This window comes from Loxodonta africana, chromosome 12 (assembly GCF_030014295.1).
Source record: "Loxodonta africana isolate mLoxAfr1 chromosome 12, mLoxAfr1.hap2, whole genome shotgun sequence".
In the NCBI taxonomy this organism is placed as follows: domain Eukaryota; kingdom Metazoa; phylum Chordata; class Mammalia; order Proboscidea; family Elephantidae; genus Loxodonta; species Loxodonta africana.
In genome coordinates this window covers 86,709,991-86,830,914 of record NC_087353.1, presented here as the reverse complement: position 1 = coordinate 86,830,914, position 120,924 = coordinate 86,709,991, and the positions used below count along the sequence as shown (strand labels likewise).

General features: G+C 42.6%; 1 protein-coding gene, 2 long non-coding RNA genes and 1 pseudogene across 6 annotated transcripts; 1 reads left to right on the top strand and 3 right to left on the bottom strand.

Moving 5' to 3' along the window:
* Positions 1 to 8,383: 8,383 nt before the first annotated feature.
* Positions 8,384 to 51,708, bottom strand: LOC100662792 (integrin alpha-M-like). 4 transcript variants are annotated; one of them, XM_023558982.2, is made up of 30 exons: positions 51,577 to 51,708; positions 50,319 to 50,424; positions 47,350 to 47,453; positions 46,934 to 47,004; positions 46,664 to 46,781; positions 42,317 to 42,447; positions 41,780 to 41,925; positions 40,823 to 40,976; positions 39,818 to 39,968; positions 38,854 to 38,927; positions 38,571 to 38,700; positions 38,136 to 38,278; positions 31,476 to 31,616; positions 31,174 to 31,383; positions 25,141 to 25,271; positions 24,885 to 25,048; positions 22,786 to 22,940; positions 22,557 to 22,688; positions 22,127 to 22,200; positions 21,780 to 21,921; positions 21,561 to 21,683; positions 20,874 to 20,953; positions 19,916 to 19,999; positions 19,520 to 19,595; positions 18,906 to 19,013; positions 18,622 to 18,705; positions 18,367 to 18,480; positions 18,179 to 18,280; positions 17,846 to 17,956; positions 8,384 to 17,325 (listed from the first exon to the last, which is right to left on the bottom strand). In XM_023558982.2, the coding sequence occupies exons 1-30, from the start codon at positions 51,611 to 51,613 to the stop codon at positions 17,254 to 17,256; spliced, it is 3,468 nt and encodes a 1,155-aa protein (XP_023414750.2). In that variant the 5' UTR covers positions 51,614 to 51,708; the 3' UTR covers positions 8,384 to 17,253. The 4 variants fall into 4 exon arrangements, with proteins under 4 accessions (XP_023414750.2, XP_023414751.2, XP_023414752.2 ...); XM_023558983.2 differs by having other exon boundaries at positions 17,846 to 17,952; XM_023558984.2 differs by lacking the exons at positions 40,823 to 40,976; positions 41,780 to 41,925.
* A 2,040-nt stretch (positions 51,709 to 53,748) lies between these two features.
* Positions 53,749 to 66,023, bottom strand: LOC111753055 (uncharacterized). Its single transcript, XR_010323528.1, has 3 exons — positions 65,318 to 66,023; positions 56,396 to 58,660; positions 53,749 to 55,370 (listed from the first exon to the last, which is right to left on the bottom strand). It is a non-coding gene; the product is annotated as an uncharacterized LOC111753055 (long non-coding RNA).
* Positions 66,024 to 75,379: 9,356 nt separating this feature from the next.
* On the bottom strand, positions 75,380 to 100,416 carry LOC100662517 (integrin alpha-X-like; annotated as a pseudogene).
* Positions 97,825 to 112,200, top strand: LOC135232906 (uncharacterized). Its single transcript, XR_010323531.1, has 2 exons — positions 97,825 to 99,458; positions 109,460 to 112,200. It is a non-coding gene; the product is annotated as an uncharacterized LOC135232906 (long non-coding RNA).
* The last annotated feature ends 8,724 nt before the right edge of the window (positions 112,201 to 120,924 follow it).

Genomic DNA, 120,924 nt, shown 5'->3' with positions numbered 1-120,924 from the left:
TAACAGAAGGAGCACATGCAATATGCTGGTAGTTGTCTCCCCATGAACAACTACCTCCTTTGCCATGAGGCCAGGAGAACTGGATGATGCCTGGCTACCATTACTGAACATTTTGATCAAAGATTCTATAGAAGAATCCTGATCAAAAGGGGAAAAAATGCAGAACAGAACTTCAAATTCTCCTGGACTCCAGACTTCCTGGAGCCATGAAAGTTGGATGAACCTCTGAAAGTATTGCCCTGAGGTAATCTTTAAACCCTAAGCCAAAAATATCACCTGAAGTCTTCTTAAAACCAAACAATAATTTAGCTTAACTAGTAAAAAAATCTGCCTTGAGCTTTTATGCTCTTTTAAGAACTAACTACATGAGATCAAATTGTCAACAGCAACTTGAAAGATTAGATAGGAACCTGAGGGGGCAGTGAATTTATGTTAATGGGGGAGGAGGGTGAGAATGGTTACACAACTTGAAAAATGTAATGAATGTCACTAAATGGGACATATAAAAAAAAATGGGACATATAGAAACTGTTAAATTGGTGTAAGTCTTGCTATGTATATTCTCAAGAAAACCAAAGGAAAAAAGTAATACATAATATGTTATCATGAAGATCAAATGCAATAATGTGCATAAAATGTTTGAAATAATAAAGTTCTCAATAAACGTCAGAGGCTATTATTACTACAAAAAAAAAAAAAAGGAACCATAGACAACGGAACAATTCCACCTAAAACACACTATTTAGGCCATGAGAACCACAAACCTGAAAAGACTGCCATTTCTGCCTACCTCCCCGCCCACCCCCCCCCCCCCCCGCCAGCTGCTCAGTTTGTGATTCAAAATAAAGACAATTCTAAATTTTGAAAAGTAAATGGAAGAAAGGTCCATGAAGTTCTGGTTTTCCTCCCAGTGACTACTTTGTTATTTCTTTGAAAATGTTACATTCTTTCAAAAAACATTTTTGTTTTGTTGTTACCCAAACTCTGAGGATGCCTTAAGCACAGGGTAACCATGGGTTCTGGTTTACAAAGGAAACCCTGATGGCTTAGTGGTTAAGGGCCATGGCTGCTAACCAAAAAAGTCAGCAGTTCAAATCCACCAGGTGCTCCTTGGAAACCAAACAGGGCAGTTCCACTCTGTCCTATAGAGTCGCTATGAGTCAGAATTGGCAACAGATTTGGTTTTGGATCCCAGCATAAATATCACCCTTCATTCCCTAAAGCCACCCTGCCTACGCATGCAGTAAGCTGGAATAGGCAACCTGTGCATAAGCCAAAAACTAGTTGCTGTCAAATTGATTTCTAGTCATTGGCAACCCCATGTGTGTCAGAGTAGAGCTATGCTCCTTAAATGTTTGCACTACCCAGGGACTCTATGTTTAAGCAACATGAGGAAAAAATGGTAAACTGTTATAGACTCTGACTGGGGCCTGCAGAACCCCCCCCCCCCGCAAAAAAGGGCATTCCAGCATCCCTGCTCCCTCTCCCCACCACACGCACACATACATATACTCCCTTACCCTTTCCAAGTTTGTATAAGATTTAGCTGTTGTAAAAAGTGGCCTATAAAAAACAGAGTAAGATCAATGCAAAGGGAATTGGTTCCCTTGATATGTCTGCAAGATAAGCCTCATTCATTTGTTCATTTAACAAATACCATTGAGCCCTACTCTGTGCCAGGCACAATTCCAATCTCAGTGAACAAAAACAGGCAATCCTTGCCCTTAAGGGTCTGACATGGTAGCCAGGGCAAGGAAATAAACCAGGATATTTTTTTTTAGATAGTGATAAAGGCTGTAAAGAAAACAAACTAGTCATTGGGCCAAAGGCTGAAAGGGGTGGGAAGTTCTTTAGAAGGACAGTCACCTTAGATTTGGTTTCCTAGAAGCAGAGTCTGAAACTGGGATTTAGGTGCAGGCAATTTATTGAAGTGGACACAGAGCAGGGGAAGAGGGAAGCAGGATAGAGCAGGGAAAGAAACTCAGCAAGAATGAGGTCTCTACTGGAGCCTAGCTTCAGCCTGATCCCATGGGGAGCTCTGGAACATGAATTGCACCACAGAATGGATGCTACTTTGAGGCCAGAATCTGCCAGGCAGTCACTGATCACTGGCCACTCTTCTACCCTTCTTCTCCCAGGAATAGAGACCTTTCCTGGCCCATTGTTGACAATTCTCCAGAGAAGGGGGCAATTGTGAGCCTTTAAACTAGAAAAAACTCGTTGCCATTGAGATGATTCTGAGAGTGATCCCATAGGACAGAGTAGAACTGCCCCATAAGGTTTCCAAGGGGCTCATGGTGGGTTCAAATTGTCGACCTTTTGGTTAGCAGCCGTAGCTCTTAACCATTATGCCATCAGGGTTTTAGCAGTTAGAATTTGGTGTCAACCCAATAGAAAGAATTTGTGAAGGGTATAGACAGAATCTTGTAACTATAGAATGATTTCATCTTAATCTCTTTGAAGGAGAAGAGAGAGCTAGAGAGCTGACATCCAGTGTCTCAGCAGAGAATTTGTTCCAGGTGGGCTGTGCCTGGGAGGGGATAGGGTGGAGAGACCTGTGTGAATTAGAGGAAGGAAAATTTAAGAGAGAGAAGAAAGGCTGGGTCATCACACTCAGTTTTTATATCTTGGGTTTGGCTTGGTAGCAGAATTTTTCCACTTGAGAGGCAAAGGTATGTATGGCAGAACCTGGCAACCAATACATTCAATTCATCTTCACTCAGCCCAGAAACTGAGGATCTTGGCGTTGGAAGGGGCAGTGGGGGATGGAGGCAGATAAGGGAAACTATTTCAATGATTATTCTTCAAAGTCTGTGCCCACAGAGGAAGTGGAGAGGAAATAGCTTTATTTATTTATTTATCACAGTTGCTGGGCCAGAGGATTTAGAAAATGTGACTTTAACTAGACCACCTAGATACTATCTGGTCTTGACAAAATGTGTTGAGGTGTAAGTAGGTGGATTTTTATGAGCTCTGGCTTCCAGTAGAAAACACAAAAAGAATGGGAAGCTGGAAAGCACAAGCCTGTTCATTCATTTGTTCATGCATTTACTCAACACATATTCAGCAATTGTCTTGTTAAAAATAATCAAAACACTAAAAAATTAGAATGTGGAGTTTATTTTGAACAGTTTGTAAACATGCAGGGAGATTATTTGTTTCTAGAAACTAATGGCTCAAAGTAGGCTAGTTACAATTGTAATAAATAAATAAATAAACTTTTGAATTAGCTCAAAATAATAACCCAATATTTGATTGCTTTATGATTTAAAAAACAATCTGCGAATTGGAGGAGCCTGTGTGGATCTCCCTGGAAGAAGATTTAAAAAAAAAAAAAGCCACTCCCGAGGATTGTTGATTTCACAACCTTAAATGTTTTTTGCTTAATCAGTTCAAGTTTCCATCGTGACAAAGTATTTAATGGTTACTGAGTTAGCGTTAGAAAATAACTCCTGAAAATTTGGCCCTTGACATATTTGTAGCTATGAGGCCTCTTGAAATTAAAATTAAGGAAGCACAACCTTTTCCATTAAATCACAAGGTAATAGGTTTGTTATTGGCTGCTCCCTTCAAGCTGGAAAAAAAAAAAAAAAGTTTAACAATGCTGCAAAGTTAATTAGCAGTTTTGGGTGAAAAGCAAACCAGAAAAACTGCAGGCAAGTTTGGGGTCAGGTAAGTACGGCTCATGAGTGACAGAAAACCTATTGAAATCAAAATAAAATGTCTATCTTTAAACTTTTTCACAATATCTTCCTCCTTTTGATCATGATTTGATTAGAATCTTTGATCAACGAAGTATTGGCCAGGCACCATCTAAGTTCTTCCTGTCTCAGTAACCATAGGTATCACATTATGAGATACCTTTAGTGTAACATACATCATTTCTGTTGGTTCCTTAGCTTCTTTTCTTCCACAGTCAGAAAATGATTATTTCCTTTGCCTTAGATGGCAGCTCATGAGATTTTAAGACCCCAGACACTAAACAGCTTAGTAGCTTAATAATAATAATAATGTAAAGGATCGAAATGAGACGAATGCATAAGTCAACAGTCTGAGAGGCTTATCTAGTGCACAAACCCAAATTTCCTAACCATAAGAACAAATCCCAAGAAGATTCAAGAGGAGCATCTGAGCCGTGCATTGCATCTCTAGCTTTAGTTTTTGCCAAAATTATATCTCAATATACCTCCATTAAAAAAAAAAAAACAAACCATTGCCATCAAGTCGATGCTGACTCATAGCGACCTTATAGAACAGAGTAGAACTGCCCCATAGGGTTTCCAAGGAGCCATGGTGGATTTGAACTGCTGACCTTTTGGTTAGCAGCTGTAGCTCTTAACCACTAAACCACCAGGGTTTCCATACTTTCATTTAGGTGTCATTAATATATACACAACAATATTCTTTTACCAAAGCACAAACTCTTCCTTGGGAAGTAATTAAATAATTAAGAGCAAATCTATTTTGTAATGTCATTATCTGTGCTGCAGAGAGAGAGAGAGAGAGAATATAGCATCACCTAGATTATTAACAGAGCTAACTATCTAAGTCTAGAACCACCTTGTCTACCATCATTTGCAACCTTAACATATCTTTTTCTACATAGGTTAAACCAATTCCAGGAACTAAGGGTACTATGGCTTCTACAGTACAGCTAATTAATGCTCCTTTTGTCAATAAACCTTCATTTGATAGCTGTTTGATGGCCTGTTCACGATCACTATCAGTCTTAGTCTCTCTCATGTTTCTAATTTTCCCTTTGGGTAATTGATGATGCATAGATACATAGAAAATAGCATAACCTATGTAACAATAACCAGTCCAATCTACAAGTAGAAAACAAAACCATTGGTTTTCTGTAGTTTACAGAAAGATGTAAGAAAGACCATGAACAGAACCAGAATTTGATAGCCCACAACGGCTTGCCATAATTTTCTACTGACACATAAAATTTCTCTTTATGGTCACCCTCCGGTCAATCGAAAGACAATCTCAAAACAAATTTTCTCTTGATTTAAAATATAGCTGTTCGTTATGATTGACATAGGTGCAGCAAGAATGGTAATTTATCACATAGCCTGTTAAATCTGCTTCGCTGGAAGTTTTCATAAGAAACTTCGGATTAAAATTGTAAAAGCCTCTTGAGGCCAAGAAGCCAAGCCAAGAATTTACCACTAGATCTCACCTATAGTACCCACAGATTTGGGTAAATTCCGCTCTTTTCAAGGTTCCAAAATATAATAAGTCTTCTGGGCCTGCCAGGAAGTGAACTTCCTTACTCACCTGCAAGGCTGGGAATCTTGTAAATCAGGTACCAGGTTAGATTTCCTAGGAGAGTTTTGTAATCTTCAGCTTTATAAAGTCAATCTTAGTTCCTTTAAAATATCTGGTCTTACCTGATTCTTTGAGCACCATTCTTAAATATGGGCCTCCAGTCAAGGCCTGGTTATATAACCAAGATTTCCAATTATGCTCTGTTAACAAGGAGGACAGATTCTTATTGAACTTATGCAAATAATTATGTTGCCATAAAAATTAGAATAATCATTAGGAGTTTTCCAGTTCTTGAGGAGCTAGTTTGTTCTATAAAACTTCATCTACAGTACAATAAAAAATTAAAAAAAAAAAATGTTTGCCAGTTCTGGAGGGATCAAGTGGGAGGAAAGATAAATGTTTCATTTTTGTCTGCATAAGCAGCTATAACTTACAATGACTATTTAATAGACTATTAAATAGTCTATTAAATATTAGTCTATTAGATAGTCATTGTAAGTTATAGACAGTTTAGGAGAAAAGAGAAAGAAGTTTCTTATATCCATAAAATAGAATATCAAAACATCAGCAGTATTCCATACATATTACTATTCCATATTATTAATCCAAATAATCCTTTAGTCCACTCAGTCGTATGTAATTAACTTCTGTCCCACTCAATCCTGGGTTATCAGTCTTGTGAACCCATCAGCTTCTCCACAAGAGTTCTGGAAATCTTGATTCAGTCCGGTGGTATAAGAAGTGTCATTCAGAAGTCCATGCCCAAATATCTGGAAGTCCTTTCCATGGGTCTCTGATACAGTCCCTTTTTGTAAAAATGCTCTGGTCTGTGGCTTATTGCAAGCACTTTCAGGACACCATCAAAGTAAAAACTATCTGTAGATGATAAGAACTTAAAAGTAGCCATGGTTCAGCTAACAGATACATGAGGAAATTCTCACGATCATTAGCCATTACAGAAATGTAAACCAAAACTACAATGAGATACCATCTCACCCCAACAAGGCTGGCTAATATCCAAAAAATACAAAATAATAAATGTTGGAGAGGTTGTGGAGAGACTGGAACACTTATAAACTGCTGGTGGGAATGTAAAATGGTACAACCACCTTGGAAATCTGTCTGATGCTCCTTAAAAGGCTAGAAATAGAACTACCATAGAAAACCAAACCCATTGCCATTGAGTCTATTCCGACTCATAGTGACCCTATAGAACAGAGTAGAACTTCCCCATAGAGTTTCCAAGGAACACCTGGTGTATTCAAACTGCCAACCTTTTGGTTAGCAGCCATATCACCTAACCACTACACCACGAAGATTTCCAGAACTACCATACAATCCAGCAATTTCACTCCTTCGAATACATCCTAGAGAAATAAGAGCCTTTGCATGAACAGATATATGCACACCCATGTTTATTGCAGCACTGTTTACAATAGCAATAAGATGGAAGCAACCAAGGTGCCCATCCGCAGATGAATGAATGAATAAATTATGGTATATTCACATAATGGAATACTATGCAAAGATTAAGAACAATGATGAATCTGTGAAATATAACATGGAGGAATGTGGAAGGCATTATGCTGAGTGAAATTAGTCGGTTGCAAAAGGACAGCATTGCGTGAGATCGTTATTATAAGAACTCAAGAAACAATTCAAAAACAGAAGAAAATATTCTTTGATGGTAGGAGGGTGGGGAGGGAGGGAGAACGATATTCACTAATCCTATAGTAGACAAGATCTATTTTAGGTGAAGGGAAAGACAACTTACAATACAGGAGAGGTCAGCACAACTGGACTAGACCAAGAACAAAGAAGTTTCCTGAATGCAACTGAACGCTTAGAAGGCCAGAGTAGCAGGGACGGGGGTTTGGGGACCATGGTTTCAGGGGACATCAAGGTCAATTGGCATAACAAAGTATATTAAGAAAACATTTTATATCCCACTTTGGTGAGTGGTGTCTGGGGTCTTCAACGCTAGCAAGCGGCCATTTAAGATGCATCAATTGTTCTCAATCCACCTGGAGCAAAGGAGAATGAAGAACACCAAAGGTAGAGATGAGCCCAAGAGAGAGAAAGGGCCACATAAATCAAAGACTACATCAGCCTGAGACCAGAAGAATTAGATGGTGCCTGGCTACCACTGATGACTGCCCTGACAGGGAACATAACACAGAATCCCTGATGGAGTAGGAGAACAGTGGGATGCAGACCTCAAATTCTAGTAAAAAGACCAGACTTAATGGTCTGACTGAGACTAGAGGGACCCCGTAGGTCATGGTCCCCAGATGCTTTGTTAGCCCAAGACTGGAACCATTCCCGAAGCCAACTCTTCACACAGGGATTGGACTGGACTATAAGACAGAAAATGATATTGGTGAGGAGTGAGCTTCTTGGCTCAAGTAGACACATGAGACTATGTGGGCAGCTCCTGTTTGAAGGTGAGATGAAAAGGCAGAGGAAGACAGGAGCTGATTGAATGGACACGGGGAATACAGGGTAGAGAGGAGGGGTGTGCTGTTTCATTAGGGAAAGAGCAGCTAGGAGCACCTAGCAAATTATGCGTTTAAGTTTTTTTATGAGAGACTGACTTGATTTGTAAGCTTTGACTTAAAACACAATTAAAAAAAATAGCCATGGCTATCTTATTACTAATAATTTTTAAAAGTGAAAGAGCCTATGAAAATTCATTTCTGTAGAATATAAAACAAAGTTAATTAAAAAAAATTTTAGACAAAATATCTCTAAAAATAATGATTAATCCTATTTTCAAAGAAGAATGGAGATTACATCTAATTTATGAAAATGGATCAGCATAATCCTTAGAAAAGAACTGTACATATAACATATAATAATCCTCAGATATAATATAATATTAATATACCCAGATTGTCAAGTTTCTAAACATTTGAATATTACTATTAAAATGATGTGAATCCCCACTTGGAAACCTCTGGCCTGGATGATGATGCTAGATTCAAATCAGAGAAATAAAGTCGTAATCAAGTTAACATCTTGAAAAGAACTGAAGTTATAACTGATAATACTGTACTTTACTTTGGTTGTCTAATATGAGATGACTCAAAGATGCTGATAAATAGAAACATATAATGGACAATAAGAACATGGTCAAATCTCTAGGAACTTCCCTTACAGTATCCCATTTCTAAAATATTTCACCCATACGAATTTAACCTAGGGAAGGCTAAGCATCTCTTCTTATTTAACAACTTTTCCCATGCAGCTCATAAATAGGAACACATCAAATAAACAATTATTTCTAGCACTTATAAAGCAGGAACAATTCTTTTATGACTTTTCAGGGCCCTCTAGGAAGCCCCGAAGAACAAGGTTTTAGGTATAAAAGATACCATTTAGAATTAGGTTTTGGGAGGGTAAAATATTAAAAATTGTCAGGAAATTTGAACGCTTAAGGTCATAACATTCTTTGATGGTTACCAGGAATAGGAGGGGGAGGGAGGGAGAACCACTAACTAGGTAGTAGACAAATGTTAATTTTGGTGAAGGGAACAAAAAACCCAAACCAAAACCAGTACCGTGGAGTTAATTTCAACTCATAGCGACCCTATAGGCAATACAAAATATGGGGGAAGTCGGCACAAAGTGACGAAGGCAAAGGAAGACACTGAGTGGTAAGAAAGAATAAAGAGCAACTATGATAAATTTTTTTTTTATGATAAATAGTATATAGCATATACAATCCTGTAACAACAGCAATAACAAAGAATAATTTACAAGTGGCCACATTGGTAGATATGTATACTAAACAAGTGTGGGAGGTCCTATGGGAGAACACCCACACAAATATATAGGTATGGTTGTGCATATTTCCATATACATATTTATATGTGCTACATTTTTTTTTTTACATGTCTACTCATACATATAATAGAGCACATAGGGGCACAGTTAGATATAACCAAACATGTTGAGAGGCTGAGTTACTGGGCTTCAAGGCTAAGGACCGTGGTCTTCTGGGACCTCTAGGTCAATAGGCATAGCATAGTTCATAAAGATAATATTCTATGTGGCTAGTCGCATCTGAGGTGTTAAAAGCTATCCAGTGAACATCTAAAATACAACTATTGGTCTCTTCCCATCTGGAGCAAAGGAGAGTGAAGAAAACCAAAAGACTCAAGGAAGCAATTAGTCCAAAGGACTAATGGCCCACATGAACCACAGCCGCCACTAGCCTGAGACCAAAAGAACTAGATGTTGCCCGGCTACCACTACCGACCACCCTGACCAGGAACACAATAGAAGGTCTCAGTTAGAGTGGGACAAAAACGTAGAACAAAATTCAAATCCATAAAAAGGGCAAAACTTACTGGTCTGATAGAGCCCGGAGGAACCACCAAGACTATAGCTCTAGGACACCCTTCTATCCCAGAACTGAAGCCACTCCCGGAGATCACCTTTCAGCCAAACAATACATAGGCCTATAAAAAATTAAGAAGCCCTGGTGACATAGTGGTTAAGTGCTATGGCTACTAACCAAGAGGTCGGCAGTTCAAATCCACCAGGCGCTTCTTGGAAACCCTGTGGGGCAGTTCTACTCTGACCTATACGGTCGCTATGAGTTGAAATTGAGTCTACAGCAATGGGTATAAAATAATAATAGTGACACCCGTGAGAAACATGCTCCATAGAACAATCAACTATAAGGGACCAAAAGGGCAACATTTGTCCAAAAGCAGAGATGAGAAGGCAGGAAGGGCCAGGGAAACCTGATGAATGGAAATGGGGAGCCAGGATAGAAATGGGATGGGGAAATTGCTGACACATTGCAGAGATTGCAACCAATGTCAGGGAAAAATTTGTGTATGAACTATTGGATGGGAAACTAATTTACTATGTAAACTTTTACCTAAAGCACAATAAAATGTTCAAAAAAAGAAACTATACTTGGCTCCATTTGAAAATCACAATAAGACATGTAAAAGTAAGTATAGAATAGACCAAAGTTGTAAATAATCTTAATTCTTCCATAGGTGAAGACCTTTTTCTTTCTTTTTTTTTTTTTTAATAATAATTGAGAGCATAATAAAGTTAACATAAAGCGTAGAAAATTATTCTGGTAAGACACAATCTTTTGCTATCTAGGCGATTACACAGGAAAAAAAAGAAACTTTTCATATTGTAGGTGAAGACAACAAACAGTAAACCAAGGAAACAAGATCATCAAAATTGAGCAAACTTGGCTAGTATTTTTAACACGTCATAGGTTTTCCGACCAATATTATAAACCCAAACAAATACAATTTATTTCCAAGTTTTGTCCTTGATTATGCTCTTTGACGTTCTGAAACAAACTGGCACTTTATTTTAGGACCAATCTCAGGGATTCTATGAGGTCAGAACTAATTTCAGAATATCATTAAGGCGTTATTTAACATGCAAAAGCATTCGTGGCGCTATCTTCAAAAGATTCAATAGATGAGCATTTTAATTAAACATATTTCAATTTCAATTTCTGATATGGTTAATGTTGATAGTTATCCCTCCTGCCCCAATGTACACACAAACTCTCTAAGGTCCTCAATAAATTGGAAGAGTACAAAGGCATTTGGAGATAAAGAAACACACAAAACTCTGAGAGTTATTGCTTTAAGAAAAGCTACCCCTTTTCCTTAAGAAACACAAGCATGTACAGTAATATTTCTCTGAAGCTGTTTCTCCTAAGTATGGTCTCAACCGCTAACATATAGTATAACTTTTAAGAAACTAATCTAGTTCGATTTCACAGAGAACACTAAAGGAGTGGGTAAGTATGAACTAGATGTCCCACATCAGCTTTTTTAGTAGACTAGTAAAAAAAAAAATAAAAAATAAAAAAAAAAAGACTAGTAAGGTTCATAAATTCACATAGCACAACTTTCTGTAGTCACACATACCCATTATTATTACAACTCATCAAAGTAGCAAAAATAAACATTCATTAACAGACCTGAAGTTATAGCCTCTCTGTAACATATAACTATAGGAAGCAAAAGCATATAAACTTAAAATTAGGCTTAGTACTCAATGTTTCAATATGAATAAGGAAGACTGAAGAAGAATTGATGCCTTTGAATTATGGTTTTGGCGAAGAAAACTGAATATACCACAGACTGCCAGAAGAACAAACAAATCTGTCCTGGAAGAATTACACCCAGAATGCTCCTTAGGAGCAAGGGTGGCGGGACATCATCTCACGTACTTTGGACATGTTGTCAGGAGGGACCAGAAGCTGGAGAAGGATATCATGCTTGGTAAAGGAGAAGGTCAGCGAAAAAGGGGAAGACGCTCAATGAGATGGACTGACACAGTGGCTACAACAATGGGTTCAAACATAGCAACAATTGTGAAGACAGCACAGGACCAGGCAGTGTTTTGTTCTGTTGTACATAGGGTCGTTATGCAGTAGAGCCAACTGGAGGGTGCCTAACAACAAGCGGCATCAAAAAAGCTTCAGGCTTGAAAAGCGGGGCCTGCCTGGAAGGCAGAAGTGCAAAGACTTCTGGTTGGTGTGATCTCCCTGCTGTATGTGAGTTTGTGAGTCTTCCCAGTTAAAACATAGCTGCTTTTACAAGGTTACGGAGTAAGTGGAAATGGAAGACGCCTGCTGAAAAGAGAAAAAAGAATGTCCCAAAGGAGCTCAACAGATTTAAAAATATTCTTAAAGTAGATGATGAAGTTTTTAATTGAAGATGTTCAAGAGATGGCAACTGTTGTGGTAACCAAACATTGCCAAGAGAAAAGCAATGTGAGGCAAATGATGAAACAGATGACATGAAAATGGAGACTGACATTAAGAGAAACAAAAAGAGTTTTCTAGACCAGCACAGACAGTACCCATTATGGATGAACCGCAGGCAAAGAAAAAAGCTGAAGGCAAAGCAAGAGAAAAAAAAGGGGGAAAAAAAAAAAAACAGCGAAAGACTGAGCCTGGTAGACTCGTAAAAACTTGAAAACATGCCATGTGAGGAGATATTTGATTAAAATGTGTACATTGATTTCAGCTTCCACCAGAAGAAAACTATTTATTTCCGCGTGCTATCTTGGCCTTTTTCTCTGCTGCAGACCAAACATAACTCAAGTTTGTTTTGGGAACTTGAATGAAATATTTTCTTTGGTGAATGAAAGTTATACTGATACGTTAATTGGATGTTCTCCAGTGTTCAGGCATTCTCAGCCATCAAAATTCAGTCAAGTATTAATCTGGTTGTAATTGTTCTTACAACTTGATAATTACAGTCAGCAAATGTAAAACAAATGACATTATACTGACAAATTTAAGCTAACTCAGTTTCGCAGAAAACTATTTTGCAAACGTAATTTTAAAATATAATGGCATTGGATCTTTTAAGCACTGCTTGTTTGGTATTTGAATTTTGTATAATTCAGAATAAAAGATATTTTGTGTTAAAAAAAAAAAAGGGAAAGAAAGAAATCTTCAGGCTTTACTATGAATTCAATTTCTTGGGCCAAGTAGGAAAATAGGGCCTTTGGGAAGGTCCCAGAATGTAGTGGCATTAATTACAACACATGGGCAGCTGCTGTAATAGAGGCTCAGAATAACAATGTCTTAAACAAGATAGGTGTTCATTTCATTCTCCTATATCAACATGAAAATGTGCTAACATGGCAGTTCTACAGAATCAGGACCCAGGGTCTTTCTGTCTAACTCTGGCATTCTTAGGTGTTACCCTTGTCTACAAGGTGCAAAATGGCACACCGCCATGTTCGTGCTCAGTGGGAAGGGGGTGAGGGGAAAAGAAGGACCCTTCTCTCAAAGGACCTGACTCTAAACTTGCTCACTCACTTCTATTCACATCCTATTGGCCAGAATCTAGTCATGTGGCCATCCCTAGCTGCAAAGGAGACTGGGAAATGTAATGTTTATCTGGGTAGCTATATTAGTTATTTATTGCTGATAACAAATCACTTCAAAATACCGTGGATTGAAGCATCAACAATTTATTATTTCTCACAGTTGTGCGAGGTGACAATTTGGTCAGCTCTGCTGGACTTGCCTGTGGCTGCGCTGCAGTAATCGAATGGCTTGACCAGGCTGGGAGATCCACGATAGCCTTGAGCATGTGTCAGGCAGTTGTGCTGGCTGTCGGCTGGGTGTCTCAGTTGTCTCCTCCACATGGTCACCCATTCTCCACTAGGCTAGATGGATCACCACGTGGTGGTCTCAGGGTTCCAGGAGAGCAAGAGCAGAAGCTGCAATGCATTTTAAGGTCTAAGCTCCAAAACTCATACAACATCACTTCTGCCACATTCTGTTGGTCAAAGTCACAAGACCAGCCCAGATTCAAAGGTGTGGAGAAATGGGTTCCACCACCAGATAAGAGGAGCAGCAATGTCACATTGCAAAGGGACAGGACACAGGGAGGCACAATTCACTGGGGTTCATTATTGTAACAATCTACCACAGTGGCCCAGATAAAAATTCTATTACTAAGCAGGAAAAAAAAAACAACTTGTTTCCATCAAGTCGATTCTGACTCATAGCAACCCTATAGGATAGAGTAGAACTTCCCCAGAGAGTTTCCAAAGAGCGGCTGGTGAATTCGAACTGCCGAAGTTTTGGTTAGCAGCCATAGCACTAAACCAGTACACCACCAGGGTTTCCAAGTAAGAAAAAGGAGGATGGTTACTGAAGGGATAAAACCAAAAACGAAACCCAGTGCCATCGAGTCGATTCCGACTCATAGCGACCCTATAGGACAGAGTAGAACTGCTCCATAAAGTTTCCAAGGAGCGCCAGGCGGATTTGAACTGCTGACCCTTTGGTTAGCAGCCATAGCACTTAACCACTACGCCACCAGGGTTTCCATTGAAGGGATAAAGACCCTGTTTTTCTGAAGTGAGGAAACCCAGAACATGAAAACCAGGCTAGACATTCCTGGGTTTAGTGTTTGTCATCAGAGATTTAAAGCCCTGTTTATTAGTAACTCTGTGGCTATGCTAGGGCAATTTGTTACTTGAAATGATTTACTTTTCTATTCCGTCATAAAAGTTCTTTTTGTCTGAATTCAATACAAGCTTCCAATTCAAGGATACAGGTGTGGACTCTGAGCCCACAAGGCAGGTGACTGTGGGTACAAAGACCATCTCCCTTCCTAGCTCAACTAAGGACTTCTGGAGATACTGAGGATATTTATCTTTCAAATTAAGGAAGAAGAAATGTTTTATATGCATATAAAACTCTAGAAAAGATCAGTGGTTCCCTGGAGATGGGGATGAGGGGCAACAAGGATGGACTGTAACGAAGCCCAGGGAAACTTTTAGAGTGACAGAAAAGTTCTATATCTTCATTGGTTGTGGTGACTTGGGTGCCTAAATTTATCAAGACCCATCAAAATGTACATTTAAAATGGGTACATTTTGGGAAAATAGGTACATATTGAATAAATTATACTTCAATGAAATTGATTTAAAATTTTTTTTATTTTTAAGTCAGGAAATTGTGTAGAACTGTGTAAAGGTCATCATGTGTGTGGCAACCCCAAGGACACAAATGGCTACTGTCTCATTAGACACCCCTCAATGGTATCTTACGAAATGTTGAATAAAAACGAAACTCCTTACTCTGGCTTACAAAGCACATATGTCCAAGCTCCTGCCCTCCTTCCGGCCTCACCCTGTGTTACCCTCTGCCTGGAAACCTCTGCCCCTACTTGGGTCAAGAGTAGCCGCCCCTAGGGAGCCTTTCCTCCCAAGCAGGATTAAACCCTCCCTTCCTTCTATCATTTTTGGAACAGGCCATCTAAGCCATGGTTTTTTTGTGTTTGGATGAACCCTATGAAATTGACATTTAAAAAATTTTTTTCCAAAAAATTGTCACAAGTCGGCAATTTCATATGGTTCATCCCCTAATATTATAACAGCTAAGTAAGAGTCACTCTGTCCCCACACCTCCCACGGACCTGCTGCCATTCCTCTAGCACTACCAGGACAGTAGAAGAAAAGCTCTGGAACCAGACAGAGACAGGTTGGAATCCCAGCTCCAGCCCCTTCTTATCTGTATGACCTCAGGTAATTGGTATGACCTATTTTTTTTTTTTTTTTATTGGTACGGCCTCAGTTTCCTTATATACGAAGTTCTGATAACAATTAAAAAAAGTCGGTCACTTAGCAGAACTGGTGTGAGAATTAGGATGCATTGCCACTGGTATGAGAGACAAGCACCCACATGCACTGGTAAACCAAAACTCACTGCTGTTAAGTCAATTCTGACTCATAGCAACCCCATAGGGTTTACAAGGCTGTAAATCTTTATGGAAGCAGACTGCCACATCTTTCTCCCTCAGAGTGGCTGGTAGATTGGAATTGCTAACCTTTTGGTTAGCAGCTGACTGCACTGTTGGTATGAGGTAAATAGGACTCCATCTAAAGATGAGGACTACCCCAGCATAGCTATCAAAACTTTACATGCACACACCCTTTTGTAGCTCATGTTATTGGTGGCCCTCCATATCCCCATGGTCCTTGCCAGGGGCTGTGCTCACCTGTCAGACTTCCAACTGGCAGCACCTGTATCTCTTTCTCTGGCCACCAGAACATGCGCTGTCCATACCCAAGGCAGTCCAGGAAATTAATGCCCTCAGAGCAGCCCTCATTCTGTAACTATGTATAATTGGTGTATAAATACCTCAGCTCCTTCTACCCAGTGGAATAACACTGAGATGGATGTTCTACACTGTTCCCAGAGCTCTCCAGTAGGATTTAACCTGTGGAGCCCCACAGCGGTGACTATGTTGATAAAAAAAATAATAATAACACACCCTTTTTGGCTACTTTCCTTTCTCAAGCTCATTCCCCCATCTTTATTGGCATTTCCTGGAGCCACCTCTTAAATAAACTCCTTTCGCTCAAATTCTTGTCTCAGGGTTTGAATCTGGAGGAACCCAAAGTTCTAGGAATATATCCTATAAATAGTTCTTATACATATATAAAAACCACATATATTCAATTTATTAATTCAACATTATTGTAATAGCAAGAGATTGGAAATAATATATCAAAATGAAACTCATTAAATGCGTTATGATACACTTACACAACAGAATGTTCTGCATGTGTATAAAAGAATGAAAAGGCAATTTATGTCTTGATATCAAGCAATGTCTGAGTTATATTCATGAAAAAGCGAAGTGCAGAGCAGCATAAAAAAAAAAAGCTCACCCATGGGTATATCCATGCAGCTGTGTGTATGTATGTTACATACGCCTAAAATCTTTCTGAAGGCCACCCCAAAATAAGTAACATCAGCTGCCCTTAAGGAGAGAACTTGAATGGTGAGGGTGGGGGAGAAGATTTTCACCACATGCTCTTGCATGTCTTTTGATTTTATATGCAGACAGCTTTATCAATATAAAAACATAGAAGTAACATTAAAATAACAAATGAATGAAAACATAAAGGGAGGTTTATCATTCCTCATTTGACATAATTGTTGAGCCCCTCAGCTGGAGTGTGGGATGGATTGGGACAGGCTGGTGCTGGCTGACCAGCACCTGGCTCTGCCAGTGGCTTCTCCACAGCAGCTCAGTCCCAGCAGCACAGGCTCCTGCAAGACTGCACACTTCTCCATGACGGAAGTTCTCACTTAGGAGAGGGTCTCCCTTTATTTTCACCCATAAGAGCTGCCATCACCTCCATCCTAGAAGGTCTGACACCATCTTTGCCCACACACACAAGGAAGCCCCAGCAATTCTCCTCAGCCAGAGAGACTATTCTGTGACTCAGATGTTCTAGACATCTGAGTCACACGCCCTCACACACACCTGCACACATACACACATACACATGAATGGAAACCCAAGCAGGTCTTTTCTGGGTTAGATGTCACAACCCCAGTCTCCTAATGGATATGTCTGCCCAGCAGCATGGGGGCCTGCATGTTGGTCTGACCAAAGATCTGCTCCTTCCAGAAGAAGCCGTTCAGTAGGGAAGGAGTCATTACTGGGGTACGTCTGCTTGGGGAGCAGTTTCACTCATCATGTCCTTGTACTGCCGTTTGAAGAAACCAAGCTGTGGGGACAGAGAGGAGGTGTTTTATGGACAGAGGAATTGGAGTCAAAGAAGCCCAGGGAGGGAGTGCAAATTATGCGATCCAGGAAGAGAACCAGAGGGACCAAGAGGCAAAGAATGATGTGGTGCATTCTAGATGGGACCTAGAAAAAAGGGGCAGGGAGGAAAATAGCATGGATATTGGGGCCGGGGGGAGAAACACAATATTACAGTATAACAACAACAATAATCACTGTTCCTTTTATAGTGGTCGCACTGTGCCAGGGGCCATTATAACTGCTCTACATGTATTAACCCAATTACTTTCACAATCCCAGGAGGTGGGTATTTATTCCCATTTTATAGCTGAAGAAACTGAGGGATAGAGAGACTCTGTGAGTTGCCCAAGGTCACACAGCTATATTCCATGGTGGGAGTCAAGCCAAGTAATGGAGCTGCTGAGTTCCTGCTTTTAGAGCTGAGGGGTGGAGAAGGAGCAAGGAGGGGGGAGTAGGCGAGAAGAGAGACAACAAGGAAATACCTTGTACAGTCCCGCGGTGATGAGGGCCAGAAGCAACAGCCCCCCCACGGAACTGCCCACGATGAGCGGTACAGGGTCGTGAATTTCATACTGCTCCACTTTGGTCTCTGTCTGGAGGAAAGAGACTCTGGATTTCTGGAAATGTCCTCAATCACACCTTTAGCACTCCCTGAACCACCCCCCTCCCCCTGCCCCGCTATTCTCCCAACCCATCCCTCACTCTTCCTTCTCCCTCTCTTCCCTTTCTCTCTCTAGCTCTCTTTACCCAAAGAGCTCCAGTAGCCCAGCTTTCCTCCTCCCTCCAACACTCCCTCTGGGCCCCCAGACAAATACCTGGGCCCTCACAAATGCCTGCTGTCCTGGAAGCAGGGCAAACACAGAATTGTTAAACAAGATCTCCGCTGTGCTCACAACCAGGAGGTAGTTATTCGCAGTCTGTGGAAGAGAGCAGTGTGGGAGCTGAACCCGTGGGCCCTGAAGTATCACATCTGCATTTGGCTGAACCTCAGGACCCCACATACCTTGATATACCAGTCAAATGAGAGATTGCCTTTGAGGGTGACAGTGAATTCTTCCTGGGTGCTGAAGGAAGGAATGTCACACTGGATTCTCCTGCAGACTGCAATAGAGCAGTTCTGGGGAGGGTAGGAGAGAAGGGAGATGACTAAGAAAGCTGGAATGTGGAAAACATCACCGTGGATTCAGCCCACTAAATGAGGAGGCCATGTTGGGTTCTAGCGAGGGGATGGAGCTGAGGGCCCACGAGTCCCACTCACCAGCACTGAGGTCTTCTTAATCTCAGCCAGGAAATCAGTGTGAGGAGGAAGCCTTTCTTCAGTGTAGCATGAATTGTAGATGTTCTGAGGAAAGAGAGACACTGTGAGAAGAGACAGCAATGAGGGCTCCTGGGACCATCATAAAGGAGAGATGAGACTGCCTGGGTCTAGGTGAGGACCAGACTGGGCGGCTCCAAAATCCAGAAGGGGAAAGAGATTTTAGGAAAGACCAGGGCCATGGAGGGAGGAGTTGGGGCCACCCCCTCAAGCCCAGCTAGACTTACCTGGGAGAAGTTGACCTGGACGTTGTCTAACACTGTCACCTTATTCAGCAGGACGGGGACCAAGAAGACCACACTGATGGAAGGGCTCCTCTGCCCCAGGTTATTGAACTGCATTGGGTGTGGGGGGCAGAAAGGGAGTCAGGTCTCTAGGTCTGTCTCCCCCTACCAGATCCTGAGATCAGCTTCCCACCTCCTACAGCCCAGTACACCTGAATAAGGCCTCATTTCCCCAGGAGTCCTGCCCCCTGGATGTTTTCTGGGAGGCAGTAGAGTGTAGTAGCTAAACACTAGAGAGCCAGAAAGGCTCTTGAGTGACCTTGGACATGTTTTTTAACATCTCTGAGCCCCAGTTCCTTCATCTGTAAACTGGGAATAATGACAGTGCTTAGTGCACAGAGTTCTTATGAAGATAAAATGAGTTAATTATTTACGTGTGTGTGTACATATGCATATGTGCATGTTTGTGTGTGTAGAGAGTGAGAAGGAGCTTAGAACTGTGCTTAGCACATAGTAGGCACTTTATACATGGTTCCCATCATTATTTCTGCATTCCTATCACATTGATTTTCCTCCCCAGCCTCCTTCTCAGAACCCAGACTTCCCCAGCTCCCCACCTGATATTGATGCTCCATAATCAGGCTGGTCTTCTCTGAGGCTGTGAAGTTGAGATATTTGGTAGAGTGCTCAAGGCTGATGGGATAAAGAAGGGGTAGGGGCAGGAGACAACAGAGCATCAGGGCTGTTCCGGGAAGGCATCTGGGGCTAAGAGTGTAAAGGGGTGAAGAGGCACGTGGGTAATGTGACCCTGACGGGTGCAGGCAAGATGATGTGAAGGGACAATGAATGTTGGACACAGTGTGGGCCAGTTTGGGCCATTCATACACACACACAAATATATAAACACATACACAGTCACACAGATACACATGCACATATACTCAGACACATTACACACAAATACATAATTGCCCATGTCCAGCTCAGTGGTGAATGCTGAGCTAAGGCAGCACCTGGTGACCACCATGTAGACAGTGTATTTCACAGGCAGTTCCAGCTGGAATTCGCTTTTGTTGGTCTTGGGCATGTTGTTCTCACTGAAGGGAAAGAGAAAGCTCTAGTCAGCTCTTCAGAACTGAGACTCAACCTTTCCTTCTTCCTGTTCTTCACCTCCCACTTCCAAAAGATCACTAATTTTCCTGTCATCCCTGCATTCTAGCATCACTGTTCCCTAACTCCTTCCCCCTACCTAGCCCAGGCCCATCCCCACTGATATGGATGTCTGCAGAAACCTTCTCCTAACTGGTCCCCCAATTCAAAACTGCTCCCAATCCTGGGAAGTGATCTTTCTAGCATACAAATCCCATCATGACATTCCCATAAGTTAAACCGCAAATTCCCTAATATCAATTATCAGTCATTTTATAACATGGCTGCAGCCCATCTCTCCAGCCCATATCTAACCACCAACTCCCTAAATCCTGCATTAGGTGCTTAGACCCATACTGAGCTTCCATTCCTTAAATGCGCCTTGATCTTTGCAGTCTCCTGGTTCTGCCTGGTACATGCATCCTTCTTTCTACCTCATGCCCACCATCAGTTCATGCCTTTGCTTGGCTAACTCACAGCCTAAATCTTCAGAAGTTTTCTGTGAACACCAAGCTCTAAAGAACACTCTACAACTACATCCCCCCATTTAATCATTCATTTCATACTGTATTGTAATTGCCGATTTACTTGTTTATCTTTGCCACTAAAGTATAAGCCCCGTGAGGGCAGGAACTACATCTGTCTTGTCCGCGACTGCCTCACCAGCACTGACCGCAATGCCTACCACATGGTGGGTGCTCCATCAGTGTTTGATGAGCTGAAGGGAAATTCAGTAGGAAAAAGGGCAAAGACCCACCCTGGAAAAGGGGCTGGAGCTTCAAAGGGGAGGACACTTGAGGGGTGGGGCTGGGCACAGCACACCTGGTCACATTGGCTTTGAGGAGTAATTTGTTTCCAAAAGAAGCAGCAGAGTCCACATCGAATGTGATATTAAAGGTGACCTGGATTTGGAGAAAGGAGAGGCAGTGATGAGAATAGAAATAGCAACTTAAATGTCCATCAACTGATGAAATAAAATGTCCATACAATGGAATATTATTCATCTATAAAATGAAATAAAGTAGTGATACACGCTACAACATGGATAAACCTTAAAAACATTATGCTAACTCAAAAGAAACTAGTCACAAAGGACCACATATTGTATGATTTCTTTTATATGAAATGTCCAGTATGGACAAATCTATAGAGAAAGAAAGATTAGTGATTGTCAACCGTGGGAGAAGATAGAAGTATTGGAGGTGGTGATGGCTAAGGGGAGCAGGGTATCTTTTTGAGGTAATAAAAATGTTTTGCAATTGATGATGCTGACGCATAACTCTGTGAATATACTAAAAGTTATTGAAAGTACGCTTTCAAAGGATGGAGTGTATGGTATGTGAATTATCTTAATAAAGCTGTCTTTAAAAAAGGGATTTACCAACTTTCACTTAAAGCACAATAAAATTTTTTAAAAAAAGGATTTACCAAAAAAAAAAAAAAAAATCAAAGAGCTAAATTTCAGGAGAATACAAAAGAGGGGAAAAAGGAGGAGCCAGTAGTTCTGACCTCAGAGTTGTCTGGGAAGATGGGGTGGTTTATGTTGCAGCTGCTGCTCTTCAGGCTCCCAGGCTCTTCAGGAGAGGGCCCAGACTCACAGACCAGGCGCCAGGATCGCTGTGAGCGCTGGTTCTGGAAAGCAAGGGAAGCAGAGGTGGTCATTTCGACAGCCATATTAGCCAAAGGGATGAGAAAAGGTCAGATAGAACCTGAGACAAATTCTGTCACCTGGGCCCCTGACACTCTCCGATAGGACAAGCCAGATGGATAGAAGAAGGTGACCTGAGTCCTGTAGGAGTCCTCACCCTGGTTTCTCACAGTCACAGTCACATTGAGGTCCCGGGGACCACCCACCACCAGTGTGTCCAAGCTGTGGGGGGAACAAGAGACCATGAGGTGCTGTGGCAAGTCTGCTCTGGCGGATGCAGATGTGAACATTTGAAGAGAGGCGATAGTAGACAGGACACCTGCAAGAGACTTGTGGTACACAAACAGCGGCTCCCTCAAAGGCCAGAGGAACATACAGTCTAGTCATGATGTAGGTTTAGAGGAGGCAATGAGGAAAAGAAACTCACTTCATAAAACTGAAGGTGATGCTGAGGTCATCCTGGCAGATGTTGTCATTGCCACAATTTTTCTCAAAGGGGAACTGTAAAAATAGAATAAAATCAAATGAAAGGAAAGGAAACAATGGAATGATGGGAAATAAAACAATAAGATGAAATATCAAAATAAAATTATATGAAATAAAATAAAATGAGCTTCAGTAATCTTGGCTCTGGTCTTTTCCATGCCCCAAACACAAACCACCAAACCCACTGCCGTGGAGTCCATTCTGACTCATAGTGACTCTATAGGACAGAGTAGAATTGCCCCATAGAGTTTCCAAGGAGCACCTGGTGGATTAGAACTGTCAACCTCTTGATTAACAGGTGTAGCACATAACCACTACGCCACCAGGGTTTCCAGTTTCCATGCCCACAGGGCCCCAAATCTAGGACTCACCAAGGCTGTGAAGAGTCTCTGAGCATCCACAGCCAGCACTGGACGGAGATTTCCGAAAGAGGGTGCGGGCCGCCCCACCAAAGAGAAGTTGAGGCGCAAGATGATGGGGGTCACTGAGTCCTCTACACAATCCTAAGAGACAATGAGGGTATGGGAGTGTGCCCTCCCCAGCTTCCCAAATCCACCCCATGCTCGGAGGACCTGGGGGTCCAATCACCGGCCTGCTCACCGGTAACAATAGCTTCAGGGTGCCACAATTCGCCGTCATTGCCAAGGTCCTTGTTTGTCTATGTGTACTGTTCTTTGTCTCATCAAAGATGGCACGGGGGTTTGGGCGGCCAGAGTCCAGAGCCAAGTCATAAGTGATGATGCTCTGGATCTGTCCTGAAGGGGCAGAATAGCACTGGGTGAGGAGTCCAGGCTTTAGAGTCAGAAGGAGAGGGTTATGAGGCACAACTCCATTGCTCCCCAGCTGTGTGATTTCAGCTTGTTATCTGACCTTTCCGAGTCTCAACTCCTTGTTTTTAAAGTGAAAATAATAACTGCACCTTCCCATTGGTGAAGATAAATGAAATAATGCCTAAAAGAGTTTAGCACAGTGTCTGCCACATACTACGTGCTCAGTAAAGGATCACCTTCTATTACATACCATAAAGTTAATGATTTTTCAGGCTGCTTTGGTTTCCAATGGAAACCCTGGTAGCCTAGTGGTTAAGTGCTATGGCTGCTAACCAAAAGGTTGGCAGTTCGAATCCACCAGGTGCTCCTTGGAACTCTATGGGGCAGTTCTACTCTGTTCTATAGGGTCGCTATGAGTCGGAATTGACTTGACAGCACTGGGTTTGCTTTGGTTTGGGTTTGGTTTCCAACAGCTTGATTATAATGCACACTGATAAGGTTATGTTTATATTTATATTGCTTTGTAGAGAATCTTGATGTCTTTCATCAGTTTTAGAAAATTCTTAACCACTGTAGCTTCTTTTTTTTTTTTTTCCTCCTCTGTTTCTGGGATTCCAATTACATGTTTGTTAGCTCTTTCACCATGTCCCACACATCGCCTATGATTTTTTCTTGTATTTTTCATCCTTTTTTCTCTGCATGTTAATCTGAACTCTTTCATTTAATGTCTTTTGGTTCACTAATCTTCTGTTCTGCTTCTAATCTGCTATTAAAACTGTTTATGAAATTCTTAATTTTAGTCATTGTATTACTTCTAGAGTTTCCATCTGACTCTATTTTATGATTTTCAGGTTTTTGCCAACGTTCTCCATTCTTCTTTTAAAGATAGTAATTGTAGTTATTCTAAGGTCCTTATCTGGTAGCTCTAATTTCTAAATTAAATGTGAGTCTGTTTCTATTGTTTATTGTTTCTCTTTGCTGCTAATCAATTGTTTTATGGATCATAGGTCTTTGCTGAAATTCTCCATCCTTTCCATTGTATTCTGGAAGACATTAATTGTAGTTACTTTTAAATCCCTATCTAATATCTTTAATCTCTGAATTCACCCATGGGTCTGTTTCTATTGTCTATTGTTTCTCTTGGTTACTAATTAATTGTCTCAATGGAAAGACCTACGTGTTTGCCAAGACTCCTCTCATATCTTTGTCTCTTAAGTCCTAGAAATCTGCTGAATTCCCTGCTCAGCTCTTTAGTTTCCCAACTAGTTTTCTACTGGATTTCTTAGTGTATTGAACTGAGCATACATGGCTTAGGAGTCAGCCAATGACTTGAAAGGAGTTTCTGTGTAGATTTTGCAGTACCTTGCCTGTAATTTCCTACTCTCTAAGACCTTGTCTCTCAATTTCCAGCCATGCTGACTGCCCCTAACTCTGACTGCTGTCTCTTTAGACTAATAAGACTGCTTCTAGAAAGTTAATTGTGTTCTTCCTCCACCCTGTTTCTTTTTAGTACCAGCATTACCATTCCCCCATTTCAAGTATCATGCCATTCTTTGGGAATACAAATAAAGGAAGAAGTCAGGCTGGTTGCGAAAAAATCCATGATTGAATGTTTTGTGAATTTGTGTTTGGTTTAATCAACTCAATTTCCCCTTTAAATGAATTCTTTCTCACATAAAAAACCCTGTTTGATTCACAGATGTGGTGTATTTGGTTCTCTGGAGAACTAAGAGAATAAGGGATGATTACATGCTCACTTCTTTGATGGGGTTTTCTGAGACTCTACGACTAGCACAGAGATAGCCTGCTCACTCAGCCAAACTTGGAGAAGGCTTGTCAGAGCCTTTGAGAACTGAGCTCTGGACAGCTGGAAGGCTGAGCAGACTTGGCTGCCATTTAACTTTTTCAGAATTTCCTACCAAGCCTCACCTTCTCCCAGTCGGTCCCGTGTGATTTTCCGCACACGGAAGCAGACTCTGACCTCCCCAGCATTCTGGTTTTTCAGCACCTGTTCACGACATTCAAATGCATTCCTTGCCACTTCCCTGGGTGTGAACTCCATGGCCACATCAACTTTCAATACTGGCTGGGACCTGCAGAGACATCAAAGGATCATCAGGGGCCTCAGACAGCAAAGAGGCTCCTTCAAGAGAGGACACCTGGTGTGCTCCAAAGAGATTCTCACCTGAGCAGCAGCATATGCTCCTGGGCTCCTACAGCCAGGTCCACCAGACCATCCATTGTCATATCCTGGCCCCCACTCAGTGACTGACCAAAATACTGGAGCCGGGGAGACAGCTGAGAGCCTTCAACCCGCTGAGGCAAAAAAGAGGAGAGAAAGAGAATGAGAAAAAACAGTAAAATGTGTCACCCAGGGTGACCTGATAAGTTCTCTGGTCTCCACTCAAGTCTCATCTTCCATAACTTCTTTTAAGGAATTAGAGGAACAATTCACCTTAGACCACAATCTTAATATGATACCCAAAATTTCCATCAAATACCTGGGTTTTCCAGGGAAAACAAAAAATTGTACAGGAAAAGAAAAGTACAGAGTATACTATTTGGCTCAAGTGAATCTCATTTACATGGTCAGGATAATGTAAACACTGAATATTGATCTAACCAAAATTATCATATAAATACAAGGAATGAATGAGACAGGATGGTGGGGGAACGGAAGGGGTGTTAATGTGTGGCAAGAGCTGAGCTGAGAGCTCAACCGTTACCTCCCATAGTGGGAAATCATTGCTAAAACGAATATCAAGAAGTAACAAAATGATCATGTTATTTGGGAGTATGGAGAATCAGTGAAAGAGCTGAAAGTAGTTTCATAGAGAGAAGTGGAAATATGTGTGTGGAAATTGTTGTTTTTTTTATAATGAGCCTTTTGGAATCGTTTCACTTCAAACTGTGTGCAAAAATGACACTGAAAAATAAGTCAAGTAATAAGTTAAAAAGAAAAATTTTAAGTGATTTTGTCAACTGGAAGGAGGCATGGAGAAACATGGGATGCTGGAAACGTATGTTATCTTAATCTAAGTGGTTGTTACTTGGGTTTATACATATTTAAAAATCCATCACTTCAGATCTGTGTACTTACTGCATGTATATTATACCTCAAATTTTTTTCAAGAGAAAAGTAATTGTATTCTGTTGGGAGGAAGTTGTGTTTTGAAATGCTGTGTTATTTTGGAGAATCATACCAGCTCCGCACACCCAGCCCCAACCGCAGGAAAAAAGGAAGTGAAAAATGTAAACAGGAGAATAGGATAGAATGATCCTTTTTGTATTTGTTTACTCCCAAAGTAACGTGTGTGTATGTGTGTGTGTGTGCGCGCATGCGCCTGTGGACATATGAAGCACTCTCCCTTAACCTTGTCTTCCTTTTGAGGGTGACTTATGGTGGGAATGAGGAAGCTAAGGCTTTCACTGTTAACTACAGACTTTTACATTTCTACAAGAACATAAAGACTCTGTAATAAAAATAAAATCAGAGTCTTTAACCTCCGTTTACACAGGAAAACAGCAAGCAGCAGTGAAAAGAAACATAATTATAATACTCATATAGCTGGGGAGTGAGTCTCTGCCACCCAGAGAGAAATGTGTAAGACAACATTTCTCAGCTTTATCTGCACCTAAAGAGCTTATTTTAAAAAACAAAACAACAACAACAACAAAAAACTAGGGTTTGTACTTATATGGCGCAAAAGAAAATGAAGGAAATCAAAGGCTCAAAGAAGAAATTAGACCACAGGACTAAGAGCCCACACAAACCACAGCCTCTTCTAATCTGAGACCAAAAGAATTAGATGGTGCCCAGTTACCACTACTGACTATTCTGACCAGGGACACAACAGGAGGTCCTGGAAGAAATGGGAGAAAAATGTAGAAAATTCAAATTCCTAAAAAAGGCCAAACCTATTGGACTGATAGAGACTAGAGGAGCCCCCAAGACTATCACCCTAAGATACCCTTTGAACTTGGAAATGGAGCGATTTCTGGAGTTCACCTTTCAGCTAAATGATAGATTGACTTATAAAATAACCAATATCACCCTTGAATAATGTGCTCCATTAAACAATCAACTGTATGAGACCAAACTGTCAACATTTACCCAAAAGCAAAGATGAGAAGGCAAAGAGGGGAAGGGAAGTTACATTAATGGAAACAGAGAAAACAGAATGGAAATAATGAGAATGCTGACACATTGTAAAAACTGTAACCAGTGGTATGGAACAATTTGTATAAAAATTGTTAAATGCGAACCTAATTTGCTGAGTAAGTTTTCACCTAAAACACAATAAAATATTATTTAGAAAAATACTGGGGCCTATATAACATATTATCCCATTTATATGAAATTCCACTAATCTATGGTGGAAAATAATCAGACCAGTGGTTGTCTCTGGGATGAGATTAGGGGCAGGAAGTGACAGAGAAGTGGCAAGAAGAAAATTTCTGGAAGATAATGATCTTTAGTATCTTGATAGGGGCACATGTTACACAGGTGTATGCATTTGTCAAAACTCATTGAAAGGCTAAGACACTAAAATTTGTGCATTTCACTGTCCGTAAATTTTACCTTAAAAAAAAACTGTAAACAAACAACAGATACATAGACCAATGGAACAGAATTGAGAATACAGACATAAATTCATCTACCTATGAGCAGGTGATATTTGACAAAGGCCCAAAGTCCGTTAAACAGGGAAAAGATAGTCTCTTTAACAAATGGTGCTGGCATAACTGGATATCCATCTGCAAAAAAAATGAAACAAGACCCATACCTCACACGATGCTCAAACACTAACTCCAAATGGATCAAAGACCTAAATATAAAACCCAAAACAATAAAGATCATGGAAGAAAAAATAGGGACAACACTAGGAGCCCTAATACATGGCATAAACAGAGTACAAACCATAACTAACAACGCGCAAACACCAGAAGAGAAAAAAGATAACTGGGAGCTCCTAAAAATCCAACATTTATGCTCATTCAAAGGCTTCACCAAAAGAGTAAAAAGACAACCTACAGACTGGGAAAAAATTTTTAGCTACGACAAACCCAATCAGCATCTAATCTCTAAAATCTACAAGGTACTGGAAAAGATCAACAACAAAAAGGCAAATATCCTAATTAAAAAATGGGCAAAGGATATGAATAGGCACTTCACCAAAGAAGACATTCAACTGGCTAACAAATATGTGAGGAAATGCTCATGATCATTAGCCATTACAGAAATCCAAATCAAAACTACAATGAGATACCATCTCATCCCAACAAGGTTAGCATTAATCCAAAAACACAAAATAATAAATGTTGGAGAGGCTATGTAGAGCCTAGAACACTTCTACACTGCTGGTGGGGATGTAAAATGTACAACCACTGTGGAAATCGATTTGGTGTGTCCTTAAAAAGTTAGAAGTGCCATACAATCCAGCAATCCCACTCCTTGGAACATATCCTAGAGAAATAAGAGCCCCCACACAAATAGATATATGCACACCCAGGTTCATTGCAGCACTGTTCACAATAGCAAAAAGATGGAAACAACCTAGGTGCCCATCGATGAACAAATGGATAAACAAATTATGGTATATTCACACAGTGGAATACTACACAATGATAAAGGACAACTATGAATCCGAGAAACATCTCATAACATGGATGAATCTGGAAGGCATTATGCTGAGTGAAATCAGTCAGTCCCAAGAGGACAAATATTGTATGAAACCACCAATATAATAACTCAAGAAAAGGTTTAAACACAGAAGAAAACACTCTTTGATGGTTATGAGGGTGGGGAGGAAAGGAGAGGGGTATTCACTAACTACATAAAAAAAAAAAAAAAAAACTACATAGTAGACGAGAATTATCTTAGGTGAAGGAAAGGACAACACACAATACAGGGGAAGTCAGCACAACTGGACTAAACCAAAAGCTAAGAAGTTACCTGAATACAACTAAACACTTTGAGGGACAGAGTAGCAGGGGAGGGGGTCTGAGGACCATGGATTCAGGGTACATCTAGGTCAACAGGCATAACAAAGTTTATTGAGAAAACATTCTCCATCCCACTTCGGTGAGTGGCATATGGGGTCTTAAAAGTTAGCATGTGACCATTTAAGATACATCAATTGGTTCCAACCCACCTGGAGCAAAGGAAAATGAAGAACATAAAAGACCCAAGGAAAATATGAGCCCAAGAGGCAGAAAGGGCCACATAAACCAGAGACTCCATCAGCCTGAGACCAGAAGAACTCAATGGTGCCCAGCTACCACCAATGACCACCCTGATAGGGAACACAACAGAGAGTCCCTGACAGAGCGGGAGAAAAGTGGGATGCAGAACTCAAATTCTAGTAAAAAGACCAGACTTAATGATCTGAGATTGGAGGGGCCCCAGAAAACATGGCTCCCAGACTCTCTGTTAGCCCCAAAATAAATCCATTCTGGAAGCTGACTCTTCAGACAAAGATTAGACTGGAGTATAAGACGAAAAATGATGCTTCTTAGCTCAAGTAGATACATGAGACCAAATGGGCAGCTCCTGTCCAGAGGAGAGATGAGAAAGCAGAAAGGGACAGGAGGTTGTTGAATGGACACGGGAAATCAGGGATGTAAAGGAGGAGTGTGCTGTCACATTATAGGTAGAACAACTGGGGTCACATAACAATGTATGTATGAATTTTGGTATGAGAAACTGACGTGAACGTAAATTTCACTTAAAACACAATAAAAAAAAGGAAAAAAACTGTTAAAAAAATACTGATTTGTAGTAAATATACATGCTGAAGCTTAGGTGGAAAGTGGACAGATTTTAAAACTTACTTTTAAATGCATTAAAATATACATAAAATGGACTGATGGATGGACAGAAAAGGATAGATAGAAGGGTGAATATCAGATGGTAAATATGATAAAAATTTCATGATAGGTGACAGATATATCAGTGTTCACTATACAGTTCTTTCAACTTTGCCATATATTTGAAAGATTTTCAAACAAAATGTAAAATAATCTACTGATACCTGGGGTTCCAACCCCAGAACAATTAAATCAGAATCCCTATCGGTGGGGTCCAGTCTCTGGGTGGCACAAGCAATGTGCACTCAGCTACTAATCTGAAGGTTGGTAGTTCAAATCCACCCAGTGGCACGAGAGGAGAAAGCCCTGGTGTTGTGCTTCCGCAAAGATTATAGCCAAAAAAAAAAAACAAAAAACCATATGGAGCAGTTCTACTCCATAACGCATGAGGTTGCCATGGGTCAGAACTGACATGACAGCAATAGGTTCAGTTTTTTGGTTATATTAATGGGGTCCAAACATCTCTTTTTGTTTGTTTCTTTTAAGACCTTCAGGTGATTTTAACGTGCGGGCAGGGTTCTTTGGAGTGATGGATTTGGCAGAAGTTAGGATACAGAGAGAGAAAGGACTCGAGAAAAATGTGAGGCTGGAAGAGAGCCGGAGACTGAGACCAGACAGCAGAGATAGCCTTAGCTGGCTGCAGTGAGAGAGAATACGACACAGGTGAGATGGAACCAGACTGTGAGGGTCCCTCCATAGAGTAGGCTCCACAGGGCAGGAAACGGAGCCATTTCAGAGAGGTAACCCATTGCGGAGACCGGGATGCAGGTTGACAACCCGTCAGGACATTCTACATAAATTTGCCAAACCCAGCGCAAAAGAAAAATGCAGAGCCCCTTGTCCAAAACTTATGAAGAATTTCAAGATGGGGACAGCAGAGCAGGGCCCTTCTGAGAGTGCGATCCTGTGGGACTGCACAAATTGCACATCCCTGAAGTGTACACTCCTAAGTAGAGGGACCAACCATAGGCACTTCCTGGGATGTGGGATTTTCAGTGCAAAAAACTGAGATGGGCTTGGGCAAACCACTGGTCACCTACCGGTATTTTAACTTAAATAAAGGAATTACATCCAGACACATCCAGCTTGCCATTCGATCATTTCTGACTCCCTCATCACTAAAGTGGAGGTAATGATCTACCCCCCTCCACCAGGCACCTCCTGGCTTATGGTGAGAATTAATCCAGAGGCTACTTTGAGGTTTCTCTGAAGTGTGTGTTATTATTCTTGAAGGTTCTGCCAAAGAAACCTGGGAGGACTGATCTAGCGGTTGTGGGAACGTTATATTCGAAAGGGACAGATCATTGAAGCAGCAACTGTCATGACAAAGACAGTGACAGGGCCTCACCTGGCTGTGGGAGGGGCTGATGCCCAGTCCTGATGTTCCATGAAATAGGTAGACAGCACCCCGGTTCTCCTGCTCCCCCGGTGCCCCAATGGCCACATCTGTCAGCTTGTCTCCATTCATGTCTCCCAGCACTGTCAGGGCTGCCCCAAAGCGGCCCCATGGATGGCCCTGCTCCCCGCGGAGAACAGCCTCACACCGCCACTTGGCCCGCTGTTGAGCAAAACTAGTGTTAGCCCCAACTGGGACAACCCCTCCACCCCACACCTGGGGCCCACCCAGCCCAGGCCCTGTCAGTCACTCACCCCTTGGGGCAGGGGACAGACAGACACCTGGCCCCCCCGGGTCTGCTCGTAGTAGTGGGGGGTCCCAATGAGGACCAAGTCAGTGTTGCTGTCTCTGTTCACATCCACAGAGCACAGGGAGGCCCCAAAATAGGAGCCGATCTGAAAGAGATGGGGCCAGGTTCACATACTTCTTCCCACTAAAAGCAAAGGGATGGAGAGGGTTTCCCCTTGAAGAAGAGTCACATCTGCTGGTGAAAGCCATTTGGATCCGATGTGATACTCTATATAATTCATGTTAAATTTTCATTTGAATGTGCTGCCAGCTAGAGGAGTCTATTATAGAGTCAATGGGCCACGGGTTAGGATTTACCCTCAATGGTCTTTCAAGGAGATTATTATACTAGCAAAGGAGAAGTTGGATTGGGTGATACAAAAGAGAAAAGCCTGAAAGGACAGACAGGATACCTTTTAATACATTGGACGTTTTTAGGGGGATAAAAACCAAAATTGACAGTCTGATTGATTAGGAATCAACTGGCTTGGATTAAAAATAATTATTGCTAACCAGAAATTGCTTTGTGTTATTGAGAAACAATGTCTACATATCAGTAAAAGAATTTTAAAAGGATGTTTAATGTCAAGATGTAGAATTTATTTGTAGGATTTGCCCATTTAATCCATCATTCATTCCCTCATTCATTCATTCAACAAATAAGGGTTTGCTGTTTGTCAAGTCAAGGCCAAGTTATGGAGACACAGCGCCTTCTAGAGCTTTCAGTGCAAGAGGGTGCAGGGAAAGAATAGTAAATGGATAATTAGGGAGATGTATATACCATTTACAAACTGGGACAAGTTCTAGGAAGGAAAAATGTGAGAGGCATCATGCCACGACTCCCTGCAACCTGATTTCTGCCACATGTACCATTGAGGTGGCCTCACTGATAGCCCAGCAAAGGCATGTACGGTTTCATGAGTTTTGACAAACACGTAAAATCATATAACCACCACCACAGTCAAGATACAGTTTCATCACCCTCATGCCCCATTATAATCAACCTCTCCCCACTTCCAGTGATTGAGCCCAGCAATCACCGATCTGCTTTTTGTCTCTGTAATTTTGCCTTTTCCAGAATGTCATATAAAGGGAATTATATAGTATGTCGCCCGTGGGTTTGGCATCTTTCACCTAGAATGATTACATTTGAGGTTCGTCCATGCTGTTCTATGTCCATTCTTTTACATTGCTGAATATCGTATTCCATTTTATGGATGTACCACAGTTTGTTTATCCATTTCCAGTTGAAGGACATTTGGTTTGTTTCCAGTTTTCAGTGATTAGAAATAGAGCTACTAGAAACATTTGCATGCAATTTTCACATGGACACATGTTTTCATTTCCCTTAGGCAAATATCCAGGAGTAGGATTGCTGGTATGGTAAGTGTATGTTGAACTTTCTAAGAATTTGGCAAACTGTTTACCAAAGTAGCCCTGCCATTTTCCATTCTCATAGCACTGTATTAGAGTACCAACTGCTACATACTCTTGTCTGCACTTGATATTGCCAGTTTATATTTATCTCAGCCATTCCAACAAGTGTCCAGCATCCCTGGTGGTGCAGTGGTTAAGTGCTCAGCTGCTAAGTGGCAGGTCAACAGCTTCAACCCAATGGCCACTCCACAGGAGAAAGATGTGGCAGTCTGCTTCCCTAAAAATTTACAGCCTTAGAAACACTATGGGGAAGTTCTACTCTGTCCCGTAGCGTCACTATGACTCCACAGCAGTGGGTTTGGTTTCTTTCAGTTTTAATGATTAATGACGTTGAACATATTTTCACGTGCTTCTTTGCTATTAGAATATCCTTTTTTGTGAAGTGTCCCTTCAAATATTTTGCTCATTTTTTTAGTTGAGTTTTTAGATTTCTTATTGTTGAGTTCTGAGGGTTCCTTATATATTCTGCATATGTCTTTTGTCAGATAAAAATCCATTACCATCAAGTCGATTCCAACTCATAGTGACCATACAGGACAGAGTAGAACTGTCCCACAGAGTTTTCGAGGAGCACCTAGTGGATTCAAACTGTAGACCTTTTGGTTAGGAGTCGTAGCTCTTAACCACTACACCACCAGGGTTTCCATATACAGCGTAACCAGAAACAATTTTTTCCAGTTTGTGGCATGCCTTTTCATTCCCTTAATAGCGTCCTTCTCAAAACAAACATTTTTAATTTTGATGAAGCCTGGTTCATTATTTTTTCTTTTTTGAATCATGTTTTATCTGAATTTATTTTCAAAACTGTTTTGGATATTCTACTTCCATTATTTTCCACGTCAATTTTAGAAGCAGTTCGTTGATTCCATAAAATACTCTTCTAGAATTTTGACTGGGGTTCTGTTGAATCTATAGACAAATTTGGGGAAAATCAACACCTTAATACTCAGTCTTCTAATCTATGGAAACAGTATATCTTTCCATTCATTTAGGTCTTTGATTTCTCTCATCGCTGATTTATAGTTTTCATCATACAGGTATTATACGTATTTTGTTAGATTTACACCTAAGTATTTTATAAGTTTGGTATTATTGTAAATGGTACTGATTTTTTTATTTAGATCTCCAACTGTTTGTTGCTAGTACAGAAATAGGAGCCCTGGGGGCACACTGGTTAAGAATTTGGCTGCTAACCAAAAGGTCGACAATTAAATCCACTAGCTGCTCCTTGGAAACCCTATGGGGTATTTTTGGTTTAGTATAGAAATATAACTGGTTTTTATATATTGATCTTGTATCCTGCAAACTTAATAAAATAACTTATTAGTTATAATAGCTTTTGTTTTAGAATCTTTGGAATTTTCCACAGAGTCAAGCATGTCTTTTTTTTTTTTTCTTGCCTTATTTCATGTGCTAGGTCTTCCAATATGATACTGAACAGAAATAGAGAAAATAGACAGTCTTGCTTTCCTTCCAGTTTTAGGAGAAAAGCATTTTCTTTCACTATTATATATGATGTTAGTTGTAGGTTTTTTTGTACAAGCTCTTTTCGAGGTTGAGAAAGTCCCCTTTAGTTCCTAGTTCGCTACAAGGTTTTGTCATGAAAGGATGTTGTATTATGTCAAATTACTTTTCTGTATCTATTAAGGTGATCATATTTCTTTTTCTTCCCTACTCTCTTGCTATGGTGAAATTAATTTTTTTTCAAAATAGTTTTCTTTTATTGAGATAAAATTTACATAACACGATGTTGTAATTAGATGCTGTCAAGTCTATTTTCGATTCATAGCAACCCCATGTGTCAAAATAAAACTGCCCAGTAGGGTTTTCCAGCCTGTAATCTTTATGGAAGCAGATGACCAGGTCTTTCCTGCAGAGTTATTGGGTGGGTTTGAACTGCCAACCTTTAGGTTAGTAGCCAAGCACTTAACCATTGCACCACCAGGGCTCCTTTACATAACACAGAATTCACTATCTTAAAGTGCACAATCAGCGGTTTTCCATAGATTCACAATGTTGTGCGAACATCCTTACTACCTAGTTCCAGAACATTTCCATCGCCCCAAAAAGAAACCCTATATTTCTTAGCAGCCAATCCCAATTCCTCCTTTCCCCTATCCCCTGGTAACCACTAATCTACTTTCTGTCTCTCTTGTCTATTCTGGACATTTCATATAAATGAATTCACACAGATGTAATCTTTTATGACTGGTTTCTTTCTCTTAGGAAAATATTTTTAAGATTTATCGGTATTGTAGCATGTATCAGCACTTTGTTCTTTTTATTGCCAAATGATGCTTCATTTTACGGATATACCACATTTCGTTTAATCATTCGTCAGCTGACAGACACTTGGGTTGTTTCTATCATTTGTCTGTTATACATAATGCTGCTTTGAAGACCCACGCACAACTTTCTGTATGAATATATGCTTTCATTTCTTCTGGGAATATACCTAGGAGTAGAACTGCTAGGTCATGGGGTAACTCTACGTTTAAATGCTTGAGGAACTGCCAGACTGTTTTCCAAAGGGGATGCACCATTTTACATTTGAAACAGCAATGTTCGAGGGTCCCAATTTCTCCACATCTTGGCCAACACTTTTTTTTTTAATATTTTTTTAATATTCCAATGAGTGTGAAGTGGTATCTCATTGGGTTTTGATTTGCATTTCCCTAATAATTAATGATGTCGAGCATCTTTTCCTGTGTTTATTGGCCATTTGCATATCTTCCTTGGAAAAATATCTACCCACATCCTTTGCCCATTTTTAATTAGGTTATTTGTCTTTTTATTAGAAAAGTTTAAAGTTTGCTTTATTATATTCTGGATACTAAACCCTTGCCAGATATATGATTTGCAAATATTTTCTCCTGTTCTGTAAACTGTCATTTCACTTTCTCGATGGCGCCCTTTAACGTAAGTTTTTTTTTATGAAGTTTAATTGTCTAGTTTTCTTTGGTTGTTGTGCTTTTTGTGTCATATCTAAGAAACCATTTCCAAACTCAATATCATGAACATTTACACCTATGTCTCCTTCTAAGACCTTTATACTTTTAGTTCTTACGTTTAGGTGTTTGATTCATTTTGAGTTAATTTTTGTATATGATATGAGGCAAGGGTCCGATTTTATTCTTTGCATATAGATATCTGATGTCCCAGCACCATTTGTTAAAAAGACTATTTCTTTCCCGGTTGAATGGTCTTGGCATCGTTGTGGAAAATCAATTAGCCATAGATGTATGGGTTTATTTTTGGACTTTCAATTCTACTCCATTGATGTATAGGTCTACTTTTATGCTAGTACCAAGCTGTCTAGATCATTCAAAATTTTTTAGTAAGTTTTGACACCAGGAAGTGAGGGTCCTCCCACTTTGTTTCTTTTTTATTTCAAGATAGTTTTGGCTATTCTTGGACCCTTGCATTTCCCTATGAACTTTAGGATCAGTTTGTCCATTTCCGCAACACTGATGGATTTTTAAATGTTGAACAAACCTTCTATTGCCTGGGATAAACCACATTTGGTCACGACACATTATCCTTTTTATATATTGTTGTATTCAATTTGCTAATGTTTTGTTGAGGATGTTTTGGCCTGTAGTCAACAATGGGTCTAAAACTGAAGATTTCTATAAACAGTTTCATATTTAGAAACTTCACCTTCCCTCTATGGATTCGAAGGGGGGCAATTTTGGACTTTGGGAGACCAGTAACTCCACATAAGAGATGACAATGGCCTCGATCAGGTTGATGGCTGTAGAGATGGAGGCAGAGGACAGATTCTAGAGGTTCCTGTCTCCCATCCTCCTTCCCAAAGTTTTCTCTCATGACTCCGTCACCCCATACACACACACTCTGAGCTCCAGCCTTACTGAACTCTGACCTATGCTCTCTCCTTCCTTTAGCCCTTTTCTTCCCTCACACTTCACTTCTCTAGCTCCTCCACCTCAGGCCTTGGCTTAACTGTTCCTTCTTCCAGGAAGCGTTCCCTGATACCTTTGTGTGGATGCCCCCCTATTTTCAACCATAGCTCCCAGACTGTCCCAGTTTAAGAATTTGTTTGTGTGACTACGTTTGCGTGAAGAAGCGGGGTGAGGGAATTGACCAGCCAGCCTTTCTCATGTAATCCTGAACTGGACACACAAAACAGAGAAGTACCATCACACCCACACTTGACTTCTGGGATTTCCCTACACATTCTCCCCCACCCCTCCCTTGTATGTACCAGGCACTGATGCCATCAAAATTCATGTGTTGATGAAATCTTTGGAAAGACTGTGTGAAGAATTTGACTATTAGCAAAGAATTGGGACAAGCTATTCAGGTGTCAGGGCAAACTTGTTTGATCCACATATGATATATTAACTGTAGGCCAAAGAGAGCCTCTGATAAAAAATTAAAAGAAAAGACACAGAACTGTATGTACAATATTGTGGGTGCGGTTCTGTTTCAGGGATTTGCAAGAATGGTTTTGAATAAGGATTTTTGCCTCACAAATCAGCCTCTACAGCAACCATACTGCTTGTGCAAGGTGATAATGAAAATATTTAACAGCTGGGGCTGCACAGGCACAGTCCAGTGGTTTTGCTAGAGTAGGTCCTAGACGCCCCTGCGGTGTCCTGCCTTGACCTCATAGTTGCTAAATCATGGGGAAGTCCGAAGCATCCTGGGGGAGGGGCCAGAGTACATTGGCAGAGGGAGCATCTCAGGGAAGCAGCTCTTTATTGACAGGTACAGATATATTTCAATATTTTTATAGCTAATATAACCATATGGGTTATGTACTGGTTGAATGAAGTCTCTGGGAACAGGTAAACCGGTACAGAGCTCTGTACAAGCCAAGTGTTGTTATTTATTGTTGTTAGAAAAGCTGAGGACACAACATTCTCAAATGCAAAGCCCTCTGCAGACTCCCTTACAAGGCTCTGCCATGTATCAGGAAACCCTGGTGGCGTAGTGGTTAAGTGCTACAGCTGCTAACCAAAAGGTCGGCAATTCGAGTCCACCAGGCACTCCTTGGAAACTCTATGGGGCAGTTCTACTCTGTCTTATAGGGTCTCTGTGAGTCGGAATTGACTCGAAGGCAGTGGGAGGTCCATGTATCACATCTGGCGATGCCCCTTCTGGCATCCCTCAGCCCCCACAGAGCCTCTGTTTGCACATTCATGCTACACACACTGTGCACTCACCTGGCTCCCCTGGACAGAAGCGTGTGTCTTCCAGGTGCCAGCATCCTGTTTGAACATCACCACCAGGCCAGTATGTTGATATCGAGGTGCCCCCAGAACCAGACTCTGTACCCGGTTTCGCAAGATGACTTCAGCAGCATAACCTGAAAACAGTGGTCTAAGGGGAGAAGTGCTTTCCCTTGCAGACACTGCTCCCTCTCCGACAAGCAGGCCCATCCCTTGGGTATGAACAATGAGATAGCCCCATGCTTGTTAAGTTAGGGCCTCTGGTCCCCATACTATATTCTACTTTGTAAACATAATTAAAGTTAAATTTTGAAATTTTTCTCTTTAAATCTATTCCAAAGGCCTGTGAAAGAAGTAAAGACATCCACGCGAGTTGAGTTACACCACATGCTGCTCCTTTCTTTGAGTAACCTTGCCCTCCCCACTTACCTAAGTAAGCATCATTCATGTCTGAATCCACTCTGGTTGTGTTGATGAAGGTCGCTTTATTCTCTGAAGTGCTCAAAAAAGCTCCACCAGCCCAGTCAAAACTCCCCACGGCACCCATCAAGGGACCATTCTGGGGAAAGGGTTAGATCAGAATTGATGAGAAAGGGAGGAGAAACTTCTGCTGCCCATCAAAACAGTACCCCTCAACGAGTACCCAGCACAGAGAACCCCAAACCTTTGTGCTTCTTCTCTACCCCCCACAATCTAATGGGGGGCCACTTACAGATGTGATGGCAGCACTGAAGCCTTCCTGAGACATCTCATACTCAAATGAGCTGCTGCTTCCTGTCTGAGTACCTGTAAGGAGGAGAATTTTCTACATTAAAGAAAGCAGAAGAATCTAAAACAGGGGCTGTAAATGCAAATGCCTATTGTGGCCAGACAAAAAAGACTCGGGTGGGAATTGTCTTGAACTGGAGCCTGAATCCACCAGCTGCTCCTCCTATAGGGTCACCGTGACTCAGAATCAACTCGATGGCAGAGTGTGATTTTTTTTATTTTGGAAAACACATGTTCTTTTTCTTAAAGGAGTGGCTGAGATAGACTGCTAACGAAAAGGCCAGCAGTTCAAAACCACCAGTGGCTCCATGGGAGAAAGATGTGGCAGTCTGCTTCCATAGAGATTTACAGCCATGGAAAACCAATGGGGTTGCTATGAGTCAGAATTGACTCATCAGTGGTTGAGTTTCATTTTGGTTTGGCTGCTATTCAGCTCTACCAAGTGGGAATATGGTCCTTGAAGGGTCTAATCTTCCAAATTCCCAAGAGAACCCAGAAATTCAGATTGTATAGGAAATTCCACAATTTTTAAATTCCTTTATTCATCAAAGATTTATTGAGCACCTTCTATGTACCCAGCATTGGGATACAGAATTGAAAAACAGACAAATGTTGGCAACACATCCAAATTTTTGGAAATATGCTATGTGGGATTTGGCTCCCCTGCCTTCCAAATTTCAACCTATAACCAAGACATGAAAAATTAGAGATGGGAGTCTAGATTCTTCAACTTCAAAGAAATTAACCAAAAGGGGCCAGAATGACTGGGTGCTAGAGGAATTGGAGACAGAGTTGGTGTTGTGGGTCAAGATACCAATGGTTGACAGGTCCTAGTTTCTAGAGGGGAACAAGTGTTTAGGTGAGGGGCTGTCTCTGGAGGTGCCTTGGAACACAGAAGCCTGACTCACCCTCAATTGCAAAGATCTTTTCTTGCAGCTGGTTTTGAATAGTCTTCAGAGCTTCAAAGTTATCCACCCGGAACACGTGTTCAGAAGATGGCTTGCTTGCAATGATATTAAGCTCTTCAAGTTTTTTCTCACTAAAAAAGGCAACTCCCACCTGTTACCAAGGAACAGAGACCAAATAAGACACTGTCTGGGGGCAGCAGTCCTCATCTAGCAAAGAAAATTCTTAAGGAAAAAATCTGAAACATTATTTGTCAAATGAGGGAATGTACCAGAAGGCCCCTGGGACAGGGCTTTTGGGTACAGGAGGGCAGATTGTGTGGGGCACAAGAGCACTGTGCTGAGGGGGGAAATTGGGGGCTGAAATCCAGCGTTTGAACCATTTGCTATGCCATGTATTTTTGTGCACGGTTGGTCTCCCCCAAGAAGTGGAGTCTTCTTGACATGAAGGTGTTCCTGCTTGCCACACTCATTTTCTCTGGATTCAGTCATGTGTTTTGCTTTAGTCACGGGGCGTTGTCAAACATGATGCAAGCAAGCCTTGAGAAAGCACTTCCACATTTCCACCTGCTCCTTTGTTCCTTGCCTTCACCATGAGGACATGCCCAGGCTAGCCCACTGAAGGTTGAGATACAGGGAGCAAAGCCAAGTCACCCCAGTTGTCCCAGCCAAAGTAATTCTAATCCAACAGACAGAGCTAGCAACCCCCAGACATGTGACAGAGGTCAGCCAAGAGAAGCAGCTGGCTGTAGATCTTCAGTGAACCTAGTTGAGACCAGAAAAATTGCCCAGCTGACCTATAGACTTACTTATTGTTTTAAGCCACTGAATTTTGGATGGTTTGTTACACAGCATTACTGTGACAATAAAGAACTAGTACAGGTGTGTACGCGCTAGCAGTGACTCTTGCCCTGCTTTGATTTTATTGATATTTTCAAGTTGAAGGTAGGGCGACTCCAATCAGGAACCCTCCAAGGAAGCCTCAGGCCCAAGAGCCACATTTCCTACCCCAATGACATAGCGAATGACCCCTTCTCTGTCTGCTTCGGGAATGACATCCTCGTAGTTCAAGGGATCGCCGTACTTTTCTCCATCTGTGATGACAACTAAGATCTTAAGGGCATTCTTCCGGGCCCCATAGCTGCTGTGAAACAGTTCCCTTCTGTCCAGGAAAGGAAGTGACAAAGTCAAATGCAAGTAGACAGAAGTACTATTAATCCTCAAGAGGAAATGTCAGCTGAGCCACAGACACAAATACAGTTGGACTTCCCTAGGAGGGGCTCAGTCTCCCTGACACTGACACTGAAATGTGGCTGCCCAAGATCTGGAAAGGTACCAGGGGAGGGGAGGACAGTGGGACAAAGAAATGTGGAAAGGAAGTCCTCTTGCCTTTATATACTTTGGCATAGTTTGATTTTTTTAGACTGTTATTAATTTGAATTTTTAAAAATTAAAAACAAATAAACCCTCATCAGGCCTCTAATGGAATGCTGCCACTGTTCTCCAGCCTATCCTCCTGGATGTTTGTCCCAATATCCACTATTGCCTCTACACACACACACACACACAGAGAGAGAGAGAGAGAGAGAGGCTGAAATCAGAGTGAGCATTCCAAAACACAGATGTGGTGATGTCTCCCCATTAGTTAGCACTTTCAGTGAATCCCCACTAAGACATAAAATCCAAACCTTTGGTTGTCTTTAGTGACCTGGCCTCTGCTAACCGTTCTAGCCTCCCACCAGCCACCTTCTCCACACTTTCCCCCTTTACTCACACCTTTACTCACAACTTGTTATTTCATGAACATTCCATTACAGTCACTCCTCCACACTTTTGCTCATGCTGTTCTCTCCACAGGAAACATCCTTTACCCCATCCCTGACTGAACAACTCCCTTCATCCTTCAAAGCCCAGCTAAGAGTATAACTTCCTCCTTCAATCCTAAGCAAAGAGGGAAGATCTTACACTACTTTGCGGATTCCCGTGGCAGTGTGTGTAGTCCCTCCCAGCTGTAGTATTGGATTCACCAGGAATCTTGGGTTAGGATTTTTCTTGAAATTATTGAAGGTGAAATGAGTCCAGAATACATTGGAGTACTGCATCAAAGAGAACTGGGAACAGGCACCTGGCGTTATACTGGAGAAGGTGCTCCCCCCAACTCCTTCAGACACCTCCCACCCAGGAAAATGTGTTGTTTACCCAAGCAAGCCCTACATAACTCTTAAAACACCCACCCTCCAAATGCCTTCTCTCCACTGCCCCTTAATCCCTCTGCCTCACAAGGACAGAGATCTGCCTTATACCTCCCACCTCTCAGTATTAGAATTGAACCAGAGAAGACATGTGGGTTTCATCCCCCAAGCCAACCCATATCCATCGATAGGGCTGAAATGAATGCTGAGTCTGCATCCAGACACAGCATGAAAGAGAAATCATGAACGAAAACCATGATTGAGTGGCCATGTCTGCAATTGAAGGAGGAGAGGACTCGTTGGCCCTCACCAAGGTTTTGGAATTTTTGAATTGTTCCATCACAGTTGAGACAAACTCCTTCATACGCTGAAAGTCACTTAGGCTAATGCTACCGGAGCCATCAATCAAGAAGACGATGTCACTCTCCTGTCGAGGACATTCTAGGAAAAAAGGGAAAAAAGAATATGAATTGATTAATTAAATAATTAGAGATTCAATGCTTATTTTTTGTATGTCAGCACTCTACTGAGCACTGAGGATAAAAGGATGAATAAGACACAACCCAGGCCCCAGGTGAAGGAAAAACATGGACAAAATGATATGGAAGAATTTGGTTAATTCTGCCTGAGGGCATCAGGGAAAGCTAGATCATGAAAAATAAGAAAAAATTTGCCAGAAATACAAGTGGAGAAATAAATTACAAAGGGAATATACCAAAAGCAAACAAAATCCACTGCCATTAAGATGATTACTACTCATAGTGACCCTATAGTGGATTAAATTATGTCCCCCCAAAAGTCAGTATTAACTTGGTTAGGCCATGATTCCCATTATTCTGTGGTTGTCCTCCATTTTAAGATTATAATTTTATGTTAAAGAGGATTAGGGCAGGATTGTAACACGTTTACCAGGTCACATCCTTGATCCAGTGTAAAGGGAGTTTCCCTGGGTTGTGGCCTCTGCACCACCTTTTATTTCTCAGGAGATAAAAGGAAAGGGAAGCCAGCAGAGAGTGGGAACCTCATACCACCAAGAAAGCAGCGCCGGGAGCAGAGTGCATCCTTTGAACATGAGGTTCCTGCACTGAGATGCTCCCAGACCAAGAGAAGACTGATGAAAGACCTTCTTCCAGAGCCAACAGAGAGAGAAAGCCTTCCCCTGAATTCGAACTTCTAGCCTATTGAACTGTGAGAGAATAAACTTGTCTTTGTTAAAGCCATCCACTTATGTTATTTCTGTTATAACAGCACTAGATGACTAAGGCAGAACCTATAGGACAGAGTAGAACTGTCCCATAGGGTTTCCAAGGCTATAAATCTTTACAGAAGCAGGCTGCTACATTTTTCTCCCATGGAGCAGCTGGTGGGTTTAAGTTGCCAACCTTTCAGTTAGCAGCCAGTTGAGGACCCTATCCTCAATTCTTCTTTCTATCTTTCTCTACCCTGCCCTGTGACCCAGGAGAATGGCCCGTAAGGACCATATGAACGGGAATCCCTTCTGCTCGGCTTGGCTTCTCATTGGTTTTGGCCAATTAGGAGCCTCAGAAGGAGATTAAAGGGAGGGAGCATAGTGACATCAGGGTATTTTCCCCTTGGCTCCCCTGCAAGGTTGCTTTAGGCCAGCTCTGTCCCTGACAGAAGACCACTGCTTTTCTCAAGGAGGTCTGCTCCACTCCTCTCTCCTTCCAGGTTCTGGTAACCTCTCTTTCTCTTCATCTCATCTGCTGAGGGGTGGTAACAGGTGCTTGCCCTAAGTAACTGGACCATCCCTTGTAGTTTCCCTAGACCCTACCCCTACCTTTTTAATTAGTCCCTTTGTAAATAAACTATCTTTGAATTATCCTAATTGGAGTGTGCCATCTGTTACAGTTGGGACTCTGACTGACGTAGAGGGAATGGAGGCTAAAAGGATTCTGGCAGATTCAAGAAATGGAAATGGAGAGACAGAAAGGGTCACATAAACCAGAGACTCCATCAGCCTGAGACCAGAAGAACTAGATAGTGGCCAGCTACCACCAATGACCGCAATGACAGGGAACACAACAGAGAATACCTGACAGAGCAGGAGAACAGTGGGATGCAGACCTCAAATTCTCATAGAAAGGCCAGATTTAATGGTCTAACTGAGACTGGAGGGACCCTAGAGGTCATGGCTCCTGGACTCTCTGCTAGCTCAAGACTGGAACCATTCCAGAAAACAACTCTTCAGATAGGGATCGGACTGGACTATAAGACAGAAAATGATACTGATAGGAGTGAGGTTCTTGGCTCAAGTAAACACATGAGACTATGTGGGCAGCTCCTGTGTGAAGGCAAGAAGAGAAGGCAGAGGAGGTCAGGAGCTGGCTGAATGGACACGAGAATACAGGGTGGAGAGGAGGAGTGTGCTGTCACATTAGCTGAGAGCAGCTAGGGTTACATACCAAGGCGTGTATAAGTTTTTATATGTGAGACTGACTTGATTTGTAAACTTTCACTTAAAGTACAATTAAAAAAAAGATGGAAATGGCACTACAGGGGTAAATGTATGTGGTGGAATGGAGACGAAGCTATGACATCAAGCAAAGACTAGATTGGGAAGGGCCTCTCTACCCCAATAAACCAAACAAAAAACCCATTGCTGTCAAGTTGATTGTGACTCATAGCAACCGTATGGGACACAGTAGAACTGCCCCATAGGGTTTCCAAGGAGCTCCTGGTGCATTTGAACTGCCAACTTGGGGTTAGCAGCTGTAACTCTTAACTACTAGGCCACCAGGTTTCCACTCAAATAATTTTGACTTTATCCTTTAGGCAGTGGGAGCCACTGAAAATTCTTAGAAAACCAAATGAGATGATTTGTTTTGTATTTTAAGAAAATTGCAATGTCAGTGAGGCTTTTATTGCCTCTCTATTCATGATTGCCAAACACTAAAAACAACACAAACATCTTTCAGTGGGTGAATAGATGAGTTGGTGAATGAAACTGTGATAAATTCATGCAATGAAATTACTTAGCGAGAAAAATGGCATGAACTACTGATACACACACCAACTAGGATGAATCTCAAATGCTATATGCTAGGTGGAAGAAGCCAATTCCATTTATATGACTTTCTTGAACAGAAAAAACTAGAGTGATGGAGAACAGATCATTGGTTGCCAGGGGCTAGGGAAGCAGGAAGGAGGTGAGTGACTGTAAAAGGATAGAAAAGGAGTCTTTCGGGGTAATTAGAATTGATTATGGTGGTGGCTACACAAATCTATACATATGTCAAAAAATAATAGAATTGTACACTAGAAGAATAAAAGTCAATTTTACTGTATTGTAATTGAAAAATAAATAAAATGAAATTCGCCCCAAAAAGCACTGATCTTTTTTTTAAGATAGGCAGATCCTAATATTTACACAGAAAATATACAAAGAAGAAAAGAAGAGCACCCAGGAAATTTTTTTTTAAGATCTCAAAGATATGCTGTTAAGTGAAAAAAATCAAGGTGCAGAACAGTGTATATCATGCTACCATTTGTGGCACAACAGTGAAGACTACAGATACCCATGTTTGTAAAGGAGCCCTGGTGGTGCAGTGGTTAAGAGCTGGGCTGCTGATCAAAACGTCAGCAGTTTGAATCCACCAGCTGCTCCTTGGAAACCCTATGGGGGAGTTAAACTCTGTCCTATAGGGTCACTATGAGTCTGAATCGACTGGACGGTAACAAGTTTGGTTTTTGGTGTTTGTAAACACATGAAGCATTTCCGGAAGAAGTCACAACAAACTGCTAATAGTGGCTGCCTCTCAGGAAGGAAATAGGGGGCTGGGGAACACAGGAGGAGGAGATTTTTACAGTATATCCTCCTTTGGTGCCTTTTGAATTTTGAGCCAAGAGCGGTATCATCTATTTTAAAAGAAATGAATGTGTTTAAAAAAGAAACAATCTTAAAGTCACAAAAATGAGGAGTAAAGAGAGAAACGAGGGGGAAGTAGCTGAAGCTCTGGGACTGGATGAGATCATGCAGGAAGACTGTGTGGGCAAGAAGAGAAGCTGTATCCTCAGTGCCCCTGGGCGACCATGAAGTAGGGCAATGTGGTAGGAACTGACAGTGGACTGGTGGGAATGATTAGAAGGAATGGTCAGGGAAGGCCTCTTTGAAGAGGTAACATTTGAGTTGAGATGACAATGAATTGTCAGCCACACTGAGACCTGGGGAAAGAGCACGTCAGGCTGAAGGAATAGTAAATGCAAAGGCCCTGAGGCTGGTACAAGCTTGGTATGGCTCTAAGAGAAGAAAAGTGGCCGGGGTGCCTGGAACACAATGACTGAGGTGGAAGGGATGGGAGAGAATTTGGAGACGTGGGCAGGGGCCACACCATCTAGACCTTCAAAGACTATGGTTGGGAGACTCGGGCACTTACTCTAAGGACAGTGGTTGTGACATCTGTGAAATCAGATGGCCCAGTTCCCTTCTCTCACAAAGGACTATATTAAGATCTGCGTTAAAATGCAAAGCCCTAGAAGCTCCTGCAACCTCTCTCTCTATTGTAACTCAGTTGCTTCAGCCCTCTGCATCTAGACCTCTAAGTCACCTCCCCAGGCAATGAACAGGCCTCAGCCCAGCCCCGCCCCTGACCCTCCTGTCTCTTGCTGACCATTGTGTGCTCTGCCAAAAATGACCTACCTCTGAGGGTCTCAGGAAACCTCCGGGGCTGCTGAAGTAAGTTGGATCCAAACATGAAGCAGAAGCCATTCACATAGGTGTTCTCCTTGCAGATTTGGTGCACAGTGGGGCCGCAGGCCTGGGGAACAGAATGCCAGTAGGAGGAGCTGACCCTGCTTTCTTGTCTTTTTCCCTCAGCATCTCTACCCTCCACAAGGCCCCTGACCCCAGTGCCTCTGAGCTCTCAACTTCTCCCACTACCATCCCATTTCATGACCCAGGCCAACTTACCAACAGCCGGGAAGGGGTGGTAGTGGCTGCCAGAGACAGCCCCAGGGACATATTCACAGCCTGCAAGGGGACTGAGGAGGCAGATATGAACACAGTTACCCTCAGAGGCATGGAGGGGACAACTTTGGGGCTCACTGGACTGTGGAAAGCTGATCTGGGACCACCTCGGCCCTGGGAGATAGGAAAGTCAAGGGGGGCATCTAGGTCATGGGAAAGGAACATGAAGAGGCTATCTAAGGGTATCTGGGGTAGAGTCTGTGGACTACACTAAAGACTGAGGAGTTGGAATCTTCAGTCCCCACCATGGACATCCCCCCACCCCCCACCCAGAGCACAGGAATGCCCAGCAAGTTGAGTCCAGGTGTATGCACAGGTAGGACTCTACACCTGGGTCCCAGCCATAGGCAGTGACCTACCCTGCAGGGGGATGGGCTCACACCTGCCCACGCTGTAGTCACACTGGTAGAGGCTGCCAGTTTGGTTGGGAGCCTTTACCTCCTGGGGGGCTCCAACCACCACGCTGTGGGGAGATGTAGGAACAGATCACCATGGGGACAGTGAGAACTCTCACATTTTGGGAGAGACAGCAACCATGGAAAAAGTTCTACAGCCCAGAGGAACATGGGGGAGCAAACTCTCACACAGATTCTCCAATTCCCTGAAATAAGAGTAAGAATTAGAGAAGCAAAATATGGGAAAATTGTAAGCCTTGGAATGGGAAAGCCCTTTCTAAGAATAACACAAAATCCAGATGTCACTAAAGACTGGTAAATTTAACCACACAGAACTCTTAAATAAACGTCTGCATGTAGTAAACTAAACTAATATAAACAAAGCTGGGGGAGGGAGGTTAGAAACTCATATCCTAGATTACTTTCCTCAATATAGTGAAAAAAAAACAAAACCACTGCTCTCTAGTCAATTCCTACTCAGAGTGACCCTATAGTCAAAGCCCTTAGAAAAAATAAGGAAAAAAAAAAATTTTGGGAAAAAGAAAAGGAAATAAGTCACTCATTAAAAAAAAAAAAAAAATTATATTGAAAATTCCATCTGCCTTTTTTGCAGAGTTGAAAAATCTGGCCCTAAAATTCCCATGAATTTGCAAGGGACCACAAAAAGCCAAAACAAACTAGGGAAAAAAAGAACAAAGTGTGAAGTGCTCATACTTCCTAATTTCAAAACTTTCCATTTTATAATAATCAAAAGAACATGTTACTGGCATAGGACTAGACACATAGATCAATGGAATGGAAGTGAAAGCCCAGAAATAAACCCATATATCTATGGTCAACTGATTTTCAATAAGAGTGCCAAGACCACTCAATGGGGAAAAAATACTCTTTTCAACCAATGGTGCTGGGACAACTGGATATCTACAAGTAAAGAATGAAGCTGGAGATGCAACTATTGGCCTCTACTCCTCTGGAGCAAAAAAGGAAGAAGGAAACCAAAGACACAAAGAAGAAATTAGTCTACAGGACAAATAGTCTACACAAACCATGGCCTCATCTACCCTGAAACCAGAAGAACTAGATGGTGCCGGGCTATCATTACCACCCATTCTAATCAGGGTCACAACAGATGAATACTGATAGAATGGGAGAAAAATATGGAACAGAACCTCAAATTCCTTTAAAAAAAAAGAGACAAACCTAATGACCTGGTTGAGACGGGGGAACTCTCCAAGAATATTGCCCTGAGATACTCTTCAAACCTTGAACTGAAATTAACCCCTGAGGTCACTTTGGAGCTAAATAATAAATTGGCTCAAAAAATAATGAATATCACTCTTAAGTGCTGTGTTCCTGTTAAAAATCACCTATATGAGGCCAAACAGTCAACAATTACTTTAAAACAAAGAAGAGAATGTAAAGGAGCAGGGAAACTAGTTAATAATGAAAACAGATCAATCAGAATGGAAATAATGAGAATCTTCACACATTGTGAAGAAGGTAATCAATGTCACTCAGCAGATTAGCAGGATACAAGACAAACATACAGAAAACAGTTGTATCCCTACACGCCAATAAAGAGATTGATGAAAAGGAAATCAGGAAAACACAACCATTTATAATATCCTTAAAAAAAAAAAAAAAACTTAAGAATAAATCTAACCAGTGATGTAAAAGACCTATACAAAGAAAACTACAAAACACTACTGCAAGAAACCAAGAGAGAACTACATAAAGAAAACACATGCCATGCTCATGGATAGGTAGACTCAACATCATGAAAATGTCTATTCTACCCAAAGCAACCTGCAAATATAATGCAATCCCAATCCAAATACCAACAGCATCCTTTAAAGAGATGGAAAAACTAGTCACTAACTTTATACGAAAAGGGAAGAGGCCCCAATAAGTAAAGCACTATTAAAGAAGAAAGTAGGAAGGCTCCATTATCTGACCTCAGCTACAGTAGTCAAAAGAGCCTGGTACTGGTACAACGACAGATACATTGACCAATGGAAAAAATTGAGAACCAGATGTAAATCCATCCACGTATGGTCACCTGATCTTCAACAAGGACCCAAAGTCCTTGTTGTCCATCGGCAAAAAAAAAAAAAAGAAACGGGACCCATACCTCACACCAAAAACTATTTCAAAATGGATCAAAGACCTAAACATAAAACTAAAAACCGTAAAGATCATAGAAGAAAAAAATAGAATCAATGCTAGAGGCCCTGATACATGGCATTAACGGGATACAAACCACAACTAATGACACACAAACTCCAGAAGATAAGCTAGACAAGTGAGATCTTCTAAAAATTAAACACTTATGATCATCAAAAAGACTTCACCAAAAGAGTAAAAAGAGAACCTACAAACTGGGGGGAAAAATTGGCTATGACAAGTCTGACAAAGGTCTAATCTCTAAAATCTACAGGAAAATCCAACACCTCTACAACAAGAAGATAAATAATCCAATTTAAAAAATGGACAAAGAATAAGACCAGCCTGACAGAAACTGGAGAAACCCCAAGAGTATGGCCCCTGAACATTCTTTTAACTCAGTAATGAGATCACTCCCGTGGTTCACCCTTCAGCCAAAGATCAGACAGGACCATAAAACAAAACAAGACTAAATGAGCACACCGGCCCAGAGGAAAGGACAAGAAGGGAGGAAGGGACAGAAAAGCTGGTAATGGGAACCCAAGGTCAAGAAGGGGAGAGTGTTGACATGTTGTGGGGTTGGCAACCAATGCCACAAAACTATATGCGTACTAATTGTTTAATGAGAAACTAGTTTGTTCTGTAAACCTTCAACTAAAGTACAATATATATATATATATATATATATATAAGAAAATAGCCATTTTTTCAAGTATTTAAGTCCTAGAGGGAAAAGGTATGAGGCAGGAAACTCCACCAGAGGTTCTTACCGGGATCCCTCAAACTGGACCACACTCTGTCCAAAGCCCCTTGCATTCTCTTGGAAAATCATTGCATTTTCCGTGTCCAGGTTGAACCCGTGACATAAGGCCAGGCCTGGAGGGAGAATAAAGGGGTAAGAGTCAGGCAGAGAAAAGTTTCCTCCCTGCTCCGTGCATCTTCATACCAGGATCCACCCTAACCCAGCATCCTCACATCTGCCTCCCACCTAGGTCCAGCTCTACTAGCCTGGGGCAAGGATCAGCACGCTTTTCTATAAAGGGCCAGATGGCAAACATTTTAGGCTTTGTGGATCAAGGGACGAAATAGAGTATACTATGTAGATACTTATATAACAAGAGAGAAAATACATTTCCACAAATTTTGATTGAAGGAATTCTAAATATAACAATAATAAGCTTGTTCTTTTTGTAATACAAGTCTACTAATGAGACAAATGGTATTCTTTGGGAGAGATAACATTTAATTTAATTGGGGTTCAAAAATTCATCTGTAAAAACCATTCTTAGTGTCACATGTTGTACGAAAACACTCTGTGGATCACATTTGGCCCACAAGCTGTGGTTTTCTGACCTCCAGCCTGAGGTCTACTCAGACCATCACTTTGGGGCACGTTCGGCCCCTCTCTGGACTCCACTCAGCTCCTGAGCTCACAGGAGTTCTTTCCTCCAATGTCCCCATTCTGCTGATTTGCCCAATAACCAAGTTCCTATAGTCTCTCCATTACATAAATTCCTTCCTGCACAACTCTCAAGCATTTTCTTTCCTTCTTTGATCCATTCTCCACAAAACGCAGTCATAAAAGGAGGCAAACTTGAATCATTTTGCTCAGTCATTCAACAAACATTTACCCCCTGGATCCTTAAAAAATAAAACTGGAGGCAAAGTGAAGGTGGTTAGGGTACAGTCCAAAAGGAAACATGCCAGAAGAGAAGTCCAATACCAGTCATGCACTGTCGGGCAAGTCACTTCACCTTTCTGGACCTCAGTTCCCTCATCCGGAAAGTGAAGAGTACCAGCCAGATCCCCTTGCCCAGTCTATGGGCTTAGTCATTTGTCCGTGTTTCTCTGGCCATCCCATCTCGGTTTAGCTCTACTCTCTGCTTCTTAAACCATTTATCTTTCTCCATACCTTCTTTCCCTCCCCCAGTCTAACCCCTAGCTATTCTGCACTCTCAGTCTCCACTCACAGACCCAAAAGTTCCTTCTCCCCACTCTGAGGACCTCCCCCTCACACCCCTTGCATACCTGTCAACAGAAAGAATTTGGTAGTCATCCTAACCATGGTTGAAAGGAGCAGGAACCACAGGACTCCAGGTGCCACTGGGCTATCTCGGGAGAGCCACCAAAGCCAGGAAGGGCAGAAAAAAGAGAAGTAGGAGGCAGAAGTCTGATTAGAGACTCAAAAGAAGAGGGCGGAGGCTCAGTGAGACCACAACTTTGCTTGACCTTCTTCCTCCCCAGCCACATGCAGCCTGTTCTCCTTCCCCACCCAGCTTCTTGGCCCAAACCATCAAGGAAACTATCAAAAAAGTGTCATTTGTTACACACTAATTTCTGGAGTTGACCAAAGCATCATGAAAAGCAAGCCGAATAGACTTAGGGCCTACCTCCTGGAAAGTGTCTCTGTGTCTCCCCCTAAAACAAACTGCAAAATGTCCCTTCTGCAGCCCACAGAAACAAGAGTTGTCCACTTTTGTAGCCATCAACAAGGACAACTCAGGAGCAAAGAAAACCTCCACTCTTTGAACAATATTTGCTTTAAAAAATAAAAATGGTCTAACCCTTTGCCTAGAAATTTTCACTTCTAAGAATTTATTCTAAGGAAAAACTAAGAAGTACAGTCAATGACGTATATACAAGTTTGTTCATTGCAGCATTGTTTTTAGCAGTGAAAAGCTAGAACAACATAAATATCCCACACCAAAAAAAAAAAAGGAATGGTTAAATGATGCCTCATTTTGTGATATATCTTTACATTTCATTGTGTGCTGTCAATTCTAATGATTCCAAAGACACAGGAAAATACTTTCAGCATCGAAGTATATGAAATATACAGAACAGCAAACCATATCTTGTATGTGACTGTTATATGTGATTCACAACCCAATAATTTACGTACTCTTCTTCTAATACTTTTTCTTTTGCCTCTAATACTACTTTCCTAAAACCCAAATGGAGATAAAAGTTTGCTGACTGAAAAAAAGACCTTAAAAATTCTGTACAGTTTGTTTTTAACTTATGTGTTTAAATATATATATATGTGCAGGAACCACAAGGGTTAACACTGGTTATATGCAGATGATAGGACCCGGGGTGAGTTCCAGTTATTTACTGCTGCATAGCAAACCACACCAAAACTTAGTGGCTTGAAACAACGATTTATTATTATCTTTCATGGTTCTGTGGGTTGACTGACCCCTACTGGGTTGTTCTCACATGGTTGCAGTCAGATCGTGGCTGGGGGTGGAGTCATCCAAAGGCTTAATTGGGCTGGCCTTGCAAAATGGGTCACTCACATGGCTAACAACCGGTCCAACTGTAGGCGAGGAGCTCAGATGGAGCTGTGGACTAAAGCACTTGCCTGTGACCATTCCACTTGGTTTGTCCTTTTCACGATTTGGTGGCTAAATTTCAAGAGCAAATATTCCAAGAGATAGGAAGTGGAAGCTGCTACCCTCTTAAGATCTTGATCTGGAAACGGGCACAGAGTCACTTTTACCATATTCTGTTGGCCAATCAGTCACAAAGAATTGGTGGCTGTCTTTAATCTGTCATAAAAAAAAAAAAAATCTGTCATAGAAGGGTCTAAATTTTCTCCTGTGTTTTTTAATTAAAACTTTTATACAAAAAAACATGAGGACTTTTATAATAAGGAGAAAAAAATAATTTAAAAATAACAAAGTGCCTATGCTTGTCAAGAGGTTAAAAAAACAAAAACAAAAACCCTTTGCCCTTGAGTCAACTCTGACTCATAGCCACCCTATAGGACAGGGTGGAACTGGCCCATATGGTTTCCAAGGAGCACGTGGTGGATTCAAACTGCCAACTTTTTGATTAACAGCCGTGAAAGGACTGAGGAAAGAGGAAGAAGACCATGGGCCCAGGTTGAGAAAATACAAACTCATGTCTGGGGTTGATTAGTTTAAGAGATAAGCTGTAGTTCTTTGGGTAAGTGTTTTCACTGCTCTTGCTCAGACATAGCAACTCCTCCATACCCTAAACACTGGCTGAGGGTCCACTCTCTGTAAGGTATAAGCAAAGTCTCACAATGTCTGTCCAACCTGCAAAACCTTTCTCAATGACCCACCAATGGGTGTGTACCTGACCAGGTGACAGCAGGTGGGTACCTGACCCCAGGCCAGTCCATCTATAGACTACCAGCCATTCCCTCCCACCTGTCTCCCACCCTCACTCTTGATAAAATTTTAGCTTGGATTCCCCTATAAATGGACTCTGAAACAAGAATTTGAGTGCAAGTACTTTATTCGGGACTTGATCCAGGAAACATGGATGGGGGAGTGGGAAAGGGAAGGAGCCCATTAAAAGTGTGCTATGAAACAATTTGCCACTGTGGGCAACTGGAGCTCAATCCACTAAGGAACTCTAGAAACCAATGCAGAGCACATCTCAAAGTTATCCCATCTGAGGGGCAAGGGAGCTAGATTTTTACCCACAACTCACACCAGCTATTGGTTGAGGGGCAAACTGTAGGGAAGCCTTAATTCTCTGGCACTCCCAGTCTGCCCTGCACCCAGGCAGAGGAGGATCCAGAGAGAGCCCTCAGGTAAGCAGTTGTAAGTTCTGGCAGCTGGAAATCTGGCCATCTTGAATGAGAATGTTAAATGCTGGTGGGAAAAGGATGAAGTAGCTACAGCGTCTGCTACAGGTACTCAAATATTTTTTCATAGCATTTATCGTTATCTTTGATAATTATCCAATATATTTATTTGTAGTCTATTGTCTGGCTTCCCTACTAGAGTATATAAGCTCCATGAGAGCACAGATTCTTATCTGTCTTGTTCACCATTCTCTACAGAACAGTGCCTGGCTCATAATAGGCACCAAATAAAAATTAATTGAATGACTGAATGAGGTGACATGGAATGAAAAGATAAACTAATCCATTCAGATTCACTTTCCCAGGGAATGTGAACTAAGAAATAAGACCTACTGAGAGAAAGACCCAGTTACCAATGCGAGCTGAGGGTGAAAACTCAAGAAATGGATTTGGAGCAAGAGAGAACTTGTATAAGCTGAAGTTATAAGTAAGCAGGAGAAGCTGGCTTGTTAGTGAGAGAAGATTAGCACTGACTTGCAGAGGGAGAAACACCATGCATGAGAGACAGTATGATCCCCAGAAGAGAGAATTAGAGAAATACCCTGAAGACGCCTCTGCTTCAGATGGATTTTCAGTTCAGACTATGGATTTCTGTATTAGTAAGAATAGGCTTGGGGTCCCTAGGTGGCACAAACAGTTAAGCACTCGACTACTATCTGAAAGGTTGATGGTTCAAACCCACCCAGAGGCACCTCGGAAGACAGGCCTGGCAATCTGCCTCTGAAAGGTCACAGCCTTGAAAACCCTATGAAACAGTTCTACTCTGCACACATGGGGTCCCATGAGTCAGAATCAACTCTACAGCGACTAAAAACAACAATAACAGCAACAAGGATAGGCTAGGTTATGCTGCAGTAACAAACAGTATCAGTGCTTTATACAACAAAAAAATCTCAGTGCCCCGAAGTTTATTTCTCGGTCCTCCAAAATTCACTGCAGAGCTAAGAAACACTCCCTGGAAGATATCCTCCACGTGTTACCTCAGAATCCCAATCTGTTTTTTCCCATCAGGGTTCTACATCAGCATGTGCCTTCATGATTGCCAAGGCAGAAGAGCAAAGAGCACAGACAACTGCACAAGGCTCTTCAGTGCTTCTACCCAGAAGTGGCACTCATAGCTTCTGCTCATATTTCATTTGTCAAAGAAGTCATAGGTCCACACCCAGCTTCAGGGTCACATAAATGCAATCATCTCCCGTACCTGGGAACAGAGCAAAAAAATTAGTGATCAGTGACAAAGCCCATCATGGAAACCTAACTACAAATTCTCCAAAACTTGAAATAATTTGAGCGAAACCAGTGTTTCTAACATCAAATCAACCTAAGACAACTTGCTGGGGGATGCTAAGGTAAAAATAATGACCATGTATCATCTCTTCTGATAGTCACGTCCAAACTGTATGTTAGATGTTGTTACTAATTATTATTTTCATTTCCATTGGGCAGAAGTTCTATGTTTAATGTGGCCAAATTTATTAGCCTTTTCTGTTACTTGTTTAAGAAATCTCCAAGTTTAGAAGAAGATATGTATCTTCTCAAATACTTGTTTTACTTGAATATTTAATTACTTTCTTGGGGTAGAGTTCGGGTGTGTGTGCCTGGGTGCACGTGTGTGGTATGCGGTAGGGAATCCAATTTCATTTTTGTCCATATGAATAATTTTCCAGTTCCATTTATTGAATTGTAACTTTTTTTACTTGTAAAGAATCTAATTTTTTACTGCTCACCTATTCTCCACCCAAGTCAATATAAAGCAAAATTCCAATAGTACATATCACCACTGGTGTAATTATTTTCTTTTTAAGTCTGAGAAGAGCTGGATGCCCAGACCCAACTCTAAAGGCACATCTAGGAAACTACTTCAAAGGAAAGAATTGTACTGACCCCCTTATTGTCTTCCCAAGTGCAAAAATGATGGATAGCAGTAACATCCCCTCATGGTGTTACCAATTGCCAATCTGACACAAAGGGTCCCGGTCTTTTCCCAAGTAAGAATACAAGCAAAAGACAAACTTTATCTTCAGCACGCTTTATTTTGCTTGAGTCAAGCAAAAGGAGTCAGCGAGGTTCTAAGCCTCTCCAAGAGACTAACTCGAAAAGGGAAGCAAGGCTAGGGCTTCTATGGGTTTGATGGAGACAATAGAGTAATGAATATTTAGTGGGCTTCTCTCAAGGGGTGGGTACTTCTCAGAATGGTGGTATATGTTAATTAGGTTGTGCACACACCTGGAATCTAAGGTGGAACCCGCTGATATTCAAGATGGAGTCCTCTCAGGAGCCTTTGGCATCACTTATTTATTTTTATTATGGGATATAGTGAAAGCGCACTTGATCTTCGGCACTACATCACCATCTTCGGAGGGCTAAGGAAGGTCAAACAGCAGTCACACTCTGCTCCTCTGTGCATGTGGAGCCTGCAAAGGAGGAAGGGACTAGAAATACACTAAGAAGGAGATAGTAGTTCATGGTCTACCCCAATCCTATCTTATGTTGACAGGGTAGGTCCCTGTTTACCCAACTTCTAGATGGTAATCTTTTTAAAAGCTCTTTTGTTCCACCAGCACAGTTAACCCTATCTGTGTCACAGTAGGGCGTGGTTCCTGTTTACCCAACTTCTAGATGATAATCTTTTGAAAACTCTTTTGTTCAGCACACCAGCACCCAAAAACCGGCACAGTTAACCCTATCTGTCTCAATCCTCCCTGAGAGATTTCATACTCTTTATTCTTAAGGGGAACATGGGTGAAGGTCTCTTCTTCTGTAACTTCTTCATGCTGGCAAATGGGTGCTGTCCTGCCTAATAGAGTAGAAATCTCTCTCTGCCTGTTCTGGAGATTTATCGGACCTAGGGTTATCTATAGCAGAGGCTGGTTGATATCTTTGTAGCATCATGAGCTCTATTTGGAATTGCTTAAGCCTGGAAATCACAAATTTGACCAGTAGTCTGAACAAACATGGGCCAAACAAAAGCAACAGGTGGATTGTTACTGCGGGTTCCAAAAGGGGAAGGAACCAAGTCAGGGAAGGCAGGTACCCCTTAATCTGGTTCCAGATATTGTTACTCATTTGGGTATGGGCTGTCTTTAACCGTTCAGCATGTTGGAGGATTCTCTGAGCCCGAAGCTCTACCTCCCCAGAGGTATTAATATACATACAGCAAGAGGTGTTTGCAACTGTGCAGATGCCCCCTTGATCGGCCAGGAAGAAGTCTAAGGCAATCCTGTGGTCCATGACCATGTTGGCTAGCGAGTCCAGGGACTTCTGCAGGGCCAACAGACTCTGTCTGGATCAGTACTGACTTCTTGAAGGATCTTAGACACATTTTGGACCTGGGCATTACTATAAACACCTACCGTGAGTCTGGTGAGGGCTCCAACTAATGCAGTGATCCCTAGGGCTATAAGGGCAATAGGCTCCCTTTTTCTTCGAGTAAGGAGTCTTAAAGAACCTGCGTTTGGTGTTAAAGAGGGTTGGAAGATTGTAACAGTTTTGTTCTTAGGTGTTACAACACCCAGGAAGCAGCTAACATTCACCATGGCCAGGTCAAGGCATCCCAAAGCCCAGGTATAATTATTTTTGTCTAGGCAGGCAAACCAGAACCCTTTAGGGGCACACAGGAGTTGGTTATGGTCAGTGTTGTGTAGGTTCATAGAGGTATTGGCATTAAACAACCAAGAAAATAGGGAGCTGCTATGTTGAGTCTGGACTACAGCATAAATAATTGGGTTTACATTGGAAGGTCTCCATATTCCGGGACTCTTAAAGCGTTGTAAGAGCCAGACCTGGGAAGCAGTTGAAGGGAAAATATAGATGGTCTTTTGAGGAGTACAGTCAGTGGTAGAACTTGTTCCATTAAAGTACAGTACTTGGAATGTGGTGGAGTTGAGTTGGTAACCGCTTAATCGGATACCTACATTAAAAGGGAGCTTCACGCAGAGCCATTGGTGTGGGTCACCTTCTTGTGATCCATCAGTTAGAATGCAACTCTGTTCGTGAGTGTAATTAAAGAAAATTAGAATTTTTGGTGCCTAGTGGGTCTTGGGTCTTAGTTTAAAGGCCCTATTGTTTTGATCATAGGATAGGGAAAGGTTCATTGGGTTGAACCATAAGGCATGGTTGGAAAATAGCCTCTCTACCACCACCAGTAGGACTGGCACCTGTATGTAAGTAGAGATATATGCATTGGGAGTGTCAAAAGATTGTAACCAGAAAAACCTCAAAAGAGGGGTGGCTGGTCGTGGTGGAGTGCCGTCCATGAAAACACATCCAACAGTTAAGTTTGCCCCTGAGTTCTATGCCCAGACTGGATCTGATTAAAGAGTTGTCTTCCCACTGTCCTGCTACTCCATACAAGAGGAGAAGTAGCTGGGGGGAGAGTATCAGTTTTTTGGCCTTTTAGGGTTACTTATCTGTCCTTTTGAACAAGAACTGGAGGTCTTCGATGGGGCTGCAGGTATATTCAGACAGGGCCTCTTCTGGCTCCCCGATTTCCTGAGGAAGATAAGGTTTAAGCCAAGAGTTATGAATCCCATGGTTTTATTTTCCTTCAGTATTACAGCCATTGCAGTAGCTAATAGACCTGGTGAGGTCCTTCTCATTTTTCTTGAAGTTGGTCCACCGGGGACCCTTCCTTCCAGGATTTTAGAGAGACCCAATCCCCAGTTTTAAGGGTGGTATCTTCACCTCTAGTGGAGGTGGGCAATATTTTGTTTCCATATTCTCTGAGGGCTTCCTGCACCTGACCTAGATTTATAACATACTGCAGGGTATTAGTTGTTTCAGTATTAAAGAAAAGGTCTGTTGTTAAGAATGGCCTTCCACACAACATTTCAAAAGAACTGAGGGTTAACTTATTCTTGGGGGCCATTCTGATTCTAAAGAGGGCCACAGGCAACATCTGTAGCCAGGTCTCTTGAGTTTCCTGGCAGAGTTTTGCCAGGTGCCTTTTAAGGGTTTGGTTCATTCTTTCTACCTTTCCAGATGATTCAGAATGCCAGGCAGTGTGTAATTTATATCTAATATTTAAAGATGATGCCAGGCCCTGGGTAATCTTTGCTACAAAGGCTGGACCATTAGAGATTTTGGCAGACCGAAACGGGGAATAAGTCCTTTGAGGAGGGCCTTACATACCTCAGTGGCTTTTTCTGACCTAGTGGGGAAGGCTTCGACCCACCCTGTAAACGTATCTACGAAGACAAGCAGAAATTTATATCCTTGCTTAGGAGGCATCACAGTGAAGTCTATCTGCCAGTCTTCTCCCGGGTATGAGCCTCACGATTGGGCCAAAGGAGGGGGAACGGGGTGGTTTTGTGGATTGTTACGTAGGTAGGTTTTGCAGGACTTTACCACTCGTTTGCCTGTTCTTTCTAGGCTTTTTCCCTTTGCTACTCTTTTTAGTAGATTAATTAGGGCTTACTGTCCATAGTGGGTGGAGTCATGTAGGCCTTTGACAACTTTCCAAACCGTTGAGCTAGGGATTAATATTTTTCCTTCCACATCTTCAAACCATCCTTCAGAATTTGTCTTGTAGTCCCAGCCCTTTGCCCAGCTCTGTTCCTCTGCCTCATATTTTGGATCCTCAGTCACAACTTGGCTTCGAAACAGCCCTAACACCAGTTTGGGTGTCATAATTATGCCTGTCTGCCTTGCTGTTTGATCAGCCTTCCTGTTTCCCTGGGCTATCCAAGCATCTCCTTTTGTCCCTTACAGTGCATCACTGCCACTGTCTTAGGTAGCTGTACTGTCTCCAATAGTTCTAGTATAAGTTCCTTGTGTTTGATAGGGGAATTCTGAGCTGTCAACAACTCCCCTTCTCTCCTAATTGCTGCATGGACATGGAGGACAAGGAATCCATACTTTCAATCTGTATATAGATTAAAGACCTTATTTTGTCCTGGGTGTAAGGCCTGAATCAGAGCTATAAGCTCTGCCTTTTTTGGCGAAGTACCAGGTGGCAATCCCCTCATTTCTATGACTTCACAAGTACTGACAATTGCATACCCTGCTTTCCATTTTTCTTCTTGTACAAGACTACTCCCATCAGTGAACCATTCTGCTTCTGGGTTTTCTCTTGGTGTTTCTTGCAAGTCTTCTTGACTAGAATAGATCTGTTGTATTATTTCTACTATAGCTGTGTTTTCCTTCCAACTTCTTTTGATGCTTCTTGCATCCTTTAATATTTCCCCCATAGAATCCTTCACTATTGCAACTCGAGGCTTGAATTTTTTCTTCAGTTTTTTGAGCTTGAGAAATGCTGAGCATGTTCTTCCCTTTTGGTTTTCCATCTCCAGCTCTTTGCACATGTCATTATAATACTTTGTCTTCTTGAGATGCCCTTTGAAATCTTCTGTTCAGTTCTCTTAGTTCATCAATGCTTCCTTTTACTTTAGCAGCTCGATTTTTGAGAGCAAGTTTCAGAGTCTCCTCTGACATCCATCTTGGTCTTTTCTTTCTTTCCTGTCTTTTCAATGCCCTCTTGCTTTCTTCATGGATGATGTCCTTGATGTCATTCCACAACTCGTGTGGTCTTCGGTCACTAGTGTTCAATGCATCAAATTTATTCAGCTATAAGGCCAAAGTTGGGTATCCATATCTGACAGAATCCAGCCATGCCCCAAAATCCTCTAAGCTGTTTCCAGTTCGTGGGGGTAGAGAGTGACTCAATTACTCTTCTGTCAGGGCCCAGCATTCTGGCCCCTGGAACTAGCATGAACCCGGATACTGAACCTGCTGTTGTGATATTTGGGCCTTCTGGGGTGACACCTTGTAGTTTTTTCACCCAAGAAGTTGAGGATAGTAACTGAATTAGCATCTGAGCTTTCTTTGGTTTTGCTACCTGTGAGATCATCAACATATTGGAGGAGGACTCCATCTTGGAGTGTTAATTCCCTCAAATCTCAGGCGAAAGCATTTCCAAATAAATGAGGGCTGTCTCTAAGCCCTTGATGAAGCACACTCCATGTATACTGGGTAGCCTCCTGGGATTCTGGATCTCTCCATCCAGAAGCAAATAGGTACTGGGAGTCTGGGTGTAAGGGAATGCAGAAGAAGGCATCTTTTAAATCTAAAACAGTGAAGAACTGTGCATCCCCTGGCACTAACATCAGAAGGGTATATGTATTTGGAACTGATGGTGGATGGGACTACTGCTTCATTCACAGCTTGCAGATCTTGGACTAACTGGTATTCTCTATTTGGTTTTTTCACCAGTAAAATAGGGGTATTGCAAGGGGATTGCCAAAGACATATAAGTCCTTGTTCTAGGAGTTTCTGCAGGACTGGGAGAATTCCTTTTTGGGCTTCTGATCTCAAGGGGTACTGTCTTTTCCACGGGTACCCTATGCCTGGCCTGAGTTTAATGACTACAGTGGAAACATCCTTGGCATGTCCTGGGGTGGAGGTGTCCCAAACTGTTGGATTTACCCAAGCTAGGATTGACAGTGGGAGCCTTTGCTCTGGGGGATCTGTAGTTAAGGTGGCTAGCAGACTAATATGTAAAGGTTCTTCACTATTTAGGCCTCCCTGAGCCTGCTGGAGGGAGACAGTTGCTCCCTACTGGGACAAAAGCTCACGGCCCAACAAAGGGTTTGGGCATTCTGGGATATACAGGAAGGAATGTTGCAAAGCAATAGAGCCCACAGCACAGTGAAGGGGAAAGGTAAAGTTCCTTATCTTTGGCATCCCATCACCTCCCGTAACAACACAGCCACGGGTAGAGAGGGCTCCTCTACAGTGGGTCAGGGCAGAGTAGGTGGCTCCAGTGTCTAATAAGAATTCAACTTTCCTACCTGCCAAGTCGATGACAACCTGAGGCTCCACAGTGGAGATGGTCAATGTAGGCTCTTGTCCTGGAGTCAGGCGATCCCCCAGGCCCCGTCAACCTGAGAGCACTGCTGCCAGGGTTCGGCCTCTGGGGTAGAGGTCAACCACATGCCCTCTTTTGGGACACTTGGGACACTTCTTCACCCAATGCCCTTCTTCCCTGCAGTTAACGCCTTGGTTCAGGCCCAGCCACGGGTTTGGTCTTCTTGATGGTCCAGATGTGGATCATTGTTGAGCTCCCCAGGGGTTGCCTTGAGGTGGGGGTTAGATGATGGCAGCTAACAATTGAGCCTTCCATTCCATCCTTCTTTTCTGCCTTCTCTGCAGTGTCCCAATTGTTAAACACTTTAAATGCCTCCTCTACTAGCCACAAGGCTGGGGTTTGTGGGCCTGCCTGTAACTTCTGCAATTTCCTCCTTATATCTGCTGAGGATTGAGTTATAAAATACATGGCCACTAAGGGCCTTCCTTCAGCAGACTCAGGGCCGGTGTTAGTGTATTTCCTAAAGTCCTCATTAAGCCTGTTGAGGAACACTGCTGAGTTCTCTTCTTTTGCTTGGGTCACCTCTCTTATTCTATTATAGTTCACAGGCTTAGACATGCATTTCTTCATCCTTTCTGAAATGCAAGTAATAAAATGTCTCATCCTCCCCTGATCTATTCCATCCTCATAATTCCATTTCAGGTCCTGATCAGGGACTGCCTCCCCTCCTACCCTGAGAATATCGTGTCGTGGGATAGCCAATATGAGGCCGTCTGCATGTTCTCTGGCCTTAGCCAAAATCCTAGCCTTTTCATCTGGTGTACAACAATTTGTTAGAATGACAACCACATCTTTCCAGGTTAGATCAAAAGTCAGACTAAGTTTTACAAACTCTTCTCTAAACTTATCAGGGTTTTCAGAAAAAATCCCAAACTTTTCCTTGCGTTGTACAATATCTGCTACTGAAAAGGGAACATGTATTCTTGTCGTCCCACTCTCTCCATCCACTACTTGCCTTAAGAGAAAAGTTGGGGCTTGTGGAGCCTCATGTGGAGAACTATGGGTCTGAGGTCCTGAGGGGATTTTACCCAGACCTGGAATTAGAGAAGCAGTGGAGCCTGGGTGTGGAGTAATAGTGGGTGGTGAGGTTGGTAAGGGAGGATACAACTTCTCTCCAGATCTAAACCCCATGGGCAAGAGATCAGGTTTGGGTTCTGCCTGAACTCTTGAAGAGGGGGCCCATGGTGAATGATATGGAGGTGGATTCTGGGGCTCCACCTTTGGGCCCTCTTGACCCAGGTCATCAGTCCTCAGGGCAGCTGGGTCCCAAGGGGTCATTGGCTTAGGTGGAGGCTGTAGCAGTGGGTCAGCTAGTATGTCAGGATCTGGATCTTTTGGAGTTAGTCCCTCTGTCCCCCCAACACACATGCCCTACACTTTCTCCTTAAATCTGGGTCTTGGTAGAGAGACATAAATGCCTGCACATAGGAAATTTCCCCCCACTTCTTCTGTCTCTTGCAAAACAAATCAAGTTGCAGAATGATGTCATACGAGAGTGACCTATCCTTCGACAATTGTTCTCCACCCTCTTGTTTGTATTGGAGCCAAGTGAAGGTACAGATTAGCTTCTTTTTCTTTAGCTCATCTAGTTTGAACTTTGACCAGTTCTGAAATAGGCATCCCAAAGGGGAATCTTTAGGGATGCTAGGTCTGGCTCCCGTGTTTATATACCTCATAGCCAATTATTAAAGGTCCTTGAGATGGGTGGACCCTTGGGATTGAGCCTCTTTTTCTCTCTCTCTCTCTCTTTTTTTTAATCTTCACACTATGCCCAGACTGTTCTCTGTGTTTTGATATGAATCTCCATCTAGACTGAAAATCTGCTTCTCCCTGTGCATCTCTTTCTCCAGCTCAAGCAATAAACTCTCAGGAGTCTCTATAAGTAAGTTCCAATTCAACCTGAATTTCTTCTCACAAATTAATTTCTATACATCACACACAAATTACACATAAGACTCAGACAGAGGTGACTGAGATAACATTGCAGTCCTAACCTCCCAGACAGGCCCAGTTACACATAAGATTCACACATAAGATGAACAGACAAACAGAGATCGCTCAGACCAGACAAGCCAGAAAGGGAAAGGGATAATGAGGATGATCTTAATGAAGTCTAACACATTACTAACAATATCTGAATCTCCACTTCTATCCTCTAGATACCTCTTATCCCCAATACCAGATGGAGGGGCTCCAATCTCTCAATCTAAACAGATAGACATGTCTACATCCATTCCCCAGAAGCAGGGTGCACCACCTGGAGATGGACAACATTCAGACACACAAAAACAATGGCTGCCACACACTCATATGCCTGACCAAACTCTAGAGTCACCAAGACCAAGAATAGTTTAAAAATGAAAGGAAACAAGAAAGAAAAAAGTCAAGGAAGTAGACTATCGGAGTGCTCTCCATGACCTCCTGCTGGGGGTACGCGACCCGTTCTGGAGCGCTCTCCGCAGTCTCCTCCTGTTGGAGGCTCTCGACCTGTTCAATTTACCGAGTGCTTTCCATGACCCTCTGATGGGGTTTGTGACCCAATTGGCAGGCACTCTCCACATTCCTGTCCGAAGCCCACGACCCACCCTTCGGCTATGGGGTGATCAGACCCTAACAAGGAATCACTCCTTGTCTCCAAACTCTCTTTCACGATAGCCAAATGACTGGAATGCTTTCCATGAACCCCCACTTTGGGGCTCGCAACCTGTTGGGTGGAAAGAAGAAAGAAGAAGAGAGGGAAAAAATTGGAGCACCAGAGACCAACAGAAGGGCCTCCTGAAAGAATAGTTTAAAAGCAAAAGGAAAGAAAAGAAAAAAGAAAGTCAAGGAAGTAGACTATTGGAGTGCTCTCCACAACCTCCCACTGGGTGTACGTGACCCGCTCCAGGGCACTCTCCATGGCCTCCTCCTGTTGGAGGCTCCTGACCCGCTCAGTAGAATACCAAGTGCTCGCCGTGACCCTCTGATGGGGTTCGTGATCCACTTGGTGGGCACTCTCTGGGGCTCTTTCTGAAGTCCATGACCCACCCTTGGGATATGAGGTGATCAGCCCCTAACAAGGAATCACTCCTTGTCCCCAAACTCTTTCACGAAAGCCAAGTGACCAGAACACTCTCAGTGAACCCCCCTCTTTGGGGCTTGCCACCCATTCGGCAGAAAGAGGAAAGAAGAAGAGAGAAAGAAAAAAAAAAAAAAAAGACAAGGTATGGAGGGGAAAAAAAAGAGGATAATAAAAGTTGCTGAAGGGGGAAGGGGGACTAAGGGGGACAGTTGCCCAAACTTACCACTAGACAAAAAGATCCAGTAGGCCGCTTGTCTCTGAGTAGAGTTTTGCTCCGGAGGCTCAGTACCTCTGGTCTGTGTCCCCTAATTGGGGGCTAATTTGAGCTCCTAGTCTCCTGGCTGGCTCACCAAATTTTGTTAACAATTGCCAATCTGACGCAAAGGGTCCTTTTCTTTTCCTGAGTAAGAATACAAGCAAAAGACAAACTTTATCTTCAGCACACATTATTTTGCTTGAGTCAAGCAAAACGAGTCAGCGAGGATCTAAGTCTCTCCAAAAGACTGACTTGAAAAGGGAAGCAAGGCTAGGGCTTATACGGGTTTGGCGGAGACAATAGAGTAATGAATATTTAGTGGGCCTCTTTCAAGGGGTGGGTACTTCTCAGAATAGTGGTGTATGTTAATTAGGTTGCATGCACATCTGGAGGAAACCCTGGTTAAGTGCTTTGGCTGCTAACCAAAGGGTGGGCAGTTCGGATCCACCAGGCGCTCCTTGGAAACTCTGTGGGGCAGTTCTACTCTGACCTATAGGGTCACTATGAGTAGGAATCGACTGGACAGCACTGGGTTTGGTTTTTTGGGGGCACCTGGAATCTAAGATGGAACCTGCTGATATTCAAGATGGAGTCCTCTCAGGAGCCTTTGGCATCACTTATTATGGGATATAGCAAAAGCTCACTTGATCTTCGGCACTACATCACCATCTTCGGAGGGCTAAGGAAGGTCAAACAGCAGTCACACTCTGCTCCTCTGTGCATGTGGAGCCTGCAAAGGAGGAAGGGACTAGAAATACACTAAGAAGGAGATAGTAATTCATGGGCTATCCCGATGTATCTTATGTTGACAGGGTAGGTTCCTATTTCCCAACTTCTAGATGGTAATCTTTTTAAAAGTTCTTTTGTTCCACCAGCACAGTTAACCCTATCTGTCTCACAATAGGGTATGGTTCCTGTTTACTCAACTTCTAGATGATAATCTTTTAAAAGCTCTTGTTCAGCCACTGGCACAGTTAACCCTATCTGTCTTGATACCTTCCTACCGTTTTGTCACAATGAGAAGTATAAGGAAGCAGGTTGGTTGGTCCTACTTTCACTAGACAAATTGGTGAAAGAAAGAGATGCACTCAGGGCTTCAGATCAAAGCTCAAGGCCACATAAACAACCTCAAAGTTTCCACTTGTGCTTTGAAAGAAAGCCTTATTTCTTGTAACAGAGCTGATGTTACCAAAGACCAAACCCAGAGTCTGATGGTAAGACTCATTGTAATTGGCTGAATTACAATGCCAACTCATCCACCAGCCTTGTGAGGTGTCTGAAGTTAAAGTGAGGGTATTGACCGGGAAGAAATGGGGTTCTGAAACTTGGGATGGGGACATATGGGCAGACAATCAGGAAACTGGAGACACTGAACCCCTAAATTCCATTGAATCACTCCTGCCAACAGAGCCAATCCCATCCGAAGCGATTACTCCATGTTTGTCTGCTAAACCACCCTGCCAGAAAAACCATTAGCCACTCCACTCCCATCTAATGAAATTAACCCAGCTGCCTCTAAAGAGCCCTTGCCTGAGCCATTGCCTGAGGCATTGTCTGAGGCGGATGCTTTACAAGACATTGCTGAATGTTCTCAAAACAAATCCAAGCTACCGATCCTGGCTTCTAGACCTATAAAAAAAATAGCTAGACTTAAGTCCCAGCGAACCCCAAAAGGTGAAGTACAGAGTGTGACCCAGGAGGAGGTGCACTACACACCAAAAGAACTGCTTGACTTTTCTAATATGTACAAACAGAAACCTGGAGCATATGTGTGGGAATGGCTATTAAGGGTGTGGGATTATGGTGCAAGGAACATAAAGATCGGCCAGTCTGAGTTTATTGATATGAGTCCCCAGAGCACAGATTCTTCATTCAATGTTTCAGCTTGAGAAGTTAGGAAAGGATATAATAGTTTATTTGATTGGGTTGCTGATGCATGGATTACGCCTACACTAAATCGTGTTGAAGTATCAGACCTGCGTTGATATACTGCCGAAGATGGTTCCCAAAGGCTTAGGGCAATTGTCATGCTAGAGTGGATTTATCAGGTTAGACCCACAAACCCACACATGGAGTGCTCAGAGGGCACACCTTTTACCACAACTGTGAGGAACAAATTTGTGAAGGGAGCCCCAGCATCCTTGAAGACTGCTGTGACTGTTATTTTATATAAATCAGATTTGACAGTGGGAACTGCCCTAACTGAATTAAGACGCCTAACTACAATGGGGATGATTGTACCCTGTGGTAGTAGGGGGCAAGTGGCTGCACTCAACTGACAAAGACAAGGTGGGCACAATTACAGTAATGGACAGCAGAGGCAAAGCTATAATCAGAATAGTCTAACTCCTATGGATTTATGGCATTGGGTACTTAGTCATGGTGTCCCTAGGAGTGAAATAGATAGGAAATCTACCAAATATTTACTTGATCTTTACAAACGGATGAATTCTAGGTCAGGTGAACAGCGGTCTAACTCAATTTGCCAGAATAGAGAGTCACAATCCCACAATCAATTCCCAGACTTGAGCGAATTTAAAGATCCACAACTCTTTGAATGAAGGAGAGGCCAGGTTCCCTTGAGGAAGGACTCCAATACACTGACAAAAATATGTACTGTTAATCTCTCTTGCAACCTTCCCCAAAAGGATCTATGGCCTTTCTTTTTTTTAATTTTTATTGTGCTTTAAGTGAAAGTTTACAAATCAAGTCAGTCTCTCACACATAACTTATATACATCTTGCTACATAATCCCAATTGCTCGCCCACTAATGAGACAGCCCAATCCCTCCCTCCACTCTCTCTTTTTGTGTCCGTTTCACCACCTTCTAACCCCCTCTGCCATCTCATCTCCCCTCCAGGGAGAAGATGCCAACATAGTCTCAGGTGCCCACCTAGTCCAAGAAGCTCACTCCTCACCAGCATCCCACTCCAACCCATTGTCCAGTCCAATCCCTGTCTGAAGAGTTGGCTTTGGGAATATTCATGTCCTGGGCCAACAGAAGGTATGGGAGCCATGACCACCAGGGTCCTTCTAGTCTCAGTCAGACCATTAAGTCTGGACTTTTTATGAGAATTTGGAGTCTGCATCCCTCTGCTCTCCTGCTCCATCAGGGGTTCTCTGTTGTGTTCCCTGTCAGGGCAGTCATCGGTTGTAGCCCGGCACCATCTAGCTCTTCTGGTCTCAGGCTGATATAGTCTCTGGTTTATGTGGCCCTTTCTGTCTCTTGGGCTCATAATCACCTTGTGTCCTTGGTGTTCTTCATTCTCCTTTGATCCAGGTGGGTTGAGACCAATTGATGCATCTTAGATGGCCGCTTGCTAGCGTTTAAGAACCCAGATGCCACTCTCCAAAGTGGGATTCAGAATGTTTTCTTAATAGATTTTATTATGCCAATTGACTTAGACGTCCCCTGAAACCATGGTCCCCAAACACCCACCCCTGCTACGCTGGCCTTCGAAACATTCAGTTTATTCAGGAAACTTCTTTGCTTTTGGTTTACTCCAGTTGTGCTGGCCTCGCCTGTATTGTGTGTTGTCTTTCCTTTCACCTAAAGTAGTTCTTATCTACTATCTAATTAGTGAATACCCCACTCTCACCTTCCCTCCCTCCCCTCTCTTGTAACCATCAAAGGATATTTTCTTCTCTGTTTAAACAGTCTCAAGCTCTTATAATACTAGTCTTACACAATACTTGTCCTTTTGCAACTGACTAATTTCACTCAGCATAACACCTTCCAGATTCCTCCATGTTATGAATTGTTTCACAGATTCATCACTGTTCTTTATCAATGCATAGTATTCCATTGTGTAATTATACCATAATTTATTTATCCATTCATCTGTTGATGGGCACCTCAGTGGCTTCCATCTTGTTGCTATTGTAAACAGTGCTGCAATGAATATGGGTGTGCATATATCTGTTCGTGTAAAGGCCCTTATTTCTCTAGGATATATTCCAAGGAGTGGGATTGCTGGATTGTATGGTAGTTGATTTCTAGCTTTTTAAGGAAGCACCAAATCGATTTCCAAAGTGGTTGTACCATTTTACTTTCCCACCAGCAATGTATAAGTGTTCCAATCTCTCCACAGCCTCTCCAACATTTACTGTTTTGTGTTTTTTGGATTAACGCCAGCCTTGTTGGAGTGGGATGGTAATGGCTAATGATCATGAACATTTTGACATGTATCTGTTAGCTACCTGAATGTCTTCTTTAGTGAAGTGTCCGTTCATATCTGTTGCCCATTTTTTAATTGGGTTATTTGTCTTTGTGTAGTTAAGTTTTTGCAGTACATGTAGATTTTAGAGTTTGGGTGCTGATCAGAAACGTCATAGCTAAAAACTTTTTCCCAGTCTGTAGGTAATCTTTTTACTCTTTCGGTGAAGTCTTTGGATGAGCATAGGTGTTTGATTTTTAGGAGCTCCCAGTTGTCTAGTTTTTCTTCTGCACTGTTAGTATTGTTTTGTATATTGTTTATGCCATGTATTAGGACTCCTAACATTGTCTGTATTTTTTCTTCCATGACCTTTATCGTTTTTTGTTTTATATTTAGACCTTTGATTCATTTTGAGCTTATTTTTGTGCATGGAGTGAGGTATGGGTCTTGTTTCATTTTTTTGCAGGTGGATATCCAGTTATGCCAGCACCATTTTGTTAAGAAGACTGCCTTTGCCCCCATTTAACTGTTTTGTCAAATATCAACTGCTCATATGTGGGTGGATTTATGTCTGGATTCTCAATTCTGTTCCATTGGTCTATGTATCTGTTGTTATACCAGTACCAGGCTGTTTTGACTACTGTGGTGGTATAATAGGTTCTAAAATCAGGTAGAGTAAGGCCTCCCACTTTGTCTTCTTTTTCAGTAATGCTTTACTTACCCGGGGTCTCTTTCCCTTCCATATGAAGTTGGTGATTTGTTTCTCCATCTCATTAAAGAACATCATTGGAATTTGGTTCAGAATTTTATTAACTCCATAGATCACTTTTGGTAGAATAGACATTTTTATAATGTTAAGTCTTCCTATCCATGAGTAAGGTATGTTTTTCCGCTTACATAGGTCTCTTTTGGTTTCTTGCAGAAATGTTTTGTAGTTTTCTTTGTATAAGTCTCTGTTAAGATTTATTTCTAAATATTTTATCTTCTTGGGGGCTACTGTAAATGGTATTGATTTGGTAATTTCCTCTTCGATGTTCTTTTTGTTGGTGTAGAGGAATCCAACTGCTTTTTGTATGTTTTTCTTGTATCCTGATATTCTGCCAAACTCTTCTATTAGTTTCAGTAGTTTTCTGGAGGATTCCTTAGGGTTTTCTGTGTATAAGATCATGTCATCTGCAAATAGAGATACTTTGACTTCTTCCTTACCAATCTGGATGCCCTTTGTTTCTTTATCTAGCCTAATTGCTCCGGCTAGGACCTCCAGCACAATGTTGAATAAGAGCAGTGATAAAGGGCATCCTTGTTTGCTTCCCAATCTCAAGCGGAATGCTTTCAGGCTCTCTCCATTTAGGATGATGTTGGCTATTGGCTTTGTATAAATGCCCTTTATTATGTTGAGGAATTATTCTTCTATTCCTATTTTGCTGAGAGTTTTTATCATGAGTGGGTATTGAACTTTGTCAAATGCCTTTTCTGCATCAATTGATAAAATCATGTGATTCTTGTCTTTTATTTATATGATGGATTACATTAATTGTTTTTCTAACGTTGAACCATCCCTGCATACCTGGTATGAATCCCACTTGGTCATGGTGAATTATTTTTTTGATATGTTGCTGAATTCTATTGGCTAGAATTTTGTTGAGGATTTTTGCATCTAAGTTCATGAGGGATATAGGTCTGTAATTTTCTTTTTTTGTGGTGTCTTTACCTGGTTTTGTTTGCTATCAGGGATATGGTGGCTTCATAGAATGAGTTTGGTAGTTTTCCGTCCTTTTCTATGCTCTGAAATACCTTTAGTAGTAGTGGTGTCAACTGTTCTCTGAAAGTTTGGTAGAACTCTGCAGTGAAGCCATCTGGACCAGGGCTTTTTTTTGTTGGGAGTTTTTTGATTACCTTTTCAATCTCTTCTTTTATTATGGGTCTATTTAGTTGTTCTACCTCTCTTTGTGTTAGTTTACGTAGGTAGTGTGTTTCTAGGAACTCACCCATTTCTTCTAGGTTTTCAAATTTGTGAGAGTACAATCTTTCATAGTAATCTGATATGATTCTTTTAATTTCAGTTGGGTCTGTTGTAATATCAACCATCTCATTTCTTATTCGGGTTACTTGTTTCCTCTCCTATTTCTCTTTTGTTCAGTTTGGCCAGTGGTTTATACTTTTGTTGATTTTTTCAAAGAACTAGCTTTTGGTCTTATTAATTCTTTTGATTGTTTTTCTGTTTTCTATTTCATTTAGTTCAGCTCTAATTTTTATTATTTGTTTTCTTCTTGTCCCTGAGGGTTTCTTTTGTTGCTCTCTTTCTATTTGTTCAAGTTGTAGGGCTAATTCTTTGATTTTGGCCCTTTCTTCTTTTTGGATGTGTGCGTTTATTGATATAAATTGACCTCTGAGCACTGCTTTCTCTGTGTCCCGAAGGCTCTGACAGGAAGTGTTTTCATTCTCATTAATGTCTTCTATAATCCAGTCTTTTCTGAGCAGGGTATTGTTCAGTTTCCAAGTGTTTGGTTTCTTTTCCCTGCTTTTTCTGTTATTGATTTCCACTTTTATGGCCTTATGGTCAGAGAAGATGCTTTGTAATATTTCAATGTTTTGGATCCTGCTAAGGCTTGCTTTATGACCTAATATGCGGTCTATTCTAGAGAATGTTCCTTGTGCACTAGAAAAGAAAGTATACTTGGTTGCTGTTGGGTAGTGTTCTGTATATGTCTACGAGGTCAAGTTGGTTTATTGTGGCATTTAGATCTTCCGTGTCTTTATTGAGCTTCTTTCTGGAAGTCCTGTCCTTCACCAAAAGTGGTGTGTTGAAGTCTCCTACTTTTATTGTGGAGCTGTCTATCTCACTTTTCAATGCTGGTTGAGTTTGTTTTATGTAACTTGCAGCCCTGTCATTGGGTGCATAAATATTTAATATGGTTATATCTTCTTGGTGTATTGTCCCTTTAATCATTATATAGTGTTCTTCCTTATCCTTTATGATAGATTTAACTTTAAAGTCTATTTTGTTAGAAATTAATATTGCCACTCCTGCTCTTTTTTGACTGTTGTTCACTTGATATATTTTTTCCATCCTTTGAGTTTAAGTTTGTTGTGTCTCAAAGTCTAAGGTGTGTCTCTTGTAGGCAGCATATAGATGGATCTTGTTTTTTAATCCATTCTGCCACCCTCTGTCTCTTTATTGCTACATTTAGCCATTTACATTCATGGTAATTATGGATAGGTTTTTTTATGAATCTAGTGCTATCATTTTGATAACTTTTTTGTGTGTTGTTGACAGTTTCTTTTTCCCACCTAATTTTATGTGCTGAGTAGATTATCTTTATATATTGTTCTGTCCTCATATTCCTTGTTGTTGATTTGTTTCTGCTGAGTCTCCATTTTTTTCTTGTCTTTTATTTTGATGTGTAGGATAGCTTGTCTCCTTTGTGGTTACCTTATTATTTGCCCCTATTTTCTAAATTTAAATGTAACTTTTATTTCTTTGTATCGCCTTGTCTTCCTCTCCATATGGAAGATCTATGACTACATTTCTCAGTCTCTCTTTATTGCTTTAATGTTGTCTTCTTTTACATAATAACATCGCTGTCTCCCTGTTTTGAGTGTTTTTTTAATCTTGATTTTTTGGGGTGTGTGCGTGATTTCCCTGTCTGGGTTGACTTCTGATTGCCCTGCCCAGTGTTCTAGCCTTGGGTTGATACCTGATATTATTGATTTTGTAATCAAAGAGCTCCCTTTAGTATTTCTTGTAATTTTGGTTTGGTTTTTATGAATTCCCTAAACTTCTGTTTATCTGGAAATGTCTTAATTTCAACTTCATATTTGAGGGACAGTTTTGCTGGATGTATGATTCTTGGCTGGCATTTATTTTTCCTTCAGTTTTTATATAAGCCACCCCATTGCCTTCTTGCCTGCATGGTTTCTGCCAAGTAGTCCAAGCTTACTCTTTTTGACTCTCCTTTGTCTCCTTTTTATCTTTGATTTTGGCAAGTTTGATTATAATATGTCTTGGTGACTTTCTTTTAAGATCTACCTTATGTGGAGATCGATGAGCATCTTGGATAGATATCTTCTCATCTTTCACTATATCAGAGACGTTTTCTGCCAACAAATCTTCAACAATTCTCTCTGTATTTTCTGTTATCCCTCCCTGTTCAGGTACTCCAATCAGTCGTAGGTTATTTTCTTGATAGAGTCCCACATGATTCTTAAGGTTTCTTCATTATTTAAAATTCTTTTATCTGCTTTTTCTTCAAATATATTGGTGCCAACTGCTTTACCTTCTAGTTTAGAAATTCTGCCTTCTGCTTGCTCATTTCTGTTCCTCTGACTTCCTATCGAGTTGTCTACTTCTGTAATTTTATTGTTAATCTTCTGAATTTCTGATTGCTGTCTGTATATGGATTTTTCCCCTTATTAAATTTTTCATTATGTTCCTGAATAATCTTTTTAATTTCTTCAACTGCTTTATCTGTGTGTTCCTTGGCTTGTTCTGCGTATTGCCTCATTTCCTTCCTGATGTCTTGAAGGGTTCTGTATACTAATCTTTTGTATTCTGCCTCCAGTAATTCCAGGAAGGCACTTTCATCTAGGAGATCCCTTGATTCTTTGTTTTGAGGGCTTGTTGAGACGATCATGCTCTGTTTCTTTCTGTGACTTGATATTGACTATTGTCTCTGAGGCATCTATAGGTTATTGTATTAGTTTATTTTATGTTTGCTTACTATGACATAGCTTCTTGGTTTGTTTTGTTTTGATATGGCCAAATGGGTTGCTTGAGTGAGCTAGCTTGATTATTTTCGCCTTTGGAGCTCTGACGTCCTGTCCCCAGATGGCTAGGTATCAGTCTAGGAGTCCATTCACTTTCCTTGTATGAATTCAGCTCAGGTGTCCAGGTAGCTGATCATCAAGTGTGTGGTACAGGCTCTTTCCTACAGTCTTAGGGGGGCAGGTGATTGGTGTAGGTACTGGTATCTCGTTGCAGCAGGGGGTCACACTCTGAACAAGGCAGGGGGCTGAGAATCGTCCCCCAAGTGTCTCTGAGGAAAGTGTGTCCCTGTTCCCTAAAGCATACATGTGGGGAGGGTCTGCAAACAGACCGTGGGCACCCAATATTTTTGGTTGTAAGGACTGGGAGGTACCAGTTATCCTTGGACCCCTGTCGCAAGTGGCTGGGTGACCTGAGTGGAGACCCTAGTCCTTAGGCCCCTGATGTGGATAAGTGAGGACCCTGTTTAATAGGCAAAGCAATGTCAAACATCAAACACCCACCTCTCCAGTGCACAGCTGAAACAGTTGTAGTCTGCCAACAAGGGCCTAGTCTCCTGAATAGGCCCACACAGGGCCATGTAGAGGGGAAAGGTGCACAAAGTCCATGGACCTTTTATGCCTGGACAGGAGCCACTTCTGTCCTGAGTTCCCCCAGTAAGTGGAGCTGGCAAATTTTCTTTTCCCCCAATTGTGAATTTATTCCTTTTCCAAGGCTGGGAGGATGGCTATAGCTGCTCAACATGGCCTATCTCAGGCCCAGGGAAATCATTTGCTGAAGCTGGCTTGGGAGAGGGGGGCAGAGCACATGGTAAAATATACACGAGTACTTAACTTTTGCCAAGAGCACCGTTCTTTTTTGGTTCTGGAGGTGTGAGTAGGCTGTGTGGCTGGCTGCTTCTCCCTGAGGAAACAGCAGCCAAACCCTACCACCAGCCCACTTCAGCCACTTCCGGGAATGATGCCCGAAGCCTCCCCACGATTCAGGTCTGGTAACTACTCTCTGCTTCTGAACCATCTCTCCCTTCCACTGCCCCTCAGTTCATTTTCTAACCTTGCCTTTGATGTTCAGGACTCCTAAAAAAAAAAAAAAAAACCAAACCCAGCGCAGTCAAATTGATTCTGACTCATAGCAACCCTATAGAACAGAGTAGAATGGCCCCATAGAGTTTCCAAGGAGTGCCTAGCGGATTCGAACTGCCAACCCTTTTGTTAGCAGCCATAGCACTTAACCACTACACCACCAGGGTTTCCTCAGGACTCCTAGCTTGTCATAAATATACTTGTTTCACTTGTTTTTCAGGTCTTTGTTCTAAGAGGGCTCACCAGAAGCATCTGTCTATTCCACCATCTTGGCCCCACCCTTCATGTGCTAGAAACTTTATACCCATTATGTCATTTAGACTTAACCACAATTCTGTGAACTGGGTAGAATTACCTCCAGATTAAGAATCCAAGACCCAGAGTGGACCAAACACTTGCTTATGGTCATAGGATGAATCAGTAGTGGTGTTGACATTCAAACCCAGGTCTGTGTTTTTGTATTATAATCATTTATCAAGAGAAATATATAAAGAGATAGAAAAGAAAGGTAGAGAAATTACAGGAAGCCTGAGAATTGGGTAGGAAGGTACAAATGTGGGGAATAATTAGGTATTGATGGTGTCATGAGTGGGAAGGGGCCTCTCACATTAAGTAACCTAGCAAGGATGTGCCCCTAGTCTTGCCCGACTCCAAAGTGAGCTCTTTTCTACACTGTAGAAAGAGTGGCATCCGATGCTGGTGGTGCCAAGGGTAGAATAATACGCTCACCTTGTACAGTGTGGCCACAATGAGAGCCAGTAGCCGCAGGCCTCCCACGGAGCTGTCCACAATGAGGAAGATTGGGTTGTAGACATCATATTTCTCCAGTACTGTCTCAATCTGGAGTAGAGATGACCCCATCAGAAAGCATCAGGCCTCTTGTTATCCCAGATTCTGCACACCCTTGCAACATGCACCTCCCCTCTGCCAACTCCCAGTTTGTTCCTCTCCTTTCACAACCCTGCTTCAAGGCCTTCGTCTTCTTCCCTCCAGGCTTGCAAATGCCCACCCAGCAATTACAAATTAGGCAGCAGGATCCCTTTCACTAGCCTGGCCACTGTCTACCATACAATCAATACCTGGGCTGTCATAAATGCCTCCTGTCCTGGAAGCTGGGAATACATTGTTCTGTTGAATGTGATTTCAGCCACACTCCTAACAAACACCTTCTTCTGCAGTGTCTGCAAAAGAGAGGGGAAAAGCTGGAGAATTGCCTCTGAGGAAGGCTCAAAATTCAAAAATGTCCTGATCTAGGGTGTGCAGAGATACATCAGGTACCACCTGAATCTGGGGGAGAGGCTCTGCTGTTGGGCTCTACACACCTGGCTGATCCAGCCAAAGCTGAGGTTGCCCTTGAGGTTGAAACCAAGTTGATTTTGGATGCCAAAGGAGGGGATGTCACTATAGAAGCACAGGCAGATGGCAATGGAGCAGTCCTAGGGACAGAAAGGTAGCATTAGGCCAGAGAAAGATGGGATTGAAGGTAGAAGACAGTGTTAAACTGTCTGATTTGAAGGGAGCAGCCACGTCTAAATACAAGAGGGCTATTGAGCAGGTGACCATCTGAATGTAACACAGACCTTTAATTAAATTCTTCTCGTGTGTGGTTTAGAGTAGAGGCCAGAGCAAAGCCATCCTTACCAGCACAAGATTCTTCTGAATGTGAGTCAGGAAGTCAGACTCTGTGGGCATTATTTTCTTCAAAAAGCACTGAATGGACAGATTCTAAGAGAAGACAAAGAACAAACATATCAGTGAGGGCATCAGAGGTTCATGAGGGACTCAGAGAATCCAGGTAAAGGGCATTAGAGGAGAAGCCATACACAATCCTCAATACGGGGGTTGAAGGACCTCTATCCCTGTCCACACAGCCATCTGGTTCAGTTCCATAGGCACCCGGAAGTTGATTCTGACAGGCAGGTCCCTCTGCCCCAGGTTGCTCACCTGTGCAGAAAGCAATGAGGGCAGAGCCAGACCCCACACTTTTCCCTAATCTCCATCCCCTGCCCCAGCCCAAGATCCTGGGTCTCCACCACTTGCCTGGTATCTGTGTTTGACTGCACAGCTTTCTTCCTCCTCTGAGGCTGAGAAGTTGACATACGTGGTAGATAGTTCACGGCTGTGGAGAGAAGAGGCATGGATAGATTTGAAGTTCCATGGGGGCCTCCTGATGAGGTTCTGGCTGGGAGTATGATGGGACACATAATCAGTGGGGCCTTGGGTGACCTGGGTTGAGATCTGTGGCTGTGTTGGTGGTTATGAAAGGGTTTAAGGAGCAGGAATGGGTTTCAAGCTGGGTGTAAGGTGCTTGCAGAAGCTGCCCACAGAGGAGACTGCCAAGGGGCCTGGGCAGGCAGTGCAGCAGAAGGAGCTGAGAGGTATGCCACTGAATCACTGGGGGAATGAGGGCTGGGGCTTGCCCTCTTTACACCTCAGTTTTTTTTTCAGGCCTTCACGGGCATGTACAATGATGGATAGGCAGGTAGGACATAGCAAAGGATTGGGGAGACTCAGGCTGTCACTATTGACCAAATGCCTGCCAGACACTGCCCCTTTCTGATCTCCCACAGGCCTTCTCTGGGGATCCTTTTTCCCTGTTTCCTTGGCTTTTCTGGGCCTGGAGCTGGCAGGTGAGGGAAGGCCTAAGAGCAGGCTCCTCACTTGGCCTCATTTTAACAACATCTCCTCTGGCTTGCTCTGGCCTGGAGGACAAATGACCCGCCCAGCCCCTCACATAAGTGGCTGGTCCCACCTCTGCCCCTTCTTGTCTTGCTCTCTGTACACCTCTCCTTTGCCTGCATGATCCACATTTCAGCCCACCAATTCTTACTCTGAAGTCTCTTCCCTACTCTGCCAAGAAAAAGACTCCCCACAAAACGCCAGAGCCTCACCCTGAGGGTCCCTCTGAGTGCCCCAACCCATAGAGCCACACCTGCAGAGGACAGCAGAGCTGTAGGGCAATTCATGCCTCCGTGGGTGTGCCCTGCCTGTGTGTCCCTGGCAAGGATGTTTGCAAACCCCAAGGCACACTGCAGCAAGCAAGCTGACAGCATACATCTGGCTGGGCTGCTGAGTGCCCTCAAGTGTGCAGGTGTGTGTGAAACTCTGGGCAGGAGGAGAACATTCAATGAGGCTTGTGGGTGGAACTGGCAGGGGAGTGTACCCAGGCTAAGCTACACAGATCCGTTACATATCATGAATTTCTGCCACAGGGCAGAGACTTATGTCTGTTTTTTGATTACACATGATAGGGGCTCGATAAATCTTAATTCAATGTCAAATGAATTTATGGAAATAACCACAGGCACATGGCAAATACTAGAGAAGTATTTGTTGATGTCACTCTTTGCTCAGAGCCCAGGATGCTCCTGCTCCTCAGGTGGGTAGAACAGCAGGTAGGGCTGGGCAGCCAGGGACTGCCTGTATATAAACCAGTATGGTGTTTGCACAACGTCCAAATCACGTAATGTCCTATTTCACAGAACGTATCATGGATGTTAAGGTAAAAAGTCACTGGAAAAATTAAGATAAAATTCTAAAAAATACTTAAGTAACCCCCTCAAAAAAAAAAAAAAAAAAAAAAGGACAGGAAAGGAGGAAGGAAGGAACAAAAAGAGAAGATTCAAACCTAACTATATCCATTATTACACTAAATGCTAATGCATTAAACACTCACTTAAAGGCAGAGATTATCAGGGTGGATAAAACAAGACCCAACTATATACTTTCTGCCAAGAATGTGCTTTAAATATAACAACATAGGTAGATTGAAAGTAAATGAGTAGAAAAAGATGTGCCATGCAAACAGTAAGCATAAGAAAGTTAAAGTGGCTCAAGTCTAATCCTCCTTGGGCAGCGTCTTAAGGCCCTGTACTTATATCCAGCTTCGTCCTGACACTCAACCTCTGCAAAGGCAAATCATCACTTCCCATCCTTCTCAAATGGGAATTGGAAAAGGGAAGTTCGGGTGATCACAATGAGGAGCATTGCTAGCATTTGGTGTGCAAGTGACTCTAAAAGTCCTCCAAGGTGCAAGTCTGTTTCTTGCAAAGAAGAAATGTCCCACTCAAATGCCAAGAGCCCCTTTGAGCATCACAGCTGGCCAAGCCCAAGGCTGTGGCCCCAAGCCCAAGGCTGTGGACCCTTCAACACTTAGCTCCTCTGACAGGGTGCCCTAGCATTGTTTTGGGAACCTCCATCACTCCACAGAAGCATGGAGGAGGTCTTGATAAGATTCTGGCTTACATCAGGATAACCTCACTCTCCAGTAAGGCTGTAAGAGCTTCCAAGACAGGAATATGCCTTGTACTTGTATCCCAGGACAATCTCAGAGCTTTTGGAAAAGTTGTGTAAGAACTGTAACCCCCGTTAAATGTAGAATATAATGACAATAATATCACAATTATTATTATCACAGCTAGCACATAACAAACACTCATTGATTAATTAATAAACACTGCCAGTGCTATTGTCTACCAATTGAAAAGGTGGTGATAATAAAACCTAAAAATAGCCAGATGTTCATCTGTTGCAGAAGGTGTATGAGCCACCCCCCTAAACAGGGTGGTAGAGAAGAACTCTTCTGAGGTCAAGATGTGGCACCCGGTGATCACAGTGTAGACAGCATACTTCACAGGCAGCTTCTGCTAGAAGGTGGTATTGCTGCTCCTGGGGTTGTTATTCTCACTAAAGAAAGAAGAGGAGCCCAGTTGGGAAGGGCCTCAGAGAAGGAGGCAGGGGTGAGAGGAGCGCTGCCCCTGGGCCTGCCCACTCACCTGCCCACATTGGCCACCAGAAACAGGTGGTCTCCCAGCATGGCCTTGGGAGGAAATGTCAAAGGTGGCCATGAAAGTGATCTGAAGAACGGTGGGCCAAGGGAAGGGATGAGACAGAGTAGGGAGACGGGATTAGGAGGTGGAAGGAAGTAAGTCTGACCTGGATGCCCTCGCGGAAGTTGAAGTGGTTGATGCTACAGATGGTACTCTGGGGACCCTAAGTTTCAGCTGGGGCGCTGTCACATGTCAGGCGCAGGGAGGAGAGGTGCAGCTGGCTCTAGGCAGGGACAAGTTTGAAAAAAATGTAGATGAGCATTTGTTTGTGTTTCCAAGAGATTCCACTAAGGAGTGACACAGTTTCCTCGAATCTGCTGAAGGTTGTTTTTAAAAAGATCCTGCTGTTGTTGGTAGGTGCCGTCGAGTCAGTCCCGACTCACAACGACCCTATGCACAATAGAACGAAACACTGCCCAGTCCTGTGCCATCCTCAAAATCATAGTTATGCTTGAGCTCATTGTTGTGGTCACTGTGTCAATTCACCTCATTCAGGTCTTCCTCTTTTCCACTGACCCTGTACTCTGCCAAGCATGATGTCCTTCTCCAGGGACTCATCCCTCCCGACATCAAAAAGATCCTAACACAGTATATTATCAAGCTTCTTCCCAATGTAGAAATTCCAGATGTGACTTTAATTAGAGAGTTTTTTTATTTATTGCTATTTTTAAAAAGCTTTTTATTCTGGAAATTTTTCAAACATATTCAAAAGTAGAGCAACTAGATAAATTCACCCTCATGTGCCCATCCCCTAGGTCAAATTATCAACATTCTTCTCCTCTTGTTTTATCCACCTCCTCTCTACTTTTTTGGGTGTGTAAATACTTTAAAGCAGATTCCAGCTATTATATCAATTCATCCAGAAATACTTCAAGGTACATAACTAACAGATAAGAATTTTTGTTTTGTTTTATTTTTTTTCTTTACTTCACCACAAGACCACTATTACACCCAACAAAATTAGCAATGACTCCCTAACGTTAGCTGTGACTCAGGTCATATTCAGTTTTTCTAGATTGTCTCCAAAAATGTCGTTTTACACATGTTAAAAATAAAGATCTAGCAAGAGTTCACACCTGACATTTGGTGGGTATGTCTAGGAGAGCTTTCAATAACAGGGCACTTCCTCCCCTCACATAGCAGGAGATTGCTGATTCCCAATGAATTCTTTCATACCTCAAGTCAAAATTCACTCCCACTAGGAACATTAGACTAAAAGGGATATGAGACATAACCAGATGTGATGTAGAACCCAGCGTAGATCCTGGTTCAAATAAACAAGTTGTAAAAACACATTTTTGAGACAAACAGGGAAATTTCATTATGGTCTAATACCAAGGAATTATTCATTTCTTTCGATGTGACAACGCCATTGAGTCCATGTAAGATGTCCCCACTGTTCAGAGCTAGACAGTGAAATAAGAAAGTGTGCAGTGACATGACTTGTGGTATTTGTTTTAAAATACTTCAGCAAAGAAAAAAAAAGATGAAAGAAATGTGGTAGAATGCTGATAACTGTTGAATCTGCTTACTAAGTTTTGAGGCGTTTGTTGAGCTACTCTCTATTTTCGTAAATGATTAAATTTTTTCATGGTACGTTTTTTTGTTAAAAATCTGCTTCTCTTTGACTCCCTGCAGTTCTAGTCCTGTCTTCTGGAGCAGGAGTTAGCAAACTACGATCCACCACCTGTTTTTGTAAAAGAAGTTTTATTGGAACCCAGCCACACTCATTCATTTACATGCTGTTGATGGCTGTTTTCACACTTCATCAGCAGTGGTGAGCAGCTGCAACAGATACCAAATGGCCAGCAAAGCTGAAAATATTTACTCTCTGGTTTGAAAGTTTGCCAATCCTTGATCTAGAGTAACCAACAAATTCAACCCCTTCTTCTACAGGGCAGTGTTTTAAAATATTTGAAGGCTGAGATATGTTTTTCTCAAGAAGAAGAATATGGATATGATGACGAATACAAAAAAAATTTAAGGCAAGGTCCTTTTTCCACATTAGTAGCCTCCTGGGAACTCATTCTTGATGTCCAGTGCCCAGAACTGAACCCAGCATGAGCCTTGGCAAGCCCCAGACACCACAACTACATCCAACCAACAAAGAACAGTCCAGACTTCTTGGCATATGAGAGGCTGCTAAGCAATGGTGGCCCCAGGATGAATTTCGAACCCAGCTGAAGGAGTCTCTACCGATCCTGAGCCTATCAGCCGCTTCCTTCCCCAGAGCTGGAATACCTGGCCCCCAGTCACACATCTCTAGGACAGCTCTGCAGGGTAGAAGAAGGTAATTTTAGTTTCATAGGAGTCCTCGCCATCATTCCACATTGTCACTTTCACGTTCAGCACCAGGTTACTCCCGACCACCAGGGTCTTCAGGCTGGGTGTTGAGGTGCGGGGGAGGAGATGGTTCAGTGACTGAGGTTAGAAACAGTCTGGGTGGGGAGGTTGGAGATAGAAGGGAGATGGGATACCTGGGATCTGAGCATAAAAAAAGAGCATTAGGGAGAACTAGGGGTGGGATCGCCAGATTCTGGAGGGGAAGCACGGGGACTAGGGCAGGTCTAAGTCTCACCCCAAAAACCTAAAGGAGATACCAAGGTCATCCTGGCAGACATGATCAGTCCCACAGTTCTTCTCAAAGAGGAGCTGGGAGGGAGAAAAAGAAGGGTGTTCCCCAAGATTTGGGGGCTGCACCCCCTCTCCCTCTGGGAGACCCTGACCCCAGGACTCACAGAGGCCATGAAGTATCTCTCAGCATCCATGGCCAGCATTGGCTGGAGGTCTCCAAAGGAAGTAATAGGCTTGCCCACAGGGGACAAGTTGAGACTCAAGATGATGGGGGTCACTGAGTTCCCCATACAGGCCTAAAGGACAGACACTGAAGAAGGCAAGTGGTTAAGGAAAGCCCCCTCAGGAAGTTATTAGCTGTGTTCCAGTCTCCTCATCTTTAAAATGGGTAATAATGATACCTACCTGTACTTAATAAATGTTTGTGATTATTAGTAATCTGCCATGCATTATTGCCCCTCAGAATCCTTGCCTTTGCTGTCTTCTGCCTTGACCCACTAGGCTCACTCATATCTACTCATGCTTCACCTTCTCCAAGGGGCATCCCAGACACCCTTTCTGTTCCCTTCCCTGGCTTTGTCTTTCTTCACAGCATTGACTACTACCTGACATCTATATCTAAGAACTTGTTTGTTTGAGGCCTTCCCACCCCAGGCTTTGAGCTCCCTGTGGGCAATGACTGCCTTATCCACTACTGAGTCCCCAGCACCTAGAACAGAGCCTATTCCACAGGAGTGGCTCGATAAATATTTGACAAACGAAAGACAGAAAGAATCCCAGCCCACAGCCCCATAGTTCTCTAAAGCAGCCGAAATTTATTCCCTGAAATCCAGCTATGTATTCTCTGGCAGTTACAAATGACCTCATTCATTCATTCTTTCACTCACTCTTTCAGCTCGCATGTATTAAGCACCTCTTCCATGCCAGACCCTATGCTGTAGCTGGGACCACAGAGAAGACTGGAATGTGCTCCTGTGTGCTGCCTACCCCACTGCCAGCCTCAGAATCACCTCCATCTGTGTCACTCTTCTCCCAGGACCCCCAGGGCCCTCACCAGGAGGAGCAACTTGACAGCCTTACAATGCTGACCCAGCCCAAGATGTTGGACTCGGGTCAGGATCTGAGTCTGTGTTTCTTTGAAGGTGGCACGGGGACTCAGGCTGCCAGGGTCAAGGGTCAGGTCAAAGGTCACAGACATCTGCAGGTTACCTGTAGGGGAAGCAGGGTATGGGGAAGGATGAGAGCCAGGAGCTCCTCAGGTAGGCGAGGGGCAAAGCAAGAGACAGAAGTCCTGACCTGGGGGTCTCCAAGGGATCAGGGTGTCCTAGGTTGGAGAGGAGGAGACTCACCAAGCTCGTTTTTGAAGCTTGAGTTAATATGAAGGCAGACTGTGGCTTCACCCAGTGCCTGGGCAGAGGCCACCTGCTCCCGACACTCAAACACGGACCTTGCAATTTCTGCAGGTGTGAAGTGCATGCTCACCGACACCCAGAGCACAGGCCTGGTCCTGTGGGCAGAACACTGTGCTGAGGACAGGTTTTTGGCCCTTGGGACAGGGAGAAGGGGGCTGGGTGTCTGAAGTTGGACCTAGGACCATACAGAGAGTGTCTGAGGAAAGCCATTCTCACCTGAACAGCAGCGCATGTCCTCGAGCCCCTACGGCCAGGTCCACAAGCCCATCCTGAGTGAGATCCTGACCCCCACTCAGCGACTGCCCAAAATACTGCAGTTCCAGAAAGAGCTGGGAACCCATGATCCTCTGACCAGAACAGAAAAAGAAGAAGCAAGTTGGGAAGTAAGAGGAACAAATCAGAAATGAGTAAACGAGAAGGAGGGATGTAGAAATGTGGGAAACAGAAAGAAGGGGCGAATGGTGAAAAGATGTCATCAACAAATGCATAAAAGGGGGGGCAAGGGGTGGGGAAATGAGGACTGGAAAAAAGGAAAGATTTCTAATGAATAATAAAGAAAAGGAGATTTAAAATCCTGGCTTGAGAGTCATTCATTCATTCAATTAGTCTCAGGTTCAAATTCTGGCTCCTCCATTTATAAGCCATGCTTCAGCTCCCTTAGCTATGAGCATTAAATGAATTCATTCAAATAGAACAGCACCTGACATATGATCAACAGTCAATAACTTCTTATGATGATTACTAAGGCTGGAAAGGACATCAGAGCTCATCCAGCCCCACTCTCCACTTCGCAGATGCAGGAAAGAGGTCACACAGCCTCTAAGAGGCCAACTCCAGACATGAAATCAGGTCCTCTCCCTTTTTGTTGCCCTTTACTACCTTGACTCTTCAGAGGACAAGGAAGAACCAAGTGGAGGTAGGAAATGGCTGAACCTACACCCTGACCCTATGCTCCTGGAATTGCCTTCCCTGTGGATCCTTTCCCTATTACTCTCATTACTCTGTAGATTCCAATTCCTTGGAGAATGTGCCCTTTAACCTCTGGATATCCATGGGACTAACAGACAGTAAGAGTAATACTAATAATAAAATAAAAAGAGAAATTTACCAATTATTAAGGAAGTCTAGAAAGGAAAGGGGAGGGGGTGGAATAGAAATAACACAAACAGAGCCGAGTGGACAACACCCAGGAAAACTAATCTCATGGCCATAGCCTCACATTTGGTGTGTAGTATGCAAATCAAGTATGTGATGGGCTATGTGATGAGGTGGGAAGAAGGAAAAAATTATGGTAGGGCCAGTGAACCCAGAAAGGCCTCCTCTTTGAGTCAGGCCTAACAGGTATAAAGCAAGTGATCTCTGCAATCAAGAATCTAAGCAGATATACCTCTAAGTCGCTGAAGCAAAAGAGGTTCAACAAGTTGGTGTGAACTGAATACAGTTTCCATGACATGTGCTGTTGTTTGCCGTGGAGCCGATTCTGAATGATAGCAACCATACAGGACAGAGGAGAATTGCCTCACAGGGTTCCCAAGGCTGCAAATCTTTACAGAAGCAAACTGCCACATCTTTCTCCCACAGATTGGATGGTGGGTTTGAACTGCTGACCTTTTGGTTAACAGCCGAGCAAATCACCACTGTACCACCAGGGCTCCTTTTGCGACATGTGGGCCCTTGTTATCCTCAACAAGGTCTTTCACCCTCTTCTTAAAGTGCCAAGTTCTATAGACTCCCTTCAGTTGTTAAGCTGTATTAATAATAATGATAACAATAAAAGGAGACCCTGGTTGCTCAACAGTTAAGCACTAGGCTGCTAACCAAAAAGTCAGTGATTCGAACCTACCCAGCAGCTCCTGGGGAGAAAGACCTGGCTATCTGTTTCTGTAAAGATTACAAACTAGAAAACCCTATGGGACAGTTCTACTTCTTCACATGGGGTCGTTATGAGTCAGGATCAACACGAAAGCACCTAACAAGAACAAATACTTTAAAATGGCGTGTGGTCCAGCACATCCCTGATACCAAATCCAGGTAGACACGCCACAAAAAAAGAAAATTACAGACCCATATCCCTCATGAACTTAGATGCAAAAATCCTCAACAAAATTCTAGCCAATAGAATTCAACAACATATCAAAAAATAATTCCCCATGACCAAGTGAGATTCATACCAGGTGTGCAGAAATGGTTCAACATTAGAAAAATAATCAATATAATGCATCATATAAAAAAAAAAAACAAAAGACAAGAACCACATGACCTTATCAACTGATGCAGAAAAGGCATTTGACTAAGTCCAACACCAGTTCATGATTTAAAAAAAAAAAAACTCTCAGCAAAATAGGATTAGAAGGAAAATTCCTCAACATAATAGAGAGCATTTAGAAAAGCAACAGCTTGGAGAGAGTATGAAAGCATTCCTCTTGAGAACAGGAAACAGACAAGGATGCCCTTTATCACCACTCTTATCCAACATTCTGCTGGAGATCCTAGCCAGAGTAATTAGGCTACATAAAGAAATAAAGGGCATCCAGATTGGTAAGGAAGAAGTAAAATATCTCTATTTGCAGATGACATGATCTTAGACACTGAAAACCCTAAAGAATCCTCAAAAAACTACTGAAACTAATAGAAGAGTTCAGCAGAGTGTCAGGATACAAGACAAACATACAAAAATCAGTTGGATTCCTCTACACCAACAAAGAGAATGTTGAAGAGGAAATCACCAAATCAACACCATTTACAGTAGCCCCCAAGAAAATAAAATACTTAGGAGTAAATCTAACCAGAGACATGAAAGACCTATACAAAGAAAACTACAAGACACTACTGCAAGAAACCAAAAGAGACCTACATAAGTGGAAAAACACACCTTGCTCATGGATAGGAAGACTCAACATTGTAAAAATGTCTATTCTACCAAAAGTGATCTATAGATAAAATGCAATTCTGATCCAAATTACAATGACATTTTTTAATGAAATGGAGAAACAAATCACACACTTCATACAAAAGGGAAAGAGGCCCTGGATAAGTAAAGCATTCCAGAAAAAGAAGAACAAGCTGAGAGGCCTCACACTTCCTGATTTTAGAACATATACCACCACAGTAGTCAAAACAGCCTGGTACTGGTACAACAACAAATACACAGACCAATGGAACAGAATTGAGAATCCAGGCATAAATCCATCCACATACAAGCAGCTGATATTTGACAAAGACCTAAAGTCAGTTAAATGGGGAAAAGATAGACTGTTTAACAAATGGTGCTGGCATAACTGGATATCCAACTACAAAAAAATGAAACAAGACCCATACCTCACATCATGCACAAAAACGAACTCAAAATGGACCAAAGACATAAATATAAAATCTAAAACTATAAAGACCATGGAAGAAAAAAATAGGGACAATGCTAGGAGCCCTAATACATGGCATAAACAGTATACAAAACTTTACGAAGAATGCACAAACATCAGAAGAGAAACTAGATAACCGGGAGCTCCTGAAAATCAGACACCCATGCTCATCCAGGAAGCACTGGTGGCATAGTGGTTAAGTGCTATGGCTGCTAAACAAAGGGTTGGTAGTTTAAATCCACCAGGCGTTCCTTGGAAACTCTATGGGGCAGTTCTACTCTGTCCTATAGGGTCGCTAGGAGTCAGAATCCACTTGATGGCACTGGGTTTGGTTGGTTTGGTTTTATGCTCATCCAAATACTTCACCAAAAGAGTAAAAAGATTACCTACAGACTGGGAAACAGTTTTTGGCTATGACATTTCCGATCAGCATCTGAGCTGTAAAATCTACGTGATACTGCAAAAACTCAACAACAAAAGGACAAATAACCCAATTAAAAAAATGAACAAGGGATATGAATAGGCACTTAACCAAAGAAGACATACAGACAGCTAACAGATACATGAGGAAATGCTCACGATCGTTGGCCATTAGAGAAATGCAAATCAAAACTACAGTGAGATACCATCTCACTCCAACAAAGCTGGCATTAATCCAAAAAAACACAAAATAATAAATGTTGGAGAGATTGTGGAGAGATTGGAACACTTATACACTGCTGGTCAGAACACAAAATGGTATAACCACTTTGGAAATCAATTTGGCGCTTCCTTAAAAAGCTAGAAATAGACCTACCCTATGACCTAGCAATCCCACTCCTTGGACTATATCCTAGAAAAATAAGAGTCTTTACATGAACTGATATATGTACACACATGTTCATTGCAGCACTGTTTACAATAGCAAAAAGGTGGAAGCAACCAAAGTGCCCAAAAACGGATGAATGGGTAGAAAAATTATGATATGTTCACACAATGGAATACTACGCATCAAAAAAAGAACAATGTTGAATCCGTGAAACATTTAATAACATGGAGGAATCTGAAAGACATTATGCTGAGTGAAATTAGTCAGTTGCGAAAGGATAAATATTGTATGAGACCACTATTATAAGAACTGAAGAAATAGTTTAAACAGAAGAAAATACTCTTTGATGGTTATGAGGATGAGGAGGGAGGAAGGGAGAGGGGTATTCTCTAATTAGATAGTAGACAAGAACTGTTTCAGGTTAAGTGAAAGACAACACGCAATACAGGAGAGGTCTGCACACCTGGACTAAATCAATCCAAAGAAGTTTCCTAAATAAACCGAAAGCCTCAAAGGCCAGAGTAGCAGGGGCGGGGGTCTGGGGACCATGGTTTTAAAGGCCATCTAGATCAACTGGCACAATAAAATCTCTTAAGAAAACATTCTGCATCCCACTTTGGTGAGTGGCATCTGGGGTCTTGTAAGCTACCAAGCCGCCATCTAAGATGCATCAATTGGTCTCAACCCACCTGGAGCAAGGGAGAATGAAGAACACCAAAGACATAAGGTAGAGATGAGCCCAAGAGACAGAAAAGGCCACATAAATCAGAGACTACATCAGCCTGAGACCAGAAGAACTAGATGGTGCCTGGCTATAACCGATGACTGCCCTGACAGGGAACACAACAGAGGATCCCTGATGGAGCAGGAGAGCAGTGGATACATACCTCAAGTTCTCTTAAAAAGACCAGACTTAATGGTCTGACTGAGACTAGAATGACCCGGGAGGTCATGGTCCCCAGATCTTCTATTAGCCCAAGACTGGAACCATTCCCAAAGCCAACTCTTCACACAGGGATTGGACTAGACCGTAAGCTAGAAAATGATACTGGTGAGGAGTGAGCTTCTTGGCTCAAGTAGACACATGAGACTATGTGGGCAGCTCCTGTCTGGAGGGGAGATGAGAAGGCAGAGGGGGACAGAAGCTCACTGAATGTTCATGGGGAATACAGGGTGGAGAGAAGGACTGTGCTGTCTAATTAGGGGGAGAATAACTAGGAGTACACAGCAAGGTATATATATATTTTTATACGAAAGACCAAATTGATTTATAAGCTTTCACTTGAAGCACAGTAAAAAAAAAATGACTTGTGGTAAAAACAATAATAGTAATAATAGATTGTACTACCTAGTATGTGCCAGGCACTGTTCTAAACACTATGTAGTAACTCATTTAATCCTCACAGCAGCAGCCCAGTGATTCTATTATCATCATCAATTTACAGATGAGAAAACTGAGGCCTAGAGAGGTAACCTGACCAAGATCACACAGCCAGTAATTGACAGAACTGCAGAAAGCTTCCCTAGCTTTTTTTTTTCTTTTTGCTAACAGTTAGTTCCATGTGGTATTCACGTACCATACAATACACCCTTTTAAAGCATAAAACCCGATGGTTTTTAATATGCTCTTACTGTTGTGAACTATAACCACAATCCATTTTAGAACATTTCCATTACCCCAAAAGAAACTTCATAACCTTTAGCAGTCACTCTTTATTCCCCGCATTTCTCCCCTCCCCTCAGTTTTAATCCTTTGATGTCTAGTGGGTCCCGACTCATAACAACCCTATAAGACAGAGTAGAACTGCCACATAGGGCTTCCAAGGAGCAGCTGGTGGATTCAAACTGCTGACCTTTTGGTTAGCAGCAGTATCTCTTAAGCACTGTGCAGGCACTCATCTACTTTCTATCTCTACAGATTTGCCTGTTCTAGACATTTCATAGAAGTGGAGCCATACAATATGCAGTCTTTTGTGACTGGCATATGTAGTCTTTTGTGACTGGCTTCTTCCACTTAGCTCAGTGTTTTCAAGATTCATCCATTCTGTAGCACACAGCAGTATCTCATTCCTTTTTATAGCTGAAATATATTCCATTGTATGGATACACCACATTTTATTTATCCGTTCATCAGTTGACGGACATTTGGGTTGTTTCCATGTTTTCGCTATTATGAATAATGCTGCTATGAACCTCTATGGACAACTTTGTGTGAGGAGACATGTTTTCATTCCTGTTGGACACATATCTAAGAGTGGAATTAATGGGTCATGTGGTTACTTTGGAAACCCTGGTGGTGTAGTGGTTAAGTGCTATGGCTCTTAACCAAGAGGTTGGCAGTTCAAATCCGCCAGGCGCTCCTTGGAAACTCTATAGGGCAGTTCTACTCTGTCCTATAGGGTCGCTATGAGTCAGAATTGACTCGACAGCAGTGGGGTTGGTTTTGGTTTTTTATGCTTACATTATGGTTAATTTTTTGAGAAACTGCCAGGCTGTTTTCTAAAGTGGCTGCACAATTTTACATTCCCACTAGCAATATGTGAATGTTTGGTTTCCTCCACATTCACACTAACACTTATTATTATCTATCTTTTTTATTATAGCCATCCTAGTGGATGTGAGTGGTATCCCATTGTGGTTTTGATTTGCATTTCTTGATAACTAATGATTTTGAACATCTTTTCATGTGCTTATTAACCATTTGTATATCTACTTTAAAAATATCTATTCAGATCTTTGGCTTATTGTTTTAAATGATTTGTTTTATTTTTTTCTTGTTGTACACCAATTCAATACTTTCTACGTTACAATTCAGTGACTTTGATGACATTCTTCAAGTTGTGCAACATTTCTCCCCCTCCTTTTCTGAATTGTTCCTCCCTCATGAACATAAACTCATTGCCCCTTAAATTTCCTATCTATTCTTTTGCGTTACTGTTGTCGTTTTGATCCCGTATGGATAGATCTTAAAAAAGCATAATGCTAAAGGCAGACATTCTTTATTAATTAAGCTAAACTACAGTTTGGTTTAAAGAAGGCTTCCGGGGATAGCTTTGGTTTAAGGTTTAAGTTTAAAGATTATCTCAGGGCAAGAGTTTCAGGGATTCATCTAGCCTCAGTGGCTCCAGAAAGTATGGACTCCATTAGAATTTGAAATTCTCTTCCACATTTTCCCCTTTTTGATCAGGATTCTTCTAGAGACAATTTGATCCTCAGTAATGGACCTTCGCTTGTTTTTTTTTATCAGGGCTTCCTTGACTTTTGCCAAGGGAAGCAGTCCTCCCTTCTTAGGGAACCCTGCCCATTTGGTGGGAGGCTTCTGCCATATGCGCACATAATAGGATTGCTGATGGCAAGAAGAGAATAAGTGATGTAGCTTCTGGGAGGATGAATCAGTGAAGGGACAGGCAGACTGAGGCAGCCAGACCTAAACTGATGGATAACAGGGAGCCACCAAGAGATGAAGCACTGAGTTAGGAGTCAGAAGTCATCACTTTTCCTGATTGGCTATATAACCCTGGACAACTCAAGTCACTTATTTTCTGCATATCTCATATTTCATCTGTAAAATGGGTTTTGCTAATGCCTGGCCTGTGTAACTTCTAAAGCTGCTGGAGAGATTAAAAGCCCTGGTGAAGAATGCATTCAAGTATCAAGCCCCCATAAAAGTAGGATACGTACCAGGCAATGTCAATTTCTCAAGTTTCACAGACTTTTCTTGTTGCCTCCAAGGTGCCCATTGCTTGGCAAGAGAGGTCAGATGAGGTAGAAAAGGAGGATTTTCCAGGTGGCAGTTTGGAAGGAGGGAGAAGCAAGGAGAAAGTGGTTATAGTAACAGCAACAGTGACCAGGTCTCACCTGGCTGTGGGATGGGCTGATGCCCACTCCTGATGGTCATTGAAATACGTAGACAGCACTCCAGTTCTCCTGCTCACCCGGTGCTCCAATGGCCATGTCTGTCAGCTTGTCTCCATCCGCCAGCACTGTCAGGGCTGCCCCAAAGCGGCCCCAAGGATGGCCCTGCTCCCCGCGGAGAACAGCCTGACACTGCCACTTGGCCTGCTGCTGAAAAAAATCAGTGTCAGGCCCCAAGTGGGGCAACCTCTGCACCCCTAACCTGGGACCCACCCAGCCCAGGCCCCATCAATCACTTACCCCTCGGGGCAAGGGGCAGACAGACATCTAGCCCCCCAGAGTCTGTTCATAGTAATGAGGGGCCCCAATGAGGACCAGGTCAGTGCTGCCGTCTCTGTCCACATCCACAGAGCAGAGGGAGGCCCCGAAGTAGGAGCCGATCTGGAGGGCAGAGACTGAAGTCACCCTGTCTGCCCATCCCACAGACACCTCCTTCTGGGCCAGGTCCCACCTCTCCCCAGGCAGCAAGATCTTCCCACCATAAGCTCCAAATTCCCCTGCCCACCCTCACATCCCATCCCAGCTTCCCTCATACACAACCTGGGTCCCTGTGACTTCGGCCTTCAGTATCCATCGCATCAACTCCTGGATGAGGATGACAACCTTTCCCATGTGCTGGTGGCGGGGGGCACCCAAGACCAAGCTCTGCACCCCCTTCCAAAGGGCCAACTCAGTGCAGTAACCTGAGAGGTCCAGGACTTTGCTTGTCCTCTCTTCCTCTGGGGTTTCTGCCCTTCCCAGGCAGCTCACCTTCCCATACTGTCCCCCTTCCCCTAGCTCTAGCCTTTTCTCACCCAGGTAAGAGTCACTCATGCTCACATTCTCCTGAGACATGTTGATAAAGGTGTGGTTCATGTTTGGGAGTTGCAAAAAGGCACCTCCAGACCAGCTGAAGCTTCCTACAGCCCCCAAAACTGGTCTGTCCTGGGAGGAAAGGATTCCCAGGCTGAGCCAGCTGGGAGAATAAATAGAGCCCATTCCACCCCAAAATGCCTCCCCTGGACTCATTCAGACACCCACCCTTGCCTTCTTCCTCCCTCCTCCCTCATTTCCCAAGAGGCCCAACTCACAGGTGTGAACAAAACACTGAAGCCCTCCTGGGACATCTCAAATTCAAAGGAAGCAGTACTTGTGGACTATGTACATAGGGGAAGGCAGGATACTTGGGCCCCAGGGGGGAAAGATGGACTTTGAAGGGCCCAAGATGAACCCCTCAGCTTTGGAAGGACCGAATGTTGGATGTTAAAACCTGCAGGGAGGGGCTGGTGCCTATGACATTGGGGTCTAGGTTCAAGGAAGGCAAGCATTTATGGGTGAGGGTTTTCAAAGGGAGTAGCTCCATCTCTGACTTGCCCTCAATGGCAAAGATCTTCTACCTCAGTTGGTTTTGAAAGTCTCTCAAAGCGTCAAGTTTCTCCACTTGAAATATATATTCCTGGGAGGTCGTCGATGTGATGTCTTTTAATTCTTCCTTGGAATGTAGCTTTTGAAAAGCCGATCCTATCGGTCCCCAGCAAAGGCCAGCAAATATAAATAATAATAAATGTATTATGCCTATTCCATGCTGGGCGCTGACACCCTCCAATAACCCTGTAAGGATGATATTATGCCACCCAGTATACAGATGAGAAAAAAAAAAGACACAGGCAGGATCAAGAAATTTAGGCAAAAGGGTTGTGGGCCCAAGAGCTGGGACAGAGGTTTTATCCTGAAGGTAGCAGGAAAGGAGAGAGCTGGGATTTCTGTCCTTGAAAGGGAAGTTGCTTAGAGAGGAAGCAATGGGAGGAAGTGGTGAGAGGGCATTCCCAATTCCTACCCGGACGGCATAGTGAATGATGCCTGCTGCCTCACCCCAGGGGATGACATCCTTATAGTCCAGGTAGTCACCTTCTTTCTGCCCATCAGTAATGATTATGAAGATCTTGGTGACATTCTCACGGGCCCCTTTTTGGGGACTGAACATAACATTTCTGTCAGGGAAGAAGAAGGTCCAGAGACCTGTGAACAGAACTACTGCTAGCCTCAGGTGCCCTTGTAATAACTAGAAGGAGGTGCCCCTTCCTCTGGGAGGCCATGGTCCCACTTAGAGGTACCCAGTTTGGTGAGAAGAGACAAGGCTGAATTTCAGTCCCCGCTGTCTCTTTCTCATAGAGACAGATGAGGTCCAAAAGTAGGCTCAGATGCTTTGGCGAAGCACCTAGAGAAGGCAGAACTCACGTGGCTATTTGGATGGCTGAGGCTGTGTAAGTCAACCCTTTCAGCTGTTTCACACCATTCAACAAGGCTTGTGGGTCGGAGCTGTGTGCGAAGTTGTGGAAAGTAAAATGTATGTTGAAACTGTTGGCGAACTGCATCAGGGAGAACTGTAAAAGCCATATGGTAGTATGGATGGGAGCAGAGGCTCTTCACTAGAACACCCAATGCTTCTCCCAACAAAGCCCTTCCCAGCAATGCCCCTCCTCCCAGCACTGCTCCTACCAGCATTGCTCTGCAAACTTACCCTTGCTCCCCTGAGGCCACACCTGGGTCCCGGTTCTCTAGAACTGGCTCATCACAGCCTTCACGAAGTTCATCATTCTCTCAAAATCATCTGGGGTGATACTGCCTGAGCCATCAATCAGGAACAAGATGGCCTGTTCGTGCCTTGGGCACTCTGTGGAAGGAGGCAGGAGTGGTTCTCCAAGGGACACTCCTCAAAACCCAGGATCTCAGCCTCCTGGCCACAAGAACCCATTCCCTCAACACAAACCCCCCACCCCAGTCTGGCCCTGCACCCTGGGTCCTCTCCTTGTAAGGAGGCAAGGCTTCCCTATCCCCTTGCCTAGAATAGAGACCTTCAGTCTCCCAAAGTCTCTTATACAGACTACAAATGTGATTCACCTGCTCACACCTGTGGAGCAGCCTGGTTCATTAAAAAGTGAAAATTCCACCAATCTTGATGGTAAAAAGCTTAATACTTTCTCCTTCCATTTTGGTGTCCTTCCCCCTCCCCATGACATCTACCTCACCTCTTCTCTCAACGTCCCCAAATCCCTCAATGAAAGAACCCTGCTCAGGGCCCAGGCCAGTGTCTGTCCTCATTGGTCAGTGCTGAACTGTACTTTTGTTAAATACTTTTAATGCCCCTTCTGGCAACATCCACATGCTGACCGTCTTCTGTTCCCAGCTTATATGCAAGCTCACACTCCTTCACAGAGTCACTTTCAACCATTTCAGGAGGTAGCATATGATCAAGAACCAACGGTACTGAAAGAAGAAGTCCAAGCTGCATTGAAGGCTTTGGCAAAAAACAAGGCTCGAGGAATTGACAGAATACCAACTGAGGTGTTTTGACAAATGGATGCAGGCCTGAAAGTGCTCACTTGTCTAAGCCAAGACATTTGGAAGACAGCTACCTAGCCAACGGACTGGAAGAGATCCATATTCATGCCCATTCCAAAGAAAGGTGAGCCAACACAATGTGGAAATTATTGAAAGATTTCATTAATACCACACACAAGTAAAATTTTGCTGAAGGTAATTCAAAAGCAATTTCAGCAGTACATTGACAGGAAACTGCTGGAAATTCAAGCCAGATTCAGAAGAGGACAAGGGATGAGGGATATCATTGTTGATGTTAGGGGAATCCTCGCTGGAAGCAGAGAATGCCAGGAAGATGTTTACCCATGTTTCATTGCCTATCCAAAGGCATTCGACTGTGTGGATCGTAACAAATTATGGACAACATGGCCATAAATGGGAATTCAAGAACACTTATTTGTGTTCTTCAGAAACCTGTACACAGAACAAGGGGATACTGTGTGGTTTAAAATCAGGAAAGGTGTGTGTCAGGATTGTATCTTTTCACCATACTTATTTAATTTGAATGCCGAGCAAATAATCCAAGAAGCAGGACTATATGAAGAAGAACGAGGCATCAAGATTGGAGAAAGACTCATTAACAACCTGCGTTATGCAGATGACACAACCTTACTTGCTGAAAGTGAAGAAGACTTGAAGCACTTACTGATGATCAAAGACTACAGGCTTCAGTATGGATTACACCTCAACATAAAGAAAATGAAAATCCAGCTTTGGGTACCTGCCTGCTCAGCAGCCACTGTCACCCTGTTTGGCTCCTTGGTGGTGGGGAGGCTGGTGCAAACAGCTGAACACCAAGTGGCAGAGAATAAATTTGTCTTTTGCTTGCTCAGCAGACTCCTGTAGAAAGTGCTGCTGTATCCTCAGCTGATTCATTCACTCAGCTCACATAAAAGATGTTGGGTGACTTTTACTATTTTACTTCATCATTTGTAGTCTTTCAGGCCCAGATGACACATAGCCCATCTGAAATGTCCATTCCGACAAATGTGGTTCTGAAAAGGTATGAAAACTCTCAAAGATGACTAACACAGAACCCTTTCTTTTTTAGAAAATATAATTTGAATAAAATAATTTTTAATGGAAAAAAGAAAGAAAACAAAATCCTCCCAACTCGACCAATAAGCAACATCATGATAAATGGAGAAAATATTGAAGTTGTCAAGGATTTCATGTTACTTGGATCCACAATCAATGCCTATGGAAACAGCAGGCTAGAAATCAAACGACTTATTGCCTTGGGCAAATCTGCTGCAAAAGACCTCTTTAAAGTGTTGAAAAACAAAGATGTCACTTTGAGGACTAACCCATGACATTCTCAAGTGCCTCACATGATGTGAAATATGGGCAATGAATAACGAAGACCAAAGAAGAATTGATGCATTTGAATTATAGTGTTGGCGAAGAAGATTGAACAGCCAGAAGAACAAACCAATCTGTCTTGGAAGTACAGCCAGAATGCTCCTTGGAAGTGAGGATGGCGAGATTTTGTCTCATGTACTTTGGACATGTTATCAGGAGGGACCAGTCTCTGGAGAAGGACATCATGCTTGGTAAAGTGGAGGGTCAATGAAAAAGAGGAAGACCCCCAACAAGATAGATAAAGTGACTGCAACGATGGGCTCAAGCATAGCAACAATTGTGAGGATGACACAGGACTCAGCAGTGTTTTGTTCTGTTGTTCATAGGTTTGCTGTGAATCGGAACTGACTCCGCAGTACCTAACAACAACTCCCTTCCTGGATGAAAGCAGTATCTCTCCTCAGAAGAGAAACTCTTACAGCTCACTAAGAGGACGCCCTCTTTCATTCCTACTCCCGGCTTCCCCTTTTTTTCCTGGAGTCCTCACACCACCAAAAGTAGATGTCCTGGGTGTTCCGCTGGGAGCCAGGACCTGTAGGGTGGAGTCTGGACCTAGGATCTGTTGACAGGGGCTCCCTGTTCAGTGATTAAGTGTCAGTCTCCCCAGGGGCCTCAGTTGGCCATAGATTGGGTCTAAAAAGCTCACTGTTCCATCTTGCCCCCCAGGGACCCATCAAGGAAGCCAGGCCCTATGCTTCAACCTACACCAGCACACATGCGTGCACACATACACACTGTACAAACTGCCTTGAGTCCTCCCCTCTCTTTCTCAGCTTGCTGCACATGGTTAAAAAGAAAATCCCCCTTCTCTCTAAAAATACTAGCAGCTGGCATTTATTGAGCCTTGCTGCCTGCCAAGCACTGTGCCGAACCCTGGCCATGGATCATCTTATGTTACTCTCACAGTGTTGGGTGCTTTATTACCCATTATTTTCCCCATGTGACAGACAAAGAAACTAAGGCTCAGAGAGAGTAAGATCGCAGGAGAGGTCTCACAGAGAGATGGTAAGGAATAGGGTGTGAAAGCAGCCCATGTTTGGAACCACTACATCACCCAGTAAATAGTTTTTCCCAAATACCTCCTTTCTTATCCACTCTCACAAGGATGTCTCTGGCCCCACCACACTCTCTTTTGGATGCGTGCAGGCTCCTCACAGGACCCAAAGGCCAAGAATACTCACCCTGGAGAGCTGCCGGGTGCCTCTGGACATGCTGGGAGGGGGAGGTTAGCAGGAAGCAGAACCCGGTCAAGTATATGTTTCCCTTGCACACATGGTACACAGTGGGGCCACAGGCCTGGGGAAAGAAAGGACCAGTAGGAGAGATGGTCCCTACTTCCTTTCCACCCCAACTCCTCCACCTTCCCCAAGACTCCCAGCCCCAGCAGCCCCCCATGCCCACTCTTCCCTTTAAGACCCTCTTGTGACCAAAGCAACTCACCAGCAACTGAGTGGTGTTGGTGGTGGTCGCCAGGGACAGGCCCATGGACATGTTCACAAACTCTGGGGGAACTAACAGGACAGATATGTACATGGTCACACTCAGGGGCACAGAGAGAACTATAGTCACCACAGCCATGGAAGACAAGGTGGTCTGAAATGCCAAGGGGACTTCCAGGCATTGGCAGAGTTGTGGGGGTGTAGAGGTACAATGGGCAGGGAACACTTGATGGAAGCTTGCCTGAGGATGAAGAGTCTGCAGACAAAGCTGAAGCTGGGAAGCAGGACTGCTGGCCTCCCACAGGCCCCCAGACCTGGATCCAGAAAGGGGCAGTGACTCACCCGGCAGGGAAGGGGCTCACACTTGTCCATGCTGTAGGCACATTGGTAGAGACCACCTGTTTGGTTGGCAGCCTTTGTCTCCTGGGGGGCTCCAACCACCACCGTATGGGGAGAATTAGAACATTGCAGGTAAGAGTGTGGACTCTGGAGCCAGACTGCCACTTGGCAAGTTTACTTCACATCTCTGAAAATAACAATTAAACCTCCACATGGGGAGAAAATTGTGAGTTTTATTTTTTACTGTATGCCCAGTTCCTGAGACAGTGTCTGGCCTATGTAGGCACTCAACAGGTATTTCTTGGATGAATGATTCCTACCTCAAAGTGTTGATATGAGAATTAAAGCAGTGTCTACATATAACATGCTTGGCACAATGCCTGGCCCTTAGTAAGGGCTCAATAAATGTGAACTATGATTATTGTGATTATTGTGATGGCAAGACAGCTTCTGTTTTCTGTCTAAATACTCACAAGCTTGGGGGAATTGCCACACCAGACAGAGAAGAGAGTTTGCAAATGTGGGGAGGCAGATGGGGAAGGACAGAACCCTTCGGCAGGAAGAAGAGCTGGTGAGAGCCAAAGGTCAGTCACTGCCAGTCCTCACCAGGAGTCAGCATACCGCACCACACTGTGTCCAAACCCAGCGCTGTCCATGTGGAAGGCTGCTGGCTTGTCCTTGTCCAAGTTGAAACAGAGAGAAGAAGGTAAGGCTGAGGAGGGCGGAAGGAGAAGTTCTGGAGAAGAGTATTCCTCCAGCCTCGGGTCTCCTGGCTCCATCTCCCAGGTCCCCAGATCCCCAATGTCCCCTCCAAGCCCAATGCCCAGAGTCTCCTTGTCTTCTGGACTCCCATGGTCAGGCCTCCCTCTGACCCCCTTCTCTCCTTCAGATAGTTCAGAGACAGCTCTTCACCCACTAGCCTCCCCATAGTGTTCAGTTCTCCATTCCCACAGAGTGACACCCAAGCTCTAAAGATAATCCTTTCCCACCAGTATTCCTGAGGCTCCTATGAAGGAGAGTGCAGGAAAATTTGGGGACAAAGGGACCCTGTAGACAAACCGCAGGTAGACTTGTTCTATTTTTTAAATCTCTGGATTGTACAGGCAACTTCTCTTCTGGCATCTCTTGAACTCTCACAAATTTGGTTCCCCAATATTCCCTCCCTCCATAAACTCCAGATCCCAAACCCTATGTACCAGTCTCTCCCTAATTCTTGAGTCTAAAATGTGTGTCTTCTTGTCTTTCTCTACCTGGACCTTAATCTCCCAGTCCCCCTTTTTTGGGGCCCCAATTACCCATCACAGAGTGAGAACTATTCTGGTCATGACTGGCAGGTCAGGCATGGGGCTCCAACCTCCAGGGCCACTGGGAGAATAGCTAGACCAAGACATCAAGGAAGCAAGTGAGCAGAGAGGCAGTCAGGAGGCCAGAGGCAGGAAGGAAAGCCATCAGCATGACTCAAAGTTTAAGGGCGGAGAAAGTGATTTAAATGAGCAGAGAAGGGGGCCTGGCAGCCCACACCTTCCCAATTTGGGAGTCTTTCTAAACAGAGATGACTTGGTTTGCCTTTCTTGCTGGTCACTCTAAACTTGGGTGGATGCAAATGCCCTGCCCAGCTCTCTTTCTCGCAGATTTCCTCCTTGTACAGGCAGAAGGTTCCCCTTGACCTTGAAACTTTAGTCAGCCTGGGGGGGGGGAGGAGGCAGGTGCTGGGATGGGGCCAGAGCCCTCACAGAGACCCTGGTGAGAGCCCTCCACTTCTGACCTGGAAGCCTCTGAGTCAAGGAGTCAGGCATCTGGTCCCTAGGAGGAGCACAGAGTGGATACTCGTTAATTCATTCACTCATTTATTCATCATTTATACCCTCCCCCCAAAAAATCTGTTCTCATAAAGTTGATTCCAACTCAAAGTGAACCTGGAGGACAGAGTAGAACTGGCTCATAGGGTTTCCAAGAAGCAGCTGGTGGATTCGACCTGCCAGCTTTTTTGGTAAGCAGCCAAATTTTAACCACTGTGCCACCAGGGCTCCATCATTTATACAACAAGCCTAATTGGCAGCTGGTAGTGCAAGTCCTCTGCTGGGTGGGGGAGAAAACATAAGCCACAAGGGCTCAGCCCTGGGGTAAGCGGAGAAGGCATATGTGTAAGCAAGATCATTGCTGTGAGAGGGGAAGCTCAGAGACTACAAAAAGCCCAATCCAGGCTGGGGAGGTGTGAGTTTCCATGGTGGCTTCCTGGAGGAGATGAAACTTGAGCTGAGTCTTCAAGGCAACTGAAGTCAGTAGACTACGAGGGAGCAGGCTTCTGAAAAGTTAGCCAGATATAGATGAGGCAAGACACAAAAGAGTCTGTTTGTGTAGCAAGGTTAGTGATGGAAAGCAGAGTGGGAGGTGGAAAGTGGCAAGAGATGAGGTCCGGGCAATGGAGGAGCAGGTGAAGGGGAAGTGAGCCCCAGGTCTTTGAAAACCCCCTTAAGGCATGTGGATTTTATCTTGATGCCAGAGGGAAGCATTGAGGAAAATTATCAGGGAGTTGAGATCATCCACATTTACAATTTAGAAAGCCGGGATGCTTGAGTTGGCAACAATCTAGAAACAGATCAGTCAGGAAGGAGGTGATGGGGGCCTATAGGGTGAGCTAGTGGGGAGTAGAATCAACAAGACTGGTGGCTGACTGGACCAGGGTGATAGTCCTGGAGCTAGAGAGCAGTGGATGAGGAGGGTAGGTTAGGCCAACACTGGTTTTGAGAAGAACCAGACTATAGTGTTTAAGAGATTGGACTCTTTCACCTCTCTAGGCTTCAGTTTCCTCATCTGTAAAATGGGTGTGATAACAAAAGTACCCACCTCCTGGTGTTGCTAAGAAAGTTTAATGAGTAAATGTGAAATGCTTGGAAGAATGTATGGCACAAAGTAAGAGATTTTGTTATTGGTTATTGTCATTATTATGCTTTGATGATTATTGTGTTGCATGACGGGCCTCTGGCGCCTCCAAGTGGAGATGTCCCAGGGGCAGTTGGGTATGTGAGTTTGGATCTCAGGAGAAAAGTCTGGACTGGAGACTTATTGGAACCCTCAGCAGAAGTTCTGGATGAGATTCTGGTGAGAGTTTAAAGAGGGAGGAGAAAGACGAGTCTGGGACGGATCCCAAGGATGGATCCCAATACTGGCAGCAAAGCTGAAGACTGAAAAGGAGTCCTCAAAGACACGAAGGAAGACCAGGAGGGAGAAGGGCATGATGGGAAGGCAGCCTGGAGAAAAAGAGTGTGATCAATGTCATGGGCTGCACAGATGTCAGTGAGGTAAAAAACAGAGAAGTCCCTAGATCTAGCAACAGAGGCCATTGGTGACTGTGGAGTGAGCTGTGCCATGGTAGTGGGAGAGGCCACCTGGAGTGGGCTGAGGAGAGGACAAAGAATGTGGCAGCAACTTCATCTGGAGGTGCGCAGCCATGAGGAGATTTCAGAAACAATATGGTTGGAGAAAGAGCCCTGGGATACTTGGAGATGAGGAAAATTTCAGGGTGTAAGAGTGGAGGGTTGAATTCCAAGAAGGAAATGGTGACAAAAAAAAAAAAGAACAATAAAGAGGAAGGAGAGGTGGCCTGATGGCCCAGATTCTGCAGAGGATGAAAGATGGACCAGAAATGCCTTGGGCCAGAAGGCTGGAAGACTCAGGAATGGCTTAACAGAAAAGAGTGAGTGCAGAGAGGCCTCTGGCCTTCAAAGATACCAGGAACCTTGGCCTTTATGTTGGTCCCTTTCCTCAGACTCAGGCTCCATCCTTGGTCAATGAGGGAGGAGACAGGAAGACTGGAAGAATGAGAGCCCATCCATTTTCTCAAGCTGTCCAGCATACTTCCATGATTCTTTAGGCCCCTTCAAGGTAAACTCTAATCAGAGAAAGGTCAAGGTAAGACATCCCATCTTTGGCAAGGACAACTCAGGATCATAACAATGTATAATATAATTATAATGCAATTCCACTCACCCATTTTGCAGATGAGGGCAGTGAGGCTCCAGCCAAATCCTTAGGGTGTCTGCAACCCACAGCCCCATTTCAGTGAATCACAACTGTGACATTAAAAAACAAACACAAAGGCAGCTGAGGGGGTGACATGAGTAGGAAACGATAGACACACGTGTCACCCATCTCTTAATCCCAGTGGGGCCATAACTAGCCAAACCTAGCTCTATCCTTCTGGCACCCCCAAACTGTGACAAGAGGTCAAGGGCAAGGAGAGGGTATGGGGCTGAGCTTGACAAGCAGCCAGTCAGTTCTACTGCTGCTGTTCCTGACTCAATAAATCTCTGCACCATCCCTGAGCCCAAAGGTGCTGATTGGAGAAGGTTTCAGCAGGATGGGTGGGCAGGAGGGGCTGCCTCTGGCACATACTGGAAGAGAAGGGACCAGGTCAGAAGCAGCTGACTTAATTCAGGTTTGACTGCCTGAGCTGAGTGAAACTCAGTAGCTTTGGGTCTTGTCTTGGGTTGTTTGTTTTCTGTGTTTCGAGAATGAAAGAGAACAGAAATCTGGTGGGCAGAAGCCCTCGGGTTTCTTGGTCTGTTTCCACCCCATGCAGACCCACAGGATCTGAATGAATATGGCCTAACGTCCACCTCCCACCCCCCTGCTTTCTTGCTACATGCAATCTGTCATTTGTCTGTCTTTGAAGGACAATTTCCTACTCAACCTCAATATTTTCTCAAAATAGAGTTATACGGTAGAAACACACACAGAGGTGCTCAGCAAGAAGCTCCCCTCTGAAAGTACCTGGTATTCCCTGCACGCCCTGGGCATGGAGTGCTGGTGTGGTGAATGACAGAAGCACTGGAGGGTTTTAGTCAATAACTGGGAGGCTTGAGCCGTGGAAGGGAGGAGCAGTCATAGATTCATCTGGATGACAAAACAAAAGATCTGTGATGATATAAACAGTGCAATTTATATGTATTAACTCATTTAATCCTCATAACAGCCCTGGGGGGGGCTGCTGTTATCCCCATTTTATAGGTGCAGAATTGAGGCACAGAGAAGTGGCTTCACTTGCCTCAGATCACTCAGCGAGTACAAAGTGGAGACAGGATTCAAACTCAGGCAGTGTGAGTGTAGAGGTGCCAGAGTCTTAACCACACTGCTGATAATTTTACTTACCCCTCTCTACCCCACCTGCTGCCTGTGCAGCATTTGTTCACTAGTCCATTCATCCCATACACATGAGCTGCTGACATGACCCAGGCTCTGGGCTGGCCACTGGGGGAAGCAAGATAAACAGGAAAGGGCCCCCTAAACAGGAAAACAAAATACTCCAGATGCATTCGAATTCGAAGTTATACTAGACAGCAGAGTGACCCCAGGGAGGAAGTGAGTAGCTCTACTTTGGTGAGTCTCAGAAAGAGATGCTTCAGGAAAAAGTGACTGCCAGGTGTTGTGGTAAGGACTGTTAGCTTCTTCAATATCAGGACTGTGTCCTTTTAACCTTCCTGTCCCCAACACTCAGCACAGTGCCTGACACATAGGAGGCACACAGTAAACATTTGTTGCCTGAATGAAGTTCATGAATGACAGAGTGTTGCCCAAATGGAGGAATTTGTTGTACAGAAGACCTAATACTTCCAGTCTCAGTCATTTTTGCAGATCAGTTACACACCTGGGAAATAGCATTTGCTGCTTCTCATTGCTGCAGTTGTTAGAAGCTGAGGGCAAGGAGGGAGATTCAACAGTCAGTCTTTGTTCATGAAAAATAAAAGGTAAGATTCTCTAGATGATAGTTTACAGAGGGGAGACACCATGTGTCATTTCTCCTTGTCTTTCGAAGGATGGGCATTAGGCCTGGAGTAGACACCATCAGGGGTCATTACATATCTGTTGGGTGTATGGAGGAATGGCTGGTAGGGAGACGGATGAGTATGTGTATGGACAGGTGAATGGACAGTCAGATCGACAAATGGATGGTGAGCAGATGGGTGGGTGGAAGGAAGTCTACACAGATTTGAAGTTAACGGACCAAGTGTTCAGTCCAAATCAGCCCAGGGCCCAGTGGCATCGCTAGGAGTATGCAGAACATGTGGACCACACCAGGTGACACTGTGAAAGGGGGTGACACCAAAATGACTACAAGATTTTTGTGTGCAGTGTTTCAGTGGAAATTTATTATTTTTTGTGGAACTGTCCATATTAACAGCAAAAACATTTTTCATAAGTCCAGCTTATTGTATCGATATGCCTACAAGGCTAAAATTCTATGCTAATTTACTTTTGAATCTTCTAATGCACTGCAGTCAGAGCTGACATTATTACCCAATTACAATGACTCTTCGAATCACGTGAGTTCGTCTGCAAGCAGGTACAAGCACTCCCTGTTGTTTTCATTGCTGCCGATGTTTCTATAGTTACTGATTTTGTCAAATTTTCCAGTGTTTTAGCTACAATATTGTGGTAATTAGTATTTGTGAACCTACATCAATAAAACTTTTTTGAGAACGAAGTAGTAACTAAAAGAAAAGAAAGAATAAATCAAAAAAGGCTCCCACTCAGCTACCAATAATGTTGTAATTCAAGGTAGAAAGATTTTACAAAACAATTTTGTTGTTAGTGTTCATATACTAGGAGCCCTGGTGGTGCAGTGGTTCAAGCGCCAGACTGCTAACCAAAAGGTCGGTGGTTCGAAAACCAGTGGCTCCACCAGAGAAAGATGTGGCAGTCTGCTCCCATAAAGATTTACAGCCTTGGAAAACCTATGGGGCATTTCTACTGTGTCCTATAGTGTCTATAAGACGGAACCCACTCGATGGTAGTGGGTTTTGTGTTTTGGGGGGTATTCATACAATCTGAAAAATATTACATTTTAGCAATTTACAACTATATTTATCATACATTATTCTATATTAAAATTGATAATAAACATTACTAAGGATCCTGTCCTCCAAGCATCTGTCAGTTTGTCGTACTGCAGGCGCTTGCGTGTTGCTGTGATGCTGGAAGCTATGCCGCTAGTATTCACATACCAGCAGGGTCACCCAGGGCAGACAGGTTTCAGCTGAGCTGTCAGGCTAACACAGACTAGGAAGAAGGACCCAGGGGTCTACTTCGGAAAAGAATTAGCCAGTGAAAACCTTATCAATAGCAAGGGAACATTGTCTGATATAGCGCCAGAAGATGAGCCCCTCAGGTTGGAAGGCACTCAGAAGATGACTGGGGAAGAGCTGCTTCCTCAAAGTAGAGTCGACCTTAATGATGTGGATGGAGTCAAGCTTTTGGGACCTTCATTTGCTGATGTGCCACGATTCAAAATAAGAAGAAACAGCTGCAAACATCCATTAATAATCAGAACCTGGAATGTACAAAGGATGAATCTAGGAAAACTGGAAATTGTGAAAAATGAAATGGAACACATAAAGATAGATATCCTAGGCATTAGAGAACTAAAACAGACTGGTATTTGTCATTTTGAATCTGACAATCATATGGTCTACTATGCTGGGAATGACAACTTGAAGTGGAATGACATTGCATTTTTCGTCGAAAAGGCCATTTCAAGATCTATCCTGAGGTACAACACTGTCAGTGACAGGATGATATCCATACATCTAAAAGGAAGACCAGTTAATACAACTATTATTCACATTTACACACCAACCACTAAGGCCAAAGATGAAGAAATTGAAGATTTTTACCAACTTCTGCAGTCTGAAATTGATCGAACATGCAGTCAGGATGCATTGATAATTACTGGTGACTGGAATTTGAAAAGGTTAGAAACAAAGAAGAAGGATCTGCAGTTGGAAAATATGGCCTAGGTGATAAAAAGGATGCTGAAGATCACATGATAGAATTTGACAAGATCAACAACTTCTTCAATGCAAATACCTTTTTTCACCAACATAAACAGTGACTATACACATGGATCTCACAGATGGAATACACAGGAATCAAATCGACTACATCTGTAGAAAAAGACAATGTAAAGACTCAATATCATCAGTCAGAACAAGGCCAGGGGCCGAAGGTGGATGAGGCCATCAATTACTCATATGCAAGTTAAAGTTGAAACAGAAGAAAATTAGAACAAGTCCATGAGAGCCAAAGTACAACCTTGAGTCTATCCCGCTTGAATTTAGACATCATCTCAAGAATCACTAAAGACCAAAAGACTAGACGAGTTGTGGAATGACATCAAGGACATCATACATGAAGGAAGCAAGAGGTCATTAAAAAGACAGGAAAGAAAGAAAAGACCTAAACGGATGTCAGAAGAGACTCTGAAACTTACTCTCAAACATCAAACTAGTAGCTAAAGCAAAAGGAAAAAATGATGAAGTAAAAGGGCTGAACAGAAGATTTCAAAGGGTGGCTCGAGGAGACAAAGTGAAGTATTATGATGACTTTGCAAATACCTGGAGATAGAAAACCAAAAGGGAAGAACACGCTCAGCATTTCTCAAGCCGAAAGAACTGAGGAAAAATTCAAGCCTCAAGTTGCAATATTGAGGAATTCTATGGGGAAAATATTAAACGACACAGGAAGCATCAAAAGAGGATGGAAGGAATACACAGAGCTACTATACCAAAAAGAATTTGTTGACAGTCAGCCACCTCAGGTGGTAATGTATGATCAGGAACTGATGGTACTCAAGAAGTCCAAGCTGCACTGAAGGCATTGAGGAAAAACAAGTCTCCAGAAACCGACCGAATATCAATTGAGGTATTTCAACAAACAGATGCAGTGCAGGAAGTGCTCACTTGTCTCTGTCAAAAAATTTGGAAGACAGATACCTGGCCAACTGACTGGAAGAGATCCATATTCATGCCTATTCCCAAGAAAGGTAATTATCGAACAATCGCATTAATATCACATGCAAGCAAAATTTTGCTGAAATCATTCAAAAGACGCTGCAGCAGTATATTGACAGGGAACTGCCAGAAATTCAAGCTGGTTTTAGATGAGAACGTGGAACCCTCACATCATTGCTGATGTGAGATGGATCCTGGCTGAAAGCAGAGAATACCAGAAAGATGTTTACCTGTTTTATTGACTATGTTAAGGCATTTGACTGTGTGGATCATAACAAATTATGGATAACATTACAAAGAATGGGAATTTCAGAACACTTATGTTCATGAGGAGTCTGTACATGGATCAAGAGGCAGTTATTCGAACAGAACAAGGGGATACTCCATGGTTTAAAGTCAGGAAAGACGTGTGTCAGGGTTGTATCCTTTCACCATACCTATTCAATCTGTAAGCTGAGCAAATAATTCAAGAAGCTGGAGTATATGAAGAAGAACAAGGCATCAAGATTGGAGGAAGACTCATTAACAACCTGCGTTATGCAGATGACACAACCTTGCTTGCTGAAAGTGAAGAGGACTTGAAGCACTTACTGATGAAGAAAGATCAAAGACCACAGCCTTCAATATGGACTATTCCTCAACATAAAGAAAACAAAGATCCTCACAGCTGGACCGATAAGCAACACCACAATAACAGAGAAAAGATTGAGGCTGTCAAGGATTTCCTTTTACTTGGATCCACAATCAACACCCATGGAAGCTGCAGTCAAGAAATCAAAAGATGCATTACACTGGGCAAATTGGCTGCAAAAGACCCTTTAAAGTGTTGAAAAGCAAAATTGTCACCATGGTGTTTTCAATTGCCTCATGTGCATGCGAAAGCTGGACGATGAATAAGGAAGACCAAAGAAGAACCAACACCTTTGAATTGTGATGTTGGTGAAGTCTGCCAAAAGAACAAACAAATCTGTCTTGGAAGAAGTACAACCAGAATGCACCTTAGAAGCAAGGATGGCAAGACTACGTCTCACATAGTTAGGACATGTTATCAGGAGGGATCAATCCCTGAAGAAGGATATCATGCTTGGTAAAAGAGAGGGTCAGCAAAAAAGAGGAAGACACTCAGTGAGACGGATTGACACAGGGGCTGCAACAATGGACTCAAACATAGCAAGGATTGTGAGGATGGCCCAGGACCAGGCAATGTTTGGTTTTGTTGTGCATAGAGTTGCTGTGAGTAGGAACCAGCTCAACGGCACCTAACAACAGCAAGGATTCTGTATGGTCTGGTACGGGAGAAGATCCATGGGGGCGACACCATGAGTTACCACACTGGGTGATGCCAACCCTAGTGACACCACTGCCAGGGCCTGCTCAGTAGTTGCATAAATCAGAAGGCAGCCTTGGAACAGGCTAAGAGGAAGAATCAGCCTTTCTGGGAGGCAAACTAACTTGAATTGGGCCAAATTTGGGAAAAAGAAAATAAAGGATCTATTTCGCTTGAGTAAAATGCTGCAGGAAACTAGCAGAAGAACTTAGAGAGACCTTAGGGAACACAATGAACGCGTGCCTAGTGCCACCTGGTGGTCGAGGAACCTACTGGGCAACTAGCCAAGGGAAGAGAAAGAAGCAACTTGAGGCTGTTAAAGCTGGCTCATTTACTTCAGCCCACTCATTTGAGCCTCAAAAAACCCCTGAGAGAGCTGAAGCGTTGTCGCTGCTCAAACTCCCATGACTGGCAAGTGATTTAGGCAAAAAGGGGAGGACAAGACTGGTCACTGGGGAAACAGAGAGAGGAGACGAAGAATAGTAGAAGAGAGGTGATCTGAGTAGGGGGTTGAGTTCGAAGTGTTGGTGACAGGACTTATGGAGTTATGGGTTTCCCTTGAAGGTGACACTCATATCCCTTTCTTTAAAGGTTCCGTGGTACTTCCCTCAGTTCCCGTCTTCAGAGGCAGCCCCAGGAGGTGAGCAGGTCAAGCAGAGCTGGAGCCCAAGTTACAGGAAGTATGTACAACCTTGGGCAGGTTAATGTAGCCTGGATTGTCAGTCTGCAAAATGGGAACGATAACGGCCACCTCACCAGCAGCTGTGAAGGATTTAAAGAGAATTGTATAGGCCTTAAGGATAAGACTTACTCAGTCCATTGTACGAGACCACTACTATAAAAACTCATGTAAAGGTTTACACACAAAAAGAAACTATCTTTGATGGTTACAAGGGAGGAAAGGGGTGGGGGATGGAAAAAGACTAAATAGACAACAGATAAGTGTTAACTTTGGTGAAGGGTAAGACAGCACACAATACTGGGGAAGACAGTGCAACTTGTACAGGGCAAGGTCATGGAAGCTCCACAGACACATCCAAACACCCTGAGGAACCGAATTGCTGGGCTGAAGGCTGTGGAGGCCGTGGTCTCGGGGAACATCTAGCTCAATTGGCATAACATAGTTTATAAAGAAAATGTTCTATATTCTACTTTGGTGAGTAGTGTCTGGGGTCTTAGAAGCCTGTGAGTGGCCGTCTAGGATACTCCACTGGTCTCACTCCTTCGGGAGCAAGGAAGAATGAGGAAAACTAAAGATATAAGGAAAAGATTAGTCCAAAGAACTAATGGACCACATCGCCACAGTCTCCACCAGACTGAGTTCAGTACAGCTAAATGGTGCCTGGCTACCACCACTGACTGCTCTGACAGGGATCAAAATAGAGGGTCCCAGACAGAGCTGGAGAAAAATGTAGAACAAAATTCTAACTCAAAAAGAAAGACCAGGCTTGCTGGCCTGACAGAGACTGGAGAAACCTTGACAGCATGGCCTCCAGACATCCTGTCAGTTCAGTAATGAAGTCACTCCTGAGGTTCATTCTTCAGCCAAAGATTGGACAGGCCCATAAAACAAAATGAGACTAAAGGGGCACACCAGCCCTGGGGCAAGGACTAGAAGGCAGGAGGCGACATGAAAGCTGGTAGTAGGGAACCCAAGGTTGAGAAGGGAGAGTGTTGACATGTCGTGGGGCTGTTAACCAATGTCATAAAACAACATGTGTACTGTTTAATGAGAAACTAGTGTGTTCTGTAAACCTTCATCTAAAGTACAATAGAAAAAAAAAAAAAAGACCTATTCAGTCCTGATTTAGCTAGTGTCTGGTCATGACATGCCCGCTCAAAAAAAAAAAAAAAAAGGGAACCATTTTTGGAAGTTTAGGGTCATGGTTTCACGGGACTTCCCAGTTAATTGGAGTAATAACATATTTAGTGCTTCTGTTCTATCTCTTAGTTTGTAGCATAGTGCCTGAGGTCTTAAAAGCTTGCAAGTGGCCGTTAAAGTCAGGACAATTGGTCTCTATTCACCTGGAGCAACAGAGGAAAAAGGAGAGTCAGGAATAGGGGGAGGATATGGAATGTGTGAACAGCTACCTCTTTGCCATGAGACCAGAACTGAACAGTGCCCGGCTACTGTTACTGAATATTTTGATCAAATATTCTATAGAAGAATCCTGAGTAAAAGAGGGAAAATGCAGAACAGGATTTCAAATCCTCATGGACTTCAGACTTTCTGGAGCCATGGAGGCTGGATGAACTCCTGAAACTGTTACCCTGAGATAATCTTTAAACCTTAAGCAAAAATATCTCCTGGAGTCTTCTTAAAACCAAACGATAAAAAAAAAACAAAAAAAACGATAGTATATCTTAACTGGTAAAAAATGTCTGCCTTGAGATTTATGCTCTTTTAAGAGCTATTTATATGACACGCACACGCACACACACACAAAGAGAATCTGCTTATGTACAACCAAAATCCTCATAGGATTTGGTTTCTTGACTTGGAGGTTTAGGGTCATGGTTTCATGGGACATCCCAGTTTATTGGCCTAATAACATATTTAGTGCTTCTGTTCTACCACCTAGTTGGTTGTGTACTGTTTGGGGTGCTAAAAGCTTGCAACCAGCCATCCAAGGCACAATTGATCTCTAGTCACTTGGAGCAACAGAGGAAGAAGGAGTGTCAGTAATAGAAGGAGCACATGGAATATGCTCGTAGTTGTCTCCCCATGAACAACTACCTCCTTTGCCATGAGACCAGAAGAACTGGATGATGCCTGGCTACCATTACTGAACATTTTGATCAAAGATCCTATAGAGGAATCCTGATCAAAAGGGGAAAAATGCAGAACAGAACTTCAAATTTTCCTGAAAGTTAGAAGAACTTCTGAAAGTATTGCCCTGAGATAATCTTTACACCTTAAACCAAAATATCACCTGAAGTCTCCTTAAAACCAAACAATAGTTTAGTTTAACTAGTAAAAAATGTCTGCCTTGAGCATTATGCACTTTTAAGAACTAACTGTATGAGGTCAAATTTCAACAGCAACTTGAAAGATTAGATAGGAACCTTAGGGGGTGGCGAATTTATGTTAATGGAGGAGAAGGGTGAGAATAGTTGCACAACTCAAAGAATGTAGTCAATGTCACTAAATGGGACATATAGAAACTGTTGAATTGCTGTATATCTCACTATGTATATTCTCAAAAAAAAGTAATACATAATAGTATTATTATGAAGATCAAATGCAATAACGTGCATAAACTGTTTGAAATAAAAAAGTTCTCAATAAACATCAGAGGCTATTAGTACTACAAAAAAAAAAAAAAAGGAACCATAAATGGAACAATTCCACCTAAAACACATTATTTAGGCCACAAGAACCACAAACTTGAAAAGACTGCAATTTCTGCCTACCCTGCCCTCAGTTTGTAATTCAAAATAAAGACAATTCTTAATTTAAAAAAATAAATGCAAGAAAGGTCCTCAAAGTTCTGGTTTTCCTCCCAGTGACTACTTTGTTATTTCTTTGAAAACGTTACATTCTTTCAAAAAACAATTTTTCTTTGTTTTGTTGATGCCCGTGCTTTGACAATGCCTTAAGCACAGATAACCATGGGTTCTGGTTTACAAAGGAAACCCTGATGGCTTAGTGGTTAAGGGCCATGGCTGCTAACCAAAAAGGTCAGCAGTTCAAATCCACCAGATGCTCCTTGGAAACCAAACGGGGCAGTTCCACTCTGTCCTATAGAGTCGCTATGAGTTGGAATTGGCAACAGGTTTGGTTTGTTTTGGATCCCAGCATAAATATCACCTTTCATTCCCCAAAGCCACCCTGCCTAAGCATTCAGTAACCTGGAATAGGCAACCTGTGCATAAGCCAAAAACTAGTTGCTGTCAAATTGATTTGAGTCATGGCAACCCCATGTGTGTCAGAGTAGAACTATGCTTCCTAACTGTTGGCACTACCCATGGACTCCATGTTTAAGCAACTGGGGGCCGGGGGAGTGGTAAACCATTATCAACTCTGACCAGGGATTACAGAACTCCCCCAGAAGGGCATCCCAGCACCCCTGCTCCCTCCCCCCGCCACACCCATACACACATATACTCCCTTACCCTTTCCAAGTTTGTATAAGATTTAGCTGTTGTAAAAAGTGGCCAGCACCCATAAAAAAACAAAGTAAGCTCAATGAATTTCTGAAAATGCAAAGGGGATAATTTCCCTTGATATGTCTGCAAGATAAACCTCATTCATTTGTTCATTTAACAAATACTTGTTGAGCCCTACTCTGTGCCAGGCACAATTCCAAGCTCAGTGAACAAACACAGGCAATCCCTATCCTTAAGGGTCTGACACTGTAGCCAGGGCAAGGAAACAAAAAAAAACTAGAACATGTTTTTAGATAGTGACAAAGGCTGTAAAGAAAACAAAACTAGTCATTGGGCCAAAAAGTAAAATGTGTGGGAAGTTCTTTAGAAGGGCAATCACCTTAGATTTGGTTTCCTAGAAGCAGAGTCTGAAGCTGGTATTTAGGTGCAGGCAATTTATTGAAGTGGACACAGAGCAGGGGAAGAGGGAAGCAGGATAGAGCAGGGAAAGAAACTCAGCAAGAATGAGGTCTCTACTGGAGCCTAGCTTCAGCCTGATCCCATGGGGAGCTCTGGAACATGAATTGCACCACAGAATGGATGCTACTTTGAGGTCAGAATCTGCCAGGCAGTCATTGATCACTGGTCACCCTTCTACCCTCTTCCCTCAGGAACAGAAACCGTTCCTGGTCAGTTGACAACAATTCTCCTGAGAAGGGGGCAATTGTGAGCCTTTAAACTCGAAATAACTCGTTGCCATTGAGTCGATTCCAACTCATAGCGACCCTATAGGAGAGAGTAGAACTGCCCCATAGGGTTTCCAAGGAGCTCATGGTGGATTCAAATTGTGGACCTTTTAGTTAGCAGCCATAGCTTCTAACCACTACGCCATCTGGGTTTTAGCTGTTAGAATTTGGTGTCAACCCAACAGAAGGAATTTGTGAAGGGTATAGACAGAATCTAGTGACTATAGAATGATTGCATCTTAATCTCTTTGAAGGAGAAGAGACAGCTAGAGTGCTAACATCCAGTGTCTCAGCAGAGAATTTGTTCCAGGTGGGCTGTGCCTGGGAGGGGATGGGGTGGAGAGACCTGTGTGAATTAGAGGAAGGAGGATTCCAGAGAGAGAAGAAAGGCTGGGTCATCACACTCAGTTTTTATATCTTGGTCTTAGCTTGATAGCAGAATTGTTCCTCTTGAGAAGCAAATGTTTGTATTCAATTCATCGTCACTCAGCCCAGCAGCTGAGGATCCTGGCTCTGTAAGGGGCAGTGGGGGATGGGAGGCAGATAAGGGAAATTATTTCAGCAGTTGTTCTTCAAAGTCTGTGCCCACAGAGGAAGTAGAGAGGAAATAGCTTTATTTATTTATTTATCACAGTTGCTGGGCCAGAGGATTTAGAAAATGTGGCGTTAAGTAGACCAGCTAGATACTATCTGGTCCTGACAAAATGTGTTGTGGTGTAGGTAGATGGATTTTTGTGAGCTCTTCCTTCCAGTAGAAAACACAAAGTAAACGGGAAACTGGAAAGTGCAAGCCTGTTCATTCATTTGTTCATTCATTTACTAAACACATATTCAGCAATTTCCTTGTTAAAAATAATCGAAACACTAAGAAATTAAAATATGGGGTTTATTTCCATCAGTTGATCTGTAAGCATGCAAGCAGATCATTTTGTTTCCAAAAGCTAGTGGCTCAAAGTTGGCTAGTTACAATTGTAATAAATAAATAAATAAACCTTTGAATTAGCTCAAAATAATAACACAATGTTTGATTGTTCTGTGATTTAAAAAACAGTTTGCAAATTGGAGGTGTGTGCATCTCCCTGCAAGAAGATTTAAAAAAAAAAAAACACTCCCAAGGATTGGTAATCTCACAGAAGCTTAAATATTTTTTGGTGACAAAGCATTTAATGGTTACTGAGTTAGCATTAGAAAGTAACCCCTGAAAATTTGGCCCTTGACATATTTGTAGCTATAAGACCTCTTGAAATTAAAATTAAGAAAGCACAGTCTTTTTCATTAAATCACAGGGTAATAGGTTTGTTATTGAGCTGGAAAAAAAAAAAGTTTAACAATGCTGCAAACTTAATTAGCAGTTTGGGGTGAAAAGCAAGCCAGAAAAACTGCAGGCAAGATCAGTTTGGGGTCAGATGAGTAAGGATCATGAGTGAAAGAAAACCTCTTGAAATTAAAATAAAATGTCTATCTTTAATTGAACTTTTTCACAATATCTCCCCCTTTTGATCATGATTTGATTAGAATCTTTGATCAACGAAGTGTTGGCCAGGCACCATCTAAGCTCTTCCTGTCTCAGTAACCATAGAGATCATATTAAGAGATACCTTTGGTTAACATACATCATTTCTGCTGGTTGCTTGGCTTCTTTTCTTCCACCAGTAAGAAAGAGGTCATTTCCTTTACCTTAGATGGCAGCTCATGAGCTTTTAAGACCCCAGACAATAAACAATTTAGTTGCTTAATAATAATATAAAGGATCAAAATGAGGAGAACGCATAAGCCAACAGTCTGAGAGGCTTATCTGGCCCACAAACCCAAATTTCCTAACCATAAGAACAAATCCCAAGAAGATGCAAGAGGAGCGTCTGAGGCATGCATTGCATCTCTAGAACTAGTTTTTGCTAAAACTAGTTCTCGATATACTTTCATTTAGGTGTCATTAATACATACACAACGATTTTCTTTTACCAAAGCACAAACTATTCCTTGGGAAGTACTTAAATAATCAAGAACAAAGCTATTTCGTTCTGTCATTAACTTCATCTGTGCTGCACAGAGAGAATATAGCATCACTTAGATTATTAACAAAGCTATGTTATTCTAGAACCACCTTATCTACCATCATTGGCAACCTTAAAATATCTTTTTCTACATAGGTTAAACTAATTCCAGGAACTAAGGGTGCTATGGCAACTACAGTACAGCTAATTAATGCTCCTTTTGTCAGTAAACAAAATAGCTGTTCAGTCAGTTGCTTGATGGCCTGTTCACAGTCACTACCAGTCTTAGTCTCTCTCATATTTCTAATTTTCCCTTTGGGTAATTGATGATGCATAGATATATAGAAAACAGCAAAACTTATGTAACAATAACCAGTCCAATCTGCAGTAGAAAACAAAACCATTGGTTTTCTGTAGTTTACACAAAGATGTAAGAAAGACCATGAACAGAACCAGAATTTAATACCCCACAATGGCTTGCCATAATTTTCTACTGACACATAAAATTTCTGTCTCTGGTCACCCTTCACTCAAGCAAAAGACAATCTCAAAGCAAAGTTTGTCTTGATTTAAAATATAGCTGTTCATTATTATTTACACAGGTGCAGCAAGAATGGTAATTTATCACGTAGCCTGTTAAATCTGGAAGTTTTCTTAAGAAACTTCAGACTAAAATTATAAAAGCCTCTTGAGGCCAAGAAGCCAAGCCAAGAATTTACCACTAGATCTCACCTATAGTACCCACAGATTTGGGTGAATTTCTCTCTACTCAAAGTTCCAAAATATACTAAGTTTTCTGGGCCTGCCAGGAAGTGAACTTCCTTACTCACCTGTAAGGCTAGGAATCTTGTAAGTCAGGTACCAGATTAGATTTCCTAGGAGGATTTTGTAATCATCAGCTTTATGCAGTCAATCTTAGTTCCTTTAAAGTGTCTGGTCACACCTGACTCTTTGACCACTATTCTCAAATATGGGCCTCCAGTCAAAGCCTGGTTATAAAACCAAGATTTCCAATTATGCTCCGTTAACAAGGAGGACAGATTCTTATTGAACTTACACAAATCATTATATTGTCATAAAAAATTAGAATACTCATTAAGAGTTTTCCAGTTCTTCAGAAACAGTTTGTTCTATAAACCTTCATCTGAAGTACAATAAAAAAAAAAAATTAAAAAAGAGTTTTTCAGCTCTGTAGGGATCAAGCAGGGAGAAAAGATAAATGTTTTCATAAGCATCTATAAACTAAACTAAAACTTACAACAATTCAACAGACTAAACATAGTCTATTGAATCTTTGTAAGTTATAGACAGTTTAGGAGAAAAGAGAAAGAAGTTTCTTATATCCATAAAATAGAATATCAAAACATCAGCAGTATTCCATACATATTACTATTCCATATTATTAATCCAAATAATCCTTTAGTCCACTCAGTCGTATGTAATTAACTTCTGTCCCGCTCAATCCTGGGTTATCAGTCTTGTGAACCCATCAGCTTCTCCACAAGAGTTCTGGAAATCTTGATTCAGTCCGGTGGTATAAGAAGTGTCATTCAGAAGTCCATGCCCAAATATCTGGAAGTCCTTTCCATGGGTCTCTGATACAGTCCCTTTTTGTAAAAATGCTCTGGTCTGTGGTTTATTGCAAGCACTTTCAGGACACCATCAAAGTAAAAACTATCTGTAGATGATAAGAACTTAAAAGTAGCCATGGTTCAGCTAACAGATACATGAGGAAATTCTCACGATCATTAGCCATTACAGAAATGTAAACCAAAACTACAATGAGATACCATCTCACCCCAACAAGGCTGGCTAATATCCAAAAAATACAAAATAATAAATGTTGGAGAGGTTGTGGAGAGACTGGAACACTTATAAACTGCTGGTGGGAATGTAAAATGGTACAACCACCTTGGAAATCTGTTTGATGCTCCTTAAAAGGCTAGAAATAGAACTACCATAGAAAACTAAACCCATTGCCATTGAGTCTATTCCGACTCATAGTGACCCTATAGAACAGAGTAGAACTTCCCCATAGAGTTTCCAAGGAACACCTGGTGTATTCAAACTGCCAACCTTTTGGTTAGCAGCCATATCACTTAACCACTACACCACGAAGATTTCCAGAACTACAGTACAATCCAGCAATTTCACTCCTTGAAATATATCCTAGAGAAATAAGAGCCTCTGCACAAACAAATATATGCACACCCATGTTTATTGCAGCTCTGTTTACAATACCAAAAAAGATGGAAGCAACCAAGGTGCCCATCAACGAATGAATGCATAAATAAATTATGGTATATTCACATAATGGAATACCACCCAACAATTAAGAAAAATGATGAATCTGTGAAACATCTCATAACGTGGAGGAATCTGGAAGGCATTATGCTGAGTGAAATCAGTCGGTTGCCAAAGGACAAATTTTGTATGAGACCACTATTATAAGAACTCAAGAAACAATTTAAACACAGAAGAAAATATTCTTTGGTGGTTACAAGGGTGAGGCGGGAGGCAGAATAGTATTCACTAATTCGATAGTAGACAAGATCTATTTTAGGTGAAGGGAAAGACAACACACAGTACAGGAGAGGTCAGCACAACTGGACTAAACCAAGAGTAAAGAAGTTTCCTGAATACAACTGAACGTTTCGAAGGCCAGAGTAGCAGGGACAGGGGTTTGGGGACCATGGTTTCAGCAGACATCTAGGTCAATTGGCATAACAAAGTGTGTTAAGAAAACGTTTTGCATCCCACTTCGGCGAATGGTGTCTGGGGTCTTCAACGCTAGCAAGCGGCCATCTAAGACGCATCAATTGATCTCAACCCACCTGGAGCAAAGGAGAATGAGAAATACCAAAGATAAAAGGTAGAGATGAGCCCAAGAGACAGAAAGGGCCACATAGACTACATCAGCCTGAGACCAGAAGAATTAGATGGTGCCTGGCTACCACTGATGACTGCCCTGACAGGGAACATAACACAGAATCCCTGATGGAGTAGGAGAACAGTGGGATGCAGACCTCAAATTCTAGTAAAAAGACCAGACTTAATGGTCTGACTGAGACTAGAGGAACCCCATAGGTCATGGTCCCCAGATCCTTTGGTAATCCAAGACTGGAACCATTCCTGAAGCCAACTCTTCAGACAGGGAATGGACTGGACTATAAGACAGAAAATGATACTGGTGACGAGTGAGCTTCTTGGCTCAAGTAGACACATAAGACTATGTGGGCAACTCCTGTCCAGAGGTGAGATGAAAATGCAAAGGCAGACAGGAGCAGGTTGAATGGACACAGGGAATACAGGGTAGAGAGGAGGAGTGTGCTGTTTCATTAGAGGGGAGAGCAGCTAGGAGCACCTAGCAAGATATGTATAAGTTTTTGTATGAGAGACTGACTTGATTTGTAAGCTTTGACTTAAAGCACAATTAAAAAAAAAAGCAACAGCTACCTTATATTACTAATAATTTTTAAAAGTGAAAGAGCCGATGAAAATTCATTTCTGTAGAATGTAAAACAAAGTTAATTTTTAAAAAATTTTAGACAAAATATCTCTAAAAATAATGATTAATCCTATTTTCAAAGAAGAGTGGAGATTACATCTAATTTATGAAAATGGATGAGCATAATCCTTAGAAAAGAACTTCACATATAACAATAATAATCCTGAGACATAATATAATATTAGTGTACCAAGATTACCAAGTTTCTAAACATCTGAATATTACTATTAAAATGATGTGAATCCACACTTGGAAACCACTGGCCTAGATGATGATGCTAGATTCAAATTAAAGAAATGAAGTCATAACCAAGTTAACCTCTTTGAAAATAACTGAAGTTATAATTGATAGTACTATACGTTGCTTTGGTTGTCTAATATGAGATGAATCAAAGATGTTGATAAATAGAAAAACATATAATGGACAATAAGAACATGGGTAAATCTCTAGGAACTTCCCATATAGTATCCCATTTCTAAAATATTTATGAAATATTTCACCCATACGAATTTAACCTAGGGAAAGCTAAGCATCACTTCTAATTTAACAACTTTTCCCATGTAACTCATTGATAGAAACTCATCAAATAAACAATTATTTCTAGCACTTACAAAGCAGGAACAATTCTTTTATGACTTTTCAGGGCCCTCTAGGAAGCCCCAAAAAACAAGGTTTTAGGTATAAAAGATATCACCTAGGATAAGGTTTTGGGAGGGTAAAATATTAAAAGTAGTCAGGAAATTTGAATGCTTAAGGTCATAACGTTCTTTGATGGTTACCAGAAATAGAAGGGGGAGGGAGAAAGAACCACTAACTAGGTAGTAGACAAGTGTTAATTTTGGTGAAGGGAACCAAAGAACCGAAACCAAAGCCAATGCCGTCGAGTCAATTCCGACTCATAGGGACCCTGTAGGCAATACAAAATATTCAGGAAGTCAGCATAACGTGACCAAGGCAAAGGAAGACACTGAGTGGTATGAGAGAATAAAAAGCAACTATGGTAAATATGAGTCAGAACTGACTCAACGGCACTGGGTTTGGTTTTGGTTTGGATGGTAAATACTATATAGCATACACAATCCTGCAACAACAGTCATAACAAACAATAATTTACAAGTGACCACATTGGTAGATATGTATACTAAACAAGTGTGGGAGGTCATATGGGAGAACACCCACATGAATATACAGGTATGGTTGTAGATATTTCTACATACATATTTATACGTGCTTCATGTCTACTCATATATATAATAGAGCACATAGGGGCACAGTTATGGAAACTTCTTAGATAAAACCAAACACCTCAAGAAGCTGAGTTGCTGGGCTTGAAGGCTAAGGACCATAATCTCCTGGGATATCTAGGTCAATAAGCATATCTTAGTTCATAAAGATAATATTCTATGTGGCTAGTAGCATCTGAGGTGTTAAAAGCTTTCCAGCGGACGTCTAAGATACAACTATTGGTCTCTTCCCATCTGGAGCAAAGAAGAGTGAAGAAAACGAAAAGACTCAAGGAAGCAATTAGTCCAAAGGACTAATGGCCCACATGAACCACAGCCTCCCCTAGCCTGAGGCCAAATGAACTAGATGGTGCCTGGCTACCACTACCGACCACCCTGACCAGGAACATGATGGAAGGTCTCAGTTAGAAAAAAATAATAAAATTTTTATTTATTTATTTATTTTTAGTGGGACAAAAATGCAGAAAAAAATTCA

Bases quoted from the DNA above. Each gene is read 5' to 3' on its own strand.
- LOC100662792 (XM_023558982.2), bottom strand. From the start codon at position 51,613: ATGGTTAGGATGACTACCAAATTCTTTCTGTTGACAG. The intron at 25,049-25,140 runs GTGAGAATCTCT...ATGTCTCTGCAG, and splicing joins GAGCATATGCTGCTGCTCAG to GTCCCAGCCAGTATTGAAAG. The intron at 19,014-19,519 runs GTGGGGAGCTGG...CACCCAATGCAG, and splicing joins TTATGGAGCATCAATATCAG to TTCAATAACCTGGGGCAGAG.